Source organism: Rutidosis leptorrhynchoides, chromosome 1 (genome assembly GCF_046630445.1).
Source record: "Rutidosis leptorrhynchoides isolate AG116_Rl617_1_P2 chromosome 1, CSIRO_AGI_Rlap_v1, whole genome shotgun sequence".
NCBI classification, from domain to species: domain Eukaryota; kingdom Viridiplantae; phylum Streptophyta; class Magnoliopsida; order Asterales; family Asteraceae; genus Rutidosis; species Rutidosis leptorrhynchoides.
In genome coordinates this window covers 53,550,014-53,694,192 of record NC_092333.1, presented here as the reverse complement: position 1 = coordinate 53,694,192, position 144,179 = coordinate 53,550,014, and the positions used below count along the sequence as shown (strand labels likewise).

General features: G+C 34.6%; 2 protein-coding genes across 2 annotated transcripts in view; both read left to right on the top strand.

Moving 5' to 3' along the window:
• Positions 1–808, top strand: part of LOC139870136 (uncharacterized) — a 954-nt gene extending 146 nt beyond the window's left edge. The window contains exon 1 of the mRNA XM_071858006.1: positions 1–808. This exon is cut by the window's left edge and continues 146 nt beyond it. Coding sequence (XP_071714107.1) covers positions 1–808 — 808 coding nt within the window.
• Positions 809–60,555: 59,747 nt separating this feature from the next.
• On the top strand, positions 60,556–133,998 carry LOC139870065 (ABC transporter G family member 39-like). Its single transcript, XM_071857938.1, is given in 33 exon segments — positions 60,556–60,750; positions 60,869–61,138; positions 61,263–61,370; positions 61,460–61,658; positions 61,798–61,809; positions 61,938–62,079; positions 62,175–62,294; positions 62,404–62,437; positions 62,545–62,646; positions 64,214–64,363; positions 66,430–66,497; positions 66,724–66,844; positions 66,956–67,044; positions 67,157–67,241; positions 67,313–67,603; positions 95,317–95,407; positions 95,740–96,524; positions 96,526–96,644; positions 96,718–96,878; positions 97,100–97,203; positions 97,336–97,501; positions 109,935–110,018; positions 110,163–110,309; positions 110,736–110,936; positions 110,939–111,066; positions 111,152–111,441; positions 112,020–112,104; positions 112,725–112,858; positions 112,938–113,165; positions 113,658–113,829; positions 114,015–114,269; positions 133,730–133,952; positions 133,955–133,998. Coding segments are annotated over 33 exon segments (5,403 nt in total).
• Positions 133,999–144,179: the final 10,181 nt, after the last annotated feature.

Here is a 144,179-nt window from a genome sequence, read left to right as displayed (position 1 = left end):
ATCGACATCCTTCTGGAGAGACAACTGGATTGGTGAAGGCCGGCTATGCAATCTGTTCCCAAGGCTATTCAGGCTCGAAAAGTTCAAGGAGGCGTTAGTCAAGGATCGAATAGATATGACAGCACCAACTCTCGCAACTTGTTTCGACTGGTCACGACACCCAACTGGCAGAACAGCAACAGAATTAAATAATCTTATTATTTTGTTAACAGGTTACACTTTCGATCAAAGCAGGCCCGATACATGGAGTTGGACGCTATCTCAAAGTGGACGATTCACTGTCAAAGAACTCTCGTACATCATCGACGAACATGCACTATCTGATAGTTTCTCTTCCCAGGCGACTTTAAGAAACAAATTGGTTCCAAAGAAGCTGGAAATATTCGCGTGGCGGGCCTCCAGGAAAAGACTCCCGGTTAGAGTTGAGCTCGACAAAAGGGGCATCGACTTGCATAGCATTAGATGTCCATTATGTGATGACGATTTAGAAACGACGGACCACACGCTTGTCTTTTGCAAACATGCTATTGAGGTTTGGAATCGGGTTTATGGATGGTGGGGTCTTGGCAACTTTGCAAATTTTAGCACATATGAAATCTTCAAAGGCATCACACCGGTACACATGTCACCTCTTGGTAAGGAAATCTTTCAAGCGGTTGAATGGACTTGTGCTTATTTCATTTGGAGAAATCGAAACAACTTGGTCTTTCGCGGTAAAATGTGGAATGCTCCAATAGCCCTAAATGAAATTCAAGTCAGAACGTTCGAATGGATCTCCCACCTTCTCAAAGGAAAAAGAATTGATTGATTGACATGGTTAAGTAATCCAAATCACTATCTAACCTTGTCCTAAGTCGTGTACTAATCATATTTGTGTAGGTATTCAGCATAGTTTCGAGTCGGGTTGTTTGCTTGCTCGCAAACATATGAGTATTTTGTTTTGTTTTGTATCTCGTGTACGATCAGTTGGTTAATCATTTTTGGTTCCAACTTCCCATTGTAAATTTGTTATAGTAATATATGCTTGCTTTTCAAAAAAAAAAAAAAAAAAAAAAAAAAAAAAAAAAAAAAATAATGATAACAAAAATAACAAATTTAATGAATTGAAAAGTTTGTTTATAGCTGATTTCTGATTCTAAAACTTTAGTGTTTGGTTGAAAGTTGTCTAAAGTGAAATAATGACAAATATTTATGAATGGTTAAATGGGGTAGCGAAGTAACAATTATTAGAATCAATACCTTCATTAAATATCTGATATTCAAACATCATAGAAAACAACAATGATATTTTTGTTTTTGATGAAATTTGTGAAAAGTTGAAAAAGATAACCAAATCGAGTACGATGAGATTGTAGATTTGTAGCTAAGGGAGTTATAAATAGTTCATGACCATATAATAATAGTTAGCTAATGATCATTTCTCTCTCTCTTTGTTTCGGTAATTCTCTAGTAGCTAATGATCTTAAATAGTTCAAAAATATTGGCTTAAATGAATCCTATGTGGTTGATATTTTCATTTGGTGGTGGCAACCATAAGTTAAGAAGGTGTTAGCATGTTCAAACTGAATAGTCTTTATGATGCTTATGTTTTAGCTAAAGTGAAAGAAGAAACAAACAAGTCGATGAAGAGGTTGAAACGAAATCCTACTGAATTATTGATAACAAAAATAACAAATTAGATGATTTGGAAAGTTTTTTATAGTCGGTATTCTAATTCTAAAACATTAGTTTTTAGTTGAAAGTTGTCTGGTTATAAGTTGCTACATATTCTAAATTTGTATTTAGCTGTTGAATGGCTAAATGGAGCGGCGAAGCAACAATAATTTGGCACCAAGATCTTCATTAGAAACTAAAAATTCAAGCATCATAGAAAACAACGGTGATATATTTGTTTAGATGAAATTTTTGAAAAAATTGAAAAAGATAACCAAATCGAGTATAATCGGGTTGTAGAAGAGGGTATTTAAAATGCAGTTGTGGTTAGTTAAAGGATCTGTCAGTCACTAATATTTGCATTAGCTCGAGTCATCTATTATATTAAAATTCGTTTGCATCTATTAGTTTGAGTGAAGGATATATTATTGGAACCATTCAGATGGACCAAAAGAATTTAAATTGTGGGATAGAAAGGACCGTAACTGTTGAAAAGGTTAACTCGATGAAATAGAATATTGAGATAGGAAAGGCTATATATATATATATATATATATATATATATATATATATATATATATATATATATATATATATATATATATATATATATATATATATATAGTGGACCAATCTATGGATAAGCACTAAATGGGGCACAAACTGGATAAGTAAAATTTCAATTTTTTTTTAAAAAAAAAACGATCCTTTAATATGCAAATAGAAGAAAACGAAAAAATTTTAAAAAGTTTTTGAACAAAATCGTTCGAAAATCGATGATGAATGGTAAACATCGATGATGAATGGTAAAATTAACCATTCATCTGGTTAATTTATCATTCATTTTTGTTCGCGATGAATGATAAAATTAATCAATGCTAAAAAAAAGCAGATGAATGGTTAATTTAACCATTCATCTGTTTATGATGAATGATAAAAAAACAGATGAATGGTTAATTTAACCATTCATCTGGTTTTTTTTAGCATTGATTAATTTTATCATTAATCGTAAACAAGATGAATGATAAATTAACCCGATGAATGGTTAATTTTACCATTCATCATCGATTTTTGAAAGATTATGAAAAAAATTGATTAGATGTGCATTTTAATGCAGATTTATGAATGTAAAAAAAAAATTTCAAAAAAAAAAAAAAAATTTATTTTGCTTATCCGGTTTATACTCCTTTTAAGCTTATCCATGGATCGTGACCCTATATATATATATATATATATATATATATATATATATATATATATATATATATATATATATATATACTCATATTGAAACTGAGATATTTTCAGAAAGAAAACGTCACCAAACATGAGAATACAAACACATGTACCGGAACAAGGCTCGCACCTAGAAAGCTATAATGTTACAAATCTAATTTACTATCTATATATAACTGAGCCTCGTGCGCCAATACCAATTAAGCAACGCTAACGATACTAACAAAGAAGAAAAACAAACTTAACAAACTCGAGCAAAAAGCGACACGCAACACAACCAAAACGTAGGGCAAGCTAAAGCGCAATCTTTTTTAGATTACCGTTGATCGTATCACGGCAAAGCTTTTTTCCTGCTCGGTTCTCCAACCTAAAAGGATGGCTGTATAATGTTTACTCAAGAGATTTCATTTATTTTTCAGTGGAAAAAATCACCTAGATCGTTACTTGCAAGTAAAAATGTTAGTTATGAAACTTACCGTGGAGATGTGACTATTGCTTTAAATAAAGCTCATTTTTTCATTAAAGTCAAAACTTCTAAAGTTTGATTTATAAAAATGACTTAAAAGAAAACTTTTGAATTTCTTTTATTATATATGACATCATGCAAATCAAAAAAGAATAATGATAAAACATTTTCAAGACGTCACTATGACGTTATCTTCAAAAATTAAAAAAATCATGCGTTTGACGTCATGCTAACGTTAACAATTAAAAAATTTAGGCATGATGTCTTGTTGACGTTAACATAAAAAAAACATACACATGGCGTCATGCTAACATCATCATTTAGAGAAATCATGTTAACTTTTCACACTGTCCAAAACGTCCAATTAAAAATCTCTTTTTCCGCGATTTAATATAATTAGTAACACCTATTTTATACGAGTATTAGTTAACATTTAGTGAATTAATATTTAAGATCAATGAATATTACATACACTTACTTTACTGATCCGATTATTTATGAAAAAAGATGGCTTAAACTTAATAATAAACTGTAGTAAAAAATTTACATGTAAGATGGTTAAATATAATGTAACATTTGGGATAACATTACAAAATATGGAGCTTTTATATTCTTTGAGTATTATATCCATTAACAGTCACTTGTTTATATGTTATCAATGTTTAATTTATTATTAGACCATCTAATTAACTAATATTACAAGTATAGATAATTATAGTCAACTACTTTATACACCTAAAATTAAAGCATATACTAGTATCACAATTTATTAAACCATGAAAATGTAAATATTAAAATGTTACAACACTAGCTTTATGTACGAGGTTTTAGGTACTAGTAGTATAATTAAATATTAAATTAAATATAGTGTGACATCTAAGCACTTCATTGTGTAATTAAATCAAAACCAGTTAAAATTAATGGAATTATCTATCGTGTGCTTTAAAGCACGCGATAAGAACATTATTACATTAAAGATTTAAATCCTAACAACCATCACGATTTTTGATTTTTGTCAATTTACATATACACCCTTTGTTTTCAAACAAATTTAATGTAAATAGGTAAAGGGTGAATTACGATAAATTATATTTATATGTACTAATTATTACACCTTAAATATTAAATGTAATAGTAACTTTATTGTATGTCTTTAGGACACACATTGAACAAACTCAAAATTAATATAAAAGTATTACTATTAAATGAATTAAAGTTACCTATATATAATTTATTTGAGATATGTTAGTATCAGACAAAATTTTCACACAAGTACTTTAAATGTGCTACTAATAACCAATCAAAACAATTTATTCTTTATCTTTTGTGATTCTCTTTCTTAATTTTATGGGGCTATATTATTGTGTAGTTGATTTGTGTTAAAACTTAGTGAATAAATCACTTATATATCTATTTATTACGGAGTATTAAATAGATAAATATATCGAGTTAATCACTGCTTTTGATAAATACTCCGTAAATAGTTTAAGACTTATATAAGATGTTGTGCTCATCATTGTTGCAACATTGCAACAAATCAATTCAAGGATTTAAACTTCATTTGAAAAAATTGTACAACTCTACCTCTAAGTTTCTCTTACAAGTTCACCTTTATATTTTTTAGATGGTTATCATTTCAAATAATATATGCAATTGTACAATTGTATTACTATTCGATCAACGATATCATCATATCATTATAGTGACTACTACAAATCGGCTCATTTAGTGCCCCTCATATAGACGCGTTCCTCAATCCACGCGTCTAATTAAGAAACATGAACACGTCTAAATGGTTAATTTTTGTTAAAAAAACTGGAACACCTCTAAATGTAAGTCAGAACACGTCTAATTAGAATCCTACAACACGTCTAACTAAGGGTAACACCTCTTATTGGTAACCACGTCTTATAAGTTTTACCGGGAACACGTCTATTTGACAACACGTCTAATAAGTTGTACCAGGCACACGTCTAAGTGACAACACATTTAATTAACTTACCCCAGACACGTCTAATTTAGTTTGATCAACACGTCTAATTGTAACACGTCTAAATTACTTAGAAGGCACACGTCTAATTAGTTTATCACGTCTAATATGCTGATAACACTAACACCGTAAACAAATTAACAGGTTATGTCGGTTAACATTAACGTGGGTAGAAGAGATCAATTAGGAGCTAGTTTAAATTTGGAATGAATTTGATTTAAGGAATGAGTATTTTTCTCAAGAGATAAGTATGAATATATATTATAATACAAAAATAACTATAATATATATATATATTTATATCTATCTATCTATTAACTTATATAAATTACAAATAATCAATATGTGAGCTAGTATATCAACACAGACCTAAACTAGTTCAATTCATACTACGAGTGAAACACAAACAAACAATACATGAGCCAAAATAGCCCAGCAACATCCCAAAAAACAACCTGCAAGTTGTTGAGATTGCAACTAAGGTATATAGCCCAGTTAGTTTGTTATGAGATAAGCCACTTGAACCAATCTAAGATTACAGCCCAGTTAGTTTGCAACTAGGATTGCAACTAAGCTGTTTCGAAAAGATATACAGCCAAGTTACAACACGAGATAAGCACTCGGATTTCAAAGCCACTTGAACCAATATACTCTCGAATTCTGAAGTCTCCTAGATATCCACTCATAAGATAATATTTGTATCTCATTAACTAACATTGAAGCAGTCGAAATTTTTATTTTTGAACACTTTGGAATGTCGTGTTTTCCACAGAATATAACAAAGTCTTAAAGTTAATTACATTGGTTGCACCATTTACATCACCAAAAGGAGTTACAATTAAAACATTACGCATTGATTCACATTCACATAACGCGTAAGCTTCAAAAATGAACCATCCATACTTACACATCCAAAGTTTCGTAAAAAAACATCTAAACATCCTAAACACATATACCATTCATACCTACTAATTACTGAAACTGCCCATACAAACAAAAAAAATGTAGAAACCTAACCTCTGCTTCCATACCCAAACATCCCAAACATCCCAAACACATACTGTCAATCGAAGTTGTGAACGTCATCCCACGCAAATTCAAATTTTCGCTGCCTGCGGTTGAATACCATCCAAATTTCGTCCCCCGGACTATAGCCACATAAATGAACAAATTTCTTTCAGCCAGAAGAAACACACAAGTTGGGTTTTTTTCTGTTCTTCTCCTCCAAAAGCCCTCAGGTGTGAACTCGGTCATCTATGTAAACGCATTGATAAGAATTTCCTTTCTTTAACTTCGGTGCTTTCTCAATAAGCTCTTTTGGTAAACGCTGAATCACATTCGTATTATCATTGTTAAACAATGCATCAATATTCGTGAAGAACATGTAAAATATGTAAGGGCATGCTTGGTTGGGGTTACCCTAAAGTGGTTAATGGGTCTTAAACAACTAACCAAAAGAATTCATCCGAGTATTAAACTATGTCTTATTCAACTAATCTTTTAATAGAAAATAATATAATTCATAGTAATGCAAGATAAGATTTCAGTGATGATGTATACATTCAAAGTTGAGTTATATTACAAGCAGTGTTAGTTTACAAAAGTTTAAATGTTAACATGTGCTTGCATACAATAAATAATATTGTATGCAAGCACACTTAGGGTGTGCTTGCATACAATATGAATCTCATTGTATTCGTATTACCATTACTTTTCTATTGCCCTTACCATTCATAATTTTGAACCAAGCACACCCTAAGTGTCAAATGCACACATGTATGCAATAAATAATGGTTGAGTCAAGTATATTATTTATGAAAATAGTAGTAACTTATCAACACATTCCCTTTTGGTACGTATAAGAAACACCAAACATGATTATACTTCAACTTTGGAGGAGCGTTTGCAACTGCAGACGCAAACTCTTCAGCCTAGATTATCACAACGTCGTCATTATCACCCATGTTTTCTTCATTAAATAATGTATTTAAGCAAACATATGTCAGATACATATCAATTGAAAAAGCCTTATATTTATTTCAAAGTATTATTAATTTAAATTCGTGTCTAACAGCACCAAAATTGTTAACATAAGGATATACTGAAAGTCTATATACTTATGAAATTTTGTCATGTTGTAAAAAAACAAAAAGATGTCTTAAGTTCTATAAAAAAATTTAAATTTATATACTTTAAATAATAATTAAATTGCAAAAGGATTTGTTAACTCTGTCATTCATAATAAAAAAATTTGTTAGAAAAACCATAAGCAACAAGATTGTTAAAATCTTGCAACAATGAATCATTTTACAAATACACATGACTGTTTAGACAATGAAGCATTTTTAAGGAAGCATTTTTAAGGGTTCTACGTAATATGTGAACCAAATAATCAAATCGATGAAAAAGCAAACAAATAAAGAAAGAATCATTAAATTGGTGATAGATTATGCAATTTTAAAGTAAAAAAAAATAGTTGCTTGAGTATAAACCGTAAGCAAAGTCGAAGCTAAAGTTTAACATATTAAAATACTTCTTTAACAATTTTTAATAGATCGATAACTGTATAGAAGTATTATAAATGATGATCGAGAAAAAAGAATAACCTGATCAACTTAGAGATGCACGAACGAAACTAGGTTAAGCAGTTTCGATGTCGAAGGATGGAAGCAAGTGAAGAAGATCTTTTGATCTTCTGTATATATTAAAATAAAATATGAAGCTCGGTTACCGATATCATCTAATGGGTCGGTTTGCAACTTAAAATGGATCCTTAATTGGGCTTGGGTCGGTTTAAAACTTTTAATGGATCCTTAACTGGGCTTGGACGTAACACCAACTATGAACACGTCTAAATAACAAATTATGTAACATGTCCAATTAATAAACTAAGAGCTAAAAAATAGGAAGTTTGTTACGATCGAGTTTGAATTTGATTTTAATTAGGAAAACTATACTTATAATTAAAATACAAAATTAACTATACTATAATTATCTATAACTAATAACTTATATAATCACCCATAAAATCTTATAAAAAAATAATAGAACGTACAAGACTTATCTATTCATTCATTCATTCATTCATTCATTCATAGCTTTTAAGTTTAATCCATTCGTTGATCATCATCTTCAGTTGTAGTTTTCGTATTCAATCAGAGGTAACACTTTCTTTCTTTTTATGTTTTGTTATTGTGTTGAATTTCATACATATGGTTGTTGGTTGTAATCATACTAGAAAATATAGTTGTAATTGGTAATATAGTAATTGAATCAGTGATCTGGAACTGTAGTTTTGGATATTTTTGTGCTAGTCCCTGTACGAATACAATTGTAAACAATTGTATGAATACAATTGTAATCAATTAATTGTATTCAATTGTTTTGCTGTAACAATCAGCTAATAACACTATAAATTGACACAATTGATATGATTGATTCTCTATCCGACTCTACAACATAACAAAACTGTTAATACATACAGAGCATACAAGTGTGCAGGAACCAATCAAACAAAACATACACACCAATATAATACATCTGTATATGCCAGCCATTGCACAGAACATAAATTGTTGCAGAATAGCCCACAGAAACATAAAACTACATATATACTGTGTACATGAACCTATTAAAACATGTTACATTAACATAACAAAATAACGTTAGTTTCCAACAAAGTAAGCATACAAAAGTTACAGTAACATTTCAAGTATCAATCAAGGATATTTAGTCCATAACAATTGGATTAATTTCAGTCATACCTTTTCCATCTTTGACGTAAACATTTTTTGATAGCTTGATCTTTAGGATTCGTTCCGATTTTCTTCTTCTTATTGGTTGTACCGGAATTTTTTCTTCAATTCTTGGATTCTTCAACATTGCATCTTTTTCTTTAATCACTGGATCGCTTTTTTCTTCGCTCTCCGGTTCTCCTCCTGTTGCTGATTCTACATCGTCACCATCTTCGTCAGTTGATTGTTCTTGTTCTTCTTCTTGTTCTTCTTCTTCGGTCTCTGTAACTGAGGCTTCTTTAATCACGGGATAGTCATCAAAATTCTGATGGTTGACAATATCTTCTTCGATCACTGGATCTTCATCATGCTTCTCATTGTCAACAATAACTACATCGGTCGCTGGATCTTCATGAAGATTCTCATTGTCAACCATCTTCTCATTGTCATCAACAACCCGATTCTGATCATACAATATTTCATTGATAGGAACAAAAACAAATAATAGAGAATACTATAATGATGTTATTCGACCACCAAACGTTGTTAAAAAATTAAAGAATAGATTAACCATTAAGCACCTGCAAAATATTTGATCAATTATATCAATTACCTTTGTATTTTTCAAGGCTAAAACGTTATGCTTTTTACCGCTCCCCACTTTCTGCTTTTTACCGCTCCCCACTTTCCGCTTTTTACAGCTTTTGCTAAACCCAATTGTGCTACTTAGACCCCTTGTCCTACCACCATGTTCTTTGCCAACATGTAGTAACAAGGGATCCCCGCCCTCTTTATCAGTTTTTACCTGGATTAAAACAACAAACGTACGTAGGGATGGCAATGCTCAAAGCTTCCAATCACCCATATTTATAAAAACAATTAAAAAAGAAAAAAGAATAATTGAAAAATTAAAAAAATGAAATTTTGAAAAAAAATAATATGAAAAAGGGATGATTTATATCGATAAAATTGAAGAATGATTCATATAGGATTGTAAACAAGCAATAAAGTAATCGGTTATAGTACAATTAGGAATTAATAAGGCTAATAATAAAAAGAAAAAAAATTATGTTACCATCTTATCTATCAGCGACGTATCGGCACATAATTTCCTCTTTCCTCCTGTATCGATCTTCGTCCTACCCAACACATAGTTCCTTGTAGCAGTATCAGTGATATCGTGGTACACAATATGCTTTTCTGGATCATTTTGTTCCTGCTCCCATTTTTCTTGTTAGCCTCGATACCCGCAACGACCAACATGGGCAATGCTTTCTTTCTCTTTTTGCAGTGCGTTTATGAGTCCTTGTTCTCGTAGTTCCTTTACATTTTACATGGGATTTAAGAGCACATTAGTTACAAAATACATAATTAACTACATAGAGTTAAATAATAAATGAGTAACACTAACCTATTTTGTTGGTGTGTCTTCAAGTTCACAAAACTTAGTCCATTTTTCTGAACTTATGAATCCGTACTCTTTATCTTCCTTATAAGGAAGCTTCCCTTCATCCATATAATTTCGTAGCTTCCTCCTGAATCTCGTAAACACACTGTTGCAGTGTTTAAGTGTCTGATTCTTAGTAAAATCGTCTTTTATAGCATGTTGTTTCTGTAGACGTTTAAAATAAGTGGTCAATGTTGTTACATATATAAAGACAGAATTACTTAAACCCAAATTTCTTAGATCTTAGTAATTTATACCTTGATTTTCAATCACAAGGCATCTTTGTCGTCGGGATGTACCTTTTTCCAAGAATCGACAAGAAAATTAATCCTACGCCTTGTCAAAACACCTATGTTACTAGAAAAGGCTTTTTGATTTTTTCCTATAGCTTCGCCGAGTCTGTTGAATTCAACCTCACCGGATATTTTTTTCAGTTGCTTGTTGACTCCTCTTTTTGGCGGAACATAATTTTCCTGAAATTCCTCGTTCATATCCGTATCACTGTTATCATGTCGGTCCTGTGCACATAAAAAAATACATTAGTCAACAACACAATAATTAAATCTTAAAGTTATCATGTTTGTGCTTTAGTTTGATATGTGTTTTGCTTATCACTTATCAGATAATTTTCTATACATAACTAGTTTATCTGTTGGTTTCTATACAGAATTCATAAAACATACTGTCCATAATGGTTGAACACTTTACCACATTTGTTTTCTTGATCGATGAAAAATCAAAGTTTGAACAACAATTAAAAATTGAACCCAACAAAAATTCATAACCTGAACAACAGTAAGTAAACTAGTTTTATTAATTCTAGTAACATAACAAGAACAACATGCTGGACATAAAGCTTTTATTAATTCTACTTATATATCATTTTTATGTCAATAACTAGTATACTTAAAGAATTCATAAAATAAACACAACAAGAAGTAACATGAACAAGAACATCATTCAAAATTAAAGTAATGTACTTACAGAATTCATATTAGCAGTTCGTTTGTACAATTTATTTGCTGTTCTTTTAGTGTAACGAATTCCTGCAAATTAAAATCGAAGATAATGTAATTAAAATACTGAAGATTGAAATCAAAATTGAATTAGAATCGAACATGCATATAAAAAGTAAATCAAGCAATTCGATTGGGGAACTCACCAGACATCTTACTTCTTGTACGATTTAGAAATTAGGTTATACAAATTGAATAGGATTGGGTTTTCTTGCAGATTGAACAATTACGGGGTCTTGTTATATCTATTAGGGTTCAAAGAATGTCAATGGTGTTCGACGAGTAATTGGGATTTGGAAGTTGGGAATTGGGGTTAATGTACAGAATGTCGATGAGTAATGTCGATGGTGATACGGATGAATTATGTTATTAATTAAATACAGATGATAATAATTAAATACTTATAAATTATGATATTATATTTACTTATGTTATATATATATATATATATATATATATATATATATATATTGATGTGTGTCGCGAGGGGTACGAAATAGTGTTTATTTTTAATACGAAATTCGACGAAATTTTACACAAGTTTTATTATTTTTACGGATGGGAAATACCTAAACCTTGCTACAACACTTATAGGCAGTGTACCTAATCGTACTGTAGTGTAGTTTTTAGTAAGTCCGGTTCGTTCCACAGGGACGCAGTGAAGTTTAACACTATATTTTTATAAAACTATATTTTTACAAAAATATATAATATAAGTAGTATTATTATTATAAAGGGGGGTTTTTACCGTTTAATGACCGGATTGTCGATTCTATATTTTAAGCGCAAAGATAAATGACGATAATTAAAGTGCGTAAAATAATGACAATAAATAAAATGACAGTAAATAAAATTGCGAGTAATAAAATGACAGTAAATAAAGATACGATGAGAAATACAATAAAAGAATTATGCTTATTTAAACTTCCGTAATCATGATGTTTGACGTGTTGATTTTAATTTATTACCATGGGTTAATTGTCCTTTGTCCTGGTTTATTTGATACGTCTATCTGGTTTTTGTCCATAATAGTCCATCGGTCATGATAATGCTAAAAACGAACATATATTTCATAGCATTATTCCTCAAGAAAGACAAGCTTTTAGTTGCAATTGTTCTATTTACAAGTGATATTCGTTTAAATAATAAAAGGTGAAGACAAAAGACAGATTCGACGAATTGAAGACGCAAACGACCAAAAAGCTCAAAAGAACAAAAGACAATCAAAAAGGTTCCAATTATTGATAAGAAACGTCTCGAAATTACAGAAGTACAAGATTCAAAACGCAAAGTACAAGATATTAAATTGTACGCGAGGACGTTCGAAAATCCGGAACCGGGACCAGAGTCAACTCTTAACGCTCGACGCAACGGACTAAAAATTACAAGTTAACTATGTATATAAATATAATATAATATATAATTAATTATATTAATTATATATATATTATATATATATATATATTAAAAACCGTCGGCAGAGAAAACTCCAAGGGTGTGAGCTGTAAATATATCTCCGCGACTCGCGGAGTTTGAAGGGCATTTTGCCGCGAGTCGCGGAGCCCCAAAAATCAAGTCTGGCTATAAAGCAAACCGAATTCTGATCAAATTTCATATTCTATTTTCTCTATCTCTCTCAATATATACGATATATATATATATAATTTATATTTTAATTTTAATTTTAATTTTAAATCCTAATAATAAGGGTATGTTAGCGAATGTTGTAAGGGTGTAAGTCGAAATTCTGTCCGTGTAACGCTACGCTATTTTTAATCATTGTAAGTTATGTTCAACCTTTTTACATTAATGTCTCGTAGCTAAGTTATTATTATGCTTATTTAAAACGAAGTAATCATGAGGTTGGGCTAATTACTAAAATTGGGTAATTGGGCTTTGTACCATAATTGGGGTTTGGACAAAAGAACGACACTTGTGGAAATTAGACTATGGGCTATTAATGGGCTTTATATTTGTTTAACTAAATGAAAGTTTGTTAATGTTAATATAAAGATTTACAATTGGGCGTCCCTATAAATTACCATATACACTCGATCGGACACGATGGGCGGGGTATTTATATGTACGAATAATCGTTCATTTAACCGGACACGGGAATGGATTAATAGCCACTAGAATAATTAAAACAGGGGTGAAATTACATTCAAGGGTAATTGGTGTAATTGTTAACAAAGTAGTAAAACCTTGGTTTACACGCAGTCGATAACCTGGTGTATTCATTAAACAAAGTATTAAAACCTTGTTACAATTCGAATCCCCAATTAGTTGGAATATTTATCTTCGGGTATAATAATAATTTGACAAGGACACTTGCAATTTATATTTATGACTGATGGACTGTTATGGACAAAAACCAGACGGACATATTAAATAATCCAGGACAAAGGACAATTAACCCATGGGCATAAAACTAAAATCAACACGTCAAACATCATGATTACGGAAGTTTAAATAAGCATAATTCTTTTATTTCATATTTAATTTCCTTTATTTTATATTTAATTGCACTTCTAATTATCGCACTTTTATTTATTGTTATTTAATCGCACTTTTAATTATCGTACTTTTTAATTATCGCAATTTTATTATTCGCAATTTCATTATCGTTATTTACTTTACGCTTTAATTTAAGTCTTGTATTTATTTTATATTTTACATTAGGTTTTAACTGCGACTAAAGTTTTAAAATCGACAAACCGGTCATTAAACGGTAAAAACCCCCCTTTATAATAATAATATTACTTATATATATATTTGTATTTTTATAAAAGTAAACTAATATAGCGTTGAGCTTTGTTTAAAGATTTCCCTGTGGAACGAACCGGACTTACTAAAAACTACACTACTGTACGATTAGGTACACTGCCTATAAGTGTTGTAGCAAGGTTTAAGTATATCCATTCTATAAATAAATAAATATCTTGTGTAAAATTGTATCGTATTTAATAGTTTTTCCTAGTAAAATATAAACTATTTTATATACACCTCGTTCGACATCAAGTTATTTTTGGCGCCGCTGCCGGGGAACACTCTTAAAAGCCGGAAGCGCAACGCTAATATAAGAAGAAAAAAAAAAGATTTTTAGTTACTTTTATTAAAAATTCGCTTTTGTAAAAATACGTTTTAATTATTCAAAAATATAAAAAGAAAAACAAAAATATAAGCATTTTTAAGATTTTGTTAAATATTTAAGTTTTATAAGTTTCTTTATTTCTATTTTAGTTTATAAAAATATAAGTTTTATTTTAAAATCGTTTATTTAAATTAAAAACAGAAAAAAAAAATAAAGAAAACGCGTAAAAATTTCAAACCTGTCAACAGAATTTCTGAACCCCGCGACTCGCGGGGTTTTCTTCTTTATTTGCCGCAACTCGCGGAGCTACTCTGACAGGCGACAAGGAAGCCCTAATCGAGCATTAATTACGGATATTATTAATTAATTATTATTATTACCTAATTTGTATTATTATTATTATTAGTTTTAATTTTAATTTTACTTTTTATTTAATTTAATGTATTTAGTATAAATAAGTTTAATAAAATTATAAAATTAATAGTTTTATTAAATAAATAATATAAAAATAATATTTTTATAAAAATTGTACTTTTTACAACTTTTTGTATATTTTTATATTTTGTACCTTTTTAATCGTTGTAGCGTAATATTTGTATTTTTTAGCTCATATTTAATTTTAAACTTAGTTTTTGCTATAGTTATTTTTACTCCTAGATTTTTAGGCTTTGCCGTAGAATTCCTTAAGTGCTTTTTCTTTAGACTAAGATTTAGGTGCTTTAGAATTTTGCGACGCCTTTTTAAGTTTTAGTTTCTTTTTAAGTTATTTCCATTTGGGATTTAGTTTTTCCTGTAAGCTTTAATATTTTTAGACCTTTTACTATGTACCAATTATCATTCCAATTAGTAATCTCAATTTGCGATTATAATTTTAAGTTAGTTGTAGTAATAAGGTTAGGTTAGTTAAGTATTTTTAAGTTTTTATAAGTTTCTTTTATTTTTCCGTCACCTTTTATTTTTCAACCATTTTTTTTTTCTTTTTCGACCTTTTGCGACGAACTCTTTTTCTTTCTTATTTCTCGCTATTCTAGTTTTAGGACTTAGAATTTTTTTCTACTTCTTATCTAAATTTCTTAAAATTACGAAAATTTATTTTAAGTGGTTAAATTAATAGACATCAAAATTTTCTGGTTCGTAGTAATAGTTGGATTTGTACGTGGACCGGGTTATTGGAGCCAAACAGTCCTCAATTATATTGAGACCAAACGAATCCTGCCCCTCTGCTGCATCTTTTGGCTATTCGAAACGTGGGCAAAATCAGAAAAGTCTATCGATTGGATAACTTATTATAATTTTTCTTTCCTTTTTTAAACTAATAGGATATTCAGTGAATGCACCGAGCAAGACGTTCATCACCTTTTGTACGTTCACCACCTGTAACTCGATCAAGACATCGTTTAACAAATATAACCGCCGTTGATTTTTCTTTAGAATCGTCATCCAGTCGACCAAGTACTTCAGTTCAAATTACCGATAATCCAGTTTTTGAAACAAACCTCACAATTGAGAATCCGGAAAATATTCAGGAACGGTTCATAGATCCTGAACCATTAAACTTTCCTCCGGAACCACCAATCATTCAAACAGAGATTGTTGAGGAACGAACTATTAAATCAGAATCATCTATTGATACCGATTCAACAAATTCAATTATGGAGAATCTGGAACCTTTAAGTATGGAAGACCGAATGAGAGCTAAACGCACTGGCCAAGGTCACGCAATTACTCATCCAGACATTAATGCGCCAGATTATGAAATCAAAGGACAAATTCTACACATGGTGACTAATCAATGCCAATTTAGTGGTGCGCCGAAGGAAGATCCAAATGAACATCTACGTACCTTTAATAGGATCTGCACACTATTTAAAATACGAGAAGTGGAGGATGAACAGATATATCTCATGTTATTTCCCTGGACTTTAAAGGGAGAAGCCAAAGATTGGTTGGAATCGTTACCTGAAGGGGCGATCGATACATGGGATGTTTTAATTGACAAATTTCTTAAACAATTCTTTCCTGCATCTAAAGCCGTAAGACTTCAAGCAGAAATTGTTACGTTCACACAGAAACCAAATGAAACTCTATATGAGGCGTGGACAAGATATGGAAAGTTGTTAAGAGGATGTCCGCAACATGGTTTAGACACCTGCCAAATAGTACAAATATTCTACCAAGGATGCGACATCACTACAAGAAAAGACATAGATATAGCAGCTGGTGGTTCTATTATGAAGAAAACCGAAACTGATGCTTACAAAATTATTGATAACACTGCTTCCCACTCACATGAGTGGCACCAAGAAAAAGATATCATTAGATCATCTAAAGCAGCTAGAGCCGATTCTAGCCATGACTTAGATTCCATTTCCGCAAAGATAGATGCTTTCGAGAGACGAATGGAAAAGATGACTAAAGATATTCATGCTATACGAATTAGTTGTGAGCAGTGTGGAGGACCACATTTGACAAAAGATTGTCTCAGTATTGAATTAACAATGGAACAAAGAGAGAATATTTCATACATAAACCAAAGGCCTGGAAATAATTATCAGAATAATTATCAACCGCCAAGACCGATTTACAATCAAAACCAGAATTATAACCGAAATATTCCATACAATAACCAACAAGGTCCTAGCAATCAACAAATATCCAATAATACTTATAATCAGCAAAGACCTAATTTTCAAAACAAACCACCACAACAAACCGATGATAAAAAGCCGAATTTAGAAGATATGATGACAAAGCTAGTTGAAACTCAAACGCAGTTTTTCACATCTCAAAAACAAACCAATGAACAAAATGCTCAAGCATTTAGAAATCAACAAGCTTCTATTCAAAATCTGGAACAAGAAGTAAGTAACCTAGCAAGGTTAATAGGTGAAAGAAAACCGGGAAGTCTACCTAGTGATACAAATGCTAACCCCCGGAATGAAACAGCTAAAGCTATTACCACAAGAAGTGGTACAACACTTAAACCACCTGAAATACCTGTAACTTCTGATGAAACTATTCCTACTACACAAGAACCACAACCTGATCAAGATAAGGAAAAAGAACCGGTAGTTGAAAAGGTTAATGAAGATAACACAGTTAAGGATAAACCTTATGTTAAACCATACCAACCACCACTTCCTTATCCGAGTAAAATGAAGAAAGAAAAACTTGAAGCCGAGCAATCCAAATTCTTGGATATGTTTAAACAGATAAATGTAAATCTTCCTTTCATTGATGTGATTTCAGGAATGCCAAGATATGCTAAATTCTTGAAAGATCTAATCACGAATAGAAAGAAAATGGAAGAACTCTCGGCTGTTACTATGAATGCTAATTGTTCAGCAGTGCTGTTGAATAAGATACCAGAAAAATTATCTGATCCAGGAAGTTTCACAATTCCATGTTTTCTGGGTAGTCTTAGTTCAATAGAAGCATTGGCAGACTTAGGTGCTAGTATAAATCTAATGCCGTATTCACTATACGCTAAACTAGACCTTGGAGAATTAAAACCAACAAGAATAAGCATACAACTAGCCGATAGATCAATAAAATATCCTAGAGGAATAATGGAGAATATGCTAGTTAAAGTTGGTACTTTAGTATTTCCAGTAGATTTTGTTGTTTTGGACATGGAAGAAGATTCTCAAGTTCCTCTCATATTAGGAAGACCATTCTTAAACACGGCTAAAGCAATGATAGACGTGTTCGGTAAGAAATTGACCCTAAGTATAGAGGATGAGAGTGTTACCTTTTCAGTTGATAGAGCAATGCAACAACCACAATCTGCAGATGATACATGTTATTATATTCAAACTATAGATGCACATGCAGAACTATTAGAAGAATTTCCAGAATTACAAGGAACAGGAGAATGTTCTTTAGGAGAAGGTAATGAACCAATTGATGAAGCTGAAATGTTAGCTACACTTATAGCTAATGGATATGAACCAACAACAGAAGAAATTCAAATGCTAAAAGAAGAAGACAGATATCGATATAAATCATCGATAGAAGAACCTCCGAAATTAGAGTTAAAGCCACTTCCAAACCATTTGGAATACGCTTATTTACATGGTGAATCTGAATTACCTGTAATAATATCGTCTTCTCTTACTGAAAATGAGAAATCACAACTCATTTCTGTGTTGAAAGCTCATAAACCAGCCATTGCATGGAAGATTCATGATATTAAAGGAATAAGTCCTTCGTATTGCACACATAAAATCCTTATGGAAGAAGGTCATAAAACGTATGTGCAACGCCAACGAAGACTAAATCCTAATATGCAAGATGTAGTTAAGAAAGAGATTATTAAACTGCTAGATGCAGGTTTGATATATCCAATTTCTGATAGTCCATGGGTAAGCCCAGTTCAATGCGTACCTAAGAAGGGTGGCATGACTGTCATTATAAATGAGAAAAATGAGCTTATTCCTACTAGGACTGTAACAGGATGGCGTGTATGTATTGATTATAGAAAATTAAATGACGCCACCAGAAAAGATCACTTTCCCTTACCTTTCATAGATCAAATGTTGGAAAGATTAGCCGGAAATAGTTACTATTGTTTTCTAGATGGATTTTCCGGATATTTTCAAATTCCAATAGCACCCGAAGACCAAGAGAAAACCACATTCACGTGCCCTTATGGTACTTTTGCTTACAAACGCATGCCATTTGGACTTTGTAACGCCCCTGCAACCTTTCAAAGGTGTATGATGGCGATTTTTCACGACATGATAGAAGAATGCATGGAAGTATTCATGGATGACTTTTCAGTCTTCGGTGATACATTTAAATCATGTCTAGTTAACCTGGAACGAATGCTAATTAGATGCGAAAAATCAAATCTAGTACTTAATTGGGAGAAATGCCATTTCATGGTTAAAGAAGGCATCGTTCTTGGACATAAAATTTCAAAAGAAGGAATTGAAGTGGATAGAGCTAAAGTAGATGTAATTGCTAAACTTCCACATCCCACCAATGTTAGAGGAGTTAGGAGTTTTCTAGGGCATGCCGGTTTTTACCGACGTTTCATAAAAGATTTTTCTAAAATTGCCACTCCTATGAATAAACTCCTAGAAAAGGATGCTCCATTCATCTTTTCAGATGAATGTATCAAATCTTTTAATATTCTTAAAGAAAAACTCACTAATGCGCCGATCATGATAACACCAAATTGGAATCTACCATTTGAACTAATGTGCGATGCAAGTGATTTTGCAATGGGAGCCGTTTTAGGACAAAGGATTGAAAAACGATTTCAACCTATATATTATGCTAGTAAGACATTACAAGGAGCACAAACGAACTATACAACTACTGAAAAAGAACTCCTTGCTATTGTCTTTGCTTTTGACAAATTTCGATCATATCTCGTTCTAGCAAAAACGGTGGTCTATACCGACCATTCTGCTCTTAGATACCTATTTTCAAAACAAGATGCTAAACCAAGATTAATCCGTTGGATCTTACTCTTACAAGAGTTTAATATTGAAATACGAGATAAAAGAGGAGCAGAAAATCTCGCCGCTGATCATCTTTCTCGTCTTGAAAATCCCGAATTAGAAGTTCTAAATGAATCGGCCATACAAGACAACTTTCCTGATGAATATCTATTGAAGATAGATTATAAAGAAATCCCATGGTTTGCAGACTATGCAAACTACTTAGTTTGTGGATTCCTTGAAAAAGGATTATCGTACCAAAGACGAAAGAAATTCTTCAGTGATATAAAACACTATTTCTGGGAAGATCCACATTTGTTTAAAAGTTGTCCCGATGGAATAATACGCCGATGTGTATTTGGAGATGAAGCTAGTAAAATTTTAAACCATTGTCACACAGGACCAACAGGAGGGCATTATGGGCCTCAACTAACAGCAAGAAAAGTTTATGAAGCTGGATTCTATTGGCCTACAATTTACAAAGACGCACACCTTCTTTGCAAATCCTGTGATGCATGTCAAAGGGCCGGAAAAATAAGTCAACGTGATGAAATGCCACAAAATGTCATCCAAGTATGTGAAGTATTTGACATTTGGGGTATTGACTTTATGGGTCCATTTCCAAAATCTCATAATAATCTATATATACTCGTAGCCATTGATTATGTATCTAAATGGGCGGAAGCACAAGCTCTCCCAACTAACGATGCACGAGTTGTAGTCAACTTTTTAAAACGTCTTTTTGCAAGGTTTGGAACACCGAAAGCTTTAATAAGTGATCGGGGTACTCATTTCTGTAATAATCAACTTGAGAAAGTTCTTAAAAGATATGGAGTAACTCATAAAATCTCCACCGCATATCATCCACAAACAAGTGGACAAGTTGAAAATACCAACCGAGCTTTAAAACGTATTCTAGAGAAAACCGTAGGATCAAATCCGAAGGAATGGTCCATTAAATTGGAGGATGCACTCTGGGCTTTTAGAACAGCCTACAAAACTCCAATTGGAACCACACCTTTTAGACTTGTTTATGGAAAAGCGTGTCATCTTCCAGTAGAAATTGAACACAAAGCATTTTGGGCTTTGAAGACATGTAATCTTGATTTACATGAAGCCGGACGTCTACGATTAAGTCAACTAAACGAATTAGAAGAATTAAGACATGAAGCATACGAAAATTCGTTAATCTATAAAGAAAGAACGAAGAAATGGCATGATAAAAGAATCAGAAGTTCAAAAGAATTTAAAGAAGGAGACAGAGTTCTTCTTTTCAATTCACGATTCAAGCTATTTCCTGGAAAATTGAAATCAAGATGGTCTGGACCATTCATAGTCAAAAGAGTTTTCCCATACGGAACGATAGAATTAATAAATTCAAATGGGATTGAATTTAAAGTTAATGGTCACAGAGTTAAACATTACATACATGGTCCGATGGAAGTCGACAACGAAGTTAATCACAATTTCGACACCACAGCTAACTAAGTGTGGGGAGAATCAAGTCTTTAAAGGATAATATGTATTTCTGTTAGAGTTAGATTGTCTGTTTTCGTGTAGTTCTCGAAAATGGAACACGTATGGTCTTTCCCTAGCAGACCCTAAAGAACTAGTCTTCTCCCCCCATTCTGAATTTTTATTTTTTTTTAGGTTTTTACGAAATGAAGACTGCCTGTGAACTAAACCATGGTCTAATGCTACACGCTTTGATCACTAAACGTAATAATGACATACTACCGAGTGAATTAGTATCAGTAATCAGAGAAAGAATGGACGGAGTTAGAAAAGGATCCAGATGCGAAGATAATAAGTTACAATTTGGTAAAGGAAAATCAAAATCCGCAGCGAAAAGAAGAGCACGACACCTAGAACGATGTCACAAATGCGGAAAATGGTCACATGGAGGTAAATGTTCAAATAATCAAACCTATTCAAATACCGAATTTGTTACTTTATGCAGAGACGGACCGTTCATATGTTTAGAAGAAAAGACAATGAATGCTCGAGGTTACGCCTATGCAGCCATGGAAAACCAATTAAACCGACTATCTTATGAATATAATAGATCATATAACTAAGAAATATATTTCACAGGTATGTCTGTACAGTTTTTATTTATTTTTAACCTTTTGATAATAAACGCTAATTTGTTCGCTAAAAAGTATTAAATTGGTATTAAATAAAATTAGGTTTGGCGACCGAAATTATTAATATCCTGCAAAAATTTATTACATCACTGCGAAATTTAACGTTTATTCCTAAGGTATAAATATCTTTAATCAATCAACCCAAAATATTTCAAAAATTCGTCATGAGTTAAATTAGTTCTTGGAACCGAAATTACTTTACCGAAAAGAGGGGCGCATATTTTTGATAATATTTGATTGATTAAAAGTGGGATAAAAAGACAAAAAGATTTTTAATTTTATTATGTTTTTAATCTTAATATTTAAATCTTAAATTAATATTGTAAACTTTGTAAAAAAAACAATATATTTAAAATTGTAAATATTTGAAAAATTAATATAAGTTTGGTGTGAATTTTTAATTTTTAAAATATGAAATTTTAATTTTATGCATTTTAAATTTTGAGTTTGGTGTGAATTTTTAATTTTTAATTTTGAATTTTATATTTAAGTTGTGTGAATTTAAAAACAAAAATTTACTTTATCTCATTAAGTTAAGAATATGATTTTTAAAATTCGTCGTAAGTTGAAGACTAGGTCTTTGAACCGAAATTGCTTTACCCAAGGGAGGGACGAGAACTTTTATTATCATTATTTTTAATCTTATTAATTTAAAGTATGCCAAAAACATTAAAAAAAAAAAAAAAACCCAAAAATCTTAGCTTTTAAAACAATCGCTACAAAAAGACAAATTTTAAAATTTTGTCGAGGGACGGACTAGGACATCGATCCGAAACGACCTCGTCCTAAATAACAAGGGAAACAAAATTTTAAAATTAATTTCTTAATTGTGTTATAAGTTAAAGATTATAAAAAAAAAAAAAAAAAAAAAAGCAAACTCCGCGACTCGCGGAGTTTGAAGTGCAAACCTCCGCGACTCGCGGAGGGACCAAAAATCATAAAAAAAAATAAAATGAGCTGCACGATCAGTTCACTTCCCCCACACTCCACACCCGAAAAACACAGCGAAATAGCTGCGAAAAAACCCGAAAACCAACCCCAAAAATCTCAATTTTTAACCGTTAATCACCAAATTTTTTGCTAAAATCATGTTGAGAAGGATGATATCTAAGAATTACTCAAGAAAAACGGTAAATTTCTACACCTAAACACCATTTAATTCGAATTTTAGTGTTCTTGAGCTATTTTTTCCCCAATTTGATTTTGATGCTTTTTAGTGTAATTAGACTTAAATTGTTTATGTATTATGCTTGTATAACCTAGATTGATGCTGTTTAACATGATTAGAAGCCTTAAACTTCAATTTTTGAATAATCTAGGGTTTGTGTTCTTGAGCAAATTTGGGGCTTTTTGATATAAACAGGTTATGGCCGATTTTTGTCATGAATTGTTGCTAAATTGAGTAGTGTAACATGTCTAGGTAGTTAAATGATCCAAACTTTGAGCCTAAACATGATTTTGAGAATTAAAGTGGACTTTTTCAAGTCCAAAATTCATGAACTTGATTTTTGAAAGATAATGCCATTTGAGACTTGTTTATTTGCTAGTAATGATTATTTTGACATGTTATTTGAGTTGAATGCTTATGAACTTGGCGAAAATTTTCGTATATGCTTATTTGAAAAAGTATAGATTTGATAAAAATGTGAAAATGAGCTTAAGTTTGATATAAATTGATAATGTCATTGTAATTATTTTGATTGATGATTTTGCTGACACTAATGCATATTTGGATGCACAAAATTTGTGTTTGATGTGTTTTGCAGAATGAAAGGGGTGAATCTTCATCCCAAGCCCGCCATGCTCCTGCTGAGAACTTGGAACAACAGGAGGTAGATAACTACTACAAGCAGGATGTACCTCATCCAGTCATGACCTTTTCAGATATGCACTTGGAACAGTTGCACCCGAACCTGAGATTTGACAGACTTTGGATAGATTATCCAAAATATCAACGGGGTTTGCATACTCTTCATTCCAAGGTTGTTGAGGTACCGAGGGTCATAGAATGGGGACCCTTAGAAGCTGTAGAATTGGCCGGGCCAATTAGGGAATTACTTGTACAGAGGTATGGTAATTCTTCTTTTAATGACTGGATATGTTTATTCACCATACGCAGACCTGTATATAAAGTATGGTGTGAAGAGTTGTTATGTAGTATAGAGTTGAATGATCGGGTAGCTAGTTTAACCGATCGTTCTTTTATTAGATTTTTGTTAGGCGGTTCGATGCGCCACATGTCTTTACTAGACATGGCTCAGGCTTTACGTATATATACGCCTGAGGAATTAGCGTCTGCCGATTGTAGAGGATTGATACTAAACGGTAGAAAGATAGATGAGAATTTTGATACACACGGTGTGTGGAGTCAAATGACAAGCCATCACCGTTTCAAAGGGGGAAACTACTCTTATTTGGATATAGATAGAGCCGAATTAAGAGTGATACATAGGTTTTTAGCTAATTCGATTACACAAAGGGGTAAGAACAAAGAAAAAGTAAATGAACAGGATTTGTTTTACCATATGTGTATTCGAGACCCACACAGCGCTGTAAGTATACCATATTGTGTGGGTTATTATTTATCAGCTATGGTTCGGGGGATGCGTCCACATAGCATAATAGGAGGTGGTATTTTTATTACTTTGATTGGTGAATATCTCGGTGTGGATATAAGTCGGGGGGGATTACTAGTAGAAGAGCCGGAACCCCGCGACACTATAGGTTTAAATGTATACCATGGTGCGAAAGTTTTGAAGCGGCGAAATAACGCCGCAGTACGATACAATGGTAGACATCCACAGGTAGAGAGAAACCAACAGCAAGGTAATGTAGGAGGGGGGAATGAGATGCAAGAAATGCATAGGTTTATAGCTTCTCAGGAATACGAAAATGCTAGACAGAGAGCATTTGAAGATTGGCAAGTTCATCAGAACCAGATCATAGCGCATTGCCAACATATAGGTAGAAACTATATTCCTACACCGAAACCCGTCTTCCCTCCTTGGTCGATAGAGATGCAGCCACCATATCCTACGTATGACCCTGCCGAAGCATTCTATAGCACTTATGGTTATGCGTGGAACCCCTATTGGTACCAATATCATCCTTAGTTTACTTATTTTTTTTTTATTTTGTAATTTGTAATTATTGATATGTTTAATACTTTTGTTAATATTGTAATCATTTTTATAATTATCTAACTTTTATTCTTAGATTTTAATAATTTTTGAATGTGGGGTAATAAACCAAACTTCAAAAATATGTATATATGTTTGCAGTTTATCTTATGTATACAACAGGGTAAAACAACGCATTTTCAAAGACTGGCATTAAGTTCAGCAAAAGCAACTAATTTTGACGACAAGATGCAAAATATATGTGAAATAACAACAAGACGAAATGAACAAATGATGTGCACCATTTATCATTCAGCAAACAAACGCCAATATATTTGGAAACTTTGGTAAAAATTTAATCATTTTCACACAAATCACCCTCAATAATTTAAATTGTTACTGATTTCTTGCAAATGAGGGCATTGCAAGATCTTAAGTGTGGGAAGGGGTTAAATTCTTTCGGATTTTAAAAATTTTTACTTTATACACTTGGTTACTATTAAAAATACTAGTAAAGCAGTAGTTGTATTAGAATCTAGTGCTCTCTGATAAAAAAGAACAGCCCTAGTCTTATATACTGACTACCCAATTCTAGTAAAATTTTTCAATTAAATGAATTCAAATCATGTTTATACATATTTATGAACGATAAAACTAGGTTTTAACACCGAAATTATTGTTACCTCGGAAAGGACATAAATTGAGAAACAAACTAAAATGTTAAAATTCATTTAAAATGGAATAGAGGACGCTAAAAAGAAAAATAAAAAGCCAAGTGTGGGAAAATTTACCAAATTATTTTAAACATATGCCACATATATTTGTAACAAATAACTGAAAATACTTTTGCTTTGGACTAAACTAAACTGTTTTACCCAATGAAAGAAAAGAAGAGATGGATCTACACGATGAATCAATTCCATCATTAAAAGGAAGTAAAGTCTTCCGAAAAAGACACGCGCTTCTTGATTTAGGTCATGAAGTTGTCGTCCAGACCAGCTGTAGGTTAACGAAAAATCTAGAAAAGTCATCACTAAAATCAGCAGGAAATCCACGGACCTCAGCATTAAACAGGGTCGCCAAGTGGTCAGATTTATCCTAACCATGAGAAGGATTTATCTCGTACAATGGGGGGGCACCATGCAAATTAGCTGGATAAGACTAATGAATCAGATCCCCAGAAAGGATAATCTCCTTAAAGATTAAAAATCAGCTTTTAAGACTGATATTACTCAATCCTAGAGATTGACCTTAAAGATTGAGAATTCAAACTCATGGAATTCGATGATATCTAAACTCGAGCTTAAACGAGAAAATATTTTGATCAAAATTATAAACCGATTTGTTTTCTGAAAACCCTATTTTCAATGCGTTCATTACCATTGAACGTAAAATCCTAGGAATTCACCTGGAATTCATTAGGTCACCTGAACTAAATCGGGTGTCAACCGTAAGAACGGTGGTTGCATAGCATGGTCAAAGACAGGACCTTGTGTCAAACCGACAAATTATAAGGGTGAGATTTACTATTGCTCCTACCAAGGATAGTAATTGCGTCCGACACGTTATAGACCATAATCAAAAGCATGTCACGGGACATTGCCTTAAACAGTTGCTTGTTCAACGCTTTCCTTTACAACCGGACGGTAGTTTGCCGAAAGGTAATATACGGGACAAGTAAACTGGACGTGTTGCTTTCCAAATACAAGGTTAGCAAGTGGGTGACACAAAACTGCAAGTTTTGAGCTAAAATTTTCAAATCTGAAACCCACCAAACCCACAAAAATATTTTGCAAACACCGGTAAAGGGTTATTCCGGAAAACTTATCTAGGGAAAAAACTAGATTTCAAAAGATCAAATGTTTTCATAAAGATCCAATTTCCTTAATGGATCTAAATTTTTATAGTCATGTGGAACTGTAAACCATATCGTTACTACCATTGTTTATACCGCCGTATAGAAATCACTGATGTACAAAGTGTGAAGAATAAAGAAGTGATTCTAGTATTTCAAGACGATATTGCTTGAGGACAAGCAACGCTCAAGTGCGAGAATATTTGATAATGCTAAAAACGAACATATATTTCATAGCATTATTCCTCAAGAAAGACAAGCTTTTAGTTGCAATTGTTCTATTTACAAGTGATATTCGTTTAAATAATAAAAGGTGAAGACAAAAGACAGATTCGACGAATTGAAGACGCAAACGACCAAAAAGCTCAAAAGAACAAAAGACAATCAAAAAGGTTCCAATTATTGATAAGAAACGTCTCGAAATTACAGAAGTACAAGATTCAAAACGCAAAGTACAAGATATTAAATTGTACGCGAGGACGTTCGAAAATCCGGAACCGGGACCAGAGTCAACTCTTAACGCTCGACGCAACGGACTAAAAATTACAAGTTAACTATGTATATAAATATAATATAATATATAATTAATTATATTAATTATATATATATTATATATATATATTAAAAACCGTCGGCAGAGAAAACTCCAAGGGTGTGAGCTGTAAATATATCTCCGCGACTCGCGGAGTTTGAAGGGCATTTTGCCGCGAGTCGCGGAGCCCCAAAAATCAAGTCTGGCTATAAAGCAAACCGAATTCTGATCAAATTTCATATTCTATTTTCTCTATCTCTCTCAATATATACGATATATATATATATATATATATATAATTTATATTTTAATTTTAATTTTAATTTTAAATCCTAATAATAAGGGTATGTTAGCGAATGTTGTAAGGGTGTAAGTCGAAATTCTGTCCGTGTAACGCTACGCTATTTTTAATCATTGTAAGTTATGTTCAACCTTTTTACATTAATGTCTCGTAGCTAAGTTATTATTATGCTTATTTAAAACGAAGTAATCATGAGGTTGGGCTAATTACTAAAATTGGGTAATTGGGCTTTGTACCATAATTGGGGTTTGAACAAAAGAACGACACTTGTGGAAATTAGACTATGGGCTATTAATGGGCTTTATATTTGTTTAACTAAATGAAAGTTTGTTAATGTTAATATAAAGATTTACAATTGGGCGTCCCTATAAATTACCATATACACTCGATCGGACACGATGGGCGGGGTATTTATATGTACGAATAATCGTTCATTTAACCGGACACGGGAATGGATTAATAGCCACTAGAATAATTAAAACAGGGGTGAAATTACATTCAAGGGTAATTGGTGTAATTGTTAACAAAGTAGTAAAACCTTGGTTTACACGCAGTCGATAACCTGGTGTATTCATTAAACAAAGTATTAAAACCTTGTTACAATTCGAATCCCCAATTAGTTGGAATATTTATCTTCGGGTATAATAATAATTTGACAAGGACACTTGCAATTTATATTTATGACTGATGGACTGTTATGGACAAAAACCAGACGGACATATTAAATAATCCAGGACAAAGGACAATTAACCCATGGGCATAAAACTAAAATCAACACGTCAAACATCATGATTACGGAAGTTTAAATAAGCATAATTCTTTTATTTCATATTTAATTTCCTTTATTTTATATTTAATTGCACTTCTAATTATCGCACTTTTATTTATTGTTATTTAATCGCACTTTTAATTATCGTACTTTTTAATTATCGCAATTTTATTATTCGCAATTTCATTATCGTTATTTACTTTACGCTTTAATTTAAGTCTTGTATTTATTTTATATTTTACATTAGGTTTTAACTGCGACTAAAGTTTTAAAATCGACAAACCGGTCATTAAACGGTAAAAACCCCCCTTTATAATAATAATATTACTTATATATATATTTGTATTTTTATAAAAGTAAACTAATATAGCGTTGAGCTTTGTTTAAAGATTTCCCTGTGGAACGAACCGGACTTACTAAAAACTACACTACTGTACGATTAGGTACACTGCCTATAAGTGTTGTAGCAAGGTTTAAGTATATCCATTCTATAAATAAATAAATATCTTGTGTAAAATTGTATCGTATTTAATAGTTTTTCCTAGTAAAATATAAACTATTTTATATACACCTCGCTTCGCATCAGGTCATAAATATAAAGTGCGAGTATCCTCGTCAAATTACCCTTATACCCGAAGTCAAATATTCCATCTGATTAAGGATTTAAACTGTGACGCAGTTATCACTTCTGTCAACAATTACACCAGTTATCACTGTATGTAATCCACCCCTGTTTTAATTAGTTTATGAATATTAATTCATCCACTTGATCAGAATGAATAATCAATTACCCAACCCAATTGATTAATTAAATGATTATAACAGATTCCATATGAACATCACTAAATAGGACAACCATAATCATTATTAATTATTAGGTTAATTAATTTGAAGATAGGTTCGACAGACTCCAATGAGTTGTCACTCAATTAGACAATACCCCCCATCTATTAATAGTCAATAGTTCAATTTCCACAAGTGTCGGTCTTTTGCCCAAACCTTAATTATGGTCCAAAGTTCAATAACCCCTTCTTAATATTTTAGCCCAACATCACGATTACTTCGGCTCAAATAAGCATAATAACAACTTAGCTACGAGACATTAATGTAAAAAGGTTGAACATAACTTACAATGATTAAAAATAGCGTAGCGTTACACGGACAGAATTTCGACTTACACACTCAAACGATCTCTATCATAAATCTTATTATTATCATAATTTAAAATTAAAATTAAGATTATTGTTATATCTGATTACATTAACATTATGATAGAGAATTATAAATATAGATATTGATATTTGATATAGAAAAGTAAGAAAAAGATAGAAAAATTGATCGAAAAAAAGTCTCCCTAATTTTGATCGTAAATCATCGCTTTTATAGAGAAATTAGAAATTGAATTTTCATTTACGACCCCTGAACTATGCTCAATTAACAACTTTTTATTATTTAATATTATTCTTATTATGAATTATTTAAATATTATATTTTATTCTTGTGCATAGTTGACTCGTAATTTTTACACCGTTGCGTCGAGCGCTGAAAGTTGGTTCATGTCCCGGTTCCGGATTTTCGAACGTCCTTGCGTACTATTTAATATCTTGTACTTTGCGTTTTGTAACTTGTACTCTTGTCATTTTTAGACGTTCTTCATCAATAATTTGAACCTTTTTGATTGTATCTTGTACTTTTGAGCTTTTTGGACCTTTGTGTCTTCAATTCGTCGTTTTCGCCTTTTGTCTTCGCACTTATTTAAAATAAACGAATATTACTTGAAAATGGAACAATTGCAACTAAAATCTTGTCTTTCTTGGGGGATTTTGCTATGAAATATATGTTCCTTTTTAGCCTTATCAATATCCCCACACTTGAGCGTTGCTTGTCCTCAAGCAATACAGTCTTGAAATAATATAATACATCACACGAATCACTTCTTTATTCTTTACACTTTGTACATCAGTGATTTTGATAGAGCGGTATAAACAATGATAGTAACGATATGGTTAAAGGTGGGTGTGTCATCCACAGTTGCCTTGGGTTTAGGACAACGACACTTGCAATCAAATAGCCGATTTACTTTCGGTTTCCAAAGCAAAGTGCACATTTGAAAGGCGGTTTACAGTCCCACATGACTATAAAAATTTAGATCCTTTAAGGAAATTGGATCTTTATGAAAACATTTGATCTTTTGAAAATTCAAGCTAGATTTTACCCTAGACAAGTTTTCTGATTTGATCCATCATCGGTGTTGCAAAATATATTTGTGGATCAATATTTTGGCTAAAACTTTTAGGTTCGTGTAATCCACTGCTATCCCGGTATCGAATAGCACACATCCAGTTTACTTGTTCCGTATATTACCTTTCGGTAAACTACCGTCCGGTTGTAAAGGAAAGCGATGAACAAGAAACTGTTAAGGCAATGTCCCGTGACATGCAGATGATTATGGTCTTTTAACGTGTCGGATGCTAGAACTATCCTTGGTAGGAGCGATAGTAAAGATCATCCTATAATTTTTCTGTCTGGCACAAGGTCCTGTCTCCGACCATGCTATGCAACCACCGTTCTTACGGTTGACACCCGATTTGGTTCAGGTGACCTAATGAATTCCAGGTGAATTTCTTAGGATTTTACGTTCAATGGTAATGAACGCATTGAAAATGGTTTTTCAGAAAACAAATCGGTTTGTATTTTTGATCAAAATATTTTCTCGTTCATGCTCGAGTTTAGATATCATCGAATTCCATGAGTTTGAATTCTCAATCTTTAAGGTCAATCTCTAGGATTGAGTATTATCAGTCTTAAAAGCTGATTTTTAATCTTTAAGGAGATTATCCTTTTCTGGGGATCTGATTCATTAGTCTTATCAAGCTAATTTGCACGGTGCCCCCCCATTGTACGAGATAAATCCTTCTCATGGTTAGGATAAATCTGACCACATGGCGACCCTGTTTGATGCTGAGGTTCGTGGATTTCCTGCTGATTTTAGTGATGACTTTTCTAGATTTTTCGTCAACCTACAGCTGGTCTGGACGACAACTTCATGACCTAAATCAAGAAGCGCGTTTCTTTTTCGGAAGACTTTACTTCCTTTTAATGATGGAATTGATTCATCGTGTAGATCCATCTTTCTTTCAAAAGTATTATAGTAAATCGGGTAAAACTGATTAGTATCATCCAAAACAAAAGTACCTGCAATAATCTTGTACAAAAATATGTGATAGATAGTTTTTAATTGAATAACTTGGTACATTCTCCCCACACTTAGTTTCTTTCTTTGCCTTTTTATTCTCCTTTATTCCATTTTAAATGAATTCAAGCATTTTAGGTTGTTTCTCAATTTATGTCCTTTCCGATAATTTCGGTATTATCACCTAGTTTTCACCGTTCATAAATATGTATAAACATGATTTTGACTTCATTTAATTGAAAATTTTTCAAATTTTCACAAAATTTGGCAAATAAACCAAGTATAAACCTGAGAGAATTTATAACCCTTCCCCACACTTAAGATCATGCAATGCCCTCATTTGCATGAAATCAGACTATAATTTAAATTCATGAGGGTGATTAGCGTAGAAAAGTGATTAAAAATACCGAGTTTGTAATTACAAAGCTCGTTGAATGATAGATGGCGCCTCATCGTTCATTCCTTCATTTGTTATATCATATTTGTTATTTTGCGTCTTGTCGTCAAAATTAGTACCTTTTGCTGAACTTTAATGACAGTCTTTGAAAGTGCGTTGTTTTACCCTGTTTTCTACATAAGATAAAATACAAACATATATATATATATATATATATATTTTTGAAGTTTGGTTTATAACCCCACTTTTCAAAAATTTATAAAGTATAATATTTTTGGCATACTTTAAATCAATAAAATTAAAAATAATGATAACAAAATTTGTCGCCCCGCCCTCGGGTAAAGTAATTTCGGCTTAATGACCTAGTCTTCAACTCACGACGAATTTTAGAAATCATTTTTTCAACTTAATGAATTAAAGTAAATTTTGTTTTTAAAAACTTAAATTAAAATGCATATTAATTTCATAAAAAACCTACAAAACAAAAATTCAGAATGGAGGGAGAAAACTAGTTCTTTAGTGTCTGCTAGCGGAAAAGACCAATCGGATTCCATTCTCGGAACTACACAAGAACAGAACAAATAACTTTAGACAGCATTATCTTTTTAGAACATTCGAATCTCCCCACACTTAGGTAGCTGTGGTGTTGAAATTGTGATTAACTTCATTGTCAATTTCTCTTGGTCCATAATCAACTTGCCTATCTGTGACTTTTTCTTTAAGCCAGTGCCCGGCTTCTTCCGTAATATCCCATAATTCAACTAGCTTCGCCCTTTCTTTAGGCAACAGATTGGATACTAACCGGTTACATAACTTAAAGTTCCCCTTACTTCTAGCATCAATAGCCCGTTTAAAAAGTTTCTTCATTGAACTGTTAATAATGGGGTCATTTAATTTCGTATCAATAACGGGGTTCTTTGTTATCATGTCATCATTAGGTGTTACTTCATTTTCCCCACACTTAGGCGTTTTATTATTATTAAGCACTACCGTTGGAGTTGGTAAAACAACATGGTTCTTACCAATCATTTTTTCTGGTTCAACGGTTTTGGTTGGTGGAGATTTAGACTTTCGAATCATAAAGGTGATAGATTTGTCACCACTTTTAAGTGTCATTCTTCCATTTCCTACATCAAATAACGCCTTGGTGGACGCTAAGAATGGCCGACCTAAAATTAGAGGAATGTTTGGGTCCTCTTCTATGTCAATGACAATAAATTCGACTAGAAAGGTTAAATTGCCTACTTGAACGGGTAGGTTGTCAGCAATTCCAACTGGGTGCTTAATGGTTTGATCAAAGAGTCGAACACTCATATCCGTTGGACTTAACTTACCTACACCTAATCTCTTATATAAGGAAAGAGGCATAACACTTACACTTGCACCTAAATCTGCTAGTGCATCATACATGACACAATCACTAAGTAGACAAGGAACAATAAATTCACCCGGATCACCTACCCTAGGTGGAGGTTTTGGTGGAACTGTCTTCACCGGGTTTATATTTACGGCTTTTGTTTCTTGCACTTTCTTATTCTTTTTCTTCTTCTTCTTTCCAGAGGTATCACAATCTTTATTACCTATCACTTGCTCATACTCAACTCCTTTTCTTGGAAACGGGATGGGTGGTTTGTATGGTGCCACCATTGGCTTTACATACTCGGGTGGTGGTGGTGTAACTTCTTCATTGTTACTCTCATCTAAAACCTTCCCATCTTCTGGTGCTGGTTTTTCAGAATTCGTTGAAACCATATTAACATTCTCATTCCGAGGATTTACTTCAGTATTACTCGGTAGCTTTCCTTGTTCCCTCTCACTCATCATGCTAGCAAGAGTACCTACGTGTTTTTCAAGATTCAAAATGGAAGCTTGTTGAGTTCTTAATGACTGATCAAACCTCTCGTTCGTTTGGGTTTGAGATGTAATGAATTGTGTTTGAGATTCAATCAGCTTTGCCATCATTTCTTCTAGATTTGGCTTTTTCTCTTCGGGTTGTTGTGGTGGTTTATACAAGCTAGGTCTTTGTTGATTGAAAGTGTTGTTTTGAGTCGGTTGGTTATTCGGACCTTGTTGGTTATACCAGTTATTTTCGGGTCCTTTTGGATTGTAAAGAATGTTTTGATTTCGATTTAAGTTTAGCCTTGGCGGTTGATAATTATTTTGATAATTATTTCCCGGCCTTTGGTTCATATAGGAAACATTCTCTCGTTGTTCCATCGTTGGTTCAATGTGACAATCTTTCAATAAGTGTGGTCCACCGTATTGCTCACAACTGATTCGTATTGCGTGAATATCTTTATTCATCTTTTCCATTCGTCTTTCGAAAGCATCTATTTTTGCATAAACGGAATCAAAGTCATGGCTAGAATCGGCTCTAGCCGCTTTAGATGATCGAAAGATATCTTTTTCTTGGTGCCACTCATGCGAGTGGGAGGCTGTGTTATCAATAATTTTGTAAGCTTCAGTTGCGGTTTTCTTCATAATGGAACCACCAGCTGTTATGTCGATGTCTTTTCGTGTAGCAACGTTGACACCTTGGTAGAATATTTGTACTATTTGATAAGTGTCTAAACCGTGTTGAGGACATCCTCTCAACATCCTTCCGAATCTTGTCCACGCCTCATATAATGTTTCATTTGGCTTTTGCGCGAACGTAACAATTTCTCCTTGAAGTCTCACGGCTTTAGATGCCGGAAAGAATCTTTTAAGAAATTTCTCAACTAAAACATCCCATGTATCAATCGCCCCTTCAGGTAACGATTCTAACCAATCTTTGGCTTCTCCCTTTAAAGTCCAGGGAAATAACATGAGATATATCTGTTCATCTTCCACTTCTCGGATTTTAAATAGAGTACAAATTCTATTAAACGTACGAAGGTGTTCGTTTGGATCTTCATTTGGCGCACCACTGAATTGGCATTGGTTAGTCACCATGTGTAGGATTTGTCCTTTGATTTCATAATCTGGCGCATTAACATTTGGCTTAATAATGGCGTGACCTTGGCCCGTGCGTGTAGCTCTCATTCGATCTTCCATACTTAGAGGTTCTAGATTTTCTATGATAGGAAGTGTTGTATCCGAATCACTAGAGGATTCTGATTTAATGGTTTGTGGCTCAGGAGGAATAATTAGTGGTTCAGGATCTTGGAATTGTCCTTGAATATGCTCCGGGTTCTTAATTGTGAAGTCGGGTTCAAAAAATGGATTATCGGAAATTTGAACTAAAGTACTTGGTCTACTGGATGACGATTCTAAAGAGAAATCAACGGCGGTTATATTTGCTAAATGTCTTGATCTAGTTACAGGTGGTGAACGTACAAAAGGTGGTGAACGTCTTGCTCGGTGCATTCACTGAATATCCTATTAGTTTTTAAAAGGAAAGAAAAATTATAATAAGTTATCCAATCAATAGACTTTTCTGATTTTGCCCACGTTTCGAATAGCCAAAAGATGCAGCAGAGGGGCAGGATTCGTTTGGTCTCAATATAATTGAGGACTGTTTGGCTCCAATAACCCGGTCCACGTACAAATCCAACTATTACTACGAACCAGAAAATTTTGATGTCTATTAATTTAACCACTTAAAATAAATTTTCGTAATTTTAAGAAATTTAGATAAGAAGTAGAATAAAAATCTATGTCCTAAAACTAGAATAGCGAGAAATAAGAGAGAAAAAGAGTGCGTCGGAAAAAAAAAATTTGAAAAATAAAAATGGTTGAAAAAAATAAAAGGTCGAAAAATAAGAAAATTGTAGCGCGTCTAAAATTAAAAAGGGATTCTAAACGAAAAACGGGAATTACTTAAAAGGATACTAAAATTTTAACACGGCGTCGCAAAATTTTAAGGCACCTAAATCTTAGTCTAAAGAAAAAGCACTCAAGGGATTTTACGGCAAAGCCTAAAAATCTAAAAGTATAAAAATAACTATGGCAAAACTAAACTTAATACTAAAAGTTGCGACTATAGTCTAAAAATCTAAAGGTAATAAAACTAAAAAAACATTTTTTTTTTATAGACAAAATCTTAAAAAAAATATATTTTTTTTAATAATTTTTTTTTTTACGTTTTTGTTTTTTTTGTTTTTTTTTTTTTACAAACTTATATTTTCACAAATATAAATTAAAAATATAGCGTTTTAGCGGTCCCCGGCAGCGGCGCCAAAAACTTGATGTGTGTCGCGAGGGGTACGAAATAGTGTTTATTTTTAATGCGAAATTCGACGAAATTTTACACAAGTTTTATTATTTTTACGGATGGGAAATACCTAAACCTTGCTACAACACTTATAGGCAGTGTACCTAATCGTACTGTAGTGTAGTTTTTAGTAAGTCCGGTTCGTTCCACAGGGACGCAGTGAAGTTTAACACTATATTTTTATAAAACTATATTTTTACAAAAATATATAATATAAGTAGTATTATTATTATAAAGGGGGGTTTTTACCGTTTAATGACCGGTTTGTCGATTCTATATTTTAAGCGCAAAGATAAATGACGATAATTAAAGTGCGTAAAATAATGACAATAAATAAAATGACAGTAAATAAAATTGCGAGTAATAAAATGACAGTAAATAAAGATACGATGAGAAATACAATAAAAGAATTATGCTTATTTAAACTTCCGTAATCATGATGTTTGACGTGTTGATTTTAATTTATTACCATGGGTTAATTGTCCTTTGTCCTGGTTTATTTGATACGTCTATCTGGTTTTTGTCCATAATAGTCCATAGGTCATAAATATAAAGTGCGAGTATCCTCGTCAAATTACCCTTATACCCGAAGTCAAATATTCCAACTGATTAAGGATTTAAACTGTGACGCAGTTATCACTTCTGTCAACAATTACACCAGTTATCACTGTATGTAATCCACCCCTGTTTTAATTAGTTTATGAATATTAATTCATCCACTTGATCAGAATGAATAATCAATTACCCAACCCAATTGATTAATTAAATGATTATAACAGATTCCATATGAACATCACTAAATAGGACAACCATAATCATTATTAATTATTAGGTTAATTAATTTGAAGATAGGTTCGACAGACTCCAATGAGTTGTCACTCAATTAGACAATACCCCCCATCTATTAATAGTCAATAGTTCAATTTCCACAAGTGTCGGTCTTTTGCCCAAACCTTAATTATGGTCCAAAGTTCAATAACCCCTTCTTAATATTTTAGCCCAACATCACGATTACTTCGGCTCAAATAAGCATAATAACAACTTAGCTACGAGACATTAATGTAAAAAGGTTGAACATAACTTACAATGATTAAAAATAGCGTAGCGTTACACGGACAGAATTTCGACTTACACACTCAAACGATCTCTATCATAAATCTTATTATTATCATAATTTAAAATTAAAATTAAGATTATTGTTATATCTGATTACATTAACATTATGATAGAGAATTATAAATATAGATATTGATATTTGATATAGAAAAGTAAGAAAAAGATAGAAAAATTGATCGAAAAAAAGTCTCCCTAATTTTGATCGTAAATCATCGCTTTTATAGCGAAATTAGAAATTGAATTTTCATTTACGACCCCTGAACTATGCTCAATTAACAACTTTTTATTATTTAATATTATTCTTATTATGAATTATTTAAATATTATATTTTATTCTTGTGCATAGTTGACTCGTAATTTTTACACCGTTGCGTCGAGCGCTGAAAGTTGGTTCATGTCCCGGTTCCGGATTTTCGAACGTCCTTGCGTACTATTTAATATCTTGTACTTTGCGTTTTGTAACTTGTACTCTTGTCATTTTTAGACGTTCTTCATCAATAATTTGAACCTTTTTGATTGTATCTTGTACTTTTGAGCTTTTTGGACCTTTGTGTCTTCAATTCGTCGTTTTCGCCTTTTGTCTTCGCACTTATTTAAAATAAACGAATATTACTTGAAAATGGAACAATTGCAACTAAAATCTTGTCTTTCTTGGGGGATTTTGCTATGAAATATATGTTCCTTTTTAGCCTTATCATATATATATATATATATATATTATAAATTATAATAATAATTAAATACATCATAGTTGTTGATTAATTTGTATTAATCCTTTAATTTTCTGATTTTTATACAGATGGATCGGATTGATCGGACTAAATGGATGTACGACATAGGACGGACTAGCACCGACTATCTGAAACGGCTTGAAGAATTTATAACCATTGCGGAGACTGATCAATTAAATAAAGGAAGCACTGTAGTCATTTGTCCTTGTAAAAAATGTATGAATGGGAAGTCCTTCAAGGATTCTACCGATATAAGAAATCATCTTATAATAAACGGATTTATGAGAGGGTACACATGTTGGTCTTATCACGGTGAATCATTAACCGATCATAACCCAGGCTCTTCAGATTCCAATCAATTAAACGAAGAAGATTCATAAACTAGTGATAACGATAATTTTGAGGCCATGTTTGAGGATATTGAGGATAATGTTGATGAAAAGTATCATGAGAAATTTGAACAACTTAAAGTTGACTCTGAAAAACCATTATACAACGGTTGTACGAAATTTTCAAAACTTTCTGCCGTGATAAAACTGTTAAATCTAAAAGCAAACAATGGTTGGAGTGACACAAGTTTCTCTAGCTTGTTAGAGTTGTTGCATAAAATGCTCCCCGAAGACAATGAGTTGCCGGTTTCAACATACTATGCCAAGAAATTGATGTACCCGATGGGATTGGAAATACAAAGAATACATGCATGTCCAAATGATTGTATGCTATACAGAAATGAAAATGAAAACCTTCATGAGTGTAAGGTATGCTGATATTACTCAAAATAGACATATCATTAGTCACAATATCAAGTCCTATCGTCGGTTATTTCATACGAATTTGTAATATTTCCATTATTATTCCGTTGTATTGTAATTAAGCATAGAATCATTGAATACTTGAAGAAATGTTGAAGATAATGAATGAAACAACTCAAAGATCAAAACCAGAACAAGAAACGAAGAAACAGAAAAATTAAAGCTACAGTGCGCGCCGCGCACTATCCGCGCACACCACCGCGCACTCAAGACTTTGATCAGAACATTTGATTAAAATGGAAACCAGAGAGCGCCCCGCGCAAGTTCAACAGAGCGCGCCGCGCACAACAGAGCGCGCCGCGCACTTCGCCGCGCACAAGTACCTGAAACGTCCAAATTGAAGTGCGATCGTGAACTGGAAAGTAAAAGTGTGGTAGGTGAGTAGTGCGCTCCGCGCACCCCTTATGTGCGGGCCGCGCACAGTGCTTTCCAGCTACTTTTCAGCCTTTTTAAACCTCTTTCCAGCTTCATTCCAAGTGTGCCAGTTTTCTTTCTGTTCAGAGACGAAAACATATCATTCAAAACAGTTCTTGAGCTTATCAAAGTGCACCTAAACACTAAAATCATTGAAGATTCAAGGATCATTCAAGGGCTTCATCCAAGATTACTCTAAAAAGGTCAATCTTGTATTTACAATGAATTCTATCTTTTTTACTGTTATGTTTAAGTTTTCTAGCATGATTGCTGGCTAGTTCCTTTTATGTTCATCTAGATAAATAACCGAGATATTTAATGTTTACTTTTGATTGATAGTTACCATGCACGATAGTTTGATGTTTGAATACAAGAACCATTCTTGTTAAGTTTAATCTTTTCGATTCAACTAGTTAGTATACTTGTTCAACTAAGAAACACCATCTTGCTGATTTAGTATATTGATTTACACCTAGTGACAAGTGTTTGCCCGTCTTTTACCAAAAGGGGTAAGTTGCGTTCAAACGGTTAATCTATATAGGAATGTAAGAACGACTCTTGTAGATACTCTCGGATAGCTTAATTGATATGTGTAGTTGTCTAGGTGAACGATCAATTCCCTAGAATCTGTCATGCATATTTTCACTACTCAATTCCATATAACTAATAGGTGTTAGTAATTTGCCTTATCTAGTGACGTTTATAGGGATCTTATTACCACACTTAATTGTTTACTTGGGTTGGGTGAATTGAACATTTAACCAGACCAAGGGAATAAACTAAGCTAAACCATTAGTTGACATAGGAGTGGATCATGATCAACACACCATTGACTTGATCATTCTTCAAGTCTTTAGACTAGTTGAATTAGTTGATTACAAATAGGAGGTCTTAGATGACAAGAACATCACTTGCGTCGTGTAATCTCGTTTGAGTGTTTATTCAAGACTACTCTTGGTAAACCGATCAATTAGTTCTCGTGCATAACCAATCAATCCGATCTTAATCCTAAATAAACATTCACATCGAGGGTAAAAAGTCTAGATGAGCATATTTCATCTCTTTGATATCAAAACTATCTTAATTGCTTTCCTTGCACTTATAAATTTAAAAGACCAAAGATATTGTTTTTACTTTTACTCTTCTCTGATTTGGCTAATCGTTAAATAAGTCACAAAACATAAAACTTGTACCTTTAAGCTTCATTTACTTAGTTAATCATAATATAGTTTATAATTCTAGTTTGACTAATTCAACTGTCCTTAGAACGATACACGGAACTAAACCAATTACTATACTACTACACGATCGGGTACACTGCCCGTTAGTGTGTAGCAATCTCTAATCGGTATTTTTCCATATTATTTTATACGACAATTCATATACCACTTTACGACCATCAAGTTTTTGGCACCGCTGCCGGGGACAGTTTTGTGTCAAAATAGAATTATTAACTGATTTGTGATTAAGTAGTTTCTTAATTATTTTAAATTATTAATAGTCTTTGATTTTTAAACTTATAGAATCGGTATGTTTAATAGTTTTTGTTAGTTGTGTGATTGACAGTTTATAGGTCGCATATGCCACATACCCGAAGTTCAGAATCTCCATTACTTACACCATTTACAGAACCTGATAGAAAGCTTGGTAGGATTCCAAAAAAGAGTACTTGAAATTTTTGAATCTTCATCAAAGCAAGAAACCTTTGATTCAGAATCAAGTACGACCAAGCCTCGATATTCAGACTTTGGTAAACCCGTTCAACCCCCAAATTTTGAAATGGAAGGAGAAAGACCGTTGGTACCACGACAATCATCGGCAGCAAAGATGAAAGCAACCCGGACCGGACAAGGTAGTGCTATTACTCCACCTACTGGTGAGGTAACTTTTGAAATAAAAGGACCTATTCTTCAAATGATTAATAACAGGTGTCAATTTGGTGGTGGTCCGAATGAAGATGCAAACGAACATATTCGTCCCTTTCAAGAGATATGTCTTCTTTTTAAACTTAAACCAGAAACTGACCAGGCCATATTATTAAGACTTTTCCCTTGGACACTCCAAGGGGAAGCACGAAGTTGGTTAGATTCATTGGCCGAGGCTACGATAGAAACGTGGGATGGTATGTTGGAAAATTTTCTTAAGAAATATTTTCCAGCATCCAAGTCCGCGAGACTCCAACACGAAATTACCCAATTCTGTCAAAAGCCGATGGAAACCCTGTACGAAGCATGGAATCGATTTTCCAAAATGCTAAGAGGTTGTCCAAACCATGGTTTGGATACCTTTCAAAAGGTCCAAATCTTTTACAAAGGTTGTGATGTAGCAACCCGAATTTCAATTGACCAAGCGGCCGGTGGTTCTATTATGGACAAAACCGAGCAAGAGGCTTATAAAATAATCGAGAAGCTAGCCGATTATTCTCATGAGTGGCATCAAGAACGCCCAATTACTCGTAATGCTCAAGTCCAAAGCGCCGGCGCCTATGATGACCTTAGTTCCCTAAGTGTTAAAATAGACGGTGTTGCTCGAACCATGGATAAAATCACCAAGGAAATTCATAGTATGAAAGTAGGTTGTGAATACTGTGGTGGTCTTCATTTAGGAAAAGATTGTGATGCCGGTTTAACAATGGCTCAAAAAGAAGAAGTGGCTTTCATAAGCCAAAGAAATAACAATCAATTTCAAGGAAGAGCCCAATTTAACTGGAACTTTAACAACCCCTACAACCCTCAAGGTCAAAATTCCTATTACCAACAAGGGTCAAGTAGTGGGTTCCAACAACAAACTCCAGGTTTTTATTAAAAACCCCAACAGGAAGAAAAAAAGTCAAATTTGGAGAGTATGTTGGAAAAGTTGATTTCATCACAAACTCAGCTTGTCACAAATATAAACCAAAGCAACGAGAAAAACGAACACCAGTTTCGAAATCAACAAGCCTCAATTTAGAATTTGGAGAAACAAATGAGTTGTTTAGCTAATTTACTTAGTGAGAGAAAACCAGGTAGTTTACCGGGCGATACAAATAAGAACCCTCGAAATGAGCACGCCAATGTTATCACCACACGGAGTGGTTTAGCATACGATGCTCCAAAAATGCCCGAAAATTCTGATTTTAGTGTTCCGTTGAACCGAAATGATGAACCGGTTAAGGAGCCGGAAAAAGTGGTTGAAAAGGAAGAACGGGAAAAACCCGTAGTGAAACCATATCAACCACCGCTCCCATACCCAAGAAAACAACAACAAGAAAGGCTAAAGGCCGAAAGGTCAAAATTCCTAGATATGTTTAAACAAATTAACATAAATATGCCTTTCATTGATGTAATCTCAGGTATGCCCAAGTATGCTAAGTTCTTAAAAGACTTACTTACTAATCGGAAGAAAATGGAGGAACTTTCATCCGTCACCATGAATGCTAATTGTTCAGCAATTTTGATGAACAAAATACCAAAGAAATTAGCAGATCCTGGAAGTTTTACCATACCATGTCTCCTGGGAGATTTGGAATGCATTAAAGCATTAGCGGATTTAGGGGCTAGCATAAATTTAATGCCTTATTCATTATATGTTAAGCTAAACCCCGGGGTACTAAAACCAACCCGAATGGCAATTCAACTAGCGGACCGCTCTGTTAAATTCCCTCGTGGAATTTTAGAGAATATGTTGGTAAAAGTAGGTACCCTAGTATTTCCGGCTGACTTTGTAATTTTAGACATGGAGGAGGACACACGTGTGCCTCTTATATTAGGTCGACCTTTCCTCAATACCGCTAGAGCTATGATAGATGTTCATGGGCAGAAATTGACCCTTAGTATTGAGGATATGAAGGTTACCTTTTCCGTTGACCATGCTCTACAATACCCCGAGTCTACTGATGATCAATGTTATTATGTGCAAACCATAGACACATATTCGGAGTTATTGCAGGAATTTCCAGAATTGCAAGGTACGGGAGAATGCATTTTTGCGGAAGGTGATGAAGAGAATATGTTGGAAGAAGTGGAGATGTTGACCACCTTGATGGCTAACGGTTATGAGCCAAATGATGAAGAATACAGAAAGTTGGATTTAGGAAATGAGTACCGATGTAAAACATCGATTGAAGAACCTCCCGTTTTAGAACTCAAGCCACTTCCAAAACACTTGGAATATGCTTACCTACAAGAAGGTTCTACTCTCCCGGTTATCATTTCATCCGAACTCTCTGTAAGTGAGAAGTCTAAACTTGTTTCCATGTTAAAAGCCCAAAAAATGGCTCTAGCATGGAAAATTCATGACATCAAGGGTATAAGTCCCTCTTATTGTACGCATAAGATATTAATGGAAGATAACTATAAGCCATGTGTACAAAGACAAAGGCGACTCAACCCTAATATGCAAGAAGTTGTTAAAAAGGAGATTGTCAAACTCCTAGATGCAGGTCTCATTTATCCAATTTCGGATAGCCCTTGGGTGAGTCCGGTCCAATGCGTGCCCAAAAAGGGTGGCATGACCGTTGTCACAAATGAAGACGACCAATTAATTTCTACCAGGACTATCACGGGTTGGAGGGTATGTATTGATTACAGAAAATTAAATGATGCTACCCGAAAAGACCATTTTTCTCTTCCTTACATTGATCAAATGTTGGAAAGGTTGGCAGGAAAGAACTTTTATTGTTTTCTTGACTATTTCTCGGGATATTTCCAAATCCCTATAGCACCCGAGGACCAAGAGAAAATGACCTTTACATGCCCTTATGGTACTTTCTCCTATCGACGTATGCCCTTTGACTTATGCAATGCTCCTGCTACCTTTCAAAGGTGTATGGTAGCTATTTTTCATGATATGATTGAAGACTTTATGGAAGTATTCATGGATGACTTTTCAGTCTTCGGTGATTCTTTTGACTCATGTCTTCATAATCTTGAGCGTATGTTGATTAGGTGTGAAGAATCAAATCTTGTGCTAAACTGGGAAAAATGCCATTTTATAGTAAAAGAGGGCATTGTATTGGGTCATAAAATTTCTTGTGCAGGTCTGGAGGTGGATAGAGCTAAAGTGGAAGTCATAGCCAAATTACCACCACCGTCAAATGTAAAAGGCGTAAGAAGTTTTCTGGGGCACGCCGGTTTTTACCGGCGGTTCATTAAAGATTTTTCAAAAATTGCAACCCCCATGAACAAACTTCTTGAGAAAGACGCTCCATTTGTCTTTACGGATGAGTGTCTTACCGCCTTTAACCTACTTAAAGCAAAGCTCACACAATCACCCATTCTCATATCGCCGAATTGGTCAATACCATTCGAACTTATGTGTGACACTAGTGACTTTGCTATTGGTGCCGTCTTGGGGCAAAGAATTGAAAAACATTTCAAGCCCATTTATTATGCTAGCAAGACATTGCAAGGAGCCCAGCTTAATTACACTACCACCGAGAAGGAACTCTTGGCAATCGTCTTTTCGTTTGATAAATTCCGATCCTATTTGGTACTAGCAAAGACGGTTGTCTATACAGACCACTCGGCATTGAAGTACTTGCTTGCTAAGCAAGATGCTAAACCCCGGTTAATACGTTGGGTCTTGCTTTTGCAAGAATTCGACATCGATATTAAAGACAAAAAGGGGGCCGAAAACCTAGCTGCCGATCACCTTTCTCGACTTGAGAACCCGAATCTTGGGGTTCTCCATGAGACTGTTATCCAAGATAACTTTCCAGAAGAAAATCTCATGAAGATTGAGAAAATTGATGATCCATGGTTTGTAGACATAGCCAACTATCTTGCGGGTGGATTCCTAGAAACCGGTATGTCACATCAGAAACAAAAAAAAAATTTCAGTGACATAAAATACTATTTTTGGGAAAACCCGTATCTCTTCAAACGGTGTCCCGATGGGATAATCCGTCGATGTGTCTCCGGGGAAGAATGCAATCAGATTCTTCTCCAATGTCATCTTTGTCCCACTGGTGGACATTTCGGACCCCAAATCACGGGGAGAAAAGTCTATGAGGCCGGTTTTTATTGGCCTACCATCTTCAAGGATGCCCACCAAGTATGTAAATCATGCGATTCTTGCCAAAGGGCAGGAAAAATTAGTTAGAAAGACGAAATGCCTCAAAACATAATCCAAGTTTGTGAGGTTTTCGACATTTGGGGCATTGATTTCATGGGACCATTCCCAAAATCTAATTCTAACCAATACATACTCGTTGTAGTTGACTACGTGTCAAAATGGGCGGAGGCAAAGGCTCTCCCCACAAACGATGCACGAGTTGTTATAATTTTTCTTAAAGAGCTTTTTGCCCGATTTGGTACCCCAAAATCATTAATTAGTGACCGTGGTACCCATTTTTGCAACACCCAATTGGAAAAGGTGTTGAAACGATATGGAGTAACCCATAAAATTTCTACATCTTATCACCCACAAACAAGTGGGCAAGTTGAAAACACGAATCTGGCATTGAAAAGGATCCTTGAGAAAACAGTTGGATCAAATCCTAAGGTGTGGTCAACAAAGCTTGACGATGCTTTGTGGGCGTTTAGAACCGCCTACAAAACTCCTATTGGAACCACACCTTACCGCCTAGTCTATGGGAAGGCATGTCATCTCCCTTTGGAGATAGAGCACAAATCACATTGGGCTCTTAAGACATGTAATCTCGATCTTATGGAAGCGGGAAACCTTCGTCTAAACCAACTTAATGAGTTGGATGAGTTGAGACAAAATGCCTATGAAAACTCACTCATTTACAAGGAAAAGACCAAAGTTTGGCACGATAACCGTCTCAAGAATCCAAAAGATTTTAAAGAGGGTGATCGTGTTTTGTTATTTAACTCACGATTTAATCTTTTCCCTGGAAAACTCAAGTCCCGATGGATGGGACCATTTGTGGTTAATAAGGTTTTTCCATATGGAACGGTGGAGTTAAGAAACGCAAAAGGTGACACGTTTAAGGTAAACGGGCACAGGGTCAAACTATATGTTGATGGACCCATGAACATTGAAGATGAGGTCAACCTCATCTTTGACCCCAAAGCTACCTAAGTTTGGGGGAAGAGTCGAGTGAAGCAACTCAATTTTTAAACCTTCACGAATGTTAGAATTAGGATTGCGTGATTTTGAGTGATTCTGTGTGATTTTTTTTTTTACTTCTGTGATTACCTTAAAGTTACCAACTAAAGCTAAACTGATCAAAAGCGAAAAACAGTGAAGAACACATGGTGCGCGCTGCGCACCCTTGTTTGTGCGCCCCACGCACACCACTGAATTCATTATATCGAGAAAAATTTTGATCAGCAAGCTTCCTGAGTTAGTCTCTGGTACACTCCGCGCAAAACCAAAAAGAAAAACACCGTGCAAGCTTGTGCGCGCCGCGCACACTTCTGTGTGCGCTCCGCGCACCCCTCCGTTCAGCTACTTTTTGGTTCAATTATTGTGGGGCCCACTTTTAATTCTCAACCACAAAAACCCCAACCCCGATTTCTGCCATTTTTCATCCCCAAATTCTGCATCTATCTCTTCCAAACTCAAAAACCTACCAAACCCTAACCAATTTTCATCCAATCTTCACCAAATCTCTTCCATTTTCAAGCAAATTCAATATGAGGAGAGTATGTTCATGTTCTTCTACTTTTTATTCTTTTTAATACATCGATTTTAATCTCTTAATTTCGAATTTGTTGAAGAATTTAAGTGGGTTTTCTTTAAATTCATGATTTTTATGAACATTAACATGCTATAATTATTATGTACACCTTGTATGCCTTAAAATTGAGATTCCATTGTATTTTTATGATATTCTTATGAATCTAGGGTTTACATGCCAATAGAATTGCTAGCTTGATAATGTGTTAAGGATAGTTTGTGTGGCAAAATATCTAAACGAAACAGGGACAAGAAATATAAACCCTATTGTAGGTGGTCACTATATCACTCGAATAGCGAGCTCGTTTGGAATTAACTTTGACCGGCTAGTAGCAAATCCGGACATGATGGAACCTTTGGGAAGTATATACTATATCAATGCCCAATTTTTGCAGCTCGACCAACACAATCGGCTCATTCCCTTTGTTCCTAGGATGGAACCACCTCAAAACCCACCCCGTGCCCACGATCATGAAGCAGGTGGTAGCGGTGTCGGACGAGAAAATGTGCAGGAGGAGGTTCACATGGAGGAACCTGAAAGTGAAGAAGAATTACCTCAGTTTCAAAGGAGAAGGCGTAGGCAGACGCAAAGGACACGGGAAGAAGAGTTGGAGGAAGTGATTTCCGGTTTTCATGATTTTCGGGTTGGTTATCAACACAGAGATGACCAATATGAAGAACAAAGGCGACAATTTAACGAATTTCAGGAAGAACAACGGGAGCATAATAGGGCTTCAAGGTATGATCAAACGTGGGGGAATTACAGGGGCGATTGGCTTCGCCATAATGTTAGTTTGTATATGCAACACCCACAGGATTATTATGCCACTTCCTACCAAAACCCGACCTATTATAACACACCGAACAGAGTTCCGAGTCCTCCCTTATACGATGAGCAAGCGGCTATGCAGGATGCACAGACACGCTTTGAGGACCAATACCCGCGCGGGAGACCTCGAAATGATGGTTCGGGAACCTACTCCGGATGGCCTTTTGGTAATTTCTCTAGTGATGATTAGAGGGCAAATGTACCTTATTTGATGATTGGTAACAATTTGGTGATTTTTCAGAAGCTTTGGTTTGTAATTATTTGAATATTTGTATTGTAGACTAATGTTTGTGGTGGTTGTGTTAAAAACACCTTTTTTATCTATTTAAATTTTGTGTGCTTGTTTATTTCTTATTGTTAAGGTTTAGTGATGCTGGCATTAAGTTCAGCAACGTACAAAAATTTTGGAATTTGTGATAGAGATCAAGGAATGAATGATGTTCTTATGCTGGCATTAAGTTCAGCGCCATCGCTCACCTAAGTTTCACGATCTCAGGCTTATTATCAAGGTTTTTCGAACTCTTTTCACACAAATGCCCTCGTGAATTTAAGTAATAAGATTTAAGTAATGAGGGCCTTACTTAATCTCAAGTGTGGGGAGAGGTAATTCTCTCGGGTACATCTTGGCTTACTTTCGAATTCTTAATGGAATGGTGAAATTTTTTTTGAAATTTTATCTTCATAAATTCAAGTTTTGTTTAAAATTTGTAGATTTTAAAACTAGGTGTATAAACCGAAATTATTATCACGAAACAAATTTAGAAACAACCAAATGATTGAATTTATTTCGGTTAAAAGTCATAAAACTAGTAATCATATAAAAGGGATAATCAACATGTTTTACCACATTCTTAATGGAAATAATTATTAAAGCCTTAACGAAAAAGCCAAGTGTGGGGGATTTTACCAATCTTTTCGAATTACTATCACAAATTTTGCAAAATTAAAACGATTAAAGTACGTTTGGCTTGAAAAAGGATTAAAAGTCACTAAACGAAAGGATGCATCTAGTTCATCCTTGAAGGAAGTAAAGTCTTCCGAATTTCACCTTACTTGATATAGCAAACTTCCTAAACTATATCATTTCATACTAATATCATTTCACGATATAAGGTACAGTGGGAAGGGAAAGTCTTGAACTTTCAAACCCGAAAATAAACTTGGTAGGGTAAATCCAAGTCGCTATCCAGTGCAAGACCGATTATGGTGTATAAGCTGGAGCAGGATATGTCCCGCGCGATAGCTTAGTCTTCGCAGTTTTAACCCTCGATCTTAATTGTACAAAATTGTCATGAAAGACCGATATTTATATCGCGTCAGGGGGCGCCCGGTTAAGAGTTCCATGATACTACAATCATGGGGGCGAATAGCTTGCTAATCGCCGACTGAGACTTCGGTTTTCAGTTACCCTCAACCGGAATTTAAGGTTAAAACCGGAAAATGTGTCTAGTTAAAAAAACTAGCAATGACATTTTCAAAATCTTAAAACGTTTTCTCAAAGATCCAATTTTTCCTAAGGATCCAAATTTTTAAAGAACTTTCATCGAAGTTCACCTCTCCCAAGCAATCCAAATGTGTGCGTGTGTTTCAAAAATTGTGTGTGTACCCTCACGAGTGTGTATTCCAATTGTGTAAACATGTGTTCATATAGCGTGAGTTGTGTTACAAAATAATGTGTGTGTTTTGTGTACTTCGTGTGAATCGTGTGAAAATTGTGTACCATATAGCGTGAGTCTTTGTGTGTGTTTTGCGTGATTCGTGTGATTTGTGTATAATGTACTTCAAACAATGTTTTTGATTCATATATATTTGTGTTTTGTATACGCATGATTAGAACAAGACTTGCTTGAGGACAAGCAAGAGTTAAGTGTGGGGGATTTTGATATTACTCAAAATAGACATATCATTAGTCACAATATCAAGTCCTATCGTCGGTTATTTCATACGAATTTGTAATATTTCCATTATTATTCCGTTGTATTGTAATTAAGCATAGAATCATTGAATACTTGAAGAAATGTTGAAGATAATGAATGAAACAACTCAAAGATCAAAACCAGAACAAGAAACGAAGAAACGGAAAAATGAAAGCTACAGTGCGCGCCGCGCACTATCCGCGCACTCAAGACTTTAATTAGAACATTTGATTAAAATGGAAACCAGAGAGCGCCCCGCGCAAGTTCAACAGAGCGCGCCGCGCACTTCGCCGCGCACAAGTACCTGAAACGTCCAAATTGAAGTGCGATCGTGAACTGGAAAGTAAAAGTGTGGTAGGTGAGTAGTGCGCTCCACGCACCCCTTATGTGCGCGCTGCGCACAGTGCTTTCCAGCTACTTTTCAGCCTTTTTAAACCTCTTTCCGGCTTCATTCCAAGTGTGCCAGTTTTCTTTCTGTTCAGAGACGAAAACATATCATTCAAAACAGTTCTTGAGCTTATCAAAGTGCATCTAAACACTAAAATCATTGAAGATTCAAGGATCATTCAAGGGATTCATCCAAGATTACTCTAAAAAGGTCAATCTTGTATTTACAATGAATTCTATCTTTGTTACTGTTATGTTTAAGTTTTCTAGCATGATTGTTGGCTAGTTCCTTTTATGTTCATCTAGATAAATAACCGAGATGTTGAATGTTTACTTTTGATTGATAGTTACCATGCACGATAGTTTGATGTTTGAATACAAGAACCATTCTTGTTAAGTTTAATCTTTTCGATTCAACTAGTTAGTATACTTGTTCAACTAAGAAACACCATCTTGCTGATTTAGTATATTGATTTACACCTAGTGACAAGTGTTTGCCCGTCTTTTACCAAAAGGGGTAAGTTGCGTTCAAACGGTTAATCTATATAGGAATGTAAGAACGACTCTTGTAGATACTCTCAGATAGCTTAATTGATATGTGTAGTTGTCTAGGTGAACGATCAATTCCCTAGAATCTGTCATGCATATTTTCACTACCCAATTCCGTATAACTAATAGGTGTTAGTAATTTGCCTTATCTAGTGACGTTTATAGGGATCTTATTACCACACTTAATTGTTTACTTGGATTGGGTGAATTGAACATTTAACCAGACCAAGGGAATGAACTAAGCTAAACCATTAGTTGACATAGGAGTGGATCATGATCAACACACCATTGACTTGATCATTCTTCAAGTCTTTAGACTAGTTGAATTAGTTGATTACAAATAGGAGGTCTTAGATGACAAGAACATCACTTGCGTCGTGTAATCCCGTTTGAGTGTTTATTCAAGACTACTCTTGGTAAACCGATCAATTAGTTCTCGTGCATAACCAATCAATCCGATCTTAATCCTAAATAAACATTCACATCGAGGGTAAAAAGTCTAGATGAACATATTTCATCTCTTTGATATCAAAACTATCTTAATTGCTTTCCTTGCACTTATAAATTTAAAAGACCAAAAATATTGTTTTTACTTTTACTCTTCTCTGATTTGGCTAATCGTTAAATAAGTCACAAAACATAAAGCTTGTACCTTTAAGCTTCATTTACTTAGTTAATCATAATATAGTTTATAATTCTAGTTTGACTAATTCAACTGTCCTTGGAACGATACACGGAACTAAACCAGTTACTATACTACTACACGATCGGGTACACTGCCCGTTAGTGTGTAGCAATCTCTAATCGGTATTTTTCCATATTATTTTATACGACAATTCATATACCACTTTACGACCATCATATGCAGTACATCTAGGTATAAACGTGGAAAACCAACTGAAGAAGACAGTGATGAAAATGGACCTCCTGCAAAAGTATTGTGGTATTTCCCTATCATACCAAGATTGAAGAGGTTATTTGCGAATGCCAAAACTACAAAATTATTATGTTGGCATGCGGAAGAGCGTAAAAAGGATGGAAAAATAAGACATGTGGTCGATTCAGTTCAATGGAGAACTATTGATAACGAATTTGAAGACTTTGGGAATGAGATACGAAATATTAGGTTGGGACTTAGTTCAGATGGAATGAATCCTTTCGGAGATTTGAGTAGCGGTCATAGCACGTGACCTATTTTGTTATGCATTTACAACCTTCCATCTTGGCTATGTATGAAACGAAAACACATAATGCTATCCCTTTTAATTCAAGGCCCAAAACAACCTAGAAACGACATTGATGTTTATTTGGCACCGTTGATTGATGACTTAAAGTTACTATGGGATACCGGTGTACAAGTCTATGATTCATACAAGAAAGAGTACTTCCAACTACGGGCAATGCTTTTTTGCCCCATTAACGATTTTCCAGCGTATGGTAATTTGTCTGGATATACTACGAAAGGGAAAAAGGCATGTCCTGTTTGTGAGAAAAATACTCACTCGATATGGTTGAAAAATTGTAGGAAACCAGCATTTATGGGACATAGAAGAGAGCTTGCGGTGAATCACCCTTATCGCTCCAAAAAAGACTTATTTGATGGTACTATAGAGAAAAGCGTTCTACCGCCACGATCGGATGGAAAAACTATTTTCAAAATGGTTAAGAAGCTAAAAGTTGTGTTGGGAAAAACCGGTAATGGTCCGCCGAAAGGGATGTGGAAAAAATCCATATTTTGGGAATTACCGTATTGGAAGCATTTGCGCATCCGACATTGTCTAGATGTTATGCATATCGATAAAAATGTTTGTGAAAGTTTGGTGGGGTTACTGTTGAACATTCCTGGAAAAACAAAAGACGGAATTAAGGTTCGAAAGGACATGGAACTAATGAATATAAGACCTGAGTTAACACCTAAACCAATACCAGGAAGGATCACCAAGTTTCTTCCCCCAGCTTGTTACACCATGTCGAAGGACGAGAAAACTAAATTTTGCGAATGTTTATATGGTGTTAAGATTCCATCAGGTTATTCGTCTAACATTAGGAAATTGGTTTCGATGAAAGATTTGAAGTTATCCGGTATGAAGTCACATGACTGCCATGTACTAATGACTCAGATGATTCCTATTGCAATTCGTGGAATTTTACCTGATCGCATACGACACACAATAACAAAACTATGCTTATTTTTCAACATGATTCATTCGAAGGTGATTGATCCTGAGGTTTTGAATGAATATCAAAGAGATATTATACTCACTCTTTGTGAACTTGAGATGTATTTTCCACCTTCTTTCTTTGATGTCATGGTTCACTTGGTTTCTCACATTGTCGGAGAAATCAGGGAATCCGGTCCAGTTTTCTTAAGCTACATGTATCCATTCGAAAGATATATGAGTATCTTAAAAGGGTATGTAAGGAACCACAATCGACCAGAAGGTAGTATCGTCGAAGGATATGCTTCCGAAGAGGTCATTGACTTCTGCACAGATTATATGGATGGGATCAAAAGTGTCGGGATTCCATTAAGTCGACATGAAGGTAGACTATCTGGCCAAGGGACAATTGGGCGCGATTTGGGGTATCCAAAAAATGTTGGCGATATACATGATGCACATTTTACTGTGTTACAACACACTACAGCTATTGATCCGTACATACAAGAGCACGAGCGGTGATTGAAACGAGAGAACCATCAATGGAATGCAAAATGGTTGGCTAAAGAACACAAAGACAAATTTTCAGAATGGTTAAAAGATAAAGTTAGGAGCACACTTCCAGATGTTGATAAAACAGTACAGGTTTTAGCATTCGGTCCCAGACAAGTGATAAGATATCAAGGCTATGAGATTAATGGGTATACATTTCACACCAAAACACAAGATGATAAGGGTAGGACACAAAATAGCGGAGTGACGGTCATAGCCTCTCAGACTGAAGTAACCATTGTCAATCGTGAAGAAAGATTAAGGATCGCTAAAAAATCATATTACGGTGCCATTAAAGAAATATGGGAATTAGAATACGGTGGTTCGGTCTTTGTACCCTTGTTTAGATGTAAGTGGGCTGATAATCAAAAAGGAGTTAAAATTGATGAAGATGGTTTTACAACAGTAAATCTATCCACTAATGGTTATCCGACAGAACCATTTGTTTTAGCAACACTAGTTACTCAAGTATTTTATATTGAAGACCCGAAGGAAAGCAGGTGGCACGTGGTACAATTCGGAAAACGACGGATTGTTGGTGTTGAAGATGTTGTCGATGAGGAAGAATACGACCAATTTGACGAGTTACCTCCCTTTTCAGTCGGTGTTGCACCTATGAATGAAGTTAATGAAAATGATACAATTTATTTCAGAGAAGACCACCGTGAGGGAGACGAGGTCCAAGATACATAAAATTTTATTATTGATATTTTTATTATGAAGTTGTAGGTATTTTTTAATTATTGAATTTAGATTTTTTAAATTTTTTATACACACAAGATTTATTGTGTTAATATTTAATACTTATTGATATTATTTTTATAGAGTAAGCTTTTATTATTATTTTACTGAAATCTATTATTATTATTATTATTTTTAATAATATTAGTATTATTTTCTTAATCATGTAATTAAACCAATTAACATTGAAATTAAGATTGGTAATTGTTACCCGCTAAATAATTCATCATCGACCGCCAAATTATTAAAATCTATTCAAATAATTCAAATCTAATACACGATTACACAAAAACCAGCACAGATCAACTTTCTTCTCGTAACCGCCATAGAACAACACGACTTCAACCCTAATACCCCAAGCTTCGATCGAAAACCCCTAAATCATTTACTACAATACTCGGATGCTTCAACGTATTTGAATTCTTAATTAAACCATTGGAATTCTTCATTAACCTATTTCCTGCTTCAATTCGAACCAACTGCATAAAATCGACAATATCTGCTTCAATCATGTATCATGGTACTTGTATTAATTGATTATAGTATATGTATATATAGCTAATTAGGATAGATGTATTTATACATATACAGAATTATGAATTATAATTTATGAATATTGTGTCTGTACAGTTATAAGTGTAAATGGTTTTGTACAGTTAATTGAAAATGTTAGTAATGTTATGTACAGTTAATTATGAATTATGACTTATGAATTATGAATATTGTGTACAGAATAATGAATCAAATGGTTTTGTACAGAATTATGAATTATAAATTATGAATATTGTGAATTACGAATTATGAATATTGTGATTATATTATGAATTATGAATTATGAATATTGTGTCTGTATGAAATGATGATTTATGAATATTGTGTCTGTACAGAATTATGGTTTTGTACATAATTATGAATTATGAGTATTGTGTCTGTACAGTTAATTGAAAATGTTAGTAATGGTACATTTGTATTTACTAATGTGTATGATGTACAGAATCAAAACAATAACATTGCAATTGATATGGGTGTTGTTGTCCAACAACCACAAAGGAATAACAAGACAAAGAGAGGTGTTAACAAACTAAAAACACCAGTGGTTCCGATTGAGATAGAGTTTAACAATTTCGGGGAAGCCATTGGAGAAAATCAAAAGATTTTTTCCACTAATATAGGTGTTATAACTACGCGAAGGATTGATTATCTTGTAGATGATTGGCAACTAATACCTAAAAAGGAGAAAGATGCATTATGGTTGGAAATCAAGGTAACCAATTAATGATTTTAGCGTATGTATTCGTTATTTATTTCTGTATCAACTAAGTTTAATTCAACAGGAAACACATTTCATCCGAGATGATTTCGCAAAGATAAAAACACTTCATCATTGCAACGGGGCATTTAAGAGATTTAGGTACAAGTTACGCAAGTATATGGATGAAAATCTGCTTCCTTATGAAGAAGTTGAAGATTATTTTTTCATTACCCCGGATAAATGGAGAACGTTTTGTGAACGAGAAAATACACCAGCAAAAAGGGTTAGTTTTATTCATTGAACGTCTAATGGTTTTGTATTTAGATTGTGCTATTTTAACTGACGTGTTTTGTAATCATATGTAACATGTTAAGGAACTACGAGAAAAAGGGAGGAAAAACGCGTTGAAACAAAATAAAGATGATTATGCCCGTGTTGGTCGGTCAGGATATCGTGGCCATGAAAAAAAGTGGGAGCTGGAAAAAAATAATCCTAACAAGCGTACGATATACCATGATATCAGTAATCCCGCTGCGAGGAATTATGTTTTGGGCAGGATGAGGCCAGATAAAGAAGTGAAGACGAAATCTCTCGCGACAAATTCATCGCTTATAGATAAAATTGTATTAGAATTTAATTTGTATTAATTTATATTCTTATAATTAAGTATTTAAAATACTTGTATGACATAAACTTTTTTGTTTATTTGTTTCAGGTTAGGACGGATAAAGCGGGTGGGGATGCGTTGTTAGAACATGCAGGGAAAGAACATGGAGGTAGAACTAGGGGTTTTAGTAGCATGTTAGGCTATAGCATGGGCCTACAACGAAAAAGACAAAAGGTAGAACAAGTATTTACAGTGGAAAATATAAAGGCAATAGTAGACGAGCGTATAGACGAGCGTATAGAAGAGCGTAAAACAAAAGAAAATTCCGGTTCACATGCTGACTCAGAGATACAGATGCCACTAATGGACACACAAGTAGTAGATGAACAAGTGATGTGGCATGATGAGGTAGTTGATAACAATCAAGATCTGGAAGAACAAATAAGAGTTGAGGAAATGCGTAGAGAGGATGAAAGGCGGATAGAGGAGGAAAAAACGAGGGTGGAGGAAAGGCGTAGAAAGGAGGACAGGCGGATAGAGGTACAAAAGAGTAGGGAGGAGGAAAGGTGTATAGAGGAGGAACACAGGAGACAGGTTGAACAGTGAAGAGTAGTTGAACAGCAAAGGGTGACGAAACAACATAACGTGGAGGGACTAGCCATGCAAAATCAAGGGTCTCGTGAATCGAGGGATCGGGCGAAATAAAAATCGCTGTTAAATTTGCAAACCACACAGGTGAAATGTCCCGTTCTTATCGATTAAAAACGTTCCATATTAATTGATTTCGTTGCGAGGTTTTGACCTCTATATGAGACGTTTTTCAAAGACTGCATTCATTTTAAAACAAACCATAACCTTTATTTCATCAATAAAGGTTTAAAAAGCTTTACGTAGATTATCAAATAATGATAATCTAAAATATCCTGTTTACACACGACCATTACATAATGGTTTACAATACAAATATGTTACAACAAAATAAGTTTCTTGAATGCAGTTTTTACACAATATCATACAAGCATGGACTCCAAATCTCGTCCTTATTTAAGTATGCGACAGCGGAAGCTCTTAATAATCACCTGAGAATAAACATGCTTAAAACGTCAACAAAAATGTTGGTGAGTTATAGGTTTAACCTATATATATCAAATCATAATAATAGACCACAAGATTTCATATTTCAATACACATCCCATACATCCCATACATAGAGATAAAAGTCATTCATATGGTGAACACCTGGTAACCGACATTAACAAGATGCATATATAAGAATATCCCCATCATTCCGGGACACCCTTCGGATATGATATAAATTTCGAAGTACTAAAGTATCCGGTACTTTGGATGGGGTTTGTTAGGCCCAATAGATCTATCTTTAGGATTCGCGTCAATTAGGGTGTCTGTTCCCTAATTCTTAGATTACCAGACTTAATAAAAAGGGGCATATTCAATTTCGATAATTCAACCATAGAATGTAGTTTCACGTACTTGTGTCTATTTTGTAAATCATTTATAAAACCTGCATGTATTCTCATCCCAAAAATATTAGATTTTAAAAGTGGGACTATAACTCACTTTCACAGATTTTTACTTCGTCGGGAAGTAAGACTTGGCCTCTGGTTGATTCACGAACCTATAACAATATATACATATATATCAAAGTATGTTCAAAATATATTTACAACACTTTTAATATATTTTGATGTTTTAAGTTTATTAAGTCAGCTGTCCTCGTTAGTAACCTATAACTAGTTGTCCACAGTTAGATGTACAGAAATAAATCGATAAATATTATCTTGAATCAATCCATGACCCAGTGTATATGTATCTCAGTATTGATCACAACTCAAACTATATATATTTTGGAATCAACCTCAACCCTGTATAGCTAACTCCAACATTCACATATAGAGTGTCTATGGTTGTTCCGAAATATATATAGATGTGTCGACATGATAGGTCGAAACATTGTATACGTGTCTATGGTATCTCAAGATTACATAATATACAATACAAGTTGATTAAGTTATGGTTGGAATAGATTTGTTACCAATTTTCACGTAGCTAAAATGAGAAAAATTATCCAATCTTGTTTTACCCATAACTTCTTCATTTTAAATCCGTTTTGAGTGAATCAAATTGCTATGGTTTCATATTGAACTCTATTTTATGAATCTAAACAGAAAAAGTATAGGTTTATAGTCGGAAAAATAAGTTACAAGTCGTTTTTGTAAAGGTAGTCATTTCAGTCGAAAGAACGACGTCTAGATGACCATTTTAGAAAACATACTTCCACTTTGAGTTTAACCATAATTTTTGGATATAGTTTCATGTTCATAATAAAAATCATTTTCTCAGAATAACAACTTTTAAATCAAAGTTTATCATAGTTTTTAATTAACTAACCCAAAACAGCCCGCGGTGTTACTACGAAGGCGTAAATCCGGTTTTATTGTGTTTTTCGTGTTTCCAGGTTTTAAATCATTAAGTTAGCATATCATATAGATATAGAACATGTGTTTAGTTGATTTTAAAAGTCAAGTTAGAAGGATTAACTTTTGTTTGCGAACAAGTTTAGAATTAACTAAACTATGTTCTAGTGATTACAAGTTTAAACCTTCGAATAAGATAGCTTTATATGTATGAATTGAATGATGTTATGAACATCATTACTACCTTAAGTTCCTTGGATAAACCTACAGGAAAAAAGAAAAATGGATCTAGCTTCAACGGATCCTTGGATGGCTCGAAGTTCTTGAAGCAGAATCATGACACGAAAACAAGTTCAAGTAAGATCATCACTTGAAATAAGATTGTTATAGTTATAGAAATTGAACAAAAGTTTGAATATGATTATTACCTTGTATTAGAATGATAACCTACTGTAAGAAACAAAGATTTCTTGAGGTTGGATGATCACCTTACAAGATTGGAAGTGAGCTAGCAAACTTGAAAGTATTCTTGATTTTATGTAACTAGAACTTGTAGAATTTATGAAGAACACTTAGAACTTGAAGATAGAACTTGAGAGAGATAAATTAGATGAAGAAAATTGAAGAATGAAAGTGTTTGTAGGTGTTTTTGGTCGTTGGTGTATGGATTAGATATAAAGGATATGTAATTTTGTTTTCATGTAAATAAGTCATGAATGATTACTCATATTTTTGTAATTTTATGAGATATTTCATGCTAGTTGCCAAATGATGGTTCCCACATGTGTTAGGTGACTCACATGGGTTGCTAAGAGCTGATCATTGGAGTGTATATACCAATAGTACATACATCTAAAAGCTGTGTATTGTACGAGTACGAATACGGGTGCATACGAGTAGAATTGTTGACGAAACTGAACGAGGATGTAATTGTAAGCATTTTTATTAAGTAGAAGTATTTTTATAAGTGTATTGAAGTCTTTCAAAAGTGTATAAATACATATTAAAACACTACATGTATATACATTTTAACTGAGTCGTTAAGTCATCGTTAGTCGTTACATGTAAGTGTTATTTTGAAACCTTTAGGTTAACGATCTTGTTAAATGTTGTTAACCCAATATTTATAATATCAAATGAGATTTTAAATTATTATATTATCATGATATTATCATGTATGAATATCTCTTAATATGATATATATACATTAAATGTCTTTACAATGATAATCGTTACATATATGTCTCGTTTAAAAATCATTAAGTTAGTAGTCTTGTTTTTACATATGTAGTTCATTGTTAATATACTTAATGATATATTTACTTATCATAGTATCATGTTAACTATATATATATATATATATATATATATATATATATATATATATATATATATATATATCATCATATAGTTTTTACAAGTTTTAACGTTCGTGAATCACCGGTCAACTTGGGTGGTCAATTGTCTATATGAAACATATTTCAATTAATCAAGTCTTAACAAGTTTGATTGCTTAACATGTTGGAAACATTTAATCATGTAAATATCAATCTCAATTAATATATATAAACATGGAAAAGTTCGGGTCACTACAACAGGTAATTGGCAGTTGTTCATTCACTTAAAATTGGATTATAAACTAATAAATACATTTATTGTTTTGCTGTTATTTTTAAGAGCCGGTTGTAGTCTACTTATTTCACCCGGATCGTATAGACCATATTGTATGTGCGAAGGGTACGATATACCCAACCAACGAAGATACAGAAGTAGATGGGGAAAAAGTGTTACCTTTTTACATGAAGGTTAAAATAACAAAAATTATTAAGGGTTACATGTCCACGAGAATTCCAATACCGCTAAAAGGCGTTTCAAAAGATTCGAAGAAGGAGATCTTAAAGGATGTCGTAGGACTACATGTTCAATGGCCTGTTATGAAAATGGCTCCCTTCGATCGTACTGTGCAAGAAAGTAATGGGAAAATACCAGGGTTGACACCACAATCAGTGATTGAATTGCAACAAATAAAGGTTATTGTTTTTACTCTCAATTATTGTAAAAAAATTTTACTCATTATTCTTCTATGTGATACATAACTTTATACTTTTAACTGTAAATGTAATTTTTCCTTATTCATGTTCACTATAGACGCATACAGAAATCATGTTGCTGAATCCCAAAAGTACAGAACCTGTACCGTGTGCTAGGGGGATTTTGTATGGAACCGACCATACCCTAATACATGGACAACGTATGTTACCAGGATACATGAAGGTGTCAGTAAAACATGTCTTGCCTCGCTATGAATCTGTGTTGCTTCCAATACCAGATAAAGATTTTGAGATTAATACATTGAAGGAAGCTGTAGGGGCTTTCATACCATGGCCTGTCTTGAGAATGCGTATGTTAAATAAAAAGGTACCTACATAATTGCTTATTTTTAGAATTTCCTAAAATGATAAATCACTAACATACAACAATAACTACAAAACTAGTGTGATTAGTAACTATTTTTTAATGTAAATATTATATTTGTTAACAGGAGTGTGAAACAAAATCAAACACTGGTGAATTACAAAAAAAATTTGATAAAAATGTTGCTCCAAGTAATAAGCAGATGGATATAAGTGTTGCTCCTATTAGTAAGAAGGTATATGTTCAATGAGGTACTCACCATATATAATTCAACTTAAAAAATTATATTAATATATAAGAAAATTTTGATGATGTGGCGTTCAGGTTGTTGCAACTAACCAACCAATAACAGATTTACAAAAAAAGAAAAAACAAGATGTGCTTACCCAGCTGATCATATTGGAGAATGCCATACCCGACAGACCAATTGTACAAGAAGTGTATACTAGATGGATGACTAGAGAAGATCCTACATCCGGATGTACACTTAATACCCCTCCTGGTGTGTTTGCAGGCGTAACAGGTAATTTGGTAACTACGATTGATGTTGATGACATCATGACATTTTGGAAAAAGGGTTGGTTGGATTGCAGCATTATATTTTCCTTCATGATGTAAGTACATTTATGTTATCTTTTGCACATGTTTTCATATTCATATAGGTTACATTGACAGTAACATGTTTTCATATGTTTCATATTTTACTTATGCACATGTTTGACTATAGTTTAAGTTGAACGGTAATATCATTTGGCCTTTTACTTCATATTTGTTAGGGGTCTACACAACTTTATGAAAATAGCCTTTACCAAACCATATGGGTTAATTAACCCTTATTCGATCCAAGGCAAATTGATTGAATCTGGCAAAAATGATGTGATAGACTACTTGAAGACCGCCTTCAAATCCACTTATGATTATTTCTTCGCACCATATGTTCAGAAGTATGTAAATCTTCAAATTATATCATCACTAATATATATAACAATGCTTATATATATTTTTTTCTTCTAAATGAACGTTGTTTTTGTTTTTCTAGAGGCCACTGGGTGTTGTTTTTTGTATCGCTAAAAGAGAACAAAGGAATTATACTTGATTCACTGAATAGGAAACAACAGAAGACGATAAACAATTATCTACTCGCAGATTGTATAAATCAGTAAGACGGCTTTGTTTATTTTAATTAATTGTTTATTTAAATAATATTTTAAATAACAGTATTCTGCATTAACTGTTAATTATTTGTATTTTTATCTAATTTTCAATAGGGCTAGGGGTCCTTTGAAATGGGAAGTAGTCAAGGTTTGTACAAACATCTATAGTCTTATGTTAATGTTGAGGTTCATATGTTTATGTTAATGTTATTGTATACGTTTTACATGTTAAACGCGTTTGCAATTGTCATGCAGTGCAATCAACAACCAGGCAGTTGGGAGTGTGGTTACTATGTCCTCAGTTGGATGTATTCGATCACAAGTGGTGGTATAAAGAGAGAATTTCGTATTGACGAAGTAAGTTGTTGGTATTGTGAAAAATTACTAAATTATTTCTGTTTGTATATTTTTAAATATAACTTATACTTTATTATATATGTTAATATAAAATATATAATAAAGTATATATTGGGAATCTATTTGAAATCTACAGCTTTCGTGGGATGAACGTTGCCTTTCTACCATCGATCTAGACGATATTTTTGAAAGATGGCATTTGTGGAGTCCTTTTTGATCTCAACAAGGTATGTTATAATGGTTGTATAATTATAAGTTAAATTAACTGTTTGTATTACTATTTGCACTGATCAACAATCATTTTGCATATCAAGTTTGCATTAATTGATGTCATATTTGGACGTTTATGTAGGTTTATAGCAGAATGACATACTTGGATGCTTACTAAATGGGCAGAATGCTAGTTGGGCGTGATATATATTTGGTGCAAAGACTTTCGTTTTTTCTATGTTTAAAGTATATTAACGATAGATGTATTTTGTATTACATTTTGTTAGATATAGGTACAAATCAAATACATTATGTCAATTGTATAGTTGAGTGTGGTGTAACAATTTTAATTTGTCTATCTGTAGAATGTTTATACATTTATTTATAATCATGTAATAATTTTTTCAGTTAAACCACTTTTACAGCACATTTTAATTGCCAGCAGAAACTTACCTAGCTAACACGTCTAATTGGTAACTTGCAAACACGTCTAATTGCTAACACGTCTATTTACTAACACGTCTAATTGATAGTCTGTTGTATTTGGCGTGAAATTTTAAATGGTAGTTAATATTAGCGGCTATTTAAAAATTTAATATTATATTCTGATATTTAAAAAATTTGGAAAAAAAATGGCGGGCACAAGTTAATACGGGACACGACTAATTGGGTTTTCAAATTCATCAAGAATTACTAACAACACGACTAATTACACTAACGGAACACGTCCAAATGGCTTTTGACCACGTCTATTTGAAGTAATGGAACACGTCTAACTGACATAACGGACCACGTCTAATTGAGATAACGGAACACGTCTAACTACCTACCGTCTAACCCTCTGTTGAACACGTCTATTTGTTGAGATTCGGCACGTCTATATAAGTTTATTAGACCGGTGCAAGGAACCGGTGTAATTGGCAATATCAATTAGAGCTGTGCCATTTAGACGTGTCATTCAACACGTCTACATGACCTTTTACACACGTCCAAATATCCCGTTCTGTAGTAGTGTGAATCTCCTATCTCCTACATAGTAAAAACTAGGTTTATATGGCTCGCGTTGTTGGTAAAAAAAATGCAAAAAGAAAGAACAATACCTCCTTTTCACAATTACAAATGTTAGAATATTAGATTAGGCCCAAGTCCAATATGTGGGCTTGAGACCATTAGGATTTTTATCTTCGCTTTTTTAATAATAAGGATGGATTAGTGAATAAAAAGATTTGACGGGATGATAAATTGAATGGAGGTGGTGACGGCTATGTGATTTAACCATGATCATACCGCTCCGATACCATGTTAAAGAATAGAATCCGGTGAATATTATTGATAACGTTGAACACTATTTATAAAGTACATAAACTCTAACCATCTTAATTCTAATAGTCTCAAGCTCACATATTGGACTTTTAATCTAATATTTCTAACAACAAAAATCCCTAAAAAATACCGTATAAAACAAAGTAAAAATAAAAAGTATAGTTACCGCAAAAAAGACATGAACATTGATACGACACACGATTGTATAGTATAATTTAAGTTAAAAATTAATTTAGTTTAAGAATTTAGCAAAAGAGAAAAATGAATAAATAATGAAATCTTTGTTAAAAGATATCAAGAAAAAGGTCTAATATGGGGGAAAATGTTTACCGTCCTTGGAAAAGAAAAAAGAAAAACAAAATAGAAGTGTAGCATCGTTAAGAGGAAAATATAGCAGTACATAGTTGTGACATATTCCCACCTATTAATAATGCTAGAGATTTAATAAGGAAACAATCTCTCTGTGTTCGAGTAGAGAGATGAATGATTTTCTCTATCGGTGTGTAGAGAACTCGTTCTTTACACGTTGGTGAGATATGACTTCTCTTCTATAATAGGATAGATGATCGATTGTTTACATTACACTCCTCATACTTCACATGTATGAGATTAAATATTGTTGTTGCAAAACGTGTATCTCGGCAGGGACACGCAAACCCCGTGTTGCCTATGGCAACCTACAACCCCCACCCCACAAGGGAGTTATACCTTGTAAAGCACCTCCCCCTGATACCCCATGTATGGCAAGATCGAACCTATCCGTATCGGCATCCTCCAACGAGCATGTAAGTACTGGACGTACTGTGGGGACGTACGTAAGAGGCATAAACCCCACGAGTCAACGATAAATACATGTTCCCGCCGGGATTCGAACTTGCGCCTTATTGCATTAGCTTCCACAACATGGGGCCCAGGGATTACAGGTGATGGGTACCGTTGGACCACTTGCTCGTATGAATGTACTATAATTTGTTTGCCATTCAAATCTTTATGATACGAAAGAGTTGAAAAATTATCGAGTAATATTGTAAACTCTTTCTTATAATCTAGTGTAGAGACTAAATCATGATTTTAACTTATATATATATATACATTATATATAGTTACAATTACAGTTACAATAATTGTAAATTTATAACTCATATTTATATATTTATATACTCCATCCGTCCCATATTAATAGTCAAGTATTCTATTTTAAGATGTTCTAAATTAATAGTCCACTTCCATAAATAGAAAAGAATCTGATACTTAAGTTATATTATGTCTTTAATGTATGTGGATATGATTAAAGGATTTAAAAAAAAAATGTAAGGATAAAACTGGAAAATAAACAGAAAGTACAATAATTTTATAATATTTTCTTAAACTATGTATTTTTTGTTTCTGAACTATTAATATGGGATGGAATGAGTAGTAGATAGATAATAAAATCATTATTACACCAGGCTAAAACTCATCATATATATGTTATTATACCTTAAAATTACCTGTCCGTACATAACATATTTGGCACATTGAATTTCACATAACATTTGTTTTCATCTATTATTATACGTTCTCTCGAATGATGGCTTAAACTACGTAAGGAAAAAATGGGATTTAATGCAAATAATAAGGGTACATCACATATCTATTTAATATAAATAAAAATTTCCTTTTGCAAGTAGGTAAAAAAAATTTCCTTTTATCATAGCAGATAAATCTAGTCAAACATATACTGTAATAATCATTTTTTAACATCCTTTATTAGCATAATTGGAGTTTCTCACTGATATAAAATATATAAACAACCAAAACATGCACCGTACATTGTACAAATATACGTAATATATACCTAGTTACAACAACAGTAATATTTAATTTCACGAATATGAAATATATGAAATTTAAAAATATAGACAATCATTTTGTTATACTAGTCCTATGAGATAAATCTAATAGTATATATTGCACCACTTGCATCAAATAATTGTACCATTCTATGGGTTACCGTTAAGTCTTCATTCTCTTCTACATGTTTAAATATCTAAACAATTTATCGCTATCATGTATACGATGATAAATTGATCAATTATTTTCCCACTCTTCATGTTCATATGATAAATTTATCAACCACACAATTCTGTTGTAATGAATGGCGGCTCCTCAAATGCGCGTGAGATGTCGAGCATTCATGGTGATGATAGAGAAATCAGCTGGCACGATGATGAGATTGAACCCCGAGTGCTTAATACAAACTTAGCTAACAGTATACTTGAAACCATGGACGATGATCATGTTAAGTTCTTGAGAAGATTAAGAGAAATAATTGATAGGTAATTATTATAACCTTTTATTTATCATATTGACTTATTGTTGCATGTAAATGCAAGTTAGCTACAAAACTACGTAGAATGTGTAGTTGTGCATGTAAACATTGTCATTAATATGAGAAAAATGTCTCATTAAAAGTGAAATGAATCACATTATTATTTAAACTTTTTAACAATTTAAAATTACATTATTTGTTGTTATTAACCAATTTGTTTAACTAATGTGTAGCATTGGGAGCAAGACACCAAAAATTGAAGTAAGATATGAAAATTTATCAGTTGAAGGTGATGTTTATATTGGTGATAGATCTCGTTCTTCTATTTATAATGCCACATTAAACTCACTTGAGGTATCCGTTCTCCTTATTGTAACGAACTTTTTATATATTTATTTACCATATCCATATCCATATCTAATCTATATCTATATATATCTAAATATATATAAAACAAATTTGTAGAACATCATACAAATGATTGGGCTGACTCCTTCCAAGAAGAGAAAATTGAACAAACTTCTAAATATTAGTGGGATTATCAAGCCATCAAGGTATCATAGTTATTTATTAAGTTTACTAATTACTATCATCTAATCTTGTTAAGATTTTTACAGTCCATATACATTTATAGTTGATGTGTTAAAAAACCATAATTAGAAACAGGATGACATTACTACTAGGTGCACCTGGTGCAGGAAAAACTACATTACTACTAGCACTTGCTGGAAAACTTGATTATGATCTCAAAGTAATTGATCGGTCTATTTCGATACCTCTCACCACTTGTTATTCTACTTACGTAATGATTTTTATAAACAGGTATCCGGAAATGTTACCTATAGCGGCCACAAACTATCCGAATTCATTCCTCAAAGAACATGTTCATATATAAGTCCGAAGAATCTTCACATCGGGGAGATGACGGTGAGAGAGACGCTTGATTTTTCTAGACGATGTTTAGGTGTTGGCCCAAGATACAAACTCATTGCAGAAATATTAAAAATGAAGAAAGAAGCACCAACCATACATGATCTTGATATCGATGAATTTATAAACGCCACTACACATCCAAATAGCGAAACAAAGTTGATCACTACTTATGTTATGAAGGTTTGTTATATAAATGTAAACAATTGTTATAGAATAAGAATTTAAGGTGCTAAGTTCGTTTAACATCCCAGGATAGCTTAGTGATTAGCATATCATATCCTCAAAAGAGTCACATTCAAATTTTAGTAGTAGCATATCATGTGGTGATAAGAGAAAAACGTCAAAAAGTTTACGGGATAATTAATCCCGTTAGATCACGTACCTTTGAGTAAAAATACTCTCTTCACCCCCGATAGTCTGAGCATAAAAAAATATCAATTTACCCGTTTATGATACGATAAATGGTTCAAATAGATATAACTAACAATATTCGTAGATAGCAACAACTATATCTAATAAAAATAGATAATGACTAGGTTTTTTTTTTATAAGGTCAAATAAGGAAGCAAAGTCACAGTGTGACAGTTAAGATGTTCCTTGACATTATTTTTAGACACATTGTCCTCCCTTAACAAATTATATGTAACTAATTCTTGTGTGGCTTATATGTTGAATGACTTAATAATTCAAAAATGAATATAAATAGATGTAAGATATTAAATTCTGTAATATTTAATCATTAGATCAAGTATAAAGGGCTATGTCATCTGTATAAATATAGGTTGGTAATATTTACAATAAATTTTTAAGTAAATTCATCAAATTTGTTGTAATTTCTAATTCTTAAATTATACGGCACAAGTGAAAGTTAGAAATAATTATAAAATAGAGGATCAAACGTGTAAATAATAAAAAGTTTGTACTAATGAAAATTAGAATGTACTCGTAAGAGTCTTCAACCATAATGCCCATTTATTTAACGGATTGGCTAACGTATGTCCTAAGGACACAAGTTAAGCATCATTTATTGCACTCAAACTTTTCAAATATATCACAAAATTAATTTATTAAACTCACAAGTTTTCAAATTTTATATATGTATCAACTACAATTTTATATTATTCATGGAAACATTGGCATCATTAATGGTTCTTAACATGTGCCCTTAGGGCACAAATTAGCTTTTCCCTTGTTATTTTTGTTATCAGTATGTAGGAAGTTGTTTCAAGCACTTAATCAACTTGTTAGTTTCTTCTTTTACTTTTGCTAAAACATAAACATCATAAAGACTTTTCAGTTTGAACATGCTAACACCGTCCTTAATTTACAATTGTTACCCAAAAATAAAAATATCAATGACATAGAAATCATTTTAGCCGATATTTTTAACCTATTTAAGATCATTAGCTATCAGAGAATTACATAAAAAATGGGATATATGATCTAAGATCATTAGCTAACTATTATTATATGGCCATGAACTATTTATAACTCCCTTATCTCCTAACTTATTTCTGCAACTAATTTGGTTATATGCTCTTATGTTAATGTTAACTAGTGTAAGGCACTCGCTACGCGTCAAATTTGTGAGTCGTCGATAGTTTAATTTTTCGGTCCAGTCATTTTATTTAACTTTAGAAAAATTATTAGTCATTTCTGCAACATAAAGGTACTTTAGTAGATGGTCATGTATATTTAATACTATGTTAATTATATTTGTATGTTCATAAATGATGTAGAGGTCTAAAATGTAAACATAATTGACTTTCATGTTTATTACTTGAAAACAAAGTTCTGTGAGTAGTGCGTCAAAGCTCCGTTTCAAATATAATTTGTTGCGTTTAATTCGTAAAATTATTTCGAGTTTAATAGTTATGGTGGTGAAACGTAACTCGATTCGAAAAAAAGATAAATCCCATAAAAAATTTAGGTCAGTTTAGTTAGTGGGTTTTTATTAAATAAAAAAAGTGACCCTTTGCCCCCTACACCTCTAGGAAGTTACTTTTTTTGCCCCTAGAAAGTTAACTTTTTTGCCCCTTAATTTACGTAAGTGTGACAATTTCTAATACTTGACTTTGATGGTACAAATTTAGAAGCATGTGGTACAAATCTTTTATGCACAAATTGAATTACCATTCATCACTTTATCTTTTAGATAAGGGGATAATAACACGTGACTTGCATACTTTAGTTTCAAATACACTTCACAACTAGTTTTGAAACGTCCGCACTTACAACGAAGTTTAAATTCACATGACTTGATTTTCTATTTTTAAACAAATCAAACAAATATAAATTGAATACTTTTCTTATCTTAATTTAATAGTAAAATAAAAGGGTTATGATTTTTTTTATGATTTGTTTATCAAAAACCCTAAAGGATTTTGTAAAGGTGCTTGAAATGTTTGTAATAAAGAATAATCGTTAAATAAAAGTCAAGAATAATCATAATGTACTACTTCTTAATGCATGTTACCTTTATTATTTATTTATAGTTATAAAATAAGATGTAGTCTTGGAAATAAATTGAATATATCGCAAGACTTTACTCTTATGATAAAATCTTTTGCAGTTCACATTAATTTAAAAACTAAAGAGTCGAAAATGAAAAAGTAAAAATTAAGGGTAAAACTTGTAAAACAATTAATTAAAACTTTGACTTTTATTACTCCTTAATATTTTTACTAGTTTAATTAATGGGCATTGTTAATTCCACTTGAAATTGATAAATCTCGTGATATTATGCATAAAGTATTTATGTTGTACATATGTGTTAGTTACGCATAATTATGAGTAGATTTATTAATTTCACGAGTAAAAATATCAGCTCCTTATTTAATATTGTACTCCAGCACGCATTATTACAATTTTGATATTATAAAAAACATTGGATTTCAATATGTGTTATGTATGTGGTCGGCCATTTTGGCCAATCAGATTGTAAGTTATTTATGCCATTTAGAATATAGTTATACTCGTCATATACTACTTATTAATGCGTGAAACCTTTATTATTTATAGTTACAAAATATATAATAAGATGCAAATTTGGAAAAAATTGAAGATATTGCAAGACTTTTAGGTGATGTTGTTTTTTAAGATGTTTTTATCGGAAGATCTGCGAACCATGTCTGTAAAGAAGAAGTGATTTAAAAGTCTGTGTGCTGAATGATGAAGTCTGTTTAATTTTATGTCTGTAAAATAACTTAATCATGTCTGAAACACTTAGAAGTATATTTCTAAATGTGCGAGGCTGCAGATATAACAAGACATTATTTTATCTTATGTTTTCAGAAAAACAAACAGTCCACAGTAAAACGTTTGCAGACGCGCAGACTTAAGACTAATAAGATATCCAGACAGTAAACAAACACACCTTACTCTTATGATAAAATCTTTTTTTTTATTTTCTTCCATTTCACATTAATTTAAAAACTCAAAATTTGAAATTAAAAGGAGGATATTTTGAGTAAAATTGTAAAACAAATAATTGAAAATTTAACTTTTATTACTCCATAATATTATTTCCACCTAAAATAATACTATACTATACTCCATTATAACAATATTAATATTAAAAAAAGTTTTAATGATAAAATGTGTTTTATATTATGTCGGCCATTTTTGACCAATTAGGTTGCAAGTTACATATGCAATTTAAAATATACTACTAATATTTAGTGTAAAAACTCTCGATTACTTTCGATTAATCTTCAATAATTTATTTTTTAGAACAGTCCTTTTCAATTTTCAAATTTCGTTTAACTAATTGGTTAACGTCAATTAATTGATCAAAATCAGATTTGTTGATCAAAGTTGGTCAAAGTCAAAATTGATTAACACCTTAATATTAATTTAAATTAGAATAAATTAGAATTTTAGATTTTTTGAATAATAAATGATTTTAAACAATTACGTTAAAATTTATGTTTACGATTTTATTTTTTATTTATACATATAATTTTAAATTTATATTTTAAATGTATTACTATATTAATCTTCAATTAATCCCAAAATTATCGAATATTCTTTCCAAAAGTCCTGACCGACCGGGTTTTGCAACTAATACTAATACTAGTTTAAAGACCCACGAATTTACGGGTTTGTTCAAGAAAAAAAGATATATAAAATCGAAGTAGAAAACGATATCATAAGTTCAACTCATTTAAGGTGATAATTTGAACTCATTAATAGTGTGTATCTACATAAGAACATCTATAACTAAATCATAAGTTCAACCACCAAATCATGTTTAACATCTTTGATACAATATCCGTAGATATAATTCATACCTAATGAAAATAAAACAATGGAATGACCAAGTTTAAAACAAAAATATTAGATATTTTCCCTACTTACATAAATTCATCATTGTATATGACTATTATTCTAAAGTAAAATTTCATCAGCAATACTCATAATCCATCATTAATATTGTATTCTATTTTTTTAGTTGCAACAGAAATTGACCCACCCAAAGTGGTGAAATAGGGAGACGTGACAGTTTACCATTGTACAAAACTACTGTCAAACTATATCAAATATTTGCAAACTAAATAGGACAAACTAACCTTTCACTAAGACTACAATTTAATGACATTTGAACAACTAAACAAAACCATAATGTTTAACTTCTTATCAATTGAACATAATATGAAGCGATGTTGCTTAATTCAAAAGTATCCATTTTGAACATATAAAATATTCATTTTTGTCATTGTAGGGTTCTACATAACTAATATAATCCACAATACCATGAAACTTGAATAACATAAATAATATTTTACTCACGTTTATATGTCATTTATGTCTTATAATACGATGTTTTTGCTCACATTATCTATGCTCAATTTAAGAGAACCAACCAAGATTTAAAATTCAAAAAATTTTAGTCAATTAAACCACAATCTTTCAGAGGCTATTTTACACCATTATAAATTAACCCTTTCCATTTATGAGAATAGTTATCAAACCATTGGGAAAAATAATGAAATCATTGAAGTTTATAAAATGCATATAGCAAATAATTATAAACAAAAGCATACCACAAATATTTTGCTCAAACATATGCATCCAAAATAATCAAAGATAAACTACAAACATATTGATATACCTAATTTGGACAGAATAAGTGAACTACCTTCATTTTACATCACCATCTTTCAATTTTCATCATAATTACTATTTTTCTTGTCATAAAATGTTACATTACAACTTTTTATTGAGACACGTACCTAACATACATATGTAACGTAGTTAATTTCGTAAAGAGAACCAACATTTGAATAATTATAATTATAATTATAATTATAATTATAATAATAATAATAATAATAATAATAAAATTTGCTTAAGAGTTAAATATTTATATTGTTAATAATAATTATTGGTAATAATAAATGCTTCTTGATTTTTTTTAAATAATTAAAATACAATTTTTATATGAAGGTTGCACAATATGATTCAAAATTTGTACATGTGTTCATAGGGTGTTTCTGAAGCGACCCGTCCTAATCCATAAGGACGAATACAATAACATATGATTACATCGCGAGGTATTTGACCTCTATATGATACATTTTACAAACATTGCATTCGTTTTTAAAAGACAACCTTTCATTACATCGAAAGTTGACATGCATGTATACCATTTCATAATATCCAACTTATAAATGACCTAATCTGTCATTTGTTTAATCATAATGTGATGCCCCGTACAAAACCATCGTGTACGAATCATCAACAACAGGATCATTACAAGGTCAAATACTATATGCTGTTTCAAAATAAGTTTGCATTCATGAATATAGGTGACGTCTTAACCAACGTCAAATGTTTAACATACGAAAGTGTGCTTCTACGAATAGAAGGCATTAATAATAGTACGTGACCCATATGTCGTTACAAATCATTATTTCAAAAGTAACATAGTTTGAATGCAAAATAAACGTTTCATGCGAAGACATCTCTAATAAGCGCAGCGAGAGTCTACAAAGCAGGACAACTACAGCGGAAGCAATCAAACCTTAAGCACATGAGAAAAACATGCTTAAAAACGTCAACACAAAGGTTGGAGAGCTATAGTTTAAGTATAACAGTAATGTAAGGTAGGCCACAAGATTTCAGTATTTCAAAACAGTATGAAAAGTATATGTATAACCGTGGGCACTTGGTAACTAACTTAACGTAAATAACACCCCCTAAAAGTACACTTGGCGAGTGCGTAAGTTTACGAAGTATTAAACACCCGTTAAATGCTAGCGCTACTAGCCCGAGTGGGGATGTCAAACCCTATGGATCCATATCTAAGATTCACGTTCACCGGTTCAAAGACCAATGACTAAACGTTACCGAGCTAAGGGGAAAGTTTATGCTGTTGTATAACCCACACATATATAAATTTTAAGTACTCGTGCCTAGTATGTAAAACGTAAAATGCGCATGTATTCTCAGTTCCCAAAATAGTTAAAGTAAAAAGGGATGCTATAACTCACAGTGGAAAGTAGTAAAAGTCGATACACGAGAATACTAAGCAAGTGGTTGGTCCGAAAGGTCCTCAACCTAAGTCAAAAGTTACTAAGTCTGTAAATCGTTCCCAAAGGTTTAAAAGTATGTAAATTAGGTCTTAAGTACCATCATCATTCATCAATAAACAAAAGGTGTAAAGTAAGTTTCAATTAAGAATAGAGTTTGAAATAAAGGCTGACTTCGTTCAGTCGCTACGACCTCTATACAAACTGAAATGAGGTGAGACCAGTAGCCATGGCTCCTTATATGAGTCCCCTAGGTACTGACCAATTTCCAGAACCAAACTCATCTTCGTTTGACCGTGGTGACGGTTTAAGTGCGAGTAGGTCAGAAATTTCAGCACAACGTTAATAGGGTGTAGTGACTTTCGGGAGGCCATAGATCCTAAACCGTAACTCGGATTAAGACGAGGTCTAAACAGAAAATCATCTACTCGAACCGAAATAACTGAAAATCAACTTTACAATAGCCCAGGTGGTCTGATCAGACCCAGAAAACAGTAAGAAAGGTGTTCCGGTGGGTTCTTGGTGCTTGATGCTCATCACGGTTCTCATCCTTGATGCGTATAGCTTCAATTGTACAACTTGTTGATGGGTTTGCATCATATTTACCAAGTTTTGACCATCATAACACTAGTGTAAGTCTAAGATATGTAGCACAACTCACTTAAGAGTTGCATGAAGGTTGATGAACCAAAGTTACATCAAGATCTTAGATCCGACACATACATGAGTTCTATTAGTAATATTAAGCTACAAACTTGAAAGTAAACTAAATAAACAAGATCTTAAGTTATAGAACTTAGATCTTAGCTAGATCTTAAAAATCCTAGACTAGAAAGTCTAGATCTAGTGTTCTTAAGTTAGATCCTAAGTTACAAAACTTGGATCTACACTTTAATGAAATCATAAGTTATGAAACTTAGATTTTCAACTTGTAACATGTATATAAGCTTATAAGCTCTTGTTTACAAAAAATTTAGAAGACCATAAGCTATAGAAACTTAGATCCAACATAAGTGTTTAAAGTTATAACTAGAAAGTTATACTTCCATGTTCTTGAACTTATAAAGTTAACTTTAGTTTCAAGAAATATGAGATCAAGCTTAACTATTAATACTTGACCAAATTTAACAACATCACAACTTTAAAGTACTTACAAAAGAAAGAAATAAACTAAATTTACAAGTAAAAGTTCATGGTTGTTCATACTTAGGAAGATTCAAGTCAAGGCTTGGATCTTTAAGAAAGTAAACCTCAAGTTTACTAACATGAACACAAGTATGGTTATAAAGTTCATGAACTTTCCTTTTTAACAAGTTTTATGGAGGAATCAAACTATAAACTTGATCCTCCTTTGTTCTTGTTTGTTCTTGTATAAACAAGATAATATGAAGAATAAACTAGAAAGTTTGATTCTTGACAACTAGTAAGTAAACAACAACTAACAACAAGTAAGTAAACAACAACAAAGAACAAGTAATTTGATGATGATGGTGGCAGTTTTAAGGAGAAAAAGAAAGAGAAAATGGAGTCTTGTTACTTACAAGTTTGAGAGAAAAAGAGAGTAAAAGAGAAGTGTGTAAGTATGTGTGTGTAAATGAGATAGAATACAAGCAAATAAGTAATCAAAAAAAAGTTTGAACTCTCCCTCCATACCCTCTTGGCCGACGGTTTTAGCAACAAAATGGGAAGGTCAAAAGCAATCTTTCAAGCATGGGTAGATGGTGTGAGCTAGAAGTAATAATAAAGCTAAATGGCATGGGAAAAAGGGGTGTAAATATACTTGTAACTAGTCTCCTCATATGACTAACTAATCTAGTTTTATCTTAATAAAATACTTGCATAATAATGGGCTAATTAGTCCATTAAGAAAGTAGGGTGGGCTTCCAAGTCCATGTCCATTAATAAAAGCCCAAGTATGTAACAAATTAAATAAATAAGCCCAAGTAATTAACTACTAACATTAGTTAATTAAAAATAATTAATCATGAACGTAAATAATATTCAAAATATTATTCGTGAAAAGGACGTGTGTCACAAAGACAAGTCGGGACATGTAAAGTCAATTACGGCAACAAGTAAATGTATAAAAATACATTTATTAAAATGGAAGCATTAATAATAAATTATTAACAATTATACGTTGGAAAATCCAGGGTTGTTACATTACCCACCTGTAAAAGAAAATTTCGTCCCGAAATTTTAAGCTGAGGTAGATGGAGGAGTTGGGAAAAGGTGATGATACTTCTGCATCATTTGATCCTCTCACTCCCAGGTAAACTCAGGTCATCGTTTGGCATTCCATCAGACTCGAACGATCGGAATCCTGTTGTGTTTCAAAGTTTTGACCTCACGGTCCATAATTTCGACAGGCTCCTCCACGAAGTGGAGTTTGTCATCAATTGTAATTTCCTTCAATGGTATGACATGTTCCGGTTCAGAAAGACACTTCTTCAAATTCGATACATGAAAAGTAGGATGAACTAAGTTCAATTGAGTTGGAAGATCCAAACGGTAGGCAACGGGTCCAACACGCTCCAAGATTTCAGAAGGACCAATGTATCGCGGGTTAAGCTTCTCACGTTTTCCAAAACGGATCACACCTTTCCAAGGCGCGACCTTCAACATTACACGGTCACCCACATCGAATTCAAAGTCTTTACGTTTAAGGTCGGCATAACTCTTTTGGCGATCACGGGCCGTCTTGAGTCTCGCTTGAATTTGGACAATCTTCTCAGTTGTTTCATGGACTATCTCGGGTTCGGTGATTTGCGTTTCGCCTTCCTCGGCCCAACAAATAGGAGATTGGCATTTGTGGCCATACAACGCTTCAAAAGGTGCGGCATTAATACTCGAATGATAACTGTTGTTGTAAGAGAATTCAGCTAGCGGCAAATGCCTTTCCCAAGCCTTTCCGAAATCAATGACACATGCACGCAACATGTCTTCTAAAGTCTGAATCGTGCTTTCGCTTTGTCCGTTGGTCTGCGGGTGATACGCAGTACTCATGTCAAGACGAGTCCCCAAGGCTTCTTGCAAAGAACGCCAAAATCTGGAAGCAAAACGGGGATCGCGATATGAGATGATCGATAAGGGCACACCATGACGAGATACAACCTCTTTTATGTATAGTTGAGCGAGTCTCTCCATCGTATCCGTTTCCTTCATGGCTAAGAAGTGTGCAGATTTGGTAAGACAGTCAACGATAACCCAGATGGTATCATATCCGCCCACCGTCTTTGGTAGCTTCGTAATGAAATCCATTGTTATCCTTTCCCACTTCCATTGCGGGATTTTCGATTGTTGAAGTTGTAGTGACCCGAACTTTTCCATGTTTATATATATATTAAATGAAATTGTTATTTTACATGATTAAGTATTTCCAACATGTTAAGCAATCAAACTTGTTAAGACTTGATTAATTGAAATAGGTTTCATATAGACAATTGACCACCCAAGTTGACCGGTGATTCACGAACGTTAAAACTTGTAAAAACTATATGATGACATATATATGGTTATATATATATAGTTAACATGATATTATGATAAGTAAACATATCATTAAGTATATTAACAATGAACTACATATTTAAAAACAAGACTACTAACTTAATGATTTTGAAACGAGACATATATGTATCGATTATCGTTGTAACGACATTTAATGTATATATATATCATATTAAGAGATATTCGTACATCATAATATCATGATAATATAATAATTTAAAATCTCTTTTGATATTATAAGCATTGGGTTAACAACATTTAACAAGATCGTTAACCTAAATGTTTCAAAACAACACTTACATGTAACGACTAACGATGAATTAACGACTCAATTAAAATGTATATACATGTAGTGTTTTGATATGTATTTATACACTTTTGAAAGACTTCAAGACACTTATCAAAATACTTCTACTTAACAAAAATGCTTACAATTACATCCTCGTTCAGTTTCATCAACAATTCTACTCGTATGCACCCGTATTTGTACTCGTACAATACACAGCTTTTAGATGTATGTACTATTGGTATATACACTCCAATGATTAGCTCTTAGCAGCCCATGTGAGTCACCTAACACATGTGGGAACCATCATTTGGCAACTAGCATAAAATATCTCATAAAATTACTAAAATATGAGTAATCATTCATGACTTATTTACATGAAAATAAAATTACATATCCTTTATATCTAATCCATACACCAACGACCAAAAACACATACAAACACTTTCATTCTTCATTTTTCTTCATCTAATTGATCTCTCTCAAGTTCTATCTTCAAGTTCTAAGTGTTCTTCATAAATTCCAAAAGTTCTAGTTTCATAAAATCAAGAATACTTCCAAGATTGCAAGTTTACTTCCGGGGGTTAGCATTTGTATCACTAGGTAAACTTCCTGGTTTTCTTTCACCTATCAACCTTGCTAGGTTACTCACTTCTTGTTCTAAATTTTGAATAGAAGCTTGTTGATTTCTAAATGCTTGAGCAGTTTGTTCATTGGTTTGTTTCTGAGATGTGAAAAATTGAGTTTGAGATTCAACTAGCTTCGACGTCATATCTTCTAAATTTGGCTTTTTATCATCTGTTTGTGGTGGTTTGTTTTGAAAAATAGGTCTTTGCTGATTGTAAGTATTGTTGGATACTTGTTGATTGCTTGGACCTTGTTGGTTGTTGTATGGAACATTTCGGTTATAATTCTGGTTTTGATTATAAATTGGTCTTGGTGGTTGATAATTATTCTGATAATTATTTCCAGGCCTTTAGTTTATGTATGAAACATTCTCTCTTTGTTCCATTGTTAGTTCAATATTGAGACAATCTTTTGTTAAATGTGGTCCTCCACACTGCTCACAACTAATTCTTATTGAGTGTATATCCTTAGTCATCTTTTCCATTCGTCTCTCGACAGCATCTATCTTTGCAGAAATGGAATCTAAGTCATGGCTAGAATCATCTCTAGCTGCTTTAGATGATCTAACGATATCTTTTTCTTGATGCCACTCATGTGAGTGGGAAGCAGTGTTATCAATAATTTTGTAAGCATCAGATGCGGTTTTCTTCATAATGGAACCACCAGCTGCTATATCGATGTCTTTTCTTGTAGTGATGTCGCATCCTTGGTAGAATATTTGTACTATTTGACAAGTGTCTAAACCATGTTGCGGACATCCTCTTAATAACTTTCCAAATCTTGTCCACGCTTCATATAGAGTTTCATTTGGTTTTTGTGTGAACGTAACAATTTCTCCTTGAAGTCTCACGGCTTTAGATGCCGGAAAGAATTGTTTAAGAAATTTTTCAACTAAAACGTCCCATGTATCAATCGCCCCTTCAGGTAACGATTCTAACCAATCTTTGGCTTCTCCCTTCAAAGTCCAGGGAAATAACATGAGATATATCTGTTCATCCTCAACTTCTCGGATTTTAAATAGTGTACAGATCCTATTAAAGGTACGAAGATGTTCGTTTGGATCTTCCTTCGGCGCACCACTAAATTGGCATTGATTAGTTACCATGTGTAGTATTTGTCCCTTGATTTCATAATCTGGCGCATTTATGTCAGGTTGAGTAATTGCGTGACCTTGGCCAGTGCGTTTAGCTCTCATTCGGTCTTCCATACTTAGAGGTTCCAGATTCTTCATTATTGAATTTGTTGAATCTGAATAACTATAGGATTCTGATTTAATGGTAGGTTCCTCAACAATCTCTGTTTGAATGATTGGTGGTTCCGGAGGAAAGATTAATGGTTCATGATCTCTGAATTGTCCTTGAATATCCTCCGGATTCTCAATTGTGAGGTCGGGTTCAAAAAATGGATTATCGGAAATTTGAATTGGAGTACTTGGTCGACTAGATGACGATTCTAAAGAAAAATTAACGGCGACAATATTTGCTAGATGTCTTGATCTGGTTAAAGGTGGTGAACGTTTTGCTCGGTGCATTCACTGAATATCCTATTAGTTATAAAAGATAAAAATTATATAAGTTATCAAATTAATAGACTTTTCTGCTTTTGTCTACGTTTCGAATAGCCAATAGATGTAGCAGGGAGCCAGAACCCTTTAAATCGGAAGCTCACAACTCAGCCACTAACAAATCCAACTATTACTACGAAGCAGAAAATTTGGATGTCTATCAATTTAACCACTTAAAATAATTTTTTGTTGAAATTTAAAGAAATTTTAGAGAAGAAATAGAAAATTCTAAGTCCTAAAAACTAGAGTGTCGCGAAATAAGAAAGAAAAAGAGCGCGTCGAAAAAAACGTCGAAAAATAAAAGGTCGAAAAATAATAGGCGTCGAAAAATAAAAATAAAAAAGTAGCGCGTCGAAACTTAAAAAAGAACTAAAAACTAAGAATTAAAAGTTACGTCTAAAAATATTAAAGCTTAAAAGAAATACTATATCCCAAAATGGCAATAACTTAAAAAGGTACTAAAATATTAAAAACGGCGTCGCAAAATTCTAAAGCACCTAAATTTTAGTCTAAAGAAAAAGCACTTAAGGGATTTTACGGCAAAGCCTAAAAATCTAGAAATAAAAATAACTATGGCAAAAAACTATGTCTTAAAACTAAATACGAGCGAAAAATATAAATATTACGTTAAAACGAATAAAAAGATACAAAATATAAAAATAAACTTAAAGTTGTAAAAAGTACAATTTTTATAAAAATATTATTTTTATATTATTTATTTTATAAAACTATTAATTTATAATTTATTAAAACTAAATAAAACTAAAAATACTAATTAATTACTAAAACTAAAATAAACTATAAATTAATTAAACCCTAATTATAATTTAATTAATAATAATAATAATTAAAACCTAACCCTAATTCGTACGTTCAAGGATTCAGACCTGTCCAGTCAACTCATGCGATCGCATGAGTTTTCTGTTATGGAGCCATGTGATCGCATGGGCCTCGGATCCGGTTCTGTTTTGGGCTGCTACAGTACCGGGCCTCGAGTGTTTTTATATTTTTTTTTCTTTCTGTTTTTTCTGTTTTTAATATAAATAAATATTTATATAAATTAAATAAAAACTTAATTCTTAAAAACTAAAAATAAAGATAAAGAAACTTTATAATTTTATATATATATGTAACAAACTCTTTAATATATATATATTTTGTTTTTCTTTTTATATATTTTTATATTTTTTAAAAAAAAACGTATATTTTTAATAAAAACTTAATAAAACTCTAATAAGATCTTTTTTTTTATATAGCGTTGCGCTTCCGGCGTCTAAGCAAGAGTTCCCCGGCAGCGGCGCCAAAAATACTTGATGCGTGCGAGGTGGTGTATAAAATACTATTAATTTTTACAAGAAAATACTATTAAATACGATACAATTTTACACAAGATATTTATTTATTTAAAGAATGGATATACCTAAACTTTGCTACAACAATTATAGGCAGTGTACCTAATCATACAGTAGTGTAGTTTTTAGTAAGTCCGGTTCGTTCCACATGGATCTTTAGCCAAGTTTAACGCTATATTTTTAACTTATAATTGTAAAAATACAAAAATATATATAAGTAGAATTATTATTATAAAAGGGGGTTTTACCGTTTAATGACCGGTTTGTCGATTTTTAAAACTTTAGTCGCAGTTAAAACCTAATGTAAAATATTAAAAATAAATATAACTTAATTTAAAGCGTAAAGTAAATAACGATAATGAAATTGCGATAAATAAAAGTGCGATAAAATAAAATTGCGATAATTAAAGAGTACGATAATTAAAAATGCAATTAAATAAAATGACAATAAATAAAAGTGCGATAATTAAAAGTGCAATTAAATATGAAATATATAAAGGAATTATGCTTATTTAAACTTCCGTAATTATGATGTTTGACGTGTTAATTTTAGTTTATTCCCATGGGTTAATTGTCCTTTGTCCTGGATTATTTAATATGTCCATACGGATTTGTCCATAATAGTCCATCAGTCATAATCATAAAGTGTGAGAGTCTTCGTCAAGTTATTCTTATTCCCGAAGTCAAATATTCCAACTAATTGGGGATTCGAATTGTAACAAGGTCTTAATACTTTGTTTAATGAATACACCAGGTTATCGACTGCGTGTAATCCAAGGTTTTACTACTTTGTTAACAATTACACCAATTACCCTTGAATGTAATCCACCCCTATTTCAACAAGTCTATTAACTATTAATCCAGTCCCATGTCCGGTAAAATGAACAATTATTGGTATTTATAGATATCCCGCCCACCGTACCCAGTCAAGCGTATGTGGTTATATATAAATACGTCAAATTATAAGTCTATATATTAAATCAACGAGGTATCATTTAGTTAATATAAAACCCATTAATAGCCCATAGTCTAATTTCTACAAGTGTCGTTCTTTTATCCAAACCTCAATTATGGTACAAAGCCCAATTACCCAATTTTAATATTTAGCCCAACATCACGATTACTTCGGCATTAAATAAGCATAATAATAACTTAGCTACGAGACATTAAATTAAAAATGTTGAACATAACTTACAATGATTAAAAATAGCTTAGCGTTACACGGACAGAATTTCGACTTACACCCTTACAACATTCGCTAACATACCCTTATTATTAGAATTTAAAATTAAAATTAAAATTAAAATATAATATATATATATATATATATATATATATATATATATATATATATATATATATATATATATATATATACGTTTGATAGATAGAGAGGAAAAAGATATATAAAACTGATCACCAAACTGCGAAATTTATAGGATGTGGCCAGCCACCTACTGCCATGTGATCGCATGGAATTTGTTCTTCCAGGCCATACGATCGCATGGCCCCTTTTTCCAGCTCACAAGAGCTTGTTTCCTAGCTTGCCGACGTTTATAATATATAATATATATATATATATATATATATATATATATATATATATATATATATATATATATATAAATTTTAAGAATTAATTATTTATTATATTATATTCATGTGCATAGTTGACTTGTAATTTTAGGTCCGTTGCGTTGAGCGTTGTGAGTTGACTTTGGTCCCGGTTTCGGATTTTCGAACGTCCTTGCGTATAATTTAATATCTTGTACTTTACGTTTTGCGTCTTGTACTCTTGTAATTTTGAGACGTTTCTTATCAATAATTGGAACCACTTTGATTGTATTTTGTACTTTTGAGCTTTTTGGTCGTTTGCGTCTTCAATTCGTCGAATCTGTCTTTTGTCTTCACCTTTTATTATTTAAACGAATATCACTTGTAAATAGAACAATTGCAACTAAAATCTTGTCTTTCTTGATAGATAATGCTATGAAATATATGTTCGTTTTTAACATTATCAATATGTTGCTATTTCGATCTCATATATGTTGTACTTGAATATTTGTTCTATATTATAAAGTCTATCTCTTGGGTATTTATAATTGTCAGTATTTTAGAGGATATTGTGAACACAAATGGCATCCAGACGAACGAAAGGTGACGATATTGTTACGTTCCAACTTTCATGATACATATGAAGCATACCAAGGTTAGCATTTTTATCAAGCTTTTTGATTCCTTCTAACATGTTATCAATCAAGATTTGTTAGGTGTAAGGTTTTGAAGTGTTTCATTCATTCATTTACTTTTGATATAGTTATTGGTTAGTTTTGTAATGATCAAACCCTACTTCGAGGATATCAATAAAATTCAAGTGGGGTTTCAAAGTTTTTAGCTTTTAATGATTTTCGTCTGTTATTTGCTTGAATTTATGTGTGTTCTGCAAGTATTATTGATTTTGACTAATTGTTTGTTTTGATTGCAAGTGGGATATTTTCATGTTTACATATTTTTGTAAGTTATTTGGTTTATTTCAAGAGGGTTTTGCAAGCTCTTGAAGATTTTAAGCCATTCTTTTCATTGATTTCAGCTGAGTTTTGCGAAAGTAAAGATTTTGATCCATTATTTCTTGGATTTCAATTAGATTTGGTAAGCTAAAGTAGATTTTGACCCGCTCAAAGATGAACTTCAAAAATACATGCCCCAGGTATAAAGTTTGTTACTGTATTTTTGGTTTATTTGCAGTCGAGTAATGTGCAGTCCAGAAATGGGTCAAAATAGTTTATTATCATTATCTTTTGTGCATACGTGTTGGGTTATTCTATATGTCTTCATCTTCCATTGTCTCTGTTTTCCAATTATTTATGCAGTCGACATCGATTTTCTGGCTTCTGTGAATATCTCTGGTGTTTCTAGGTACTTCAATTTTTTATATTCAGTTTCTATTTGCTTATTGTGTTCGCTGTTAATATGTTCATTTTTTGTGTTTTCTTCTATAGTGACTAATACAAAAACGTAAAAAGGAAGCGCCAAAGAAACTTTTAGTGCATTTGACAAATTCTTATGTTGAGGGTATTGCTGCAGCTGCTTTTTCTTTCGATACGTTTTCCGTTTCTGCAAGACAAACAACAATTAAAAACATGCTACATTATCGCAATCGTATGGGCATCGTTCCTGTCCAGCAGTCATCTGCGTCTACAAGTACATCTCAGAACCCTTTCGACTTACATCCATCACTTTCGATCCCTTATAACGAATTCGACTTCGCTTCCATGTCTTCTCTGCCCTTCAAGTATTGGATTGTCTTATTACTTTCTATTTTATTTACCCATTTTTTCTTCCATTTACGTTGTAACATATACTTCCTATTACTTATTATTGGTGGTTTTCTGACGATAATTGCAACTGCTGATATGTACACAGACGTGGGAGCCGCTGCTACTGATCGCCCAACTTTAGTCGTAGAAGGTTTGTTTTATTTGTTGTATTTGTTGACTTTGGTCTTAACAATGCTCACTTTTGATTGTATATTAGGAGCTAGCTATTTGTAACTACAACTTGCCGTGTAACCGAATTACTATATATCTATGGAGACGGATTACAAAAATGGATTTGTAACAGAATTCATATATTTACGCACAATTACAGCAACTGCAAATGAATACCTTTCAAGGTGGCCGTCGCAACGCACGGTTGGCTGAAGCGACCCGTCCTAATCTATCCGGACGAAGTCCATTTCGATTACAAACGATTCACAATAGTTGATTACATCGCGAGGTACTTGACCTCTATATGATACATTTTACAAACATTGCATTCATTTTTAAAATACAAACTTTCATTACATCGACAGTTAACAGCATACATACCATTTTATAATATATCAAACTATAATTGACTTAATAATAATCTTGATGAACTCAACGACTCGAATGCAACGTCTTTTGAAATATGTCATGAATGACTCCAAGTAATATCTCTAAAATGAGCAAATGCACAGCGGAAGATTTCTTTCGTACCTGAGAATAAACATGCTTTCAAGTGTCAACCAAAAGGTTGGTGAGTTCATTAGTTTATCATAAATATTCATTTCCATCATTTTAATAGACCACAAGATTTTCATTTTCAGTTCTCATAAATATACGTCCCATGCATAGAGATAAAATTATCATTCATATGGATTGAACACCTGGTAACCGACATTAACAAGATGCATATAAGAATATCCCCTATCATTCCGGGAAATCCTTCGGACATGATAAAACAACATCGAAGTACTAAAGCATCTGGTACTTTGGATGGGGTTCGTTAGGCCCAATAGATCTATCTTTAGGATTCGCGTCAATTAGTAGATCGGTTTACTAATTCTTAGGTTACCAAGTAAAAGGGGCATATTCGGCTTCGATCATTCAACCATATAATGTAGTTTCGATTACTTGTGTCTATTTCGTAAAACATTTATAAAAGCAGCGCATGTATTCTCAGTCCCAAAAATATATATTGCAAAAGCATTTAAAAAGGGAGCAAATGAAACTCACCATACTGTATTTTGTAGTAAAAATACATATGACTAGATTGAACAATGCAGGGTTGGCCTCGGATTCACGAACCTATATCATTTGTATATATATTAAGACGTATACTTGTAATCGAACAAATATATATTATTATTAGTGATTTAACTTTTATATTATTAACTTATATATACTTTTCATTATTTCATTAAATGTATTCTTTTTGTATATAAAAAGCATTAATATAGTTAAGTTATGTTTGTTATATATATATATATATATATATATATATATATATATATATATATATATATATATATATATATATATATATATATATATATATATATATATAACTAGTAATTGTAGTAATACTAAATTAATATTTGTAATGGTAAAAATGATAATACTTAATATTAAAAAAAAATGTTAGTAATCTTAGTGATAAATGTATGGTATAATAACAACTATCTGCTTGATTAGTTTTAGAACTTCAAATAAAAAAAAAAAAAAAAAAAAACGATTTAGTTTGATTTTAGAAAATTAACAGAAAACAAAACAAAACAAAAAAATAACAAAAAAAGAATACCTGCTGTTCGTAACACACAAAAAAAATATTTGGATTTTGATTTCAAGAATGTTTTACAATATAATTATAAATTGAAACATGTTTTGTTTGTGATTAAATGGATTAATCAACAGCAAAATAAATAAAAAAAAAATTTAAATAAGAAAGAGTGCTGCTGCTGGGTTATGGTTTAAAAAAAAAAATTATATAATGATTTTGATTTTGAATACGAATTAGGAAAATCTTACAACATGAAATATGTTGTATATCATTCATATAAACGTTATCAATCGGCAATTTAACAAGAAACATAACATATAACTCGAATTCGATTGTAGAACAATGTTTGACATTTTAGGTTTGAAATTTGACTCTTCGAATTCGAGCTTTATATAACGAATTAGGACCTGCGAATTTGAGGAAACATTCACGACATGATTTAGAACACTTCTGCAATTCTACTTCCTATCAATTCGTTTTGAATCGATTCAAAGGTTAAATGGGTTTTGAGTTTATAAAAAAAATATCAGTTCTGTTTCTTTTTTTTTCTTTTTTTTAACGAGCACCAATTACTGAATGATATTGATAAGTACTTAATACAGCTGCAATAGAAATGATTGAGAGGCAAAGGTTCACAAGCAGAATAAGAAAAGAGAAGGGAGATAGTGATGTATACCCATTCCATTCATTCATATATCTATATCTATCGGTTATTATATATGACAATTAATATTTATAAATATAATTAAAATAAATATAATAAATATACTAAAACTAATAATAATGATAATAACATTACTAATACAAATAATAATAATAATTATATGTGTTAATAATAAATACTAAACAAATTTCTTACCTATATATTATGTACAATACTATTATTGATTTTTTTTACTAACAATTTTTATTTTAATAGAAGTATAATATTAATAGTATTTTAAATTTGTAGTTAAATTTAATATATTAATATTACACATTATTAATCATGTATATTTTAATAATTATACATATATATAACATATAATAGTTAAATATTTTATATACATATCCAAATAACTATTTATAGAAGTCACATACACTTACATATAGTTTTATTTTTAATAATCACATTATTACCTTGTTTATTATTTTATATATATATTCAATACTAATGATTATATCTTATTGTTTCAATTTATTTTATATACTACTTTACCTATTCAATTCAATTAATTAAATTGTATTTTATTTTACATATTTAATTTAAGTTATGTTTCATTACTTCTAATTATTATACATTCTTATATATATATATATATATATATATATATATATATATATATATATATATATATATATATATATATATATATATATATATATATATACATATTTATTTACAAACAATTGTGCGTGAATCGTCGGTAATGGTCAAAGGCCAATGCATTCATGTAAACTATTCAAAAATTTTGAAACACGATTTAACAGACTTTGCTCATCATGTCGAAACCATATAAAGATTAAGTTTAAATTTGGTCAGAAATTCCCGGGTCATCACATTGGCCACCTGTTTGGTATAGTACATTCATACAACAACAACAATATTTAATCTCATACATGTGAAGTATAAGGAGTGGAATGTAAACAATCGATCATCTATCCTATTATAGAAGAGAAGTCGTATCTCACCAGCTTGTAAAGAACGAGTTCTCTACACACCGATAGAGAAAATCATTCATCTCTCTACTCGAACATAGAGAGATTGTTTCCTTATATTTAAATCTCTAGCATTATTAATAGGTAGAAATATGTCACAACTATGTAATGCTATATTTTTCTCTTAACGATACTACACTTCTATTTTGTTTTTCTTTTTGTTGTTTTTCTTTTTTCTTTTCCAAGGACGCTACACATTTTCCCCCATATTAGACCTTTTTCTTGATATCTTTTAACAAAATATTTCATCATTTATTCATTTTTCTCTTTTGCTAAATTCTTAAACTAAATTAATTTTTTAAAATAAATTATACTATACAATCGTGTGTCGTATCAATGTTCATGTCTTTTTTTCGGTAGCTATACTTTTTATTTTTACTTTGTTTTATATGGTATTTTTTAGGGATTTTCGTTGTTAGACATATTAGATTAAAAGTCCAATATGTGAGTTTGAGACATTAGGATTAAGATGGTTAGGGTTTATGTACTTTATAAATAGTGTCCAATGTTATCAATAATATTCACCGGGTACTATTCTTTAACATGGTATCAGAGAGGTATGATCCTGGTTAAATCACATAGCCGTCACCACCTCCATTCAATTTATCATCACGTCAAATCTTTTTATTCACTAATCCATCCTTACTATTAAAAAAAAATGAAGATAAAAACCCTAATGGTCTCATGCTCACATATTGAACTTAAGCCTAATCTAATATTCTAACATTTGTAATTGTGAAAAGGAGGTATTGTTCTTTCTTTTTACATTTTTTTTACCAACAACGCGAGCCATATAAACCTAGTTTTTACTATGAAGGAAATAGGAGATTCACTATAATGATATGATGATATCGTTGATCGAGTAGTAATACAATTGTACAATTGCATATATTATTTGAAATGATAATCATCCAAAAAAAATATAAAGGTGAACTTGTAAGAGAAACTTAGAGGTAGAGTTATACAATTTTTTCAAATGAAGTTTGAATCGTTGAATTGATTTGTTGCAATGTTGCAACAATCATGAGCACATCATCTTATATAAGTCTTAAACCATGTACGGAGTATTTATCAATAGCAGTGATTAACTCGATGTATCTATCTATTTAATACTCTGTAATAAATAGATATATAAGTGATTTATTCACTCAATTTTAACACAAATCAACTACACAATAATATAGCTCTATAAAATTAAGAAAGACAATGACAAAAGATAAAGAACAAATTGATTTGATTGGTTATTAGTTGCACATTTAAAGTACTTGTATGAAAATTTTGTCTGATACTAACATATCTCAAATAAATTATATATAGGTAACTTTAATTCATTTAATAGTAATACTTTTATATTAATTTTGAGTTTGTTTAATGTGTGTCCAAAAGACATACAATAAAGTTATTATTACATTTAATATTTAAGCTGTAATAATTAGTACATAATTTATCGTAATTCACCCTTTACCTATTTACATTAAATTTGTTTGAAAACAAGGAGTGTATATGTAAATTGACAAAAATCAAAAATGATGAATTCATGATGGTTGTTAGGATTTAAATCTTTAATGTAATAATGTTCTTATCGCGTGCTTTAAGGCACACGATAGATAATTCCATAAATTTTAACTGGTTTTGATTTAGTCACACAATGAAGTGCTTAGATGTCACACTATATTTAATTTGATATTTAATTATACTACTAGTACCTAAAACCTCGTACATAAAGCTCGTGTTGTAACATTTTAATAGTTACATTTTCATGGCTTAATAAATTGTGATACTAGTATATGCTTTAATTTAAGGCGTATGAAGTAGTTGACTATAATTATCTATACTTGTAATATTAGTTAATTAGATGGTCTAATAATAAATTAAACACTGATAACATATAAACAAGTGATTGTTAATGAATATAATACTCAAAGAATATAAAAGCTCCATATTTTGTAATGTTATCCCAAATGTTACATTATATTTAACCATCTTACATGTAAACTTTTTACTACATTTTATTATTAAGTTTAAGCCATATTTTTTCATGAATAATCGGATTAGCAAAGTAAGTGTATGTAATATTCATTGATCTTAAATATCAATTCACTAAATGTTAACTAATACTCGTATAAAATAGGTGTTACTAATTATATTGAAACTCGCGGGAAAATAGATTTTTAATTGAACGTTTTGGACAGTGTGAAAAGTTAACATGATTTCTCTAAATGATGATGTCAGCATGACGTCATGTGTATTTTTTTTTATGTTAACGTCAACAAGACATCATGCCTAAGTTTTTTAATTGTTAACGTTAGCATGACGTCACACGCATGATTTTTTTATTTTTTGAAGCTAACGTCATAGTGACGTCTTGAATATGTTATATCATCATTCTTTTTTGATTTGCATGATGTCATATATAATAAAAGAAATTCAATAGTTTTCTAAGTCATTTTTATAAGTCAAACTTTAGAAGTTTTGACTTTAATGAAAAAAATCAGCTTTATTTAAAGCAATAGTCACATCTCCACGGTAAGTTTCATAACAAAAATTTTTACTTGCAAGTAATGATCTAGGTGATTTTTTCCACAAAAATAAATGAAAGCTCTTGAGTAAACATTATACAGCCATCCTTTTAGGTTCGAGAACCGAGCAGGAAAAAATCTTTGCCTTGATACGATCAACGATAATCTAAAAAAAGATTGCGCTTTAGCTTGCCCTACGTTTTGGTTGTGTTGAGTGTCGCTTTTTGCTCGAGTTTGTTAAGGTTGTTTTTCTTCTTTGTTAGTATCGTTAGCGTTGCTTAATTGGAATTGTCGGACGAGGCTCGTTTATATATAGATAGTTAATTAGATTTGTAACATTATAGCTTTCTAGGTGCGAGCCTTGTTCCGGTACATGTGTTTGTATTCTCCTGTTTGGTGACGTTTTCTTTCTGAAAATATCTCAGTTTCAATATGAGTATTCGTATATTTAGGGGTGTGTGTGTGTGTGTGTGTGTGTGTGTGTGTATATATATATATATATATATATATATATATATAGCCATTCCTATCCCAATATTCTATTTCATCGAGTTAACCTTTTCAACAGTTACGGTCCTTTCTATTCCACAATTTAAATTCTTTTGGTCCATCTGAATGGTTCCAATAATATATACCTTCACTCAAACTAATAGATGCAAACGAATTTTAATATAATAGATGACTCGAGCTAATGCAAATATTAGTGACTGACAGATCCTTTAACTAACCACAACTACATTTTAAATACCCTCTTCTACAACCCGATTATACTCGATTTGGTTATCTTTTTCAATTTTTTCAAAAATTTCATCCAAACAAATATATCACTGTTGTTTTCTATGATGCTTGAATCTTTAGTTTTTAATGAAGATCTTGGTGCCAAATTATTGTTGCTTCGCCGCTCCATTTAGCCATTCAACAGCTAAATACAAATTTAGAATATGTAGCAACTTATAACCAGACAACTTTCAACTAAACACTAATGTTTTAGAATTAGAATACCGACTATAAAAAACTTTCCAAATCATCTAATTTGTTATTTTTGTTATCAATAATTCAGTAGGATTTCGTTCCAACCTCTTCATCAACTTGTTTGTTTCTTCTTTCACTTTAGCTAAAACATAAGCATCATAAAGACTATTCAGTTTGAACATTCTAACACCGTTCTTAACTTATGGTTGCCCCCACCAAATGAAAATATCAATCACATAGGATTCATTTAAGCCGATATTTTTGAACTATTTAAAATCATTAGCGACTAGAGAATTACCGAAACAAAGAGGGAGAAATGATCTAAGAGCATTAGCTAACTATTATTATATGGTCATGAACTATTTATAACTCCCTTAGCTACAAATCTACAATCTCATTATACTCGATTTGGTTATCTTTTTCAACTTTTCACAAATTTCATCAAAAACAAATATATCATTGTTGTTTTCTATGATGTTTGAATCTCAGATATTTAATGAAGGTATTAATTCTAACCATTGTTGTTTCGCTACCCCATTTAACCATTCATAAATATTTGTCATTATTTCACTTTAGACAACTTTCAACCAAACACCAAAGTTTTAGAATCAGAAATCGACTATAAACAAACTTTTCAATTCATTAAATTTGTTATTTGGGATTGGCTAACGTATGCCCTAAGGGCACAAGTTAAGCATCATTTATTGCACTCAAACTTTCCAAATATATCACAAAATTAATTTATTAAACTCACAAGTTTTCAAATTTTATATATGTATCAACTACAATTTTATATTATTCATGGAAACATTGGCATCATTAATGGTTCTTAACATATGCCCTTAGGGCACAAATTAGCTTTTCCCTTTATTTAATTACACACTCTCATATGAGCGTTACTTTATCATTATATTCTCATCACTAATTCAGAACATTTCAATCTCTACCATGACATACCCATGAATCCACATTCTTTTCTATTTAAATTTCATTATTATTATTACCGAATATATTATTATTATTATTATTAATTATTATTATTATTATTATTATTATTAAAGTATATAAATAATAAACCAATATAAATAATTAAATAACTAGAATAAACACTTTTAGATAATACGATTACATAAACATAATACAATATATAAACAAAATTAAAATACAGTTACATAAACAAATATAAAAGTATAAGATACAATTCAATAGGATGAAAACGAGTCATGACTCACGTAGCCGGACTCGTTACTACTCTCGTTATCATAATTAGGTTGAAAAATTTCATCGATAAACAGGAGATACAACTCAATTCGTTTCGAGCGTATCTTTGTCTTCTCGGTTATTTTATACCATTCTTTCGGGTGGATAAGAACCTCAAATTTTTTCTTGTTTTATTTGAAATACAAAATGTCCGAGTGCTCAAATAGTATCATTTCTCTAAAAAAAAACGAACATGTTCGAGAGGTCGAGGTCACGAATATTAATAGCTTCAAACGATTTTTTCTCGCCATTTGCGTATGACGTCCAATCATACGATAAATCACATTTGTAAAAAACGTCAATTGAAATCAAATCGGGTAGTGAAGTGTTGTTGGGCTGAAATATTTACTTATTGAATTTTTTGAAGTTGAAAGTTTGGGAGTAAATGGAAAGTGTTTGTGAGTGAAAATGTTAAAATGTAATATATATATATATATATATATATATATATATATATATATATATATATATATATATATATATATATATATATATATATATATATATATATATATATGGGATGGCAATGGGCGAGAAAAAACCTGTGACCCGCGGGTACCTGATTCGTGATGGGCGGATAAAATCATAAAATCTTATCAGTGGGCAAGGGTACGGGTAAAAAATTATACCCGCCAACGTGTCTCGGGCGGGTCGCGGGTACATACTATCCGTCGCAGGTAAAACCCAAACCGCCAATTCATGAGACTTTTTTTTTATTTATCCGCGAGTTTATACATAAAAGTATCAATTTAAAAGGGATTTTACATGTAATGCAATAATGATTAAAAATAAAATATTACATATGAGTAAAATACTTGATTTTCAGGTCATTTTACACATGTTAATTGTACATATTAATAAAATTTTCTAATTTTTCTAAAATAAATTCAACGAAGTTGTATATTATTATTAACCGTGAGTTTACCTGCGAATCACGAATATCCGCGAGTCACAAATATTACATCTGAGTAAAAAAAAAAAAAAAAACCAAGAGACCAGTCGCGGGTATATACAACTCGTGCCCAGTTGCCAGCGGCGCCATCGCTAATCACAAATATTCTAATTGAGTAAAACCCCGGGAACATTTTCCCCGCCTCCCTGCCATGGATAGTTTCTTCAATTTTACCGGCGCTGTCGCCGGTTTCTTCTCCGTCGTCGTCCGCTCAGTCGTCAATGTTGGATCAACACTTCATCGGCGCTTTTTCTTTCCATCACCACAGGTGATCTACTGATCTTGTCCTTTATTTTTGAATTAATTCATCACATAACCTATATTTTTGTATGCAATTTCGTTTTCATGATTTTATACTCCGGTTACACTCAATTGAAGTTAGGTTTTCTCTCAGTTCATGCACAGTTGAAATGTCTTCCTAATAATTCGAATTGAATATAGGGATTAGATCATCCATGAGGATATTTCGATTTATGCGACTCGTTAATGGTGGATGATTATTTAGTGTAATTACTATATTCAAGTGGTATCTTTCAACAATTGAGCTAATGTGAAAAAACAAATATATACTCCGTATAGGTTATTTTAAAAGTATTGATTAAAATGCTACAGTATATAGGTTATTGATGATTTGATGAAATGCAGATTACGTTATGAACTCAATATTATATTATGTCAAATACTTACTTTAGTAATATAGTAATGTATAAATCTGGTTTTAATGGTCACTTAAGTCTTACTAAAATATACATGTTCAGCGTTAAAAAAATTACTCCATAAGGTTAATATGGTCACTATAAGTCATTCAGTTGTTCATTTGGTTCGAAAAGTAAACAACAAATAGTCAAATACAGAGATACTCATTCACTACCTACTTACTAGTGCATTTAACATTTCATTGTCCATAGAGAGTGCGTGATGAGAAAGTAAATAAACAGGCCCTAAGTATTGTATTCCGAATACAATAAGAACATACTGCATGTCTACACTAGTCTGTCATCGTCATACATCACTTGTTATCATTAAATTTAGTACACCGGATATTGGACCTAATGTATATCCATTCCGGATGCCATATAATTCCAAATCCTATGGCTTGGTTATACTTTTTGAGCATGTGCATTGTTTGTGCTGTATGTTTTACACTTCACGTGTGCGACTTCATTTAGCCTTATAGCTTACGCCGTGTAGCATGTTCCAAGTTTATTTTGAGAAGGCTCTATCACAGGGAATAACTACTTTAAGAGTGGAAAGTATCGAAAGACAGATTTCTAACTTCTTAGGATGCACGATGTTTTAAGCTTTTTTTTTTTTTTTTAAGTCAGATTTGAATTTGATATATCAAGTCCTCTAGACATTGCTGTTAGATATTGTGTCAACTGTATACATGGAAAAATAGTGGTTTTTTTCCTTTCAAAATTTGCTATTTCAGGTATATTTGACCAAGAAAACATATTATGCTCACATTCTTGGAAGTTAGATGGTATTTGTAATGACATTTTTCTATATGGTTTAAACTCTTTTTCTTCGTCTAATAGATACTTGGGCTGGAAACTTGTGCTGATACTATGTTTGGTGATGAAATGAGAAGAGGTATCTCTGGCGGAGAAAAGAAACGTACCACTATCGGTATGCTAGAATTTTTGTTGATATTTACAAGTCTGCTATCACTTTTTATAATTTTACAATATATGTTCACCCTTTATATTACAATTAATGCATTACCTCCTAAGTCATTTTATTTGAATGACCTTGTTATGAAATTGTATTTTACACAAGCATATTAGAAAATCCATAAAGTATTTAAACAATAAAAATATAGAAGTTTCTATTTGACTTATAAAATTTACCCCTTTAGCGTTAACCTGTTGGACCCAATACTCAACTCTCCCAGCCCCTTTTGCCACCTTTAAAATGACACCTCTATATGGATGCTACTTGTTGACAAATTTTTTATACAGGAGAGATGTTAGTGGGGCCGGCAAATGTCTTCTTCATGGATGATATGTCTAATGGACTGGACAGCGCCACCACATTTCGTATCACAAAGTACTTATGCGAACTGGTTCACATAATGGATTTAACAATGGTCATCTCTCTTTTGCAACCTGACCCCGAGACGTTCAAACTTTTTGATGATGTCATCTTCATGTCAGAGGGTCAGATTGGCTATCAAGGTCCTTGTGAAGACGTCCTTCAGTTTTTTGAGCATATGGGATTTAGATGCCCTGAAAGGAAGGGGGTAGCTGACTTCCTTCAAGAAGCAACTTCAGTGAAAGATCAAGAACAATACTGGTTTAAACAAGACCAATCTTATAGATATATAACAATCCCCGAATTTTCACAAGCGTTTAAGTCATTTCATGTTGGACAGAAACTTGAAAACGATATTCACATTCCTTATGATAAATTCAAAGCACCCCAGGATGCCTTGTTCAAAGAAAAGTATGGAATATCTAACTTTGAACTACTGAAAGCATGCTTCCATAGGGAGTGGTTGTTATCAAAGCGTAATTCTTTGCTTTACGTATTTAAAACATTTCAGTTGACATTTATGTCATTACTAGCCATGGCTGTGTTTTTCAAAACTGAGATGCATTTTGGAAACTTGGAAGATGGAGGGAAGTTTTTCGGTGCACTTTTCTTTGGTCTAATTATAGTAATGTTTAATGGGATGTCTGAGCTTGCATTGACCGTGATAAGGCTTCCAGTTTTTTTCAAACAAAGAGATTCATTTTTGTATCTAAACACCTTGGGCTTTTGCTCTTCCTATTTGGATACTTCGAATTCCGTTATCATTGATGGAATCTGGAATTTGGGTTGTTCTTACATATTATACTATTGGATTTGCTCCAAATGCGGCGAGGTAAAATAGCTAAAACATTTGAAATTTCCCGTTCTCTTGGTAACTATAACCTTTAACGGTATTTTTGGTTCAGATTTGGTCTACAATTCTTGACGTTCTTTGCCATACATCAAATGGCTCTTTCCCTTTTTCGGTTGCTTGCCGTTGTAGGAAGAACAGAAGTACTTTCATACACTTTAGGTTCCTTCACCCTCATGATGATAGTCACCCTTGGAGGCTTTGTGGTTGCTAAGGGTACAATTTCCTCTCCTAATATCTTCTGCATAATGGGTGGGTTGGGTTGTTTATTCAGGTCAACTTAACATGCCAACACTTTAAATAACTTTCAAAGTGACCCCTAAAAATATATAATCTCTTCTATATTCGGTTTATGGTTTTTAACGATCTGCTACATACATAGCGTAGTCTGCGATCCATGGCATAAGAAAGTGACGAATTTAATGATGTAATTGCAGATGATAGTAAGCCATGGATGTCATGGGCATTCTATGTCTCTCCTTTGATGTATGCTCAGAATGCTTTGGTTATAAATGAGTTTCTTGACAAAAGATGGAGCAGTGTAAGCCCTATTGTTGACTGTTCAACTATATAGAAGTTTAGGGTTGTTCTTATAGAATTATATATGTGATACAATACAACCGTCTATCATATAGCTTCTGATAGCAACATAACTGTAACCTTTATGATGCAGCTGAATATTGATCCACGAATTAATGCATTAACCGTTGGGGAAGCCCTTCTCAAATCAAGAAGTTTTTATACAGAGGATTATTGGTTCTGGATAGCTATAGGAGTCCTTTTTGGATTTTCGATTCTCTTCAACATATTATATATCGCAGCCCTAACTTTCCTCAATCGTAGGTTATCTAGCATTATGCAATTATAACCAATTGTGAGAAACGTTTACTTCCATCTTACATTACCTTTTGGACATAAATATCTTTTTGTGGCCCCTTTTGCATTGAACTTTTTAATTAATCAGAATGTCAAATATTTGAACAACTAGTTATTTGATTATTACCACTTCAACTGCAGAATCACATCCAAACACCATCTTTTATAGCCTCCTTTGTTGCAGCTAAGCAAATAACTTACATTACAATATTCACATGACTATGTTTTAACGACTCTATCGGGTCTTTACTGATGTGGAACCGATATCGATGAATGCTTGGAGGCTAAGCAATAGTTATAGTTATCTAGTTTATTTATTTTATTTATTAAGTTTATTTTTATTTACTTATTTAAATTATATGTTTTACGGAGTAATTAGTTTGGTAGGAGTCCTAATTTTAGTAGAAGTTCTAGAGGTTTCTTTTAGGGAGTATATATATACTCATATGTAACGTGAGTCAATCAACCTATCTTGTTTTGAATTAATTAAAAGCTATATGTGAGTTTGTGTTTGCAACTCATGTTTACGTATCAGTAGATACATATTATTTAATTAATACACGTTTGTGTTTTAATTCTTGTTGTGAAGAGCGTTTGTCTTCCAACGGATCTTTGATCATTATCAATTGGTATTCAGAGCAATCGATCCAATCTATCATAATTCCAATTAGTTGGGTTTCTCCCACGTTTGGTATTTTGATAATCTATCCACCATATCTTAATTCTGATTAGTTGGGTCTCTCCCACGTTTGGATTTTGATATCTATCTTAAAAAAAAATACTGTTTATCTCTACTGTTCACCGCCAGAAACGCGCCAGAAGTTACTGTTCATTGTCAGAAGTTACTGTTCATCCGTCGCAATTACTGTTCATCGCAAAAAAACAATTTTTTTTTTTCCTTTTCTTGTTTCAATGGCCGGAGATAAGGGCAATCAAAGTCGCGATCTCGCTATCGCTCTCAAAGAACTCAAGAACACGCTAGATATAGTTAATAAATCCAACGAGCGTGCGAAACAACGATGGATTGAAGAAGAAAACCGAAGAGCTACTTATGGTGTACAACCTTGTATCGAGTCACAACAATATCATCAATATGAACTACCACAATACCACCAACGCCCCATTTACTATGAACCACAATCCTACCATCAACCCTACTATCCACCACTGCCCTACTATCATCCATACTATCAGCCACAACTCTACCAGAGTCAACCTGTTAAGGAGAATCTCGATACAGATGAAGTTTTTGATTCGATGAAAAGTTTAATAGAGAGGTTGAAGAAATCAGATTCTGATTCTCTTATGGAGAAGTGTGATAAAATAGTTGAAAAGAGTCAGGTAGAAAATATATCATCGTGTCCAGAAAAAGAAATTATTTTGGAGGAGATGCAGAATGATATAGTTGTTAGTGTTGAAGAAGATCCAAATTCGTTAGGCTCTAATTTAATAGAAGAGAATTTATCCATATGTAATTTAGCCGCCAGTTCGGAAGGTATCCATAATGAAGGTGTAGTTGTAGAGGTTTCAAAAGACTATGAAGACAAAAAAAAAAAAAAATCATATGTTTATTTGAATAACTCCATAAATGCAAGCAAGATGATTAATAAAGGAGATTTGTTCGCTTTTAAACCGGGCATTGAGAACTCGAGGTCGAGTTCTTTTCAAGAAGGGGAGAAGGGTCAAAGGGTTTTAGATCATAATACTTTTACAAGAGGTCGTCACAAACTTATTTGGAATGGAAATGATGAACTTGTAATTGGTTTGTTTGTATTTGACCCGCGCATATCATTTTATTTGAGTTGCATTGTTCACCGAGTTGTTATTAATTGGTTTGTCTTTGACCCGGGTATATTGTCTTGTTTGAGTTGGAACTCGAGGGCGAGTTCTTTTCAGGTGGGGAAGACTGATGTGGAACCGATCTCGATGAATGCTTGGAGGCTAAGCAATAGTTATAGTTATCTAGTTTATTTATTTTATTTATTAAGTTTATTTTTATTTACTTATTTAAATTATATGTTTTACGGAGTAATTAGTTTGGTAGGAGTCCTAATTTTAGTAGAAGTTCTAGAGGTTTCTTTGAGGGAGTATATATATACTCATATGTGTAGCGACAGATGGGGTAGAAACCCACCCAGTGCCTTTCCAGCTAACCGCTTGGTGACCACTGAGTGTACCGCAGACACTGATTTTACGGCCCGCATTTCTGCCAAACTGCCAACCCTCAAATTCCAAGGGATCGCAAGGGGTAAGAGCCAATGCTTCGTCACAGGTAACACTGTGAGAACCCCCTCTACGATTAACCCGCCAAAAAGCATAGTCCGTATGAGTGCCCGGCCTAACAGCCGGCGCGCGTGACTACCTTTACGGCTAAGGTTAAACCAGCTCTGATACCATCTGTAGCGACCCGACCAAATCATGTTTGACGGCGCCGTCTACTTAGGTCCCGTTACGTGGTCATAAGTCTTTAAAACAACGTTTGACCAAAAGATATGCCGCATTCATTTTAAATGCAAAGATTGTTCAAAGTTTACGAGAATAGTTCCACCACAAGTTACGATACAAAGTTTTAAGTACAAATGAAACTTATGCGACACAATTTAAAAGTAGTCAAAAGACGCTCCATGTATGCATATATACTCGACATCCAATGCAAGTATCAAAATAATGAGCGGAAGCATGTATCATGTATCGTTCAAGGACCTGAGAAAAACATAGAAATCTGTCAACGAAAACGTTGGTGAAATCATAGGTTTAAGTAAGTAAGTACAAGTGAACCACAAGATTTGCATCAATGAAATAATAGTAATACATTCCAAAAGTTTGTTTCACGAGCACCCAATTATCAATGCTTAACATTTCCTTCCATTGAACCCCATCACTTAGTGCTAGAACATACACTGTTTCTCGAAAATATATTTCATTCGTAAACGGTAGCGAACCGTTTGAATGAGGGTTTGTCAAACCCATATGGATCCATACAACATAAGTTCTCGCTTACACCCGGCAAGTGTAACTAATGATAATCGAATTGAGGATTTTGTTCTAAACTCGTATGTAGAATGTTTGTTTTCCTGTACTTGTGTTCACTTAGTAAAGAAATGTTTATGTTTTCTCATCCCAAATGTAAGTTCAAAAAGAGTAAAAGTGGGACTATGATCTCACCTTGAGTGCACGAGTAGTAAAGTACTTCAACAAGTAACGTGTGCAAAGAACAATGCTAATCTTGACCTAAACAATAGGTTGTATCAATAACGGTAAACACGATAGGTCAAAGATGTTCAATTAGTCCTATGGCTCGTTACGACTCGATTATGTAGCATGTGAATCAAATTGTCACGTTTCATGCAAGATACAAGTATAAAAGCATGTTAGAACGATTGCACAACCATTTGGTTAAGTTTGATTAAAAGTCAACTTGGTCGGGTCAAAGTCAACGAAAAAGTCAACAGGTTCGGGTCGGGTCCCGAACTATTTTTCTGAGGTTTTTAATCATATATGAGCATGTTAGAACAAGTTTCCTGTGAATCGGAGGTCTAGAACGTGCCAAACATTTTTCACATTTGGGACAAGGAGGTCAGAACCTGACCACGGCATATGCCGCGCCGCGGCCAGAGGTGTCGCGCCGCGACATTAGGCGTGGCCTGGTACCTGGTCAGTTTCAAATGTTCAAGTCTTGGTCAAAACTTCAAACAACCATAAAACGCAAACCGTAAACAACTAGAAGGCGTATCTTATACCGCTGGAAAGCTCTTTTGTCAAGGAACACAACTAAACATGTATCATCAATCAAAAACATCATTTTCAACAACCGATTTCTCGTCAAGTGATCAATAAAAGTCTATTTTCAAATTTTCAAGTTCATCAAATGCCTTTTGAGTTTCGGAAATCCAATTCTCACATATGATATGCCGTTTTGAAGGTAATGAGGCATACATTACAACTAAACACTAACAATTAACATTCCATGGCATTCAAGCATCCAAAAATTCATGTCAAGAACCATCAAACCCTAGTCAAACATCTTAAAATCAATAATCATGCTTTTGAAGTTTTCTTAATCAACCTACACATCAAATTGAAGCTAGTGATACTAGGAACACAATTAGAACATGAACTTTTAACCTCTAACAACATATGATCATCCAAAATTCAAGAACAACACACCAAAATTCAAGTTCATGCTAGTTATACTAAAACAACGAGATCGAGCATACAAATTACATACACGACATCACAATGAGCCATAGACACTAACTAACACCATTTCAAGCCAAAAACACGAATTTAGAGAAATCTAGAGTTTTAGAAATGTTACCCAAACGAGGTGAAGTTGGTACCAAAATGAAGAGGATGAAGAGAGGATCACGAATATGTAATTTATTTTGTTGTAAGCCTCCTAGATCGGATTTAGATGATGATTGAATGAATTTGGAAATGGTGTGTGTGTTCTTGCTAGAGAGAAAGAGAGAGAGATGGAGATGATAATGAATGAGTGAAAGGGGTTTGACCCTTTGACCTAGTCAAGGGTTTGATCCCTTGTCAAGTTTAGTCCTTCAACTTTCGTTCGGGTGCGTGAATTACCTAAACGAGATAATTTAAAACGCGTATCAACGGAAGATGTTATAAACATATAACGGAGTTTAAATTAGTATAACGGAAAAGTAGACGGAAAAAGGCGGGATGTTACATTACCTACTCCTTAAAAGAAATTTCGTCCCGAAATTTAAGTAGGCGTAGTAGTCGTTGCTTCTTCCTCGAGATCTTGCGTTTCTGAATTCACGAATAGATGAGGATACTTCCTTTGCATTTGATCTTGTCTTTCCCAAGTAAACTCGGGTCCTCTTTTGGCGTTCCAACGGACTTTAACAATCGGGATTCGACTTTGTTTCAATATCTTGACGGAGGTGTCCACAATTTCAACCGGTTCCTCCACAAAATGAAGTTTGTCATCAATAGTAAGTTCCTCGAGAGGGATGACGATATCGGGTTCGGCAAGACACTTTTTCAAGTTAGATACATGGAAGGTAGGATGAACGGAACTCAGTTGAGGCGGAAGATCTAAACGATAAGCAACGGTTCCAATACGCTCCAAGATTTCGAAAGGACCAATATACCGTGGATTTAGCTTCCCGCGTTTCCCAAAACGGATTACACCCTTCCAAGGTGCGACCTTTAACATTACTCGGTCACCGACTTGAAATTCAAGATCGTTGCGTCGTTTGTCGGTATAGCTCTTTTGACGACTTCGGGCCGTCCTAAGCCTATCTCGGATTTGAACGATTTTCTCGGTGGTTTCGTGAATGAGTTCGGGTCCGGTGATTTGCACGTCGCCTACCTCGGCCCAACAAAGAGGTGAACGACATTTTCGGCCGTATAGCGCTTCAAAAGGTGCGGCTTTAATACTCGCGTGATAACTATTGTTGTAAGAGAACTCGGCGAGAGGTAAGTGCTTGTCCCAAGCTTTTCCGAAATCAACCACGCAAGCTCGTAACATGTCCTCTAAGGTTTGAATCGTACGTTCGCTTTGTCCATCGGTTTGAGGATGATATGCGGTGCTCATGTCTAAACGCGTTCCCAACGCTTCTTGCAATGTACGCCAAAATCTAGAAACGAAACGGCCATCTCGGTCAGAGATAATCGATAAAGGTACACCGTGTCGGGCTACGATTTCCTTAATGTAAAGTTGTGCAAGTTTCTCCATTTTTTCCGTTTCTTTCATGGCAAGGAAGTGTGCGGATTTGGTGAGACGGTCAACAATAACCCAAATGGTATCATAACCGCCCGTCGTTTTTGGTAGTTTGGTGATAAAATCCATCGTTATTCTTTCCCACTTCCATTGCGGGATCTCGGGTTGTTGAAGTAGTCCGGACGGTCTTTGGTGTTCGGCTTTGACTTTGGAACATGTCAAACACTTGGAAACATAAGTAGCTACGTCCCTTTTGATGTTCGTCCACCAATATAGCTGTTTAAGGTCGTGGTACATCTTATTGGCACCGGGGTGAATCGAGTATCGTGACTTATGGGCTTCATCTAAAATAAGGCTTCGTAGGTCCCCATAACTAGGCACCCAAATCCTTCCGGCGTAATATCGGAGTCCGGTCTCCCTAATTTCAAATCGAGAGACGAGAATGTTCAAGAGCTCGTGTGAAAGGTTTTCATCCTTGAGAGCCTCATCTTGGGCTACCCGAATTTGGCTATTAAGGTTTGTGTGGATGGTGATGTTTAAGGCTCGGACACGAAGAGGCACCGCTCTTTCTTTTCGACTTAAGGCATCGGCTACTACATTTGCCTTCCCGGGATGGTAACGAAGCTTGCAATCGTAATCGTTTAAGGTTTCAATCCACCTTCGTTGTCTCATGTTTAGTTGCTTTTGATCGAAAATGTGTTGAAGGCTTTTGTGGTCGGTAAAGATAGTACTCTTGGTTCCATAAAGATAGTGTCTCCACATTTTAAGTGCAAAGACAACGGCTCCGAGTTCGAGATCATGTGTCGTATAGTTTCGTTCATGAATTTTGAGTTGTCGAGAAGCATAAGCAATGACTTTCGTTCGTTTCATCAATACACACCCAAAACCATGTTTCGAGGCATCACAATATACAACAAAGTCATCATTGCCTTCGGGAAGTGACAAGATAGGAGCGGTGGTTAGCTTTGTCTTCAAGATTTGAAACGCGGATTCTTGCTCGGTCGCCCAAATGAATTTCTTTCCCTTGTGAGTTAAAGCGGTTAGAGGACGAGCAACCAAAGAAAAATCCTTGTTGAATCTACGGTAGTATCCGGCGAGACCCAAGAATTGACGAATGTGAGTAGGAGTAGTAGGAGTCTCCCATTTGCTAATGGCTTCGATTTTCGTTGGATCGACTTTAATACCTTGGTCACTTACAACATGACCAAGAAATTGAACTTCCTTTAACCAAAATTCACACTTGAAGAATTTGGCATAGAGTTGTTCTTGTCTTAAAAGTTCAAGCACAAGTCGGAGGTGTTCCTCATGTTCTTCTTCGCTTTTTGAATAGACCAATATATCATCGATGAACACAATAACGAATATATCGAGATACGGTTTGCACACGCGGTTCATAAGATCCATGAACACCGCCGGGGCGTTAGTGAGACCAAATGGCATGACGAGGAATTCATAACTACCATAACGAGTCCGGAAAGCGGTTTTGGAGACATCTTCCCCCTTAACCCTTAATTGATGATAACCCGAGCGGAGATCGATTTTCGAATATACACAAGACCCTTGTAGTTGATCAAAGAGGTCATCGATGCGAGGAAGAGGATATTGGTTCTTAACCGTCAATTTATTTAGTTCACGATAATCAATGCACATTCGTAGGGATCCGTCTTTCTTTTTAACAAACAAAATCGGAGCGCCCCAAGGTGAATGGCTAGGTTGGATAAAACCACGGTCAAGTAGTTCTTGGATTTGACTTTGCAATTCTTGCATTTCGGATGGAGCAAGTCTATACGGTGCACGTGCTACGGGTGCGGCTCCCGGAATAAGATCGATTTGGAATTCAACCGGTCGATGAGGTGGAAGACCCGGCAATTCATCGGGAAATACATCGGAAAAGTCACTAACAATTGGCACATCATCGATATGCTTCTCATCGGACTCGACTTTCTTAACGTGGGCAAGGATCGCAAAACAACCCTTACGGAGTAGTTTTCTAACTTTAAGGCACGAAACGAGGTTGAGTCTGGTGCAACTCTTATCGCCATAAACAATCAAAGGTTCACCATTCTCGATAGGAATTCGGATTGCGTTAAGATCACAAAGGATGTGAGATTTCGTTTTGACTAACCAATTCATACCGATTATTACATCAAAGCTTCCTAGTTCTATGGGTATCAAGTCAATTTCAAATTTCTTACCCAAAATGTTTAACGTACACCCCCGGTAATATGTGTCGGCACTTAATAGTTTCCCGTTAGCCACTTCAATGGTATAAGTGGTATCTAATGGAAGAGGTGGAGTGCTAAAAGAATGAGTCAAAGTCTTGGATACAAAGCATTTATCGGCACCCGAATCGAATAAGCAAGAGACATAAGAATTGTTGAGAAGGAACGTACCCGTGACTAGTTCAGTGTCATCCCGGGCTTCCTCGGTGTTGATGTTGAAAGCTCGGCCGCGCGTGTTGGGGTTATCTTTCTTCTTTGGGCATGCATTTCTATAATGACCCGTTTGGCCACATTCGTAACAAGTGCCCGTCTTTGGTGCATTGGGCCACTTTCGAGCGACGGGAGTGGCACTTTTACAATCGTTGGCCTTATGACCAATTCCTTGGCACCGATGGCAAATTAGCTTACTACATTCGCCAAAGTGATGTTTGTTGCATTTGTTGCAAAGAGGTAGATTTCCGGCATAACCCTTCTTGCCGTCGGAGGTGAAAGATTTCTTGGCAAAGTTGTTGTTGCTTGATTGGGGAGCTTCCCATTTTCTTTTGTTGTTACCCGACTTGTCCTCGGCTTTAGGTGCCGGTACTACGATTTCGTCCACTGTCTCTATCAATTTGCGGGCCATGTTCAAAGCTTCTTGATGATTAGGGGGTTTGGATGACATTACTCCGTGTTTGATGCTCTTTGGGAGACCATCCATGTAAAGTTCAACCCTTAAAGCTTCGGGGTTCACAAGATTTGGGCACATCAAGGCTAGTTCGGAAAATCGTTGATTATAAGCCTTGAGATCATTTCCGATCGCCTTTAAAGTTCTTAGCTCTTGTTCGAGCCTTCGGGTTTCTTCACGAGGGAAATATTCGACAATCATCTTTTCCCTCAAGTTGGCCCAAGAGAGGGCGTGAGCTTCATCGGTACCCACCGATTGTACATAAGTATTCCACCATGTAAGAGCGACATCGGCGAAGGTGTGAGTGGAGTATTTGACCTTGTCTTGGTCCCGACAACCGCTTATGCTAAAGACGGCTTCCGTTTGCTCAAACCATCGGGTGAGCACGACCGGTCCCCCGGTTCCATCAAAAGTGTGAGGTTTGCACCCCATGAAAGCTTTATAGGAGCATCCCTCGTTTCAGTTACCGGCTCCATTGTTGTTGTTGTTGTTGTTGTTGTGGTTGTTATTATTATTGTTGTTGGATGAGTGACCGGCCATGGCCGCATCTACGGCGGTAGCTATCATCCGTTCGAGAGCTTGTTCGGGAGTTTCATTGCGGCGTACACGACGAGGAGCCATTGTTCCTTCAAGACACAAGAATATCATTGATTAGTATTCTCAATAATACTAACCGTGATATAGAATAAAGATAAAGAGAAGTTTTTCCTCGACTCGCCTTAAATTCTTTATGCCATAATGTCAGAACGTTCATATGAGTCACCGTAATATAATCCCGGAAATTATATTACCCTGATTCATATGTGCATTCGACATTATTCTATAAAGTCAAGGTGGCGTGTCAATCAAATTAAACAACGTGAGATTAAGATGAACTAAGAGTAGATCTGAGTAGAAGCGTTCGAGTATAAATGCACAAGTAGTCAAGTAATTCCTACTTCAAGTCTATATGCCGGTTGTAGTCTAGACTCACCAATGTACCCTATGAATCGGGGTCGACACCAATGAACTCTAAATCCCTACAACCAATGCTCTGATACCATCTGTAGCGACAGATGGGGTAGAAACCCACCCAGTGCCTTTCCAGCTAACCGCTTGGTGACCACTGAGTGTACCTCAGACACTGATTTTACGGCCCGCATTTCTGCCAAACTGCCAACCCTCAAATTCCAAGGGATCGCAAGGGGTAAGAGCCAATGCTTCGTCACAGGTAACACTGTGAGAACCCCCTCTACGATTAACCCGCCAAAAAGCATAGTCCGTATGAGTGCCCGGCCTAACAGCCGGCGCGCGTGACTACCTTTACGGCTAAGGTTAAACCAGCTCTGATACCATCTGTAGCGACCCGACCAAATCATGTTTGACGGCGCCGTCTACTTAGGTCCCGTTACGTGGTCATAAGTCTTTAAAACAACGTTTGACCAAAAGATATGTCGCATTCATTTTAAATGCAAAGATTGTTCAAAGTTTACGAGAATAGTTCCACCACAAGTTACGATACAAAGTTTTAAGTACAAATGAAACTTATGCGACACAATTTAAAAGTAGTCAAAAGACGCTCCATGTATGCATATATACTCGACATCCAATGCAAGTATCAAAATAATGAGCGGAAGCATGTATCATGTATCGTTCAAGGACCTGAGAAAAACATAGAAATCTGTCAACGAAAACGTTGGTGAAATCATAGGTTTAAGTAAGTAAGTACAAGTGAACCACAAGATTTGCATCAATGAAATAATAGTAATACATTCCAAAAGTTTGTTTCACGAGCACCCAATTATCAATGCTTAACATTTCCTTCCATTGAACCCCATCACTTAGTGCTAGAACATACACTGTTTCTCGAAAATATATTTCATTCGTAAACGGTAGCGAACCGTTTGAATGAGGGTTTGTCAAACCCATATGGATCCATACAACATAAGTTCTCGCTTACACCCGGCAAGTGTAACTAATGATAATCGAATTGAGGATTTTGTTCTAAACTCGTATGTAGAATGTTTGTTTTCCTGTACTTGTGTTCACTTAGTAAAGAAATGTTTATGTTTTCTCATCCCAAATGTAAGTTCAAAAAGAGTAAAAGTGGGACTATGATCTCACCTTGAGTGCAAGAGTAGTAAAGTACTTCAACAAGTAACGTGTGCAAAGAACAATGCTAATCTTGACCTAAACAATAGGTTGTATCAATAACGGTAAACACGATAGGTCAAAGATGTTCAATTAGTCCTATGGCTCGTTACGACTCGATTATGTAGCATGTGAATCAAATTGTCACGTTTCATGCAAGATACAAGTATAAAAGCATGTTAGAACGATTGCACAACCATTTGGTTAAGTTTGATTAAAAGTCAACTTGGTCGGGTCAAAGTCAACGAAAAAGTCAACAGGTTCGGGTCGGGTCCCGAACTATTTTTCTGAGGTTTTTAATCATATATGAGCATGTTAGAACAAGTTTCCTGTGAATCGGAGGTCTAGAACGTGCCAAACATTTTTCACATTTGGGACAAGGAGGTCAGAACCTGACCACGGCATATGCCGCGCCGCGGCCAGAGGTGTCGCGCCGCGACATTAGGCGTGGCCTGGTACCTGGTCAGTTTCAAATGTTCAAGTCTTGGTCAAAACTTCAAACAACCATAAAACGCAAACCGTAAACAACTAGAAGGCGTATCTTATACCGCTGTAAAGCTCTTTTGACAAGGAACACAACTAAACATGTATCATCAATCAAAAACATCATTTTCAACAACCGATTTCTCGTCAAGTGATCAATAAAAGTCTATTTTCAAATTTTCAAGTTCATCAAATGCCTTTTGAGTTTCGGAAATCCAATTCTCACATATGATATGCCGTTTTGAAGGTAATGAGGCATACATTACAACTAAACACTAACAATTAACATTCCATGGCATTCAAGCATCCAAAAATTCATGTCAAGAACCATCAAACCCTAGTCAAACATCTTAAAATCAATAATCATGCTTTTGAAGTTTTCTTAATCAACCTACACATCAAATTGAAGCTAGTGATACTAGGAACACAATTAGAACATGAACTTTTAACCTCTAACAACATATGATCATCCAAAATTCAAGAACAACACACCAAAATTCAAGTTCATGCTAGTTATACTAAAACAACGAGATCGAGCATACAAATTACATACACGACATCACAATGAGCCATAGACACTAACTAACACCATTTCAAGCCAAAAACACGAATTTAGAGAAATCTAGAGTTTTAGAAATGTTACCCAAACGAGATGAAGTTGGTACCAAAATGAAGAGGATGAAGAGAGGATCACGAATATGTAATTTATTTTGTTGTAAGCCTCCTAGATCGGATTTAGATGATGATTGAATGAATTTGGAAATGGTGTGTGTGTTCTTGCTAGAGAGAAAGAGAGAGAGATGGAGATGATAATGAATGAGTGAAAGGGGTTTGACCCTTTGATCTAGTCAAGGGTTTGATCCCTTGTCAAGTTTAGTCCTTCAACTTTCGTTCGGGTGCGTGAATTACCTAAACGAGATAATTTAAAACGCGTATCAACGGAAGATGTTATAAACATATAACGGAGTTTAAATTAGTATAACGGAAAAGTAGACGGAAAAAGGCGGGATGTTACAATATGTAACGTGAGTCAACCAACCTATCTTGTTTTGAATTAATTAAAAGCTATCTGTGAGTTTGTGTTTGCAACTCATGTTTACGTATCAGTAGATACATATTATTTAATTAATACACGTTTGTGTTTTAATTCTTGTTGTGAAGAGCGTTTGTCTTTCAACGGATCTTTGATCATTATCATTTACTTTCAGCTCATGTTGACGCTAGACCTATGATCAGAGAGGAAAAGAATATCGATGATTCAGTCTGCGATACGAGAAATAAAGTTTTTGAAGGTGACCCTTCACTTTAACTATCATGATGCTTGTTTTTTGAAAATGAGAACTGTATTCATAGGAAAATACTTTTGCATACAAAGATAAAACTGATAAGGTGAACTAATATGCAAGTTCTGTTGACTGTTGTAAATGCTTGTATAGGAACCAATATGGAAGTGAAAACTTTAGGAAGAAATATTTCGACTATTGTCCCTCACGATATGGGCAAAAAAGGAATGGTTTTGCCATTTCAACCACTTTCACTTGCTTTTAACCATGTCAACTACTACATCGATACACCTTTTGTAAGTCCGTTTCATACCAACGTTTATCCTTTGAATTATTTAAGAGTATTATTTCTCTATTCAAAAATAAGTTGTGAGCATGCAGGATAGAAGCATACGTGTTACGTTCCAGGAAATAGTAGCTTTTATATATATATATATATAGATATATATATATATATATATATATATATATATATATATATTTTTTTTTTTTTTAATTTCAAATGTACAGTTATTTTTAGACGAAGAGTTTCGGCTTAACCCAACCTATCTCCACCCGTACTAGTATTACTCATTTTGTTACGCTATGAAACTTGCCTATTGGACCACTTCTAATCATCACATATTTATTTACCTCTTTTCTAAACATCGACTCTATAAACAGTATCTCATGTACATTGACCAAATTACCCTTCCCTTTTACAATTGCCACTACTATATGACCAAGAAATGAAGGCTAGAGGATTTAAAGATAGGCGCCTGCAATTGCTTAAAGATGTTAGTGGTGCTTTTAAGCCTGGGATATTGACTGCACTTGTAGGCGTTAGTGGTGCTGGAAAGACAACCTTGATGGATGTGTTATCTGGTCGTAAAACGGGTGGATACACCGAAGGAAATATCTTCATTTCAGGATATCCTAAGAATCAATCTAATTTGCTCGTGTTAGTGGTTATTGTGAACAAAATGATATTCATTCTCCACACGTTACTGTTTATGAATCTCTTCTATATTCTGCTTGGCCTCGTCTATCTTCAGATATTAACACAAAAACACGCAATGTATTTACTCATTACCAGATTTATTACATGACACTTAAATCCCATTTATCTTAAAAAGATTTTTATGAACTTTGATGATTTTTAGATATTCATTGGTGAATTGATGGAATTAGTTGAGCTTCATCCATTAAGGGACGCAATGGTTGGTCTTCCTGGAGTAGATGGTCTGACAATAGAACAACGGAAGAGACTAACAATAGCTGTAGAGTTGGTGGCTAAACCATCCATCATCTTCATGGATGAACCGACATCTGGTCTTGATGCTAGATCTGCAGCCATGGTTATGCATACAGTAAGAAACACAGTCGATACTGGGAGGACTGTCGTATGCACAATTCACCAGCCAAGCATAGACATATTCGAATCATTTGACGAGGTATGTCAGTTAAACTTGGTGCAAGATGGTCAGGTGGTTGTGGGTCAAAAGAAGTTTGGGCTAAAGCATGTCATTTATATAGGTCATGTTAAAACGGGTCGGATAAGGTTGGCCAGCAAACACTTTTCGTATCAATTATAAGGAAAATATGACGATAAAATTGTGTTAACTTTGATCGAAGAAATGCCTTAGAGAAATCCTTCAATATAATGTTTTAAGAAGTTTTATGCATCGAATGTATCGTGGCTCAATCATCAGAAATTTCATCGTAGATCTGGAATACTTATACAATTAAATACGGGAGAGATTAAAAAGATGCAGGGTAATTTGTCTGCTTAGCTCATTAAGCAGGGGCTAATTCTAAGATCTTTGTGCTTTGATTTTACTTTGGGCGACTTTCAAACTGCTTGACACATTCCCATTGCAGTTGGGTTTTACTTTTCTTTTAAAAAATATTGGAAGTCACTCATTTGACCCACCTGTTTTGGTAGAACACAACTCAAATCAGCTCCTGACCACTAGTAAAAATATGATATCTGTTACGTTAACCTGACTTTGATATATCCATAACCGTGCGGTTACTCTTAATGAAGATAGGAGGCCAGATTATCTACTCAGGTCCTTTGGGACACCAGTCTCGCAAGCTTGTGGAGTATTTTCAAGTGAGCGTCTTATATTATTTATAGTTTTAGACTCTCTAGTCGATAAAGCTGATCTGTAGTGTCCTGCAAATAACAGCCATAGTCTTGCATTACCACTTATGCGCGAAAATCACACGGTTTAAGAAAATGTGGTAACGTAATATATTTTTCACACTTGTGAGTTCATAATAATATTGTAGTTTATAATTGTTGGAAAATATTGAAAGGTTTGGATTAAAAAGTTTATTGCAAGTATAAAAGACCTTCACACTTAGATGTGTGTAAAAAATTATATGAAGATTGGAAAGGTTTACATTCAAAATGAAGATTAGAAACTTTAAGATTTTATCCGTCTCTCCTACTTCAAAACGTTAAAATTTGGGCAATTCATCAATGGTCCCCTTCAAAGTGGGAGTTCTGACTGTAGAGGGACTACTTCACATTTACAAGTGTGAAGATTTAGACGTTACTCGTGCCACTATGTGCTTTTTTGCAAGTGTGTAGAGGGACTACTTCACTTTGTGCTTTTTTGCAAATCTACACACTTATAAGTTTGTGAATAAGCCCCAAAAAGGTCATCAAGTTGAGAATTGCGAGACATGTAGTACTTTTTAGTTCTAATTAAAAGCTGTTTCCTACAGGCTATTTCAGGAGTGCCAAAGATCAGGAATGGTTATAATCCCGCTACGTGGGTGTTGGAAGTGACTTCTTCTTCAGCTGAAATTCAACTCAATGTTGACTTTGCTCAGATTTATGCCAACTCTACTCTTTATCAGTATATTCTAAATCTTGATCTCTTGTTTGATCATTTTATTCGTATATCTGAATTATAATATCCTTTGTGTCATTTTCAGGGACAACCAAGAACTAATTCGGGAGCTTAGTGCCCCTTCAAGTGGTTCAAATGATCTCTGTTTTAAAACCCGGTATGCACAAACGCTTATCGTGCAGTTCAAAGCTTGTTTGTGGAAACAACATTGGTCGTATTGGAGGAACTCACAGTATAATGGCGTTCGCTTCGTCATCACCATTGTCATGGCTACTTTATTTTCTGCCATTTTCTACGAAAAGGGTAAAAAGATGTAAGACTTTTACCTTTACATTGCCTAATAGCCTTAGATCGGGTCTTCTAGATTACAAAGTAGAGATTTAAAGTGTTCCTAGAGTTTTTTCTCAAAAGATTTTTAAAAACATTCGTGTTCTAATGTTGTTTTACTAAGAGAGAAAACAATGAACTGAGAGGATGTTGTGGTTAACTTTATTTTTGAAATTTTCCTCCAAAAACTGAGAACTGAAAAGAGAGGAAACCAGAAGGCTTGATAAACTACCATAATTAATAACTCCACTTGACATAAAACAAAGAAGCATAAATGGGTATAGTTTTTGATTTTTTTTTCCCTTGCTTTCGAACTCAAGAACACAAAAAGTAGTAAAAACTGAATGCTTGCTTTTGCTTTTCTAGCCTCATAGCTTACAGTTTTCCCTCTAGAGACATGAGTTCAAAGTGTTAGTGCAACTGTGCATCCACATATAGCCCGTTATGCATTTATTTAACTGCGAGTTTGTTTATACAGACAGCAACTTCAGGATCTTACAGATTTAATGGGATCTTTGTATTCTGTTGTTCTTTTCCTTGGAACCATCAATGAGTCTAATGTGCAACCTATTGTTGCGGTGGAGAGAACCGTTTTCTATCGAGAAAGGGCTGCAGGCATGTATTCATTGGTACCTTACACCCTAGCCCAGGTAACCACTCAACCATATAAAATACTCATCGGTGTTCAATACTTGTATGCCTTCCAGATACACGTCAGTGGACTTTTAAGTTCCATCAAACTTTTTAGTTTTACTAATTCATGCACTTGATTAGAAACTGTCAAAATTGACATCTCTGAGTTTAAGTTACTGATGAGCAATAATAACATTTGCAGGCGATCATTGAGTCTATATACACTGCAATACAGACTATTATATATGCCTTCATTTTGTACCGGGCGATGGGCTTCAAGTGGACTGCTACAAAGTTTTTGTCTTTCTACTATTACTTATTTATGAGCTTCATCTGCTTTACTTTATGTGGCATGATGACTATGGCATTGACACCAACCCCTCAAATATCTGCTGTTTTGGTCTACTTTATCACCTGCCTTTGGAACTTGTTCTCCGGTTTCCTCATGCCAAGACCGGTATGTCATTCTTGATGCCCGCCTATCTTTATAACTATGATTGACTTACTAAAAAAATTAAAAACCTCATTTTAATCTTCCCTCTGGCCTATCTTTATGACTACAATTGAGCTAGTGCGTGTATGTTGAGAAAAGCGATACCGAATTATAGCAAACCGCTAGTAATAATTGAAATAGCGACAATAAAGGAACACCAAGATTTAACGTGGAAAACCCCAATAGGGTAAAAACCACGGGCAAGGAAAGAAACGTTTCACCGATAAGAATAATAGGAATTACACTTTTCTCTATAATTACAAGGATAAACACTAATCTTTATATCTCTTGTAATTAGGAGATTAATACTCACTAACTCTCTATTTAACTCTTTTAGTATACAATGGAGAATGTGTTTTGGGATGTATAAATGAGCTTACATGTTGCTCTATTTATACTAATTCAAGATGACTAAATGGTAAATATTTAGTAGACAATTTGGTAGGTATAGTATGCCAAATTTTACCAAGTCTTATACCACAATATACATGTGTGTATTTGACCATAGAATTCACCAACCAAGCCTCCATATTTGACAATCTCCCACTTGAAGATTCGATTGAAGCTCAATCAATCTTCACACGATAATTCTTCCTTGCCAATGATGTTGCTTACGTCTCTGCTAGGCCGCATGAGGAACGGCACCAAATAAACTTGTCACGGTTGATTGACTTTGTTAGAAAATCGGCCACATTGTCGTCAGTATGAATTTTCTGCACATCCACGGTTCCTTCTTCCACTTTCTCACGAACGAAGTGATACTGAACTCGTATATGCTTTGTTTTCGAATGAAATACCGGATTCCTTGCAAGATGCAAGGCACTCTGGTTGTCACAAAATAAAGTGATATTCTTCTGTTTGTGCCCGAGTTCCTCCAACAACATCTTCAACCATACTGCCTCTTTAGTAGCTTGAGTAGCTGCTACATATTCTGCTTCTGTTGTTGACGTTGCCACAACTGACTACAGTTTTGAAACCCAGCTTACTGTTCCACCACAAAGTTTGAAAACATATGCAGTGGTAGATTTACTTTTATCGATATCACCTACATAATCTGAATCAACATACCCTTTGACAATAAATTCCGGTTCCCCATAACATAATGCAACATCTAAGGTTCCCTTGATGTATTTAAGGATCCTCTTTACCGCATTCCAATGCTCTTTACCAGGATTCGCCATGTACCGACTAACTACTCCCACTGCATGTGCAATGTCTGGTCTTGTACATATCATTGCGACCATTAAACTTCCCACTGCTGATGCATACGGTACGCGAGACATCTCCTTCCTCTCGTATTCACTGCTAGGACACATAACGGAGGATAACTTGAGATTAGTAGGAAGTGGGGTTGAGATTGGCTTACTATCTTGCATATTGAAGCGCTGCAAGACTTTCTTCAAATAATTCTTTTGAGAAAGCCAAACCTTCCTATTATCTCTGTCTCGGTGAATTTGCATTCCTAGAATCTTGTTTGCGGCACCCAAGTCTTTTATTTCAAACTCCCTAGCCAATTGAGCCTTCAGCTTATTAATACGATCTTTATTGGGGCCTGCAACCAACATGTCGTCTACATATAACAGCAAAATAACAAAATCATTGTCCCCAAACCTCTTGAAATATGCACAAGGGTCTGCATAAAGTCTGTTATATTCAAGGCTCATTATGAAATAATCAAATCTTCTGTACCAACATCTCGGCGCCTGTTTGAGACCATACAGAGATTTCTTTAACCTGCAAACCAAGTTCTTTTTTTCTTGTAGTTCAAAACCTTCTGGTTGAAGCATATAAATTTCTTCTTCAAGATTTCCATGAAGAAATGCAGTTTTCACATCTAGCTGCTCTAGATGCAAATCAAATGTAGCACACATCGCTATAACTACTCGAATTATTGTAAGTTGAACCACAGGAGAAAATATTTCATTAAAGTCCGTACCTTCTTTTTGAGCATATCCTTTAACCACCAGTCTTGCACGATACCGCTCCACTTGATCATCGCCATTTCACTTGATCTTATACACCCATTTATTTCCAATAGGTTTTCTACCTTTTGGCAATGGCACAAGTTCCCATGTTTTATTTTTATGAAGAGTTTCAATTTCTTCCTGCATAGCTGTCATCCACTGAGATGCATCTAAATGATTCAGTGCCTCACGAAGAGTTGTTGGCTCTCCTTCCTCTATTAGAAGACAATATGCAACATTGCTTTCCATAATATAATCTGAGTGCCACCCTGGACGTTTCCTTTCCCGATTAGAAATACGAGTCGCTGGAGCTTCATCAACGACTACTTAATTTTCATCGTGCTCTGGTACTGCTTCAGAAGAATCTTTATGAAATTCATTACACACCTGTATCGGTATAGTTTCTTTTGAAGTGCTAACATCTTCAATATCTTTGTCTTCTGTAAAGACAACATCTCTGCTGATGACTACTTTGTGGGCAGTGGGGTCCCACAAGCGATACCCCTTAACTCCATCAGCATACCCCAAGAACAAACACTTTCTGGACTTCGGATCCAACTTTGTCGTTTCTTGAGAATTGTACATTACGTACACAGGACTTTCATATACATGAAGGTCAGAATAATTAACTGGTTTTTCAGTCCACATTTCCATCGGCGATTTCAACTCAATTGCAGTTGATGGTGACCGATTTATCATGTAACAGGCAGTATGATGTGTGAAATCGCGTCTATAAATTTATAATGGGAAATACCAGTTAAAAGGATTACTACACACTAACGGGCAGTGTACCCGATCGTGCAATAGTATTAAGTTGGTAAATCCAAGTTCGTTCCAAGGACAGTTTAGACGTGAAAATTAAGGTTGTAACTAATGAAATTAAACTAAGTTAATCTAGAAAATTGAATAACAAGATAATTTGTTTTGTTGGCTATTTAACGATTAGCCAAATCAAGAATGTTTCAATTAATAACAAGAAATAACAATATTTTTGGTGTTTTCAGTTTAAGCTTTAAGCAAACAAAAGAGTAAATTAAGATAGTTGTAAACAATTAGAGAAACGAATGCTTGTCTAGACCTTTTTCACCTAGTATTGGATGCATTTAAAATTAAGCCCCAGTTATTATCTAACTTATGCGAATTATCTAGTCGGTTCACCTGGAATTCCCCAGCGCAAACACTTCAATCAAGATTACACGACACGGAATTCCCCGTAGCCTAAGACCTCCTAATTGTGACTAAACAGCTCAACTGATATGAAGACTTAAATCACAATCACACCAACTCTCGTTGCGAGTAATTCACCCCTATCTCGTCTAGCCTTTTGAATTCAATTTACCCTCGTCTCCGAGTAGGCAAACAATCAATTAAGACAAACCAATTATAAATTAATGCACTAAATTAATGAACTCTCGTCCTATCAAACAAGTACACAATCAATTGAATCGAAAAGTCTAGCTTCAACAAGAATGGTTCTTTAGTTCAAACATCAAATCATCATAAATCAAACAATAAACTGATAAGTAGCATCCAATACATAGGTTTATAAGTCTAAACAAGCATTAAATACTTAGCCAATAACCATGGCAACAATAGAAATCCAAGTAATAAATAATAGAGAAAACATCTTTGGATAATTAAGAATCAACCTAACACGATGAATCTTGAAGAATGGTTGGATCGATCCTTGAAATCGTAATGATTGGAGCGTTATAAGAACCTTGGAATTCCCCAAAAGTTGCAGAAAATCGCACCTCAAAACTCCCAAAATCGACTGCCAAAAGATAACCCCTAAAAATAAAAACTGCAGCCTTTAAATACCCCAAAAATAGCTGGTCGGCCAAATTTGCGCGGTGCGCAAAATCTGCGCGGCGCGCGGATCACAAAACAACAATGCTTCGCCAAATTACAAAAGCCCTGTTCTGAATTTGCACTAATTGCGCGGTGCGCAAGTGATTGCGCGGCGCGCACTCTGATATCCAGCAATTCTTCACCTTTTTTACTTGTAACTTGATAAAAACACAACCAAAATCACCCACTATCATATGAACAGCTGTAAACGCGCAATAAACACCATAAAACCCTCAATTTATCGCTTCTCAGCTCTCAAACCATAATCTTCCAAATACTCGTGAATAATAGCTAAAAACCGTATCCGAAGGACCAAAAATGAAGGATATTGCCCTAATAAATATATGAAAGATGGGCAATATCAAATCACCCCACACTAGAGTCTTGCTTGTCCTCAAGCAAAGTCGACTCGAAAATAATCTTCAACTCAATAATAACGTCTTCACAAGTGTAAGAAGAACCAACGAACATGAACCAAAAAGACAACTAGCGTGGGCACGGTTTAATAAGAACATAATAACAACATGACTTCCACTTGTAATCCCCAAAATCTCCAAAAATCCCCAAATAAAGCAATCGGCTCAATAATGATAACTTGAACAAATGTACCAAAAATATAATCCAAGTAAATGTAGAGGATCTCGAACCTGATAATGTCTTCAAATATGTGAAACAAGGGATACAAATGGAAGTCATGAGCCGAGAAGGCGAAACCAACGAACCAAAGAACCGTACGGGCTACCCCGCGATTGGTCAAGCCAATGCCTCCCACAGTACCTAACATCGCGAGATGTCGGTAGAAAATAATGTGCTTAGGAGGATACACATTACGTCCGGATATCATCGATGGTTATGAGGTAACCGTCTAATCCGTTAAGTCAACCATAAAGATTGAGGTTCATCAGGCTTAAAAGCTGATATCTTACCTTTCCGGAGGTTATCCACTGGGAATCTGATCAATCACTGACATTTTGTGTATCATGGTGCGCTTCCCATTAAGCTAGCAAATCTCCCTCATTGAGATAAGCTTCGACTACCAGTTTCCCTGTTTGATGTTGAGGCCTGGTAGATTTCCAGTCGATTTTAGCAATGACTTTTCAAGATTTTTCGTCACCCTACAACTGGTCTGGACTACAACTTCTGAAATGAATCAGCAAGTGTGTCGTTCGGGAGACTTGACTCCCTTTAGGATGGAGTGGATTCATCCTGTATGGTCATAAAAGGTGGTCGAGCGCATACATTGTCCTTGTTAGGAGAAACAATGAAGACCGCCCTATAAAGTTTTCGATCTAGCGTATGGCCCGGCTTCGACCACACGATCCAATCACCGTTCATACGGTTGACACCCGTTTTTGTACAAGTGACCTACGTATGAACTGAATGTTCATGTAGGATTTCACATTCAAAATAATGAACGTGTTTTGAAAGTTCAAGACTTTCTCCTCTAACAGTACCTCATCGTGAAATGATGGGTAATGAAATGGCACGCTTAAGAGGTATACGTACCAAGTAGGACGGTCGGAAGACTTTACTTCTTTAATGAGTGGATCTGAGTCACTCGGAAGTGTCAATCTGTTTCAATTGACACCGGTTTTAAAAATCCCGAAAACCTTCGGGTTCCATAGCTTTTGGCTATGGTTTGTGTTGTCTAAGCAAACACAAGCACGTAGCTATTGCTCCTGAAAAGGACAGCACTGGTGAAGCTCAAGGCTCCTCTTCCCACAGTATCACATCATTAGATGATGTAATAATAAAATGATATAGTTTCGGAAGTCTGCTATACCAAGTAACCAAAAGTTTTTGATCTGGCACGTGATTCGGTCACAATCACGCTATGCAATCATCGCTCTCTCACGGTTTACACCCGTTTTGGTACAGGTGACCTACTATTTAGTTCCCCGAACCAGTAGGATTTCATGTTCAAAGGTAATGAACATGTGGAACAACTTTGGCTTCTTTAAACATCATGAAATAAAAATACCAAGCCATACTTAAACAAGGGTTTTGGTGGAATTTTTAACTACTTTTATATATATTTTTTTTCTTTTTTAACTAACTAATTTTTCATTTTTTTTTTATTTTCCCCTAAATTTTTCAATTTTTTTTTTATGACCAAAACCCCGTGAAACGTCAAGTCCTTTAAATATCAAAACCAAAATAATGATGATGATTCTATTAATAACCAACCCGAGATATTTTACATCCCCCACCCCACACTTGAGATCAAGTAATGTCCCCATTATTTGAGATCAAAAATGGATTAAAATCAAAAGGGTAAGAAAAATAAAAACTTATCGAGCTTAACCACAGATCGTGGAATGACAGTGACAGATGGCGCTGAACTGACTGCCAGCATAAGAACATCGTCCATTCCCGATCCTCACACCAATATCATCACTCAAGTAGTTTTGCTGAACTTAATGCCAGACTTGAAAAACCGTTTCACCAACAACCTATGAAAAACAAAAACACACCAAATACATAAATGGGCAAGGTGGTACCACCCGGTACCGAAACGCCTTGCCCTTAATAGGTCTCAAAGTACATCATACGAAAAATAAAAATAGTCAAGTACAACCAAATCGAAATAGAAATAGTCTAAGACAAATACAACAAGATCTACGGGCACGCAGGCCCTCATCACTGAAACCCATCATACGGCCAGCTGCCGTATGGGTACTACTGCTCATATCTGCGCTGAGCATCCTGCAATCTCTCCCTCTCATCATAAATCGGGGCCTCAACTCGAGGCCTAACCTCACTCCGATAGTAAACTGGCTGCTGAGCAATGGTACCAAAATAGTTCTCTGGATCGTGGTAGTAGAGGCGATCGTTGTGGCGTTGCCAGTCATTACCATATGCTATCCACCGCTGATCGTGGACCGACTCATTCATCCTATCCTCTATGCGTTGCTGACTTTGCCACATTCGATCATTATGCACACTAACGTCGGTATTATGTCGCTCAACCGCTGAATGATGCCTACGCACCTCTTCCTGAAAGTCTATGTTATCTGAACGATCAATACCATACTGAACCACATGGTTCTCCAACTGTCCTGAAAGATCACCATAATCCAACCGTATTTGACTCACCCCGCCAACCAAACTATCCCAACTTTGCTGACTTGGGTACCAAGAACCCGCAACATATGCACCTGCCGACGAACCCGCACTCGGGCCCGGCACTGAACCCCCTGCAGCCCCAGCTGCACTTGTACCCGCTGCACTAGTACCTACGGGCTCCCGATACAAGACCAAACGATTATTAAAACCAGGCATCAAAATTCTCCCATTCGTGTAGAACAACGACCCAAAAACAGGCATACTCTGATCCGTAGGAACCAACAAACTCAAATCAACATTCAAAGCTCTTGCAAACTTCGTAATGTAATGACACCCAAGAAGCTTCTTACCACTCGCCGTCTCATTTGCACACTTACTCAAATAAGAACCGATAGAACCAACGATATCGGTATGCTTACCTCTCTTAATTTGATCCATGAACCAAAGATCCTTCTTATTCGGCTTCTCATTACCATTCACCCGCGCGTTAAAGGTAGTTGCAATCAACCTCTGTAACAACCTATCAAACGGAAGCTTGATTCTTTCATAACCGATTCGTCTCGCATTGAATTGTTCACCCCCGGTTATACTTCCCCAAAACGCATTATCATCAAATGGTTCTTGCTTGTAGTACTCGGTTATTGCCAAATAATTTTTAAGTCGTATATCATTTAACTCCGGATATAAATCCAAAGCTTTTGCCACTTGAGCTCGACTTAACGATTGATTTTTACCTCCAAGACGAAACTGCATATAAGTACTGGCAAGTGGGTTTCGTGTACCCGAAACCGCTAACGAAGAAAAGAATTCTTTAACCAAAACCGGATAAATATCGTCATAAAGCGAAAACACTCTCTCCCATGGGCGGAGAATCGTGTTGTTGTAGGACACCATCAATAACTGCTCAAATTCCCGACGACATTCGGCTTGCTCAAGGAAGCTCCATTCAAAATACCAAGTCAACCCAATAACTCTTCTATCAACCCTTGAAAACTCGGTTGGATACTCATTCCTAACAAACTCGATCCAATCCCTTGGATCCTCTTGTTGTGGTATTTCTGAGGTACTTGGACCCGTTCTAGAACGCTTAGGTTGTCCCTGCATTCATAATTTTAAACCACAAAACAACCACAAAAACTCAAAAGTTAGCGTTAGCTAAATAAAATCTCGCAAACATCCCCTTATTTAATATTGCATCTTTTCCAATTAAACAACATATAAGAGTATGTTTTCCAATTAGCACTAACTTTCATTTCAAACAAAACCAACTAATCCCACAAAATCAATAACAACTCATATGACATGGAAAGCTAGCATAAAGATTAACAATGAATTTCACTTTTCCAAATTAACTAGACTTAACCATTCATAAACATAATACTTGACCAACGCAAAAACATCTCAGAAAACAACTTTAACACATGAACAACTCTTAACAAACTCCAACAAACTCAAAACTATCAATTTATTAAGCAAATTCAACTCACAACATCCAAAATCAAGAAACTTTATACTTCACCCGCCCAAATTACCCCACACTATCATGAACTACTTCCAATAAATCAATTAATCACCTCACACACAAAATCCCCAAAATTAAAGATCAAAATTCGGATTTAATCTTGACACAAACCCTAGCAACAATGATATGCACTAATCATATGCAAACAACTCACAAATTAAGCATATTAAGCATTATCAACACTAATCATGTGAACAATTAAGCATTAAGCAACTTAGGGTTAACCCCACACTTGAATTTCAATTAATCATCAATTTAAAGCATAACTATCACAATTAAAGATGAAATTAAGTGGAAGAGTAAGAGAAACGGACCCTAGGAGGCATGATTCACAAGTTGTTTGAGATAAAATCACAAGAAAAACTTTTGAAAAATTGAAAACCCTAGCTTGGAGATCGTTGTTTGTGTTTGTGTGTGTTAGAGTAGGTGAAAAGTGGGATAAAATAGGTTTTAAAACCCCCTAAATACGACAGAGCCCATGTGAAATTCGGGTTATAAAATTCGGTTCGGGTTAATAAAAAGAGCGACGGCTGCAGATGGCCCATATGCGCGGTGCGCAAACATCGCGCGGCGCGCAATCACGCTTTGAAATACTGCACGGTGCGCAAACGGTTGCGTGGTGCGCGTTTAGTGTAAATTCTTATCAGAAAATTGCCAGTTCTGGAACGTGACATTTTGCGCGGTGCGCACAATATGCGCGGCGCGCGGATCCTGGAACTCGTATTTTTCCTCTTTTTTCACATAAAACTCATTTTTACTCATTTTAATCCATTCTCCGTGAGCCAATACATTACCGTAGATCAAATTGTACCTGTTTCAAGCATGAAAACGCAACTACAAAAATAATATACAAAAATTTACAACAATAATTTCATCCAAGAGCATTACGCATCGTTAGAGGTAAAGATGAGTTTAATCTCATCTTCCACCTCTTGTGGTCCATCGACATAGTGTTTCAACCGATGACCGTTAACCTTGAACTCTTCTCCCTTCGAATTTACCAAATCAACCGCCCCGTGAGAATATACCTTTCGAACAACAAAAGGTCCCGACCATTTTGATTTCAACTTTCCGGGAAACAACTTAAACCTCGAATTGAAAAGAAGCACACGATCCCCTTCCTTAAATTCTTTAGGATCTTTCAAACGACTATCGTGCCACTTCTTTGACCTTTCCTTACTAATCAACGAGTTCTCATACGCATCGAGCCTTAGCTCTTCTAACTCGTTCAATTGACTCAACCGAAGGCGACCCGCCTCCTTTAGATCAAGATTGCTCGTCTTTAGAGCCCAAAAAGCTTTGTGTTCAATCTCCACCGGGAGATGACACGCTTTCCCATAAAGTAACCTAAAAGGAGTGGTTCCGGTTGGCGTTTTGTACGCCGTTCTAAACGCCCATAAGGCATCATCGAGTTTAAACGACCACTCCTTAGGATTAGAACCAATAGTTTTCTCAAGAATTCTCTTCAAAGCTCGGTTGGTATTTTCGACTTGCCCGTTCGTTTGAGGATGGTAAGATGTCGAAACTTTATGGGTTACCCCATATCGCTTCAACACCTTTTCAAGTTGGGCGTTACAAAAGTGAGTTCCCCGATCACTAATCAAAGCTTTCGGGGCACCAAACCGAGAAAAGAGTTGCTTTAAGAACGAAACTACAACCCTTGCATCATTAGTGGGCAAAGCTTGTGCTTCAACCCATTTTGAAACATAATCGATAGCGACAAGAATGTAGAGTTTATTATTCGACTTCGGGAACGGGCCCATGAAATCAATCCCCCAAATATCAAAAACCTCACAAACTTGGATGACATTTTGAGGCATCTCATCTCGTTGGGTGATTTGGCCCGCCCGTTGACACGCATCGCACGATTGACAAATCCGGTGGGCATCCTTGAAGATAGTAGGCCAATAAAAACCGGCCTCAAAAACTTTTCGCCCCGTAACTTGGGGACCATAATGCCCACCTGTCGGACCAGAATGACATTGGATAAGAATGCGTTCACATTCTTCTCCCGAAACACACCGGCGGATCATTCCATCGGAACACCGCCTAAAGAGATAAGGGTCCTCCCAAAAATAATACTTAAGGTCACTAAAGAACTTCTTACGCTTATGATGTGACCAACCCTTCTCTAAGAATCCACCAACCAAGTAATTCGCAAAATCAACGAACCAAGGGTCTTCACACTCTTCCACCTTCATGAGATATTCATCGGGAAAATCATCATGAATAGTAGTCTCATCGAGAACCTCACGGGAGGGGTTCTCAAGACGTGAAAGGTGATCGGCCGCTAAGTTCTCGGCACCCTTTTTGTCCCGGATCTCAACATCAAATTCTTGCAAAAGCAAGATCCATCTAAGAAGTCGGGGTTTTGCATCCGGTTTGGCAAAAAGGTACTTTAAAGCAGAATGGTCCGTAAAAATAATAGTCTTAGACAAGACTAAGTAGGACCGGAACTTATCAAACGAAAAGACCACCGCAAGGAGCTCTTTTTCAGTGGTAGTATAATTCAATTGCGCTCCTTGCAAGGTCTTGCTTGCATAGTAGATGGGTCGGAAATGCTTCTCGACCCTTTGACCCAACACTGAGCCAACAGCGAAATCAGATGCATCGCACATAAGCTCGAACGGTAAGGACCAATTCGGAGCAATTATGATCGGTGCATTGATGAGTTTCTCCTTCAAAAGCTCGAATGCCTTTTGGCACTCATCGGAGAAGTTCCACGGGGTGTCCTTTTCAAGGAGTTTATTCATCGGGTTGGCAATCTTAGAAAAATCTTTAATGAATCGCCGGTAAAAACCGGCGTGCCCGAGAAAACTCCTAACACCCTTAACATCGGTAGGAGGTGGAAGGTTCTTAATAGCGGTAACCTTGGCGGGATCCACCTCTATACCGTTCTTAGAAATCTTGTGCCCGAGAACTATGCCCCCTTGAACCATGAAATGGCACTTCTCCCAGTTGAGCACAAGATTGGATTTTTCGCACCTGACCAACATCCGTTCTAAATTAAGAAGGCATGAATCAAAAGTGTCACCGAAAACCGAGAAGTCATCCATGAACACCTCCATGCAATCTTCGATCATGTCATGGAATATGGCCATCATGCACCTTTGAAAAGTGGCCGGAGCATTGCAAAGGCCAAAGGGCATGCGTCGATAAGAAAACGTGCCATACGGGCACGTGAAAGTAGTCTTCTCTTGGTCCTCGGGCGAGATAGGAATTTGAAAATACCCCGAGAAACCATCGAGAAAGCAATAGAAACAGTTTCCCGCCAACCTCTCTAGCATTTGATCCATGAAAGGTAGCGGGAAGTGGTCTTTACGTGTGGCGTCGTTCAACTTACGGTAGTCGATACAAACACGCCACCCCGTGACAGTCCGAGTGGAAATTAACTCATTTTTATCATTAGTGGTAACAGTCATACCACCTTTCTTAGGTACACAGTGTACCGGGCTAATCCATGGACTGTCAGAAATCGGGTAAATCAGACCTGCATCAAGGAGCTTTATTATCTCTTTCTTCACGACATCTTGCATGTGCGGGTTCAACCTCCTTTGGCGTTACACCACGGGTTTGGATTTATCCTCCATTAGGATTTTGTGGGTGCAATAGGAGGGACTAATACCCTTAATGTCGTGAATCTTTCATGCAATGGCCGGTTTATGGGCCTTTAGCATGGTAATAAGCTCATTTTTCTGACCTGCTGAAAGAGAAGAAGAAATAATTACCGGAAGCTTAGATTCCTCTTGCAAGTAAGCGTATTCCAAATGATCTGGAAGTGGCTTCAATTCAAGCTCGGGAGGTTCTTCAATTGAAGACTTGCTCCGGTAATTAACATCACGTTCGAGTTCTTTAAACTCCTCTTCAGTCGGCTCATAGCCGTTTTCCATCAAGGTGGTTAAAAGATCCACCTCCTCAACCTGCAACTCTTCATCAATCTCAACCAAAGAGCACTCTCCTGAACCCTGTAACTCTGGGAATTCCTGCAAAAACTCAGACTGGACATTCACAGTGTTAAGAAAATAACATGTATCATCAGTGTGGCCAGGGTATTTTAGAGCATGGTCGATTGAGAATGTTGCACTCAAATCGTCTATCCTAAGGGTCAACTTTTGGCCATAAACATCAATCATACACCTAGCAGTATTCAAAAACGGCCGACCCAAAATAAGTGGAATCCTTTCATCCACTTCCATATCTAAAACCACGAAATCCGCCGGAAAAACTAACGACCCGGTCTTAACTAGCATATTCTCTATGATTCCACGAGGGAATTTAATAGAGCGGTCCGCTAGCTGAACAGCCATACGCGTGGGTTTTAACTCCCCGGGGTCTAGCTTAAGATAAATAGAATAAGGCATTAAGTTAATGCTAGCCCCCAAATCCGCCAAAGCCCTCATACAGTCTAGATTACCAAGTAAACAAGGAATTGTAAAACTTCCAGGATCCTCAAGCTTCTCGGGAAGCTTGTTTGCAACTACCGCTGAGCATGCGGCATTCAACCTGACTGAAGACACGTTCTCCAGTTTCTGCCTGTTAGTCAGCAAATCCTTAAGAAACCTCGCATACTTAGGCATACCTGCAATAACATCAATAAAAGGCATATTTATGTTAACTTTTTTAATCAAGTCCATGAACTTGGACTTTTCTGCCTCTAGCTTCTCCAAACGCTGTTTCCTCGGGAATGGGAGCGGTGGTTGATACTCTTTAACCACCGGTTTAGCAGCAACAGTAACCGGTTCCTTAACAACCTTTTCAGCCACCTGTTCCGGCTCCTTTTCCCCTTCCGGTTCACTTTCAACAACCGGCTCACTATCATTAACTAACGGTACCCTTAAATCATACTCGTCGGGCTTCCTCGGTGGATCATATGCTAAACCACTTCGGGTGGTGATAGCATTAACATGCCCGTTTTTCGGGTTAGTGTCCGTCTTGCTCGGTAACTCCCCCGGTTTCCTCTCACTACTCTTACTTGCAAGTTGACCAATCTGCTGTTCAAGATTATGAATAGCTGCTTGCTGATTTCGGAACATTTGGTCATTCTTTTCATTATTCTGAGTAACGGTATTAACAAGTTGAGTCTGAGATATCACTAACTTCTCAAGCATAGCCTCAAGGTTGGACTTTTTCTCCTCGGCCTGTGGTTTCTGAAAATACCCGGGAACTTGTTGCTGAAAACCTCCACTAGATCCCGGTTGGAACCTCGAACCCTGATTACCTTGCGGATTATAAGGATTATTGAAATTCCTGTTAAACTGAGCACGTCCCTGAAACTGATTGTTATTCTGCTGACTAATGTAGTTAATCTCTTCTTTCTGATTCATAGTCAAACCTGCATCACAATCCTTGCCCAGATGTAAACCCCCACAGTACTCACAACCAACCTTCATCCCATGAATATCCTTGTTCATCTTCTCCAAATTCCTACCAAACGAATCCAACTTAGCACTGAAAGACCCAAAATCATCATAAGCACCTGAACCTGTAGTCTCTGTTCTCTTAACTGAAGCAGAATGGAAAGACTCATGATCCTGATGCCACTCATGAGAATAAGCAGCTTGCTTTTCAATGATCGCTAGCGCATCTTCTTCGGTCTTATCCATCAATGATCCACCTGCAGCTTGGTCAATACTTTGACGCGTTGGAATATCACAACCTTTGTAGAAAATCTGAACTTTCTGTAAATCATTCAACCCGTGTTGCGGACACGAGCGTAACAAAGTGGAAAATCGGTCCCAAGTATCAAACAATGTCTCACTGCTCTTCTGTCTAAATTGAGAAATTTCGGCTTGTAGTCGAGCAGCTCGAGAAACAGGGAAAAACTTCGACAAAAACTTATCCTCCAAAGTCTCCCAAGATCTAATCGTACCCTCAGGTTGCTTGTCTAACCATCTCTTGGCGTCTCCCTTAAGAGTCCAAGGGAACAGCCTAGTCTTAATAGAAGTATCGGCAACCTCATGTAGCTTAAACAAGTTACAAACATCATTAAAATTACGAAGATGCTCGTTAGCATCCTCATCATTCTTGCCATAGAATCGGCAATCAGATTGAATCAAACTCAGGATTGGCCCTGTGATTTGAAAAGGCTGAGTAATATCCGGTTGAGTAATCGAATTGCCTTGGCCTCCTCGGGTGGCCTTTAACTTTTCAGCCATAGTCTGAGGACGGGGTGCTTCTCCTTCGGCCATTTCTTCAGTTTCTGTAGTATCAGACGAAGCGTAAGAGTCTTCTTCGTTAAAAATTTCAGGTGGTGTCTCGGGCACCACAGTCTCAGAAGTACTACCCAAATTAACGTAAGTATCACCCGATAAAACTGATGAATCCACTGTTAACTTTTGCTTCTGACTTAAAGCTTTAAACAACTCTCTTTCAGGCTCGTCAAATGGTTTAACAATTGGAGAATCTGAAGAACGCGTATGTTGCATGCACTACCTGTAACTGCAAGAACACAGCTAACAAACCGATTAAACGCACCGACTCAATTAGAATTAAATTAAACTAAACAGTTAAAATTAACTAAGAACAAACTTAATTTTCAACACAACTGTCCCCGGCAGCGGCGCCAAAAACTTGATGTGTGAAATCGCGTCTATAAATTTATAATGGGAAATACCGGTTAAAAGGATTACTACACACTAACGGGCAGTGTACCCGATCGTGCAATAGTATTAAGTTGGTAAATCCAAGTTCGTTCCAAGGACAGTTTAGACGTGAAAATTAAGGTTGTAACTAATGAAATTAAACTAAGTTAATCTAGAAAATTGAATAACAAGATAATTTGTTTTGTTGGCTATTTAACGATTAGCCAAATCAAGAATGTTTCAATTAATAACAAGAAATAACAATATTTTTGGTGTTTTCAGTTTAAGCTTTAAGCAAACAAAAGAGTAAATTAAGATAGTTGTAAACAATTAGAGAAACGAATGCTTGTCTAGACCTTTTTCACCTAGTATTGGATGCATTTAAATTAAGCCCCAGTTATTATCTAACTTATGCGAATTATCTAGTCGGTTCACCTGGAATTCCCCAGCGCAAACACTTCAATCAAGATTACACGACACGGAATTCCCCGTAGCCTAAGACCTCCTAATTGTGACTAAACAGCTCAACTGATATGAAGACTTAAATCACAATCACACCAACTCTCGTTGCGAGTAATTCACCCCTATCTCGTCTAGCCTTTTGAATTCAATTTACCCTCGTCTCCGAGTAGGCAAACAATCAATTAAGACAAACCAATTATAAATTAATGCACTAAATTAATGAACTCTCGTCCTATCAAACAAGTACACAATCAATTGAATCGAAAAGTCTAGCTTCAAAGAATGGTTCTTTAGTTCAAACATCAAATCATCATAAATCAAACAATAAACTGATAAGTAGCATCCAATACATAGGTTTATAAGTCTAAACAAGCATTAAATACTTAGCCAATAACCATGGCAACAATAGAAATCAAAGTAATAAATAATAGAGAAAACATCTTTGGATAATTAAGAATCAACCTAACACGATGAATCTTGAAGAATGGTTGGATCGATCCTTGAAATCGTAATGATTGGAGCGTTATAAGAACCTTGGAATTCCCCAAAAGTTGCAGAAAATCGCACCTCAAAACTCCCAAAATCGGCTGCCAAAAGATAACCCCTAAAAATAAAAACTGCAGCCTTCAAATACCCCAAAAATAGCTGGTCGGCCAAATTTGCGCGGTGCGCAAAATCTGCGCGGCGCGCGGATCACAAAACAACAATGCTTCGCCAAATTACAAAAGCCCTGTTCTGAATTTGCACTAATTGCGCGGTGCGCACTCTGATATCCAGCAATTCTTCGCCTTTTTTACTTGTAACTTGATAAAAACACAACCAAAATCACCCACTATCATATGAACAGCTGTAAACGCGCAATAAACACCATAAAACCCTCAATTTATCGCTTCTCGGCTCTCAAACCATAATCTTCCAAATACTCGTGAATAATAGCTAAAAACCGTATCCGAAGGACCAAAAATGAAGGATATTGCCCTAATAAATATATGAAAGATGGGCAATATCACAGTACTTACTGCTTCTGCCCAGAATGATTTTCCCAAGCTTGCAGTTGCCAACATTGCCCTTGTTCTATCTAACAAGGTTCTGTTCATCCGCTCTGCCACTCCGTTTTGTTGAGGAGTGTAAGCCGTCGTGAACTGCCTTTTGATACCTTCTTGTTTGCAGAACTTATCAAATTCATCACCAGTGTATTCTCCTCCATTATCTGTCCTTAAACACTTGATCTTTTTACCAGATTCAAGTTCAACCCGCGCTTTGTAAACTTTGAAAACTTCAAACACATCTGCCTTCCTTTTGATTGGGTACGTCCAACATCTCCTAGTGTAATCATCAATAAATGATACAAAATACTTTGCTCCTCCTAGGGATTGAATTGGTGCTTGCCACACATCAGAGTGAACCAATTCTAGAACTAATTTACTTCTAGAATTTGATGTGTTAAACTTCAGGCGATGCTGCTAGCTGATTACACACCTTTGTAAGACCAGGAATAAGATTTCTTTCAACAAGAATCTTCATACCTTGTTCAGACATGTGTCCAAGCTTTTGATGCCACGTCATAGCAACTTTATTACTTGAACTATTCGAAGCAACAGATGCTTCTGATTCCTGTACCGTCTCGCCTTTCAGAATGTATAAATTAGCACCCACCTTTTCTCCTTTCATAAGTACAACCGCGCCTTTCTTGATTATCATGATCTTCTCATGTATCACAATCTTACAACCAAGATCATCCAATTGTCCTAAAGACAATAAGTTCTTCTTCAAACCCTTCACGTATCGTACACCTTGAATAGTACGAACTGTACCATCGTGCATCTTCAGAATGATATCTCCAATTCCAATGATCTTTAGTTCATGATCATTGCAACTGTATACAGATCCTCCTGAGATACGTTCATATTGTTTGAACCATTCTCTTCTAGGGGTCATGTGAAAAGTAGCTCCCGAGTCAAATAACCAGACATCAACAAATGTCTTTCTGCCTTCATTTGCTACCACTGCCTCACTAACCAAAGCAGTCCCATCATCTGAAGTGCTTGCAATATTTCCTTGAGGATTTGAGTTATTTAAACTCCGACAATCCTTCTTCAGGTGACCTTTCTTGCCACAATTGTAGCATGTATAGGTCTTCTTCTTTTTAGACTTCGGTTTACCATGAGTGTGACTCCCACTTGAGCCACGTTCCGTTGATCTGCCTCCTGACACCAATAAGGCCTCCACTTGTCGCGAACCGGCCTGTTTGTCCTCCTTGTTATTGCGCCGATTTTCTTCTTCTAGAATAGCAGCCGCAACTTCATCATAGACTAGATACTCCGAGAGAACATTATTGGTTAAGTTAATAATGAGTTGATCATACGAGTCAGGTAGACTCTGAAGTAAAAGTTCAGCACGTTCTTTTGGCTCTATATTGCAACTTAATGAAGCAAGTTGAGAAAATAGAGTATTCAAAGAATTAATGTGCTCATTAACTGAAGTAGATTCATTCATGCGTAGCGCATAAAGTTTCCTCTTAAGGAATATCTTGTTGTGGAGTGATTTGGTCTCGTACAATTTTACGAGGTGATCCCAAATCTCTTTCGCAGTCTTCTTTTCTTCAATGCTAGACAAAACGCCATCTGCTAGCGCCAGATGAAGATTTGCGATAGCCTGGCCGTCCATCTCTTCCCATTTTTCATCAGTGACTTCGGCGGAACGTCCACTGATGGCCGCCAAACACTTATCCTTTCTCAGGATAGCTTTCATCTTTAGTTTCCATAACGAGAAGTTACTCCCGTTGAACTTTTCAATTTCAAATTTCGTAGACATTGCTATAATTACAATCTTCTTTTCGACAATACTATTTTTCTTGAAATAACACCCAAGGACTTTTACCGAGTGAAAATAATCTTACTTATTTTCTGATGTGGACGATCCACTCTCGTGGCAACCACAGAGCATACGATAAGTAGATTAATACACACTAGATATTAGACCTTAGCTCTTGATACCACTTGTTGAGAAAAGCGATACCGAATTATAGCAAACCGCTAGTAATAATTGAAATAGCGACAATAAAGGAACACCAAGATTTAACGTGGAAAACCCCAATAGGGTAAAAACCACGGGCAAGGAAAGAAACGTTTCACCGATAAGAATAATAGGAATTACACTTTTCTCTATAATTACAAGGATAAGCACTAATCTTTATATCTCTTGTAATTAGGAGATTAATACTCACTAACTCTCTATTTAACTTTTTTAGTATACAATGGAGAATGTGTTTTGGGATGTATAAATGAGCTTACATGTTGCTCTATTTATACTAATTCAAGATGACTAAATGGTAAATATTTAGTAGACAATTTGGTAGGTATAGTATGCCAAGTTTTACCAAGTCTTATACCACAATATACATGTGTGTATTTGACCATAGAATTCACCAACCAAACCTCCATATTTGACAGTGTACAATGACAACAGACTAGTCATAGGGGGACAGTCTTTATATAAGGCCCGCAAAGTATGCACATTCTTATAATATTGTAAACATTGTTGATGAATATTATAACAAACAAGCGGATGGTCGTTGCTGCATACACTTGGAATAGCGAGTCAGTGTGTGTGTTTTTTGGAATCATTGTGTACTAAATAAAAAAGTTGGGAGAAATTAAATATATAATAATAACTGGTGGGGCTAGACGGAAGGGAAGGGAAGAAATCATAAAATCTAAATTTGGAAGGGGTGAAAATTAAAATAACAAGGGGGCGGGAGGGAGGACTCGAACCCGGGTCACATATGCAGTTAGTGCACCACTCTACCTGCTGATCTAAGGATGCCTTTTTTATACAGATTTATTAATTATTCATCCCTTAATACTGACGGATTTTTAAAGTGACAAAAATACTCAAAATGAACAGTAACCCTGCATTTTCTATTTGATGTATTGGGTAATGAATGAAACGAATAAAGTTAGTGGGTATATATTGCAGCAAATACCGATACGGTGCAGGTGGTATTATTGGGCAAATCCTCTGAGCTGGACATTCTATGGTCTCGTAACTAGCCAAATCGGTCAGGACAATGGCACGTTTGAGGTTCTTGGAGCTGGTAACATGACAGTGAAAAAATTCATCGGTGCGAGTTTTGGGTATGAGTATGACTTCCTGGCAGTAGTGGCAATAGCACATGTTGGTTGGATCCTTTTATTTATTTGGCATTCATGTACGCCATCAAGTTATTCAATTTTCAGCGTCGATGATATTTGGGACTTTGTTCATTATTATTTATAGGTAATCAAATTTTCACACCGGCGTGTATACTACTATACAAGTATGAAGTACCAGTATAGTTAAAGGATTCATTGAAAAGAGCTATTTGCTTCTTTTGTTTTAAAAGTAAATAAATAAATAAATGAACTAATCAAATCAATCAAAATCAAAAGTAATAAAAAGAAAAATACAAAATGAAAAATTATTGAAGGATGGGTCATTTTCTTCCGTGCAAGTCTCGTCCAACAGGGGCGAAAGTGTTAAGGGGGGGCCCGGTGAAATTTTTTTTTCAGTGTAAAAATTTTGGGTTTTTCGACTTTGCTCCCGGTGGATTTTATTTTTTGCCCTCAAACCTACATATTTTGCCCCAAAACCTTCAAATTTTGCCCCAAATTCTTCAACTTTTGCCCCAAAATTTTCAAATTTTGCCCCAAAATATCCAACTTTTGTCCCAAAATCTTAAAATGTTATCCAAAAAAACTGCTACGGTTAAAAAAAAAAATTTTCCCCCGGTGAAAGAAATTCTAGTTTCGCCACCGGTCCAACAGTGTGTATACGATCAAAATTCAAAATGGGTTCTTGCACAAATCAAAGCTCTAACACAAATGGCATAGACTAAAATCCTTTCATTTGTGAGAACGGGTAGATTGTCTAAAAGTTGGTCCATAAATTCATACCACATTTGGGGGACTTTTGTTGTTAATTTTTTTTTTTTTTTTTTTTTTTTTTTGAAAGGCAAGATAATATTATATCATATGAAGCACTTTACATAGTAGGGCTATGACCCATTACAATGGGCCAAAACCAAGAGTCACGAGTTACAAAGGGTGGTAAGGTTGCACCAACACAAAGGCTAACTATCTAAGTATATAGAGGGCTTCGCGAGCCAATCAAGCCACTCAATACACTTCCCTTTGATCCGGTGAGAGATCCACTCGAAAGACTTCACTTGAATTTCGCTGATTAATACCGGAGTGTTAGGAAGAGAGGATCGCCTGGACGTTGGGAGATACAAATTTGAGAGAAAAACAACTCTATTACTCACAAGAATAGATTTACAGAGTATTACAAAACTATTACAAAAACTCTCAAAACTCACACACACTATCTAGGTTGTGATTACACTTCTCTGAGTGATTTGAGATGATTTACAACTGAGGTTTGCACCTCTATTTATAGTAAAAATTCTATGGCGGTGGAATGGTGTGAACGGAGAAGGTTGGCGGCCGTCATCGTTATCAACTTTGCTACTTCCATATGAGTTGTCAAGGTTTGCCTACTTTGAATATCTAGAAGGTGGGCTTCTAGATTGTAGGCTGGAAATCTTCAATTCTCCCCCTCCAGCCGAATCCACGAACATTCCAGTTATGTCTCTGCATAACTCCAACTTCTCTTGAGTCACCACCTTTGTTAACATATCCGCAGGATTCTCCTTTGTATGGATCTTCACTAGTCTCAACAGTTGTCGATCAATTACCTCGCGTATCCAATGATAGCGAATATCAATATGTTTTGTACGGGAAATGGTACATGGAGTTCTTGCTCAAATCTAGAGCACTCTGACTGTCACAATGTACCTTGTACTCCTTTTGCTTGATTCCAAATTCTTGGAGATAACGCTTTAACCACAACATTTCTTTTCCAGCTTCTGCGGCAGCAATATACTCTGCTTCAGTTGTGGATAATGCAACACACTTCTGTAGTCTTGACTGCCATGAAACAGCTCCCCCTGCAAAAGTGTAAATGAATCCTGAAGTAGATTTCCTACTATCAGGATCTCCGGCCATATCCGCATCTGTATAGCCTTTCAAGATTGGATCAGCTCCCCCGTAATAAAGACATAGATTCTTTGTACCTTTAAGATATCTGAGAATCCATTTTACTGCATTCCAATGCTCTTTCCCGGGGTTGGAGAGAAAACGACTCACTGTTCCCACTGCATGAGCAATATCGGGCCTTGTACACACCATCGCATACATCAAACTTCCAACTGCTGAAGAATATGGTACTGACGACATCTCCCCGATCTCTTCCTTGGATGAGGGACAAGAACTCTTGCTTCACTTGAAATGGTTAGCTAATGGAATGCTAACAGGTTTGGCATTGTTCATATTGAAACGTGAAAGCACTCGTTCAATATACTTCTCCTGAGATAGCCATAACCTTTTATTCTTCCTGTCTCGGGTTATCTGCATTCCCCAAATCTGTTGAGCCTGTCCTAAGTCTTTCATGTCAAAAGACTTAGAGAGTTCCTTCTTCAGCTGGTTGATCTTCGTTGCGTCTTTCCCTACGATCAAAATATCGTCTACATAAAGTAGAAGAGCAACGAAATCTCCTTCATAAAACTTCTGAATGTACACACACTCATCTGCTGTAGTTTTTTGTACCCTTGACTCACCATGCACGAGTCAAACTTCTTATACCACTGCCTAGGTGCCTGCTTCAAACCATACAAACTTTTCTTCAGCTTGCATACGAGGTTATCTCCTGAAACCTCAAAACCTTCTGGCTGCTCCATGTAAATTTTTTCATGTAAATCTCCATGAAGAAAAGCTGTCTTTACATCCATCTGTTCAAACTCCAAGTTCATACTTGCGACCAATCCAAGTATGACTCTAATTGAAGTCATCTTGACTACTGGTGAAAATATCTCGTCAAAATCAATCCCTTTCTTCTGTTGGAATCCTTTGACTACAAGTAGTGCTTTGTATTTCACCACTTTTCCACTACCATCCTTTTTCAGCTTGAACACCCATTTGTTTTTCAGTGCCTTCTTCCCGCGTGGAAGTTCTACAATCTCATAAGTTTGATTTTTATGCAGAGAATCCATCTCATCCTGCATTGCGAGCAACCATTTTTCTTTATCCTTATGAGTTACTGCTTTATGAAAACTCTCTGGTTCTCCATCTTCAGTAAGTAGAAGGTACTCGGATTCCGGATATCTACTCGATGGAATCCGACCTCGTTCAGATCTACGAACTTCTGGAATATACTGAGGAGATCCACCATCATCTTGACCTTGTGATGGTGCTGGAACGTCTGGCAGATGGGGTTGTGGCTCCCCCTGCTTAGCACCTTCATTTTCCTCATTATCTTCTACTTCTGGCATTTCTTCTTGCACTGAAAATTCATTTCTCATGAATGATTCCGTTGTTGCCTCTGGCACCTGAGCAGCAACATTTGACTTCTGAGATATTGTGGGCTTTTCAATATCTTCTATTGTCTGGCTTTCATGGAACACCACGTCCCTACTTCTGATCACCTTTTTCTCCTTTGAATCCCATAATCTGTATCCAAATTCTTCATCTCCATAGCCTATGAATATGCGTGGAGTGGTCCTTGCATCCAGCTTCTGCCTGAGCTCCTTGGATACATGTGCGTACGCCAAACATCCAAATACTCTTAAGTGAGAGTATGATGGATCCTTTCCAGACTAAAGTTTCTCCCGAACTTCAAAATTCAATTGTACTGATGGAGATCGGTTGATCAAATAACAAGCAGCTCTGACTGCTTCTCCCCAGAATGGCTTTGGCAGCTTAGCCATACTGAGCATGCTCCGAACACGTTCCATGATTGTTCGGTTCATTCTTTCTGCTATACCATTATGTTGAGGGGTACGTGGGACCGTATTCTCATGTCGGATGCCATATGATCTGCAATAGGCATCGAACTGCCTGGAAGAGTATTCACCGCCGTTGTCGGATCGAAGACACTTTAACTTCTTTCCTGTCTCACGTTCTACCATGACATGGAACTGTTTGAAGTAATCGAACACCTGGTCCTTCGTCCGCAAGAAATATTCCCACACCTTTCGAGAAGTATCATCGATAAACGTCAGAATGTATCGATTGCCGCCAATTGATTCAACCTCCAAGGGACCGCAAACATCAGAGTGTACCAGACTGAGTAACTCTGATCTTCTCGTTGAAGAGGAATTAAACGAGACTCTATGCTGCTTACCAAATAAACAATGATTGCAAGGATCTAGCGCAACATCCTTGTCTACATTGATAAGCTTCTTCTTTATTAGGGTAGACAACCCTTTCTCACTCATGTGACCGAGTCTCTGGTGCCATAAATTTTGTGAAGCCTCCTTTTCTGCAACATTAATACTGTCTGTGCAGATCTTCACATGAGTCTTGTAAAGTGTGCCACAAATGTGTCCTCGAGCGACTATCATAGCGCCTCTTGACAATTTTCATGTGCCTCTACTGAAATGACTATCATAGCCCTGTTTGTCGAGAGCTACTCCGGAAAGTAAATTCAGCCGAAGATCTGGCACATGGCGGACATCCTTCAGAGTGATTGTGCTCCCGGAACTTGTCTTTATCCTAACATCACCAATTCCGACAATCTCAGCCGAACTGGAATTTCCCATCTTCACAGCTCCAAAGTCACCAGCTTTGTATGTTGTGAAGTATTCTTTGTATGGAGTCACGTGGTAGGAAGCTGCAGTATCTACCACCCATTCCGTTTCTTCTCGTGAGACGTGAAGGCATGTCTCATCATGGGTTGAACAATAAGCTACATCACCAGAGATAGTCACTAATGTTTCTCCACCCTTATTTGTTCCTCTTTCAATCTATATCAGTTCTTCTTCATATGTCCCTCTAATCTACAATGATGGCATTTATATGTTGGTTTTTTACCATCAGCTGACCTGCCCCTGCTCTTGCTTCTGCCTCTCCATTTATTTTTGCTACTCATTCGCTGTCTTCCCCGATTCTCTGTGACAAAGGCATGGGTCTGATCTGTGCCCATGTATTTTCTCCTTGCCTCTTCACTGAATAGGGCATCCTTGACCATTGACATGGTAAGTTTGCCATTCGGGGCTGAGTTGCTGAGTGTTACTACCAGCGTTTCCCAACTATCGGGAAGGGAACTAAGTAGCAGTAGCGCCTGAACTTCATCGCCAAGCGGCATCTCTACAGACGATAACTGGTTGACCAAGCTCTGGAACTCACTGGTATGCTTGGCAACTGAAGTTCCACTTTTGAGCTTCATGTTGACTAAACGCCTCATCAGCAGGGTTTTATTCCGAGCAGTCTTGGCCTGGTACATGTCCTCCAACTTTTTTTAGAGGGCATATGCGTCTGTCTCTTGTGCAACATGGTGGAAGACACTATGATCAATCCATTGACGGATCTGACCAATAGTTTTTCGGTTTGATTTCTTCCACTCTTTCCCTTTGGCAGAATCAGGGTTTATACCCTTCAATTCAATAGGATCGAACAAATCCTTACAGCTGAGGAGATCTTCCATCCGAGGTTTCCACAGCGTGTAGTTTGTTGCTGTGAGCATAATCATAGCTCCGGAAGATGATGTTGACTCTTCTGTGGACATTATCACCTTAAAAATAATTTTTCAACACAAACGGGGTTGAATTGTAGAAAACGGAGATCACCGTTACGTCCGGAACGGTTGAAAATGGTGGAATAGACACTTCGCGGCTTAAATTCCACTTATGGGGCAAAATTATAATTTTCTAAACTTTCAGGGACCAAAAATGAATTTTTGAAAATTTCAGGGACCAAATTGTAAAATTTCAGAATTGCTACAGTAGTGCTACATAAACTTGCTACAGTACCGCCAGCTGCTACACTGAATTGCTACAGTGATCGTCTTCTCCGGCGAAAATTCCGGCACCGGTCGTCTTCTCCGGCGAGTTGACCAAACTTTGACCGCGTTTTCTGGGCTCGTTACAACTCCGTTTAAGTCGTCGTTTTTTGCGTTGGACTCGGTTCAACGAGACGAATTCAATGGTACACTCGAAATTAAATTTTGAGAAAACTTCAGAAGACCCAAAAAACTCAACCAACGTCTCTAACCAAGCTCTTGATACCACTTGTTAGGAAGAGAGGATCGCCTGGACGTTGGGAGATACAAATTTGAGAGAAAAACAACTCTATTACTCACAAGAATAGATTTACAGAGTATTACAAAACTCTTACAAAAATTCTCAAAACTCACACACACTATCTAGGTTGTGATTACACTTCTCTAAGTGACTTGGGATGATTTACAACTGAGGTTTGCACCTCTATTTATAGTAAAAATTCTATGGCGGTGGAATGGTGTGAACGGAGAAGGTTGGCGGCCGTCATCGTTATCAACTTTGCTACTTCCATATGAGTTGTCAAGGTTGCCTACTTTGAATATCTAGAAGGTGGGCTTCTAGATTGTAGGCTGGAAATCTTCACAGAGCAGGCGAACAAGAGTTGTTGAAAACTAACTTATTACGATTCTTCCATAGGTAATACACGCATAACCACGCCACCGCTTGCCAAATTTTCAATCCAAGCGACGACATGTCATTTGCACATTTACCCTGTTGTTAATTTAGTACGGAGTATCTAATCTAATACTCCGTATCTAATTTTAAAATTTCAAGCACGTGTTGATATCTTTGTATAAGCTCTAAATATCAACATTTTAATCAAAAGGTTGAAACTTGGAGGTTACATGTATATGTATATATCTATAAAAACAATGGCGAAATCAATAAACATTTTCATTGGTGACACAAAATAATACTTCTATTTTACAGATAGAAAGTAAAAAACAACGTAAATTAAAGTAGTAAATATCAATAGTGGGTTTTGTAGTTGATTCTCATACTACATGTATGTATGGCGAAATCAATAAATATTTTCAGTGGTGACACAAAATAATACCTATATTTTACATATAGAAAGTAAAAAACAACATAAATTAAAGTAGTGAATATCAACAGTGGGTCGTGTAATTGATTAAACCAAGTATCATACGAGTATAAAATATGGATGAGATTTTCGTACTTGAATGATAGTAACTAATTAACTATAATAGTTTAAATCTTATATAAGTTGTAAAAGTTATCGGAATGATAATATGAGAAGAAATATTGTTTTTTGCAAATGTTAGTTCTAATTTACCTAGATTAAGCTCTAATCTAAAGCAAGTACGTGTTTTAGTTGGGATTTTTATTGTGTTCGTTCTAAAGTTACCTATTATTCTATTTTTTTTCAATATTGGTCAAAAGTTAAAAATAACTACGTTCAAAATTCTTAGAAGTATTTTATAGTTTCAAATCTGATAAATTTAATTTAATTACTTATTTAAATTGTGATATTAATCATATCTACTAATACCCACCATTTTTTTGGCCGTCTCATATTTTGGGCAAGGGTAAAAAGTATAAATAGAGTATAAAAGGTAATTAGAGTGGCTAAAATGTAACTTTTCAATTTAATAAAATAATTTGTAAATAAACTCACTCAGCTTTTTAACGGGATATTTATTTTTTCGCTGCGAGTTAGATTTTTCCGTCATCACCGTTCAACTCGAAATAATTTTACGAACAAAACACAACTAATTATATTCGAAACAAAGGTTTTTCGAAGAAAAACATTTTGGATAAAATATAAAGCATCATTAATGCCAGTATTTGGTATTAATTTGTACAACAAAACGTTAATTTCAGAAATATCGTGTTTTAGAAATTTTCAAATGTACAAGATTATGTATGTATGTAATAAGTAGTAAAGATACGTACGCATTTTTTTTACGTAAATAGCGTTGATATTACAAACAGGTACCAAACAATGTGTATCAAAATGCGTACCGCTGCAACGCGTGGTCCGAACTCTTTCTAGTTAAAATAAAAATGGAGAAAAAGGAAAAATAAAAAAATTAATCTAACTTTACTCGAAACCTACATCTAATTACTGGATTGACTACAACATAAATAATGTTTTAAGAGTTACACGCTTTCAACACCAAATTCACAACTATATATGACACGACCAACGAGCTTATAGCTCAGTGGTACCCGATGCCTTTGATCCCTGGGCCCACAGTGGGGGAAGCTTTGATCCGAAGAAAGGCGCAAGTTCGATTCTCGGTCTGGGCGCCCCGCATGGAATTATTTCTCCCTCCGGGGGGAAATTTGTGAAGTGTTTCGGGGGTCTAGCTAGCTGGGGTAAAAATCGCCTTGCCGTCACTGTGGTACCTGGGAGGAGGTACTTTGCCGGCACAGGTCTCTTTCGGGGTGGGATTGGTGGGTGCTACGGCACACAGGGTTAGCGTGTCCCTGCCAACTTACACGTTTTGATCCGAACTATATATGACACGTGAGATTACAACAACAATTAGGTATGCATATCATTTATCACCAATTAAGCTCTTACTGTAAGTTATGATCATTGATTTACCATCATGTATTACTAAGAGATTAATAATTAGTTATTTGATTTTGCTAACGACAGATTTAAGAGCCGTGGTTAACACGTTTCAATATGTTATACAATTTGTTAACCGTCACCACTGCGTACAATACATTGAAACGTGTTACGATAGTCTTTAAAGTCGTCGTTAACTCCTTAATTTAGAATCTTTGGAGCCTATGTTAAATACTGTAAATGCTAAATGTTAGAATAGTAGGATGCAATGATCACATACTCGTATCACTTATAAAAATATAAATAAACTGTAGTATACGATGAGATAATTAAAATATCTTATTCTCTAGTTAGTATATGTATATGTTTACATTTGATCTTGTAAATGTATAGAAGTAATTGTGTCGAATCAGCCAATTATTGTTATAACAGTACCCGACCCGTGGGTTGCCTATTACGAGTATTATTTTATTTGTTGGGTATCGACATCTATTTATTTTTGTCACAAATCAAAACCTTCATTAGAATACGGTAAATTAATAATTGATGAACACGCAGACGTCTTATCCCTTTTCAGTCAGTTCATGTACTAGTGTAGTAGGCATGAAAACAAAACCCTATAACATTATTATTGAAAAGAGAAGATATAATGTCTAAAATCATGCATACAGATATCATATCTAAAAGGTGGTAAAAGACGCGAGAAGAGGTCGAGACGGTCGAGATCTTGAAGCGTCGCAATGGTTGAGATACGGTCTAGACTGGGTGGAGACAGGGTCGAGACAAAAGTTGACTAATGTTAACTTTTTATATATATCTCAAATAAATAACTTCAAAAATAAATATGACAGTTGAAAATTTGTTTTTAATTCGAAATAATGTTCATGTATAAAATATATTTTAAAAAGGCGATGATCAATTCGCAACGTGTGGTTTAGTTCCCCTCGGATGATCCCAATTGCTGTCTAAAAAAAAATAATATCAATTCGCTATGGGGTATACAATGAGCCTCCCACTCCTCCTTCCAAAATTTAGAGATGACGTTGGCCTCTTGCATCATTAGAGACATAGGGGGTATTTTGAGTAGTAGTATAGTGGGTGATATGGTGGTACGTTAATACTTCAATAAAAAAGGCGATCAATTCGCTAAGTTGTCATATGTTGCTTAATGGGTGATATAGTGCTACGTTCTCAAGTTCTATACGATTCGTTACAAAAAGGCGGTCAATTCGTTAAGGCGTCATATTGGTCATAGGCAAGAGGATGTTAAGAATATGTTGCAATCAGAATTTAAAGCGTTAATGTATGGGTAGATCAGTTGGGGTAATTTGGATTCTAGACATTGTGATACTCCAGTTGGTTAAACTATAAAGATTCCAGTTTGGCTTCTCTTTGGCTCGAGCTCAAGTTATAAGTTCTTCTGGTGGTTGCTCGCTATGTCAAGGTGAAGGTTGTGTTTATGAAGAATTCTAATACGAGAAGCCCAGTTTTAGTATTCATCTCAATTTAGTTAAGTTTATAGTTCCAACAAAGCTTGTTTAATATCTACGAGCTATCATTTGTTGTACCAGTAGACTCACTTCCTTTGTAACTCTAATTAGCGAAGCTATTCATCAATTTGTTGAATGGTATTACTCGCTTTATCTATTTAATTTCTTGTTGTTTGAAAAAAAAGATCAATATATATATATATATATATATATATATATATATATATATATATATATATATATATATATATATATATATAGTCATAATCAAGAGGAAAACATTTTCTTGGGGGAAGGAGGAAGTAAAATTTATTTTTTTCAAAATATTTTTTTCCAACATTAAGACCACATGAAAATATGAACATGTAAAAAAGACACTTTGTGATAAACGTTACTTATTTTGACGGGAAAACGCTCGAAGAAAAAACTGACAACATGCAGCATGCGTAATGTTATTCCTGAATGTTATTTTTTGATACATCATTATTATCTATCTATGAAAGTGACAATTAATTTGACACA